Source organism: Cnephaeus nilssonii (assembly GCF_951640355.1).
Source record: "Cnephaeus nilssonii genome assembly, chromosome: X".
NCBI classification, from domain to species: Eukaryota; Metazoa; Chordata; class Mammalia; order Chiroptera; family Vespertilionidae; genus Cnephaeus; species Cnephaeus nilssonii.
Genome location: NC_137071.1, coordinates 65,049,928 through 65,194,106, shown reverse-complemented (window position 1 = coordinate 65,194,106; position 144,179 = coordinate 65,049,928). Strand labels below are relative to the sequence as shown.

General features: G+C 39.1%; 3 pseudogenes across 3 annotated transcripts; 2 read left to right on the top strand and 1 right to left on the bottom strand.

The window, feature by feature from the left end:
• Positions 1 to 8,604: 8,604 nt before the first annotated feature.
• LOC307095165 (uridine-cytidine kinase 2-like) lies at positions 8,605 to 9,383 on the top strand (annotated as a pseudogene). The gene has a single exon. The product of its transcript is annotated as a uridine-cytidine kinase 2-like (transcript).
• Positions 9,384 to 32,322: 22,939 nt separating this feature from the next.
• Positions 32,323 to 104,046, top strand: LOC307095322 (ATP synthase subunit O, mitochondrial-like; annotated as a pseudogene). The gene is made up of 6 exons: positions 32,323 to 32,335; positions 33,497 to 33,994; positions 35,236 to 35,322; positions 35,586 to 35,682; positions 79,667 to 79,841; positions 103,703 to 104,046. The product of its transcript is annotated as an ATP synthase subunit O, mitochondrial-like (transcript).
• A 13,578-nt stretch (positions 104,047 to 117,624) lies between these two features.
• Positions 117,625 to 118,202, bottom strand: LOC307096371 (ribonuclease H2 subunit C-like; annotated as a pseudogene). The gene has a single exon. The product of its transcript is annotated as a ribonuclease H2 subunit C-like (transcript).
• Positions 118,203 to 144,179: the final 25,977 nt, after the last annotated feature.

Genomic DNA, 144,179 nt, shown 5'->3' with positions numbered 1-144,179 from the left:
CTCGCAGAAACCCTGGCAGAAGCCACATGGAGTGGCCACCGGCCCCACCCCAGCTCCCCTGCCCCTGCTGTGCGCACCGCCATCTTGTGATGGCATTATGGTGTGAGGGTCAATTTGTATATCACCTCTTTATTATATAGGATTATGATATTTTCTCTTATGAACTACATTATAAGGCTAACTGAAAATGAGGAAACTGACTATATACAGTTGAGTCTTAAACAACATGGATTTGAACTGTGCAAGTCCCCTTATATATGGATTTTTTTCAATAAATACATACAGTACTGTAAATGTATTTCCCTTATGATTTTAGTAATGTTTTCTTTCCTCTAGCTTACTTTATTGTAAGAATGCAATATATAATATACATAACATACAAAACATGGATTAATTGACCATATATGTTATTGGTAAGGCTTCTGGTCAACAGTTGGTTGTTAGTAGTTAAGTTTTGAGAGAGTAAAAAACTCTACCTATATTTTCAACTGCACAGGGGTCTCCTCTAACCTTAGCATTGTTCAAGGGTCAAATCTACATATAATGTCAAGAAAATATGAGCAAAGTTATTTATAAAACTAAAAATAAACATTGTACCTTTAAAAGAAAAGGTATATATTATGTCATATAATAACTATAACTATAACTTAATTTTCATAGGTTCATTCCATAGATACTTATTGAGTGCTTACTATGTGCTAGGCATTGTGACTATCTCGATGAATTAAATGGAGATGAAGATAGGACATGGTCCTAGCCTTCATAGAAGGCACTCATAGTGATAGCTATAAATAATGATAATTCGTACCTGTGATGGTTCATTTTATTGTCAGCTTGACTGGGCTAAAAAATGTACAGACAGTGGGTAAAACATTATTTCTGGATCTGTTTGTGAGGATGTCTCCAGAAAAGATTAATTATCATTTAAATCTGTGGGCTGGGAAGATCACCCTCACCAGTGCTGGTGGGCATCATTTAATCCCTTCAGGGCCTGAATAGAACAAAAAGGCAGAGGGTGGGAGAATTTGCTCTCTTGTGTGAGCTGGAACATCCATCTTCTGCCCTCATAAATAAAAGCTTTGGGTTCTCAGACCTTTCAGCTTGGACTTGGACTTAGACCCTTGGCCCCATTTATTGGGCCTTCAGAGTCTGATTATGACTTACATCATTGGCTCTCTGGTCCTCAGGCCTTTGGATTTGGACTGAAGCTACACCATTGGTTTCCTGGGCTTCCAACTGGCACATGATATGGGGCTTCTCAGCCTTTGTATCATGTGAGCCAATCCCTCATAATAAATGTCTTTCTCTATATTGGGTTATATCCTACTGGTTCTGTTTTTCTAGAGAACCCTATGACTAATATATTATTGTCCAGTAGATATATCATAAATTAAGATGATGCAATGTACTATATTTAAAGTCTTTCCAACTTTTAAGTTGTATCTTTCACTAAATGAACACATTTTGCATTTACTAAAGTACTCCCTAAAATCTTCTCATAATCTTTCTGTAATTGATTCCAGCCAAACCTGACTTTGATCCCTTCCTAAATACTATAAAAGGTATATATTTAAAATAAACAATAAAGCTGTCCTTTATTTATCTGATCTTTCCCACTCCTTTATTGTGTCCTTTCAGATGTGTTCTATACATATACCTGCATGCATATTTCTGTGCATATGTGCATTTCACAAAATAGTAATACAATGTACAGACTATTCTGTACCCCTTTTTCCCTTTAATTCTATATCTTCCTATACTTTTAATACTATATCTTGGCCAATCTTCTATTCAGTCCTGACAGATATGCTTTACTTAATAATGGTGTCACAGTGTCCCATTACATGGATGAACAATAAATTAATTAATTTTCTACTAATAAACATTCAGTTTGTTTTAAATTATTTTGCTATTGAAAATAATGATACAATAAATACTTTAGTGTTTATATGAACAAGTGTGTGTGAGGAGTAAAATTTTCAAAGTAGAACTGCTGGGTGAAAAGATATCTGCATTTGAAATTTGGATATAAATTGTCAAATGGCATTGTAAAAAATTCATACCAATTTACCCTCATACCAAATATATGAGTGTCATACACTGATACTATGCCAATCTGAGGTGAAAATTTATATCTCTTTGAAGTTTAAATTTGCATTTATTTGTAATGAATGAAGTTGAGTATATTTTCACATCTTTAAAAGACATTTTTATTCCTCTTCTGTGATGTCTGCCTTTATAATCTTTGCCTACTTTCTATTGCATTGTTCTTATTTTTTCTATTGATTTGTTCTTTATATATTAATACAAAATTCCCTTTTTTCATGCCACAAATATTTTATTACCAGCATATTTATTTGCTTTATACATTATTTGGATGCTTTATCTTGTAGAAAAATTTTATTGTATCCATTCAAGTTTGCATGTTTTATTTCCTGTGGTTTTTATATTCTGTGTTGTGTTTCTAAAGTCCTTCCTTATACCAAGATTATTTTTAAAATTATACCATATTCTCTTCTAGTACTTTTATGGTTTTATTTTATTTTTAAAAATATGGCTTTATTTTAATGTTAAACATTTTTATCTACAATTTGCAATGTCACCTTATTGTATACTAAATTTCCTTGTGTACTTGGGACTATTTTGAGCTCTATTCTGTTTCATTAATCTGTCTCTTGAGATTTATGTGTATCTCATTCTGTAATTACTGTAACTATTTAATATGTAGTATTATATGATAGTGCTAGATTCCACTCATTCATATTTTTTAGAATTTACCTGCCTCTTCTTTTTTTAATATATTTTATTGATTTTTTACAGAGAGGAAGGGAGAGGGATAGAGAGACAGAAACATTGATGAGAGAGAAACATCAATCAGCTGCGTCCTGCACACCCCTAAGGGTGTGCCCGCAACCAAGGTACATGCCCTTGACCGGAATCGAACCTGGGACCGTTGAGTCCGCAGGCCGATGCTCTATTCACTGAGCCAAATAGGCCAGGGCTTACCTGCCTTTTCTCACACATTTATTTCTCCATATATAGTTTTGAGTCAGCATATCTAGTTTGAAAAAATTCTCTTGGAAATTTATTGGGAATTTATAGATTCATTTTTAGAGCACTGATATCTTTAAAATGTTGAGACTTCTTAGCCAAGAATATGGTGCCTTCCATTTATTAAATTCTTCTGTTAAGTCTGTCAGTGGCAAAGTGACCAACAACAAAAGTTTACTGAGATGAAGATGTCGGGCTAAATCACTAGGTAAATGATTGATTTCAACATAGAAACCAACTCAGCATTATGTGCATTTCATATTTGGGCTTTAGCAAAATTTTAAATGACTCTAGATAATGGACATGTTAAATTTGTAAATGCTAAGGCTTTATTCTAAAATCAGTCATATATTTTCTTTTTTAGCCAGGAAAGTTACTAGATCATAAATACCATAAATCATAATAATAAATAATTACAGAGAAATGATTCACATTGCTTGTGAACATTATTTCAAATTTCATTGTCAAATTCTACCAATAAAGGCTTCTCAAATTATCTTTATAGGTGTGTTTGCCAATTAATTAGTAATTGTTAATGAATTATATTAACAGTAGGTTGCTGATGTAAGAAACGTCCAAACCTATAGAGAATTTTTGTAAGAATTTATTTGAGTCAAACTGACAATTACTTGGATACAAGATCTCAAATGCTCCCAAGAATGCGTTTTGCAGTTTCTTTCATACATTTGGAATTAAGGAGGGAGTGTAAGGAAGATTAGATGAATGTGGGTAAAAGCAAGGTACAGGACAATTAACAAGATTATGTGATCCCTTGAGGGTGGTTATAATAAGCAGCTAGACAGATATGACTAGAGTAGGAACACTAGGCCAAGTATGGAATATCACCAGTGCAGAAACTCTGGGTACCTAGAAGCAGGAAAAACAAGGACCTCGCTATTAGGGTGACCTTTCCCTTGACCTTTCATATGGCTGGCCATGCTATTGTACCCTTCCCTGAACTTTGCTCCCCTGGTATGTCACTAATATGTGGTAGACCCCCCCTTAGAAGACAAACAAGGGGGCTGGAGAATAGCCTCATATGACTCTCATACAAGCCCTTGCATGACCACTCCCTTAAGTATTAAGTCCTCAAGGCAATGAGGTTCTGAGCCAAATAAAGTACCCACTGGAGCAAAACCTCAGGTCTGTTGGCCACAGAGACAGAGTTTTGGTCAAACTAGAGATAACATCTAGGCTTCAGTTGTGTTTCAGCTTCAAGCCCAGAAAAGCAGCAAGGTCAAGTGGGGTGACACATGGCTGATATTTAGACCAGCTTTGATGACTAGTGAACCCCTTCCCTGCCATAGACAAATGAGTATAGACCATGACCCTGAAATCTGATGAATATTCTATTGAGATCCTTTCCTGGGACCACCCCTAAGATTCCCCACCTTTAGAGAGGAAATAAAACCTCTTAAGACAAAGGACTCAGATCTCTCTCTCTCTCTCTCTCTCTCTCTCTCTCTCTCTCACCACCCACATTTTCTTCCTTTAAGCATGTCTTTGTTTTCTTTCTCCTAAGCTCCAAGGGCCCTTTATTTGTCTCTGTAACTTGTTTCATGAGCCCATACAACCCAGCTGGCTTACTTCTTCCACAGCTCACTTCTTCTACATCTGTGATTTTTTAAATAAACTCTTGCGTGTATCTGAGTCTTGCCTCTGAATTCTTTCTTAGCCAGAACTCATGTACCAAAATTGCTAAACTGAGGTTCAATCATTGGTAACATTCTGATGCCATTTCAGCACTAAGAGTTACACCTTCCAGGGATCTGGGAAAAAAAAGACTACTCTGGCACTTCAAAGGTGGGTAACCTGGATGCACAAGAGAAATGGACATGGCTTGCTTAAGGCAAAGATAAAGCTCTTACAAAAAAGTTATAAGCAGAAAAAGATGGTGACCAGCAAGAAGGTAGGGAGGGAGAGTGTGTGAGAGTGAGGGAGTGATATAGAAGTGTGTGGACATGTGGTGTGTGTGTGTGTGTATGTGTGTGAGCTAGGGACAGTTAGATCCTGCAGGTCTTCCAGGAGGCTGCCAAACTGGGCTGTCTTAGATGGCAAAACCCTGATGCCACCACAAACACTCCAGGGTGGTCAGCACCGGCACAGAAACCACACCATCTTGAAGAACAGAACTGCTTGAGACTAGGATCCTAGCCTCACCACCACCCAATCTGGTCTCAGATGCAAACTGGGAACCTACAGCCACTCAAGACAAAGACCTATGACCACAGCTGCAGACCCACAGACACCAAGACTCTAGATATCCCAGCCGCAGATTTTGTGAGTCACAGAGCCCATCCTACTCCCTGTAGTGGCATAGGAACTGCTATATCTGCTCTACGCAAGCAGCCCTCCTGCCCACACAGGGCAGTTGCGCTAGCTGACTTTGAACCTGGGCACACGGACACGGGTATTCTGTTTCCCGCAGTGCGCACTCACGCATCCAGACCTCATGCCCACACAGGGCAGCTGTGCCACCTGACTTTGATTCTGGGTGAGCACACATGAAAGCCTGTTTCCTGCAACACAGGAGTGGACCTCCCGCTGTCACTGGGCGGCTGTGCAATCGATCCCCCAATCAGACCAGGAACCTTGACTCTCCACACGAGAGGCAGCACTGAGCACCAGTGACTTGACTCTGTGTCTCATCACGCGCACATGGGATCCTTGACTCCCAGTGCATGCACACTAAGAGCCAGAGACTCCAATTCTAGGCACATGCACATACAGGGACCATAATTCTTGGTGAGAGGCTGCACTAAGCAATAGAAACTCTGATACTTGATTCTCAGTGCAGGCACAGGGGGACTCTTACTCCCGGCACTTGCTAGGGGACTCTGATTTTTGGCACACACCAGCAGGGTCTCTTTTTCAGCACAGCACAGGCAGGGTCCCTGATTCTGGGTGTGTACATGAGGCTGCACTGAGCACCAGTGACTCTGATTCTGGATGAGCATGGCTACCACCGACCCATGGAAGCCACACATCTAAGTGTTGGAGCTCTTCAGTGACACTTGGTTGGTGTGAAGCTCCCACTGCACACAGCCCAGGCCCCCGCAACTCAGCATTTGGACCTTCTGGTGATAGTTAGAATGGGGAGACAACAAAACAATTCACAGAGGAAAGAAAAAGAGGAATCACCAAGAAAGGAAATAAGAGAAACAGAGGCATGCAACATGACAGAAAAAGATTTCAGAGTAATGATTGTACAGTTCATAAACCGGATGGATGAGAAAATCAATAACTTATGCAAAAATCAGAAAGAAATGAAAAGTGATATAGCTACAATCAAAAATGCTATGGAAGGTTTCAACAGTAGACTAGAAGAAGCAGAGGACCGAATTAGTGAGTTAGAAGATAATGTAGAGAAACAAAACCAATCTGAACAGCAACTGGAGAAAAAAATTAAAAAGCAGGAGGAGAGCCTAAGGGAGCTTTAGGACAACATGAAATGAAGTAACATACATATAATAGGGGTACCAGAAGGACAAGAAGAGCAGCAAGGATTAGAGAATCTATTTGAAGAAATAATGTCAGAAAACTTCCCTGATATGGAGAAGAAAAAAAGTTACATAAGTACAGAGAGTCCTAAGCCAGATGAATCCCAAAAGACCCATACCAGACACATCATAATGACAATGGCAACTGTTAATGACAAAGAGAGAATCTTATAGGCTGCAAGAGAGAGACAGAGAGTTACCTACAAAGGATCCCCCATCAGATTATCAAATGATTTCTCAACAGAAACACATCAAGCTAGAAGGGAATGGAATGAAGTATACAAAGTGATGCAAAGCAAAGGACTGAATCCAAGAATACCCTATCCAGCAGACTATCAATCAAAATTGAAGGGGAAATCAGGAGCTTTGCAGACAAAAAAAAAAAAAAAAAAAAGGCTAAGGGAGTTTATCACTACCAAGCCAGCAATGCAAGAAATGCTAAAAGGAATTCTGTAAAAAGAAGAAATAAAAAGGGAGGAAGGAACACAGAGATAACATACAGAAATGGCTACAAACAAGTACCTATCAATAATAACATTAAACGTAAAATGGATTAAATGCTCCAATCAAAAGACATAAAGTGAATGAATGGATAAGAAAACATGACCCATATACAGTATATGCTGTCTACAGGAGACCCACCTCAGAACAAGGGACTCACACAGACTGAAAGTGAATGGATGGAAAAATATCTATCAGGCAAATGGAAATGAAAACAAAAAAGAAAAAAAAAAAGCTGGGGTGGCAATACTTATATCTAACAAAATAGACCTCAAAGTGAAAACCATAAGAAGAGACAAGAAAGTCCACTTCATAATTCTATAGGGATAGATACAACAAGAGGATATAACTCTAGTAAATATTTATGCACCCAATGCAGGAGCACCCAAATACATTAAAAAAAAAAAAAAAAAAACTTCTGGAAGATATCAGGGGAGAGATTGACAGCAACACAATCATAGTAGAAGATTGTATTACCCCATTAACATCACTGGATAAATACTCTAGACAAAAAAATTAGCCAAGAAACATCAATCCTAAAGGACTCACTAGATCAGATGGACTTAATTGACAGCTTTAGAATATTCTACCCCAAAACTACAGAATATATATTCTTCTCAAGCACACATGAGACATTTTCAAAGATAGACCACATATTGGGACACAGGAAAAGTCTCTCCAAATTTAAGAGGATTGAAATCATATCAAGCATCTTCTGAGATCACAATGACATAAAATTAGAAATTGACTACAGTAAAAACAATCACAAAAATTCAAACACTTGGAGGATGAATAGCATACTATTAAACAATGAGTGGGTTACCAAATAGATCAAAGAAGAAATAAAAAAACATCCTGGAAACAAATGACAATGAAAACTCAACATTCCAAAATCTTTGGGACACAGTGAAAGCAGTCCTGAGAGGGAAGTTCATAGCATTACAGGCCTACCTCAAAAAACAAGAAAAACTGGTAATAAATCATCTAACTCTGCAACTTGAAGAATTAGAAAGAGAGCAACAAGAAAAGCCCAGTGTGAGCAGAAGGAAGGAAATAATAAAGATCAGAGTGGAAATAAATGACATAGAGACAAAAAAAAATACAAAAGATCAATGAAATCAAGAGCTGGTTCTTTGAGAGGATAAACAAGATTGATGAACCTCTAGCCAGGCTCACCAAGAAGCAAAGAAAGAGGACCCAAATAAAAAAAATCAGAAAGGAAAGAGGTGAAATAACAACAGACCCCACAGAAATATGAAAAATCATAAAAAATACTATGAGCAACTCTACTCCAACAAACTTGTCAACCTAGAAGAAATGGACATATTCCTAGAAAATATGACCTTCTAGAGCAGCATCACGCTGCCCGCTGCCAGGGATGTAAGGGCCACTGTGTGTGCACAGGTAGGCACTCACTCCTCCAGGACTGCAGCCCACACAAGATCAGAAAGGCTGGCAGCAGCAGGGCAGAGGGAGCCGGGCACAGCGGGTGGGCAGGGAGCAAGGGCGTGCCTCTAGGGGCACAGGTCATGGTGGAGGAGCTGAGTGACTCATGGCTGGGGACAGTGAGCAGACCCTACAGAACCAGCAGCCCAATGGCGGTGAGCCCTTCCTGATTGGCGTCAGCGGGGGCACGGCCATCGGCAAGTCCTCCCTCTGTGCGAAAATTGTGCAGCTGCTGGGGTAGAACAAGGTGGACTACCACCACAAGTAGGTGGTTATCCTGAGCCGGGACAGCTTCTACCATGTCCTCACCTCCAAGCAGAAGGCCAAGACCGTGAAGGGACAGTTCAAGTTCCATCACCCGGATGCCTTTGACAATGAACTCATCTTCAAAACAAAGAAATCACCAAGGAGAAAACCGTGCAGCTTCCCGTGTATGACTTTGTTTCCTATTCCAGGAAGGAGGAGACAGTGACCATCTACAATGCGGACGTGATGCTCTTTGAAGGCATCCTGGCCTTCTACTCCCAGGAGGTGCGTGACCTGTTCCAGATGAAGTTCTTCGTGGACACGGACGTGGACACCTGGCTCTCCTACAGAGTGTTAAGAGACATCAGGAAGAGGGGGATGGACCTGGAGTAGACCTTGTCCCAGTACATCACCTTTGTCAAGCACTCCTTCGAGGAGTTATGCTTGCCGACAAAGAAATACATGGATGTGATCATTCCTAGAGGTGTAGAAAATCTAGTGGCCATCAACCTCATCGTACAGCACATCCAGGACATTCTCAACGAAGCGCTGTTCAAGCGGCAGACCAATGGCTATCTCAATGGCTACATGCCTGCACACAAGAGGCAGGCCTCTGAGTGCAGCAGCAGGCCACACTGACCCGCGCCTCGGACGCTGTCCCGCTCCTGGACACGGGTGGCGGCAGGGGCTTGGCCGCCTGTACATAAGGTTTCCTACGACTCTGCTTATTTAAGAAACAACATGGTAAAGAAATGCCTTTGATCTTGAAATGAAACTTGACCCTGAGCTTACACGATGAACTGTGCCAACTACTACTGGTGATGCCTAATCATGCCAACCTGTAACAGTTACAAATACACACACATAAAAAAAAGAAAGAAAAGAAAAGAAAATACGACCTTCCAAAACTCAACCAGGAGGAATAAAAACATCTGAATATGCTGATAACTATGGAGGAAATTGAAGCAGTAATAAAAAAACTTCCAACAAACAAAAGCCCTGGACCAGACGGCTTCACAGGGGAGTTTTATCAAATATTCAAAGAAGAACTAAAACCTACCTTCCTCAGACTATTCAAAAATATTCAAGAGGAAGGAGCACTTCCAAGCTCTTTCTATGAAGCCAGCATTACCCTAATCCCAAAGCCGGATAAAGACAATACAAAGAAAGAGAATTACAGGCCAATATCCCTGATGACCATAGATGTTAAAATCATCAACAAAATTCTAGCAAATTGGATCCAGCATTACATTAGAAAGATCATACACCATGACCAAGTGGGATTTATTACAGGGATGCAAGGATGGTACAATATCTGCAAATCAATAAATGGGATACACCACATAAACAAACTGAGAGATAAAAACCATATAATCATATTCATTGATGCAGAAAAAGAATTTGACAAAATCCAACACCCTTTCTTGATAAAAACGCTCAGTAAGGTGGGAATAGAAGGATCATACCTCAACATAATAAAAGTCATATATGACAAACCCACAGCCAACATCATACTCAATGGGCAAAAACTAAAACCATTTCCCCTAAGAACAGGAATAGCACTGGGTTGCCCACTCTCACCACTCCTGTTTGACAAAGTACTAGAAGTAGTAGCCATTGCGATCAGACAAGGAGAAGAAATAAAAGGCATCCGAATTGGAAAAGAAGATGTAAAACTGTCCTTATTCGCAGATGACATGACATTGTACATAGAAAACCTCAAATACTCCATCAAAAAACTACTACACTTAAATGAATTTGGCAATGTAGCAGAATATAAAATTAACACCCAGAAGTCTATGGCTTTTCTATATACCAATAATGAACTCACAAAAAGAGAAATTTAAAAAGCAATCCCATTTACCATTGAAACAAAAAAATTAAGATACCTAGAGATAAACTTAACCAAGGAGACAAAGGATCTGTACTCAGAAAATTTCAGTTCACTGAAAAAAAAGATAGAGGAAGACATGAACAAATTAAAGAATATACCATATCCATGGATTGGTAGAATCAACATCATTAAAATGTCCATACTACCCAAAGCAATTTATAAATTCAATGCAATCCCCATTAAAATACCAATGGCATACTTCAAAGACCTAGAACAAATTCTCTAAAAATTCATCTGTAATAAAAAAAGACCCCAAATAGCTGCAGCAATCTTGAGAAAGAAGAACAATGTTGGAGGGATCATAATACCAGATATCAAGTTATACTACCAAGCCACTGTTTTCAAAACTGCCTGGTACTGGTACAAGAACAGACATATAGACCAGTAGAACAGAAGAGAGAACCCAGAAATCAACACAAGCCATTATGCTCAATTAATATTTGACAATGGAGGCAAGACAGTCTCTTCAATAAATGATGTCGTAAAAACTGGACAGATACTTGCACAAAAATGAAACTAGACCACCAACATACACCATACACACAAAAAAACTTAAAATGGGTAAAGAACTTAAACGTAAGAAGGGAAACCATAAAAATCTTAGAAGAAGCCATAGGCAGCAAAATAGCAGACATTTGTTGTAGCAATATCTTTACTGATACAGCTCCTAGGGCAATGGAAACTAAGGAGAAAATAAACAAATGAGACTACATCAAAATAAAAAGCTTCTGCACAGCAAAAGAAACCATCAACAAAACAACAAGAAAGACCACTGCATGGGAGAACATATTTGCCAATGTTATCTCCAATAAGGGTTTAATCTCCAACATTTACAAGGAACTCATACAACTTAACAAAAGAAAAATAATCCAATCAAAAATGGGCCAAAGACCTAAATAGACACTTTTTGAAAGAGGGCATACAGAAAGCCAAGAGACATATGAAAACATGCTCAAAGTCACTAATCATCCGAAAGATGCAAATCAAAACAATAATGAGGTACTATCTCACACCTGCCAGAATGGCTATCATCAACAAATCAACAAATGACAAGTGCTAGAGAGGATGGAGAGAAAAAGGAGCCCTCATGATCTGCTGGTGGGAATGCAGACTGTGGAGAGCAGTATAGACTTTCCTCAAAAAACTAAAAATGGAACTCCCATTTGACCCAGTGATTCCACTTCTAGGAATATACCCCAAGAAAAAAGAAACACCAATGGGAAAGAATATATGTTCATAGTGGCACAATTTACCATAGCTAAGATTTGGAAATAGCCTAAGCGCCCAGCAGCAGATGAGTGGATTAAAAAACTGTGGTACATCTACACAATGAAATACTACGCTGCTGTAAAAAAGAAGGAATTCTTACCATTTGCAACAGCATGGATGGAACTGGAGAACATTATGCTAAGTGAAATAAGCCAGTCAGTGAAAGATTTACCACATGATCTCACTCATTTGTGGAATATAAGGAACATTATCAACTGTTGAACAAAAATAGATACAGAGGCAAAGAAGCATTGAACAGACTGTCAATCTACAGCGGGAAGGCTGGGGAGGGTTCGGGGGGGAGGTAAGAGAGCAACCAAAGGACTTGTATGCATGCATATAAGCATAACCAATGGACACAAGACACTGGGGGGTGGGGAGGGCAAGTGTCGGGGGGGTTACGGGAGGCCGGGGGGAGGTCAATGGGGGAAAAAAAAGAAGATATATGTACTACTATTTGTAATACCTTAAACAAACAAAAAAAAGTTATAAGCCCTTGGATGATTACCCACCTTGATCTGCCCAGCTAAGAATTCATGAGCAGCTTACCATGTAAAGTTACTTACTCTTACTGGACTTGTCAGTTTTATTACAGAAACCCTTTTTTCACACACAAGGTGAATGAATGATGTTTTGGCTGGCTTTCTCTTTGACCTCAACGTACAAGCTGATATTGTGGTTAATGTGTAGAGGGGTAAAAAAATAATTTCCCCTTTACCCTTCTGGGTTCTTAGCTGAGAAATCCCTGTAATAACAGATTGATAGGAGAAAAACAAACCAAAGTTTAATAACATGTATAGTTCCTGTATACATGGGAGAAAGCCAGGAAAACTGAGTAACTCTTAAAAATGGCTAAAGCCAGCACCTTAAATACTATCCTCATCTAAAATCAGATGTTGGAGGTCAAGAAAATCACTTATGGGAGGTTACCAAGAAAAAGTCATAAATAAAGATAAGGTTGTTATGCAGATTTACCTCATGGCCTTCTTCTTTGTTAAGGTTTCTAGAGATACACACTTACAAATAAAGATTTCACCCAATGTAAATATCTGTTACCAGGGGTAACTTCTACTTGGTTTTCAGTGCTTCTCCCTGGTCTGCTGTTTATTAAAAATAACCAGCTTAAATTAATCTTTATGTCTAAAACATATGTTGGGGTGACAAATTCTGTTCCCCTACAAGTGCAACATAACTTCCATTTATGGCTCTTGTCTTACATTTGAAAGCAGATGAAATAATTGTCATAACCTATTTTACCTTCTTTTCTCACCTGTCAGAGCACACACTATCACAATATGCTATGGTAGGAAATCTGACTTCAATGTACTCTTGTCATATTGAGAAAGCTTTCCCTATATTTTTCAAATCACTGGATGTCCTTCATTTTGTTTCTGAGAAAGTATACATGGTGTTTGTCCAGTATATTCTCCATAATATTATCACATTTTGCATTTAAAAATAAAAACACAATAAAGACTTTCTCTCTTTAAAATTCTTCATTTCTTTCCCTTCCTCGTCCTAATAAATTCAAAATTCCTTATCATGGATTACAAAGTGCTTTAAGATCTGGCTCCTACTTACTTTTCCAACTTCATTTTTTACCACTCCAGCAATGCAGACTATTTTCAGTCTCTTAATTTACTATGCTGTTACTCACTTCTTGTGAAGTGCTAGTAAATTAGCTGGGAGGTGGGGGTAGAGATATAGGATGGAAAGGCCCTTATTTGTAGCATTTTCTGATTTCTGCAGGATAACTACTACCATGGCCTGCACTATGCTACAAATGGCTTAATAATTGGTTTGCAAAACTCCCTCAGCACACTACTATAGAATAATTCCCCCTGGACCCAATATCTCGTAATCATTCTTCAGGTCTCAGTTTTTATATCATTTAGATTCCTACAGGAAATCATCTCTGACTGTCTTGTGGGTAGGTGTGAGGTCCACCCTGTGTACTCTTATAGAGCCTTTTTTCCTCTTTATGGACTTGATTATGTTGCAACTGTTTTCTGCATTCCTCAATGCCTAAAAGCTCAAACAGGGCTGGAAATACTATATTCCTAATACCGTATTCAATATGTTTCTGATATATGGTAGGTCAATAAATACTTGTTCAATTAATAAGTGAGAATTTATTAATAAATTGATTTCATTATCTTAAATTCATATTATTTCATTGCACTATGACAAATCAGTAACAGTAACAAAAAGGAACTTAATATTACAATTGCTAAAAATCAAATAATATAAGAACAAACATGTTATCAAAGAATAAATGGTTTATTAAAAACAAAAAAAGATGGTCATAGGTTCGTTATTTAAAACTTAATTTAAAAATTTGCTAGAACTAAGTGAACCCTAGGTACTGAATATGCTAGCTAATATTAGCAGGTTATCCTAAGGTTACTAAGTACATAGCGGCACTTGAGAAATTTGTGGCGAGCTGAATAACCAAACCAGCAGAATGAAGGCTTCCTTCAAGTGAACAGGATACTGGACTGATGGTATTCTTTTGCTAGGATGTGGCAATGAACCAGTTTGGCTTTATTGTATAAAATCCAGACATGAGTTATTAAAATGAGAAGAATCAAAAGATATATGAACTAAGAAGTTACAGCCACTCATAGGCCAACTCAAAGTCATTTCATGTGAGAAGTGGACAGAAATCAAGGGCTAGTATTGGGAAGAGGCCAGTGAACTTCGGCAACCCAGTGTGTTTTCTCTTAGTTACAGCAATGCAGATGGGAAAAAAAAAATGTGACTCAGATAAAATAAAAGTTCTGCTTTATTAGGAAAATGCAGAAGTTCTGCCATTGGGGCCTACTTAAATCTGGGTGATCTGGAGTAGGATGATGGCCATGACTAAATGCAGAATTATTGGACCTTGAAAGATACTCAGAAAATGTGGGTAATTTTCTTGCTAATACTCTATTGTGGATGGAAAATCAAGCCACTTTTATTTTATTCTTTATATCTTGAGCTAGGTCTCTGTGGATTTAGAATAAATAATAGAGAATCATTGATCTGTGGTCCTTTGTACTAGAACATGATGTGTAGGTCCACATGGAATACTGGTTGATAGAGTAAACTGAGAGAAATATCACTAGGCCTTTAACATGTTTTTAGGATCCAACCAGCACAGTATTCTGAAAGTGAAACTATGACATTTGCATCTTTGACTTTTCATCACACAGGAGGTAAAGTACTTTAGTCTCTGGGTCAACACCCCTTGAAGAAGTAATATTGAGATATACATTGATGAGGATCAGCTCATGGAGAATGCAAATAATGCCTCTCGTTGCTTCTTTTTTTTCGTGCTGCCATCCTTAGTTTCATTATTGTGTACCACCCACTTCATTGCTGTTTCATGAGCTTATGTGCAAAAATCTAAAGCAGTAACAGAAATTTAGGAGATCAGGTGGAGACTCACAGAAAGATCAGGCCCCTGCCACCACCAGAAAGCCTTCTCCAGGACCCACATGCCTCTCAAAGTAGGGTGGACCTGGTGGAGATGATACTGAGTCCTCTGCCAGTCTCTCCAGGGAGCATCTAAGAAAAGTGGGACCCTCATAATTAAAGACATGGATATCTCAAGCAGGTTTACTCCTTCTTATGCATTTTAAAGTCCTCCGGGTCAGCTGTGAGCAGCAGTGAGTCAAACAAAATTTTCCTGGATCTTCCCCTAAACCCCTGAGGCAGCTACAGTCAGCATTGGGTATGAATTGATATGCAGTATCCTAGAAGCAGCTTACTGATACCTTGCATGGCCCACCTCAGGAAATTTAACAGCACTGCCTCTAAGACAGCACAAATGGAAGCAAAAGAACTAAACCTTGGTGTGAGGACATGTGTGTGTGTGTGTGTGTGTGTGAGTGAAATAGGGACAGTTAGACCCTGTAGTTCCTCCAAGGGGCTTCCAATCCAGGCAGTCTTAGTTGGCAAAACCCCGCGGCTGCTGCAAACACTCTGGGGAGGACACCAGTGGCACAGAGACCCTGCCATCTTTAAGAACAGAACTGCTAGAGACTAGAATCCTAGCCTCGCCACCACCCAGTCTGGTCTCGGAAGCAAACCTGAACACTACAGACACTGGTAGAAGACCTGCCACCCAGCTGCAGAGGCGTGAACCCTGAGACCTTCACCTCCAAAAGTGCGCCGCTGAAAGCAGTAAATACAACCTCCCCCTCCCCAGCGCCAGAACTCAGGATTCTCCCCATCCCCAGCCAGTAGGCACCTAGGCACTCCACTACCCAGGCAGTGCTTGGGAACCACTGAGAGCCCCTGAGGGTGTGATTCTGCACAGTCAAGGGTGCGTGGCCCTGCAGTAGAATTTCTGAACTGCCTCTTCCTAAATAACTGCCCACGGACACCCCCGCTGTGCAACTTCAGTGCCAGGGCCCCTCAGAGTGCGTCAGAGCTCTGCGCGGGCGGGCATGCCACCAGTTCACGCACACTTCCAGAGCCAGCAAACTCAAGGCCACAGCAAGGGAAGGCACTCTGAGCCCATATATCCAAGGGGTCCTCTGGGGAGCTTCTTTGAGCCCCTGTTGGGTATGATTCTGTACAGCCAAGGACGCGCTGCCCCACAGCAGAAACTCTGAACTCCTTTATCTTGAATAACTTCCCACATACACCCTAGCTGTTTAACTTCAGTGCATCAGAGCTCTGTGCCTGCAAACACACCTCCACAGAAGCGAATTTACAACAAGCAGGCACCCTGAGCCCATCTACACACAGGGTGCTAGTGGAAACCACTGTGAGCTCTCCCAACAGACGGTTCCTGGGTGCCACTGTGAGTGCCCACTGAACACGCGCAATTTCAACTAAGGGTGCAAGACAGCAAAAACTGGATACTCCCCTCTATAGCTGCTGACTTCTAGACACTACAGTTGTGCTTCTCAAGCTTGCAGGCCTACATCAAGAGAACCCAAGTAGCTCAACTAGGGAGCTACACCAGATTACCAAGCCCAGGAGAACTGAGAGATTACACCAGTAGCACAATCCCCAAAAGAACCTGGGTAGCAAAGCAAGCGGATCTTTAAAACATTACAGGAAAACATGGGGAGACAAAAAGGAAATCCCCAAAGGAAAGAAAAAGAGGAATCACCAGAAAGGGAGTTAAATGAACTTGAGGCTAACTGCTTAACAGAGAAAGAATTCAGAGTATTCGTTATAAGGATGTTTAAACGGATGGGTGACAAATACACACAACTCAACGAGAACTATAAGGACCTGAATGAAAATGCCACCAACATAAAAAGAAACCAAGAGGAGATGAAGAACGACATAGCTGCAATAAAGAACACAATGGAAGGCTTAAAGAGTAGAGTAGAAGAAGCTGAGGACCGCATCAGCGAATTAGAAGACAAGGTAGGAAAAAACACACAAACAAAGCAGCAACTGGAAAGAAGATTTAAAAAGCAAGAGGAGAGCCTAAGGGAGCTTCAGGACAACACAAAACGAAACAACCTTCGAATAATAGGAATAAAAGAAGGAGAGGAAGAAAAGCAAGGAATAGAAAACCTGTTAGAAGAAATAATGACAGAAAACTTCCCTGATATTGGCAAGAAAAAAACTATCCAAGTCCAAGAAGTACACAGAGTCCCAAACAAGTTGAACCCAAAAAGACCGACACCAAGACACAACATAATTAAATTGACGAACACCAACAACAAAGCAAGAATCTTAAAGGCTGCCAGAGAGAGACAGAAAGTTACCTACAAGGGATCTCCTATCAGAGTATCAACTGATTTCTCAACAGAAACATACCAGGACAGAAGGGAATGGAATGAAATATACAAAGTGATGCAAAACAAGGGACTGAATCCAAGAATACTATACCCAGCAAAGCTATCATTCAAAATTGAAGGTGGAATCAGAAGCTTCACAGACAAAAAAGGGCTAAGAGAGTTCATCACTACCATTCCAGCAATGCAAGAAATGCTAAAGGGGCTGCTGTAAAAAGAAGAAAGAGAAAGGCAAGAAGAAACACAAACACTAAGGAAAAATATGTCAACAAACAGGAACTTATCAATAATAACATTAAACGTAAATGGATTAAATGCACCAATCAAAAGACATAGGGTAGCTGAATGGATAAGAAAACATGACCCATATATTTGCTGTTTACAAGAGACCCACCTTAGAGCAAAAGATTCACACAGACTGAGAGTGAAGGAATGGAAAAACATTTTTCAGGCAAATGGAAATGAAAAAAAAAGCTGGGGTTGTGATACTTATATCAGATAAAATAGACCTCAAAGTAAAGGCCATAATAAGAGATAAGGAAGGCCACTATATAATACTAAAGTGAGCAATCCAGCAAAAAGATATAACTCTGGTAAACGTATATGCACCCAATGCAGGAACACCCAAATACATAAAAAAACCTCCTGAAAGATATCAAGGGAGAGATCAACATCAATACAATCATAGTAGGGGACTTTAATACACCACTGACATCAATGGATAAATCCTCTGGACAAAAAATCAGCAAAGAAACAGCAATCCTAAATGACTCACAACATCAGATGGACTTAATTGACATCTTCAGAGTATTTCACCCCAAAGCCATGAAATATACGTTCTTCTCAAGTGCACATGGGACATTCTCAAAAATAGATCACATATTGGGTAACAAGCAAAGTCTCCCCAAATTCAAAAAGATTGAATTCATATCAAGCATTTTCTCAGACCACAATGGCATAATATTAGAAATAAACTACAATAAAAACATTCCAAAAAATTCAAACAGGTAGAAACTGAATAGCATGCTACTAAACAATAATTGGGTTATCAATGAGATCAAAGAAGAAATTAAAAACATGCTGGAGACTATTGACAATAAAAACACAACATTGCAAATCCTATGGGACACAATGAAAGCAGTCCTGAGAGGGAAGTGTATAGCTCTATAGGCCTACCTCAAAGAACAAGAAAAAAATGGTAATAGATCATCTAACTCAACAACTCAAAGAATTAGAAAGGGAGCAACAAGAAAAGCCCACAGTGAGCAGGAGAAAGGAAATAATAAAGATAAGAGCAGAAATGAATGACATAGAGAACAAAAAAACAATATACAAGATCAACAAAACCAAGAGCTGGTTCTTTGAAAGGATAAACAAGATTGATGAACCTCTAGCCAGGCTCACCAAGAAGCAAAGAGAGAGGACCCAAATAAACAAAATCAGAAATGAAAGAGGGGAAATAACAACAGACCCCACAGAAATACAAAGGATTGTGAAAAAATACTATGATCAACTCTACAACAAACTAGACAACCTGGAGGAAAGGGACACATTACCAGAAATACACAACCTTCCAAAACTTACTCAGGAAGAGACTAAAAATCTCAATAGGCTGATAACTATGGAAGAAATTGAAGCAGTCATCAAAAAGATTCCAGCAAACAAAAGCCCAGGGCCAGATGGCTTCACAGGGGAGTTTTACAAAACATTCAAGGAAGAGCTAAAACCTGTCCTCCTCAGACTATTCCAGAAAATTCAAAAGGAAGGCATACTTCCAAGCTCCTTCTATGAAACCAGCATCACCCTAATACCAAAACCAGATAAAGACAACACAATGAAAGAGAATTACAGACCAATATCCCTTATGAACATAGATGCCAAAATCCTTAACAAAATTCTAGCAAATCAGATCCAGCAGAACATCAGAAAGATCATACAGCACGACTAAGTAGGAGTTATCCCTGTGATGCGAGGATGGTACAATATTCACAAATAAATAAACGTGATACATCACATAAACAAATTAAGAGATAAAAACCATATAGTCATAGCAATTGATGCAGAAAAAGCATTTGACAAAATTCAACACTCTTTCTTGATAAAAACTCTCAGAAAGCTGGGAATAGAAGGATCATACCTCAACATAATAAAAGCCATATATGACAAACCCACAGCCAACATCATACTCTATGGGCAAAAACTAAAACCATTTCCCCTAAGAACAGGAGCAAGACAGGGATGCCCACTCTCACCACTCCTGTTCAACATAGTGTTGGAAATACTAGCCATTGCAATCAGACAAGAAGAAGAAATAAAAGGCGTCCAAATTGGAAAAGAAGAAGTAAAACTTTCCTTATTTGCAGATGACATGATATTGTACATAGAAAACCCTAAAGACTCCATAAAATAATTATTAGACTTAATAAATGAATTCGGCAGAGTAGCAGGATACAAAATAAATGCTAAGAAATCTATGACATTTCTATACACCAATAATGAACTTACAGAAAGAGAGACTAAAAAAGCAATCCCATTTACCATCACACCAAAAAAATTAAGATACCTAGGAATAAACTTAACTAAGGATGTAAAAGACCTATACACGGAAAACTATACAACACTGAAAAGAGAGATAGAGGAAGACATAAACAGATGGAAGAACATACCATGTTCATGGATTGGTAGAATCAACATCATCAAAATGTCCATACTACCCAAAGCAATCTATAATTTCAATGCACTTCCCATTAAAATACCAATGGCATACTTCACAGACCTAGAACAAACTTTCCAAAAATTCATCTGGAATAAGAAAAGACCCCGAATAGCCACAGCAATCCCGAGAAAGAAGAACAAAGTAGGAGGGATCACAATACCAGATTTCAAGCTATATTACAAAGCCACTGTTCTCAAAACTGCCTGGTATTGGCACAAGAACAGACATATAGATCAATGGAATAGAATGGAGAATCCAGAAATCGATCCAAATCACTATGCTCAATTAATATTTGACAAAGGAGGCATGAACATACAATGGAGTCAACAGAGTCTCTTCAATAAATGGTGTTGGGAAAATTGGACAGATACATGCAAAAAAATGAAACTAGACCACCAACTTACACCATACACAAAAATAAACTCAAAATGGATCAAGGACTTAAACATAAGACAGGAAACCATAAAAATACTAGAGGAATCTACAGGCAGAAAAATCTCTGACATATGCCAAAAGAACTTCTTCGCTGACACTGCTCCTAGGGCAATGGAAGCTAAAGAGAAAATAAACAAATGGGACTACATCAAAATAAAAAGCTTTTGCACAGCAAAGGAAACCATCAATAAAACAACAAGAAAGCCCACTACATGGGAGAACATATTTGCCAATGATGTCAACAATAAGGGTTTAATCTCCAATATTTACAGGGAACTCATGCAGCTTAACAAAAAGAAGATAAACAACCCAATCAAAAAATGGGCAACTGCTCTAAATAGACACTTTTCGAAAGAAGACAGAAGGAAGGCCAAGAGACATATGAAAACCTGTTCTAAATCACTAATCATTAGAGAGATGCAAATCAAAACAATAATGCGGTACCATCTCACACCTGTCAGAATGGCCATTATCAACAAGTCAACAAATGACAAGTGCTGGAGAGGATGTGGAGAAAAAGGAACCCTCGTGCACTGCTGGTGGGAATGCAGACTGGTGCAGCCACTGTGGAGAACAGTATGGAGTTTCCTTAAAAAACTAAAAATAGAACTCCCATTTGACCCAGTGATCCCACTTCTAGGAATATATCCCAAGAAACTGGAAACATCAATCAGAAAGGATATATGCACCCCTATGTTCATAGCAGCACAATTCACCATAGCTAAGATTTGGAAACAGCCTAAGTGCCCATCAGCAGATGATGAGTAGATTAAAAAACTGTGGTACATCTACACAATGGAATACTATGCTGTGGTAAAAAAGAAGGAGCTCCTACCATTTTCAACACTATGGATGGAGATGGAGAACATTATGCTTAGTGAAATAAGCCAGGCAGAGAAAGATAAATATCACATGATCTCACTCATTTGTGGAATATAATGAACAACATAAACTGATGGGGGAAAAAATAGATCCAGAAACAGAGAAACATCAAGCAGAACGTCAAACCTCAGGGAAGAAATTGTGAGGTAACCAGAAACCCAAGAATTCCTGAGAATGCCTTTCTAGCCCCGCTAGCAATCATCAGATGTACGGTAATTTTACCTGGGACAAGAGGGTAAGTATTTTTGACTTATGCTCCTGACCCGTCATGGGTAAGACCCCTTACATGGGCTGATCCCCTGACTAATGTAGTTACCAATAATACCAAACACCTTGGTCATCCAGGATGTCCATGGGTGGGGCAAGAAAGTATAAATACACAGGGGTCTCCACATAGCTTCCCTTTTGTATGACCCAAAATCAAAACAATGCCCCTTTGTGTGTACAATTAAAGAGAGGTTTCTGACTTGTGTGGACTCCAAAGAAAGGGCGTCACTATTATCACTACTTGCCCCCGGTAGAGGTGCAGAAAATGTAACTAAGACTTTGTCTATATAAAAAGAAATGGACAGCCAGTTTGAAAGGGAATTGCCATGGACTAGAACAAAGAGTATCCTTACATGATATTATTCTACACTATCATTAAAATTTTTCCCAGATTTGGATCATCCCCAGTACTTATAATAGTTCCTCGCACCCTTGGGGATAAAAAAATATCATCTGTTTGGTGCTTGGAGACAAACTTAACACATCTCTTGATATTTTAGAATTACAATAGCATAATATACAATTATCCCAAGCAAACTTACAAATTCTTTGAATGTCTGGCAGCAACTTAAAAAAGACCTGTAAGGATTTAATCCTTTTGATTGTGTAGAGGGCCTCCTGGGAAGGCACCTGAGCATTCTATATTGGTCCCTCTTACCCTTTAGGCCAAGAGAGACCCTCTTCTCTCAATTCAGTTGCTCACAGCTGTTGTGTGAGCTCTCTGTTCATGTCGAGGTTGAAGTCTCGTGATGACTGGTGCCATGGGTCTGTCTCTCACCCAGTGGGGCAAACTGAGCCCTCCCTGGAGAAGAAACCTGGGTTCCACAAGATATGTGATCAGTGCTGGGGCCCCGCCAGCAGGCGAGGGGATCCCAAGGCAGGTGCTGGGCATGGAGGCCACGGGGGCATAGGCTACCAAGGAGACAAAACTGAATCTCATGTCATCCTGCTTGGCCCTGGAGGATGGCTGGTTAGCCAGAGACTGGTAAGATTCCTCAAGGGAGGTACAACCTAAGACAGGCACAGTCACAGAGGGGCCATTAGGAGAGAATTTGGGGATCAACAGAGGTGGAGCACAGACCCTCATCCCCCCAATATTGCAGGGGCCTGAACCCTAGCCCCTTCTGAGGGAGGTCTCCTGCCCCCATGGCTGCTTCGTGCTTCCCATGCCCAGCCCAGATCAGGATCCAGGTGACCGACAGAGACTTGGCCGATAGCAGCTGCCCTCTCACTCCAACAAGAATTGTTTGAGTTGTCTTGTACCCATGGTGTGGGGAAGTTGTTTTATGATATCTAAATCCAGCCTACCACCAGGAATGCTCAGGACCTACTCAAGAAGGCAAACAATCCCTTCCACCAATATTTACAGGGTAAAATAAGATTGTTGCTAGAGTAATAAATTTGACAGTAAAATAGTAGTCAAGTTTTCAGGCAAATTTAAATTGGCTAGTTGAAACAAGCGAATATTCTAGAAAAATTAATTGTACTGGACAAAAAGGTGTTCCTAAAGTGTTAACTAAAATTTTTATTGGTAGCTCATCTCATGATAAAAATGCGCACCATGTAATGAACCTAAAACAGTAATATTATAGTGCAAAAAATTAAAATTTAAAAGCCATCAAGAGTACATTATAAAATCTTCAAAAGCATCCTAATATTTAAATCAAAAAAGGTGGGGGGGGGATAGTAATAGAATATCATCTAAGGAAAAATATCCTGTAAGTAATTACATACTTAGAAAATTAATACTTTAGAAAATTAATTGTAAGGCTAAAAGCAAGACACCCATGAAAAACACACAAGGGGACAAAACAAGCCAGAGGAAAATCATTTGGGCAAAAAATGAAATAGGATCCCAAGTCAAATTTATAGAAAATATTCGTTTATTAACTTTTGGTCAAGAATATGTTTGTATATTTTCAGAAAACAACTCTGAGACCACGTGGATTCCAGCAACAGAGAGGAATCAACAGGACTACTCCAGCCATAAAGACAGAAGAGAAGCAGTCCAGAGATGGAAGAAGCTGAAGTCGCCTTGCCATACTAGCAGTTAACAGCTGTGCGTCACTACAGGTTGCCCAGGAGTAAACCAGAGAGGGTCAGACCTGCATTACCACCATTTGTCCACCATCCAGAACTGAAATGTCAGTGCTGACATGTACACATAAGGAACTGTTTGACATTGAAATTGGGTCTCAAAAGAACTGTTGGCCCAGAAAGAAACTCACTACAGACTGATTCATTTGTCTGTCAGCATAACCATTATTGCTTGTCTCATTTTCGGTTCTTATAAGTGTATTTCTAATAGCACATGATCTCACTCATCTAGGGGAAATAATGAACAACATAGACTGATGAACAAGAACAGACCCAGAAACAAGGAGGCATGGATCAGACTGTCGGGCCTCAGAGGGAGGGTAGGGGAGGGTGGGGGTAAAGGGGAGAGATCAACCAAAGGACTTGTGTGCAAGCATATGAGCCTAACCAGCGGTTAAGGACAACAGGGGGGGGTGGGGGCATGTGTGGGGAGGGGTGTGGGATGGGAATGGGGGGATGAGGACAAATATGTGATACCTTAATCAATAAAGAAATTAAAAAAATAAGAAAAAAATAAAAATTACTTTCACAACATGAAAAAAAAAAAAAAAAAAGAACTAAACCTCTGCCTCTTTTTGCTGGCCCAAGAAATCAAGAAATCTCATAACAGGATCCCAGGAAAAATAACAAAAGGTTCTAAGTTCTCTCCTTTAGATACCAAAAACCTGTTGTGTGATGCATTAATAATTGGTCTTTCTTACATTGGGATCGCTTCTCCTCCTCTGTGTAGGTTCCATATAAAGGCTATATGCAGTGCCATATCTTTTGTCTTGGTCATATATTCATGGACCCAGTTAAAAGGTAAACTATTTGAAGATTAATGGATGGTACTGTTTCCTCATTGCCCTTTCCCACTCATATTTCTATTTTGTTTATGCATTAACTGTACCCAATGCCCCAACCACAACTAAGCCCCAAATATCTACCTATTTGTAAGCCATTTGTTTATTTGTGACTCAGGAAAATGTGCTTTCATAAACTTGCTGCTGAATTAGCCAGATGGTAGGATGAAAGGGAGAGAATGAAAAGAATACATGACGTAGCAAGGACCAGAAACAATGTGGGAGATGGATGAAAGCAAAATACAGTAGTCCTCCCTTTTCCATGGTTTCAGTTACCTGTGGTTCAAAAATATTAAAGGGAAAATTTCTGACATAAACAATTCATAAAGTTTAAATTGCACACCATTCTGAGTAGTGTGATGAAATCTCACACCATCTCACTCTGCCCCACCAGGTATGTGAATCATCCCTTTGTCTAGCACATCCCTGCTGTAAATGAACTACATGAGAGTTACTTAGTAGCTGTCTCAGTTATCAGATCAACTGTTGCTGTATTGCAGTGTTTGTGTTCAAATAATCCTCATTTTACTTAATAATGATCCCAAAGAATAAGAGTAGTGATGCTGGCAATTGGGGTGTGCCTAAGAGAAGCTGTAAAGTGCTTCCTTTAAATGAAAGGTTGAGTGTTGTACAATGATAGAGAGAGAGAGCACACATAACTTCCTAAAAGTATATTCTTATAATTGTTCTATTTTATTATTAGTTATGCTTGTTAATCTGTTACTGTACCTACTTTATAAATTAAACTTTATTATAGGTATGTATAGATAGGAAAAAAACATAGTATATAAAGGGTTTTATACTATCTGAGATTAGAGACTTCCACTTAAAGGTCTTGGAACATATCCACGATGAAGAAGGTAGGAGTACTGTAAAAGATAAACCAAGTACTTCAGAGTTAAATGGTATGATCATGAAAATAATAATTGTATACATAAATAATTATATACTTTTTAGAAAAAAGAAAGCTTTCCTTTTACATAGGTAATTTAGGTTACTTCAGTGAATGGGGACAAAAAGGGATTAATGGTTCAATGTTTTCTAGGCATAAGTACCTGATAGTAAAGTGTTTTTGTTGTTGTTGTTTGTTTGTTTGTTTGTTTTTTGTTTTTTGGTTTTTTTTTAGAGGAAGGAAAATCAAAAGGAGAATGCAGAAAAAAATTTTAAGTGAGTTTTATGTGAGGTTTAAAAGGCCACACTCCATGTCCAACTTGCTTGAAGCGTCAATTGAAAGTCATTTATGTAAGATTCCAAATAGACTTCTTAGTCCCTAATCTTTCCATTTGTTCTTAATCATCAGCATTATTATAAAAAAAGAACTAAATTAATTGTCAGAAAAATATGGTATTTTTAAAAGTGACTCTTTTTTTAAGTAAATGATTCCAAACCACAAAATATTGTGTCAAAATAAGCATTCTGTGGAACAGAAGAAAACATTTTAATTATTTTGATATTTAAAAAAAAACAAAACCCACAAATGATCTTGGCAAGAAACTGCTACTTCTTTCAGGTTATTTTTCTTTACGCTTTTTTTTTTTTAATCTAGCAGATGGAAGAATTTTGAAGGTTACGCTTTAAAGTACTACCATCTTCAAACCTGAAAGACTGCTTTTAGGAACAGACTTAATTTCACATCTTGATTTTACACAAATCTTCCCTTTCTAATCTCAAATAGAACTTGCTTGCATTTTGTTTTCTTTTGGAATAGTTTATGATCACTGATATTGAGCTACCACGTTATTAGAAGGAAGTCATATGTCCCAAATTACCTTGAAAAATTGTACGACTAGAATTTTAAAAATAAAATACCTTGTACAAAATATGAGTTAATGCCTGAGTTGTACTGTTTAAATAAATATATTTTCCCATTCTGTGTTGGAATAATCACCTGGAAGGTTGAAGAAACTGGCAGTAATTACCTGGCCAGAGGGTATAAAATAAAGGCTTGCTAGAGAAGGGAGTCTCTTCCCCTTCCTTAGGGAATGAAAAATGGGTGAACTACTGATTGAAGGAAAGGAATTAAACACTTGATAGTTGGAATGTTAACATTTGCAAATGTAAAGCCCCTGATCCAGGGAGGGTGAGGAATGAGTTTTCTTACTAATATCCAAGGGCCCTGTGGATAGTGCAGTTGGTGTAGGTGGTGTAAGGCTTGACAAAGCCTGGAAAGGTAACTGATACTCAGTTCCTTGGCCTGCATTTTAAGGGCAGTCCAGGCAGACACACGCATAGGGAATGAAGGTGACCAGAAAGAATTGCGCTTTCCCCATTCTGTGTTTTCAAATAATTTGGCCTCAGTTTCTAATGGCAGCTCATCAAACTCAATAATTTCAGTATCATTCAATTTCTAGAAAAATAATCACTTTGTTTGGTTACATTACAAGATGAAAAAAATTAGCTATCCATTTTAAATGGGAGTAGATCACATTGGGGAATTGGTAATGGGGGTTTGCCATTTGTTTATTCCAATAAACATGGTCTGTTCGCCACCATTGGAGAGCTGTGCAATGACAATTCAGGATGAATCCCTGGTCTCAAGTCTAGAACCTAATGGACAGGTGTTCATTTCAGTATAAAGAAGTAAATTAGAGTTTCAATTCAAATTCTAACAGATGGTATTGTCACAGATACTAAATTACACTATCAATGGTAGATATAATTCTCATATTAAACCAGAGATTAGCATTAAGGCAAAATGTAGTAGGGCATGGTAAGAGCATATGCACTAAGGAAGAAAAATTCTAATTTTTGAAATGAGATTGGGAGGATAAAGGGCCATGAGTGTGTTTTAGAATCACTTAAAGAAAATTACTTTACAAAATCAATGTGAATTGGGACAAGATAATTATCCTAATTTTTTAATATATATTTTTATTGATTTCAGGGAGGAAGAGGGGAAAGAGAGATAGAAATATCAATGCTGAGAGAGAATCATTGATCGGCTGCCTCCTGCACAAACCCTACTGGGGGGGTGAGCCCGCAACCCAGGCATGTGCCCTTGACTGGAATCAAACCCAGTACCCTTCAGTCCGCAGGCTGATGCTCTATCCACTGAGGCAAACCAGCTAGGGCAATTATCCTAATTTGTAAAAAAATTATATCTGGTCTACTTATATATTGTATAAGCATAATTAATACCTTGTTAATTATGAAACATAAACATTAAAATCTGAAAATAAATTATACAAATATTTAATAAGCAGAAAATGACACATTAAATTTACATAGTAGAGTTTACCACTTAATAAATTGTCAAACAATTTATTGTTTATCATCACAACAATATTGTTTTTTCCATATGTGTTATATTAGCAGTACAGTTGTGATGTCTATTTTAGGGAAGCTATTGAGGAATTTAATGATATTTAGGAATAGTTAATTATTTTCACCATGAATCTATTTGCTAAACCTTTTAATTTCCTATTTACTTTTCAGCCATTGAACATACAGAGAACTGTGCTTTGGGTACTAATGTAGAAAATCTAAACCATTTCCATTCATAGCAAAGTTTAAATTATGCCCAAACTCAAGATATTGTGAAAGCAACTTAAAATATAATGTTTAGTCCCTTCAAATGACCTTCTGTTTACTCAAAGCAAAGGAATTTTGCAATAAATATCAGCAAGATTTATTCTATATTAAGAAACAATACAATGCAAGTGAGATGTGAGGAAATCATGTGGCTTCAACATTTCCCTCAGATAGCTGTACACAAAACAGAGATAGAATGTCCTATGACAGCTCTGTGTATGGTGAAGACTTTTCCTTGTCAAGATACAGAAACGTTTCTCTGTTCTCAAAACTACTGTAAGTGATTTGCAAATAAAATACTTTGTCACTACTTCCAGGTTATTTCCATTAGCTTGTATGTAGAAGCACAGAGTAGTGGATATATCATTTAGCTATCCACCTCTGAAGAATTGTTACTCAAGTGCCATTTCCTCAAATGTTGAACTGCTGTAAGGATCAAGGATCTAGAAGCACACTTCTGTGTTCGGGTCAACAGACTTGGATTTGCTCTCTCAGTAAGGAAATTTATTTAATCTGCATAGTGTGAGAGTTTAGGGACTAATTCATAGATTTAAATGGTGTTTTCATTTACTGCACTGCGTGAGGTTCTTCCTAAATTTGATTTTATATCATCTTCACATATGGCACTTCAGCATTATCACCACTGGCCTTTCCCCATAGGAGCTGTGTACTCATTCTCCATGGCTCCTGATGTGACAGGGTGCGCAGAGAGTGGCACTTGAGAACTGAGCCTGTCAAGTAAGGATGAATAGAGGATAAAGTGGATGTACCATTTCTTTGTCATTCAGCTGCACCATGAAGCTATTCTCAAAAATGGGAGTGGTTATTTGGTGAATGTGAGATTTTCAGGATGAATTTCTATGAATGACACAGTGGCATCTCGATCCTATATAAACACTAGAGGCCTGGTGCACGAAATTCTTGCAAGGGGTGTGTGTCCCTCAGCCCAACCTGCACCCTCTCCAATCTGGGACATCCCTCTCACAATCCAGGACTGCTGGCTCCCAATTGCTCGCCTGCATGCCTTCCTGATTGCCCATAATCGCTTCTGCCTGCCAGCCTGATTGATGCCTAACTGCTCCCCTGCCAGCCTGTTTGCCCCTAACTGCCCTCCCCTGCAGGCCTGGTCACTCCTAACTGCCCTCCCCTGCAGGCCTGGACCCCCCAACTGCTCTCCCCTGCAGGCCTGGGTCCCCCCCCCAACTGCTCTTCCCTGGAGGCCCAGTCGCTCCCAACTTCCCTCCTCTGCCAGCCTGGTCACCCCTAACTGCCCTCCCGTGCAGGCTTGATCGCCCACAACTGCCCTCCCTTGCAGGCCTGGTCCCTCCCAACTGCCCTCCCCTGCTGGCCTGATTCCTCCCAACTGCCCTCCCCTGCTGGCCTGAATGCCCACAACTGCCCTCCCTTGCAGGCCTGGTCCCTCCCAACTGCCCTCCCCTGCTGGCCATCTTGTGGTGGCCATCTTGTATCCACATGGGGGCAGCCATCTTTGACCACATGGGGGCAGCCATCTTGTGTGTTGGAGTGATGGTCAATTTGCATATTACTCTTTTATTAGATAGGATGAGTATACACTTGATTCTTAGTAATATGCCACTGCCACATGTAGATGCAGAATCTCAGGCTACCAACATTCATGTGATGGGACAAACAGCTCAAGGCCCAGCTTGGAGACATGAATTTATGATCATCATCCTAATTACAGCACATATACTGTATTTATTACTGTTGACACTATCTATTGATACTTCCTATGTTTTAGGCACTGAATTATGCTCTGTTCCAAATATAATCTCATCTAATCTTTGCAACAGCTCTGTAGTTGTACTCTATTATTACTGATAGAGGAAAACGAGAGTCAGACAAGTTAAGTAACTTCCAAAGGGTTCATGATTGAACGACAGAGCCAGAATTAGAACCAAACTCCAGACCCCAAGCTATGTAGTGCTGCTACCTATGGCTATGCATTTTATTTTTTACGTATCTTTTAATTGTATCACAAAGATAGAAATAAATAATTTTTTAAAGATCATCTACATGTCCTCTATCCATTCTTTCCATAAGCATAACTATTTCAGGAGTTGACTTTGTCTTGAAAGATGGTATGTCAAATTTTATACTCAGATAAAGGTCGCTGAAGTAGTAAGCATGTGCCAATGGGATGAATTTGTCTACTGTGAATTGTAGCTCATCCCAACACTGTGGTTAGAATGACTGTATTTATTAAGTGGACTGGGGTGGCAATAGGAGTGGGTAATTTTGCTCCGGCACTAAAAATCCATTACAAAATTTGCCTGAGAATCCATGGTGTAGTTTCCAAATGATTATGCAGTTACATTCATATTCCTGACTATTACCTGATTCTTCACTTATTTAAGTATTCTTTTTTAAAGCTATATGTGATGCTGATGCGTTATGCTCTATGTATTGTTTGACATATGGCCAATTGTGTATAACACTCACAAATCTGCCAGCTGTGTTTAAGGAACAACAATATTTTGTTTTCAGACAGCTTGATAGAAATCCTAAAGTTTGTGAGAAAACAGAACTTAAAAATGGGGGTTTTCTTTGAAGCACTGGAAAACTGAAGTGATATTCAGAAAGGAAGAGTTCCTAATTTTACCATAATAGAAGCTTTGTTGATTTTCAATAATACTAATGTGTTGTCAACTTGTATTGAGCTCATTTTCCCTTATGACTTCTAGTTAGTAGTCCCTTCACTTTGTGTTTCAGGATCTGACAGAATAAAGAATGTGTCTCCAATCCAGCCCAAACTGTGTTTTGTTGTGTTTATCACAAAAATAAAATTTTAGGATCCACAGAGACTGGTTAAAGTGATTTAAACCCTAAAAAATGTAATGTCTCAAATGTAACTAAGTGTCATTTTCAGTGTTTTCTTCCCTCTGCTTTGAGCTGCTGTTTGGGGCAGATGACAGGGAGGGGAAGAGCTGTTGCCCTGACTCTGAGCCTTGGTGCTCTGGCTCTTCAGGTTCCATCTGAAGATGGAGGGAGTTCTGACCCCTTTTATTACCCCTACTAACGAAGAGGCTGGGGACCTATGATGACATAGACTTCCAACCTTTGCCAAGGGAATAATCCTATTAACTAGTACTTCGCAAGTTATGGATTGCAACCTATTGGTGGGTTCTGAAATCAATTTAGTGAGTTTGACCAGCATTTAAAAATATTTGGAATAGAGTATATTGTACATTTTCAAACTTTTGTTTCAGTTGTATGTACATCTGTGTGCTGTGTCACTATATGAAGTGATGAACTTCTGCCCTTAACATATCAATTATGACATTCATTGGCTTTATTTCCAAAGTAAAGGAGCCTTTTGTTTCCTGGAGTAAATTGGGGAGATCAATAAATAAATGAGATTTCTAAGTAAGGGGCTTTAGGCAGCCAGTCTGCATATCGTGCTTATTCTTACCGCAGATATGCACTTATGGTAGCATACAGTCACCTCTGCATCGTAGTAAAAAAGCATGTTTTACATAAGAAAAGCAGACATAATCGATTAATAGCCTCTGTTTACATAAGGGGAAATCTAATTGTACTGACAGTCAAGAGATTCAGATCTATTTCCACCAATCCTTACAACTGAAGAACACCTATAATGTGCAAGCACAGTATTGACAGGGGAAGGAGGTCAGAAATACAAAACGGTATGATACTCTGGCTCTATTGTCAAAGATATTTATAGTCTAGTGAGAAAGATGATTTGTAAAGCAATAAGTCAAGGGAACAAGCAATGTGGGATTGCACAAGTACTTGATCCATTGGCTCTCAAATCCATTCCTTACACTTCCCTGCTCTGCTGTGAATTGCCAGGGGGTGACCCCTACAGGTGACATTTCTAAGGTTTTGTCAAATAGCTTTTACATGGGGTTGAGCAATGAAAGCCCCTGGTAAGATATTGGAGGATAGGAAAGTAAAGCCAAAATATTATTTCCCTCCTTCTTGGCGTCCGTGGCTCCAGCTCCAGTTGCAGAATCCTGCCATGGTTCCAGGCTCCTCTCAGTGGCTCTGAAAACGTGGTTCTGATTCTGGTTACATCTGCTCCTCCCGTTGGCCTTATACTCCAGCACTATTGCAAATTTCTGGTTTTGCTAAACTCTTTATTACTTCCGCATTCCCTTTTGTCCTCTCAGAGACTTTCCATAACCTGTGCAACACTTTTCTGCATTAAATTCCCTGTGCTTTAAGTACTGAGTTGTTTCTGTCTTCCTGATCGACTCTGGTTAATACAAGAGTTTAGAATGAGATATTTATGCATCATCATCATAATAATAACTGATATCAATGTAATGCTTACCTATGTCAAATATTATTCTAAATGTCTTTCATGTATTAACAGCTCTATTTAACAGATGAGGAAGCTGAAGCATAGAGAGGTTACTTGCCCTATATAACTATCTACATCTCTATATATAAAAGCCTAAGTGACCATTACTACCGGTCGACTGAACGACCAGTTGACCAGTTACTATGACGTGCACTAACCACCAGGGGGCAGACACTCAATGCAGGAGCTGCCCCCTGGTGGTAAGTGCGCTCCCACAGCCAACCTTCCATGGCCGGCCAACCTCCCACAGTCCCTTCCCCAGGCTGGCAGCCCAACCTCCCACAGTTCTTTCTCCTGGCTGGCCTGCCCTGATCTGCCCCGATTGCCCGCCAGGCCAAGGGACCTCACCCGTGCAAAAATCCGTGCACCAGGCCTCTAGTTATATTATAATCCTCTAACTACTAAAGCACTGTCTTGCCTTGATTTTCAATTTGTGTGGGTTTTTTTGTTTTTTGTTTTTTGTTTAACTACCCAGTGCTTCACCTGTAGAATTCTTCTGCTAGGTGCAACCATTCCTCAAAGTTATTGTGTGTTTTGTAAATCCCAGTATCTTCTGATATTGATGGAGTGCTTGATCAATAAAATGAATAATCCTTGAACTTCTACTCTATACCAAACTCTATGATAGGAGCTAGGTTGAAAAAGTCAAAATTACACAACTCTATAAATAAACAGCTCCTCTCATAACCTGCTACTTAAGTATGATGTGACTGCTAAAATCAAGGGCTACTCTCTCCTAACTTGGGTTTGACCTACAGCCCCCGGGAGGAGATCGCCTCCCCAGCAGTGTTGGGCTCTCCCAGCAGGTGCGATGACTCAGCACATCTATAGCCAGGCCATTTGCCGAGCTTGTGTGGCCACCTGTTCAGGTATATGGTATCGAAGTTCACTATGCCACTACTCTTTATTCTGCTGCATCTAAACAGAATAAACTGGAACAAGTAGAAAAGGAATTGATGAGAGTAGCACAAATCTTGAAGGAATCCAAAATGGTTGCTTGATTTTTAATCCCTTTGCAAAACATTCTGTTAAAGTGAAAAGCCTGAATGGCATGACTGAGAAAGAGAGGTCTTCTCCCCTCACTTCCAACCTGATCAATGATCAATTTGCTTGCTGAAAAAGGTCACTGAACCAATACCCTGTATCATTTCTGCCTTTCCTACCATGATGGGTGTCCACTGTGGAGAAGGCCCATGCACGGTGACCACTGCATCTCCTTTAGATGAAGCCATTCTTTTTGTTTTTTCTTCATTTTTTTATTAAGGTATTATATGTGTACATATCTTACCATAGCCCCCCCACTGCACTCCCATACATGCCCTCACCCCCCAGAGTTTTGTGTCCATTGGTTATGCTTATATGCTTGCATACAAGTCCTTCGGTTGATCTCTTATCTCCCACCCCCGCCCCCCCCGTCTCCCTAACCTTCCCTCTGTAATTTGACCTTCTGTTTGATGCTTTACTATCTATCTTTTTGTCAACAGCTTATAATTTTCTTTATTATCCATAGATGAGTAAGATCATGTGGTATTTTTCTTTCATGGACTGGCTTATTTCACTTAGCATGATGTTCTCCAATTCCATCCAGGTTGCTGCAAATGGTAAGAATTCCTTCTTTTTTATGGCAGCATAGTATTCCATTGTGTAGATGTACCACAGTTTTCTGATCCAGTCATCTGCTGATGGGCACCTAGGCTGTTTCCAAATCTTTGCTATTGTAAATTGTGCTGCTATGAACATAGGGGTGCATATATCCTTTCTTATTGGTGTTTCCAGTTTCTTAGGATATATTCCTAAGAGTGGGATTACTGGGTCAAATGGGAGTTCCATTTTTAATTTTTTGAGGAAACTCCATACTGTTCTCCACAGTGGCTGCACCAGTCTACATTCCTACCAGCAGTGCATGAGGGTTCCTTTTTCTCCGCATCCTCGCCAACACTTGTCATTTGTTGATTTGTTGATGATAGCCATTCTGACAGGTGTGAGATGGTACCGCATTGTCGTTTTAATTTGCATCTCTCAGATAATTAGTGACTTTGAGCATGTTTTCATGTGTCTCTTGGCCTTCCTTCTGTCTTCTTTTGAAAAGATTCTATTTAGGTCCGTTGCCCATTTTTTTATTGGATCATTTATCTTCCTTTTATTAAGTTGTATAAGCGGCCTGTAGATGTTGGAGATTAAACCCTTATCAGTGATAACATTTGCAAATATGTTCTCCCATACAGTGGGATTTCTTGTTATTTTGTTGATAGTTTCTTTTGCTGTGAAAAAGCTTTTTATTTTGATGTAGTCCCATTTGTTTATTTTCTCTTTAGCTTCCATTGCCCTAGGGGCAGTGTCAGTGAAGAAGTTCTTTTGGCATATGTCTGAGATTTTGCTGCCTGTGGATTCCTCTAGTATTTTTATGGTTTCCGGTCTTATGTTTAAGTCCCGTATTCATTTTGAGTTTATTTTTGTGTATAGATGAAGCCACTCTTTCTGAATTAAAAATGGTCCTGATAGCTTCCTAAATAAAAGCCAAATATTGAAATTAGAAGTTAAGAGTGACCAGTCAACCCTGGCTGGTTTGGCTCAGTGCATAGAGTGTTGGCCTGTGGAATGAAGGGTCCCAGGTTCAATTCCCGGTCAAGGGCATGTACCTCGATTGGAGGCCTGATCCCCTGTCCTGATCAGGATGGGTATAGGAGGTAACCAATTGATACACATTGATGTTTCTCTTTCTCTGTCTATCTCCCTCCCTTACACTCTCTCCAAAAATCAATGGGGGAAAAATAACCTTGGGTGAAAATTAACAACAACAGAAGAAAAGATTGATCAATCGTGGGTGGAATGATTGTCTGTATTGGGGAGAAAGATGTTGATATGTCTGCAAAAACCAAGATTCAGAACCTGAGCAAAGTTATGTGGGAGGTTTTCTGGAAGTGTTGATTTTTATGTCAGTGAAAATTCTTAAACTTGGAGCAACAATTAAATGTTTCCTGAACAGGAAAAAAAAAATCAAGGGCTAAAATCAAGTACAATAGACTTCCAAACTTTCTATTCCACTGAGATCAAGATGGCAGCCCAGAAATACCAGTTTACTTTAGAAATAAAGTTGCATTCAGAAATATTTCCCTCTGATCCTCAAAGAAATAATTTGCAGCCTTATCCTAAAACCTTAATTTGCCCATTTGAAATAAACATACATTTTAGTACCAGGGTAAATCAGGTCTGGAAAGTCATATTTCTTTTGTAGCTAAATAATCATTGATGTACAACATTATGGTTGTTTCTCATTACTGTAGTTTGGGGAGCTACTTTTCTCAAACTTTCTCAATCAATAGAATATAAATCTATCAGCTACCATCCAAACAACCCTCTGGGTATGGATTACTCAGTATGCATACAAGGCTACTCATATTACGGACTGAAATGTACAATCAAGCAGAATGATGTGCACACAGCTGTTTTATATTTAGCTGGCTTTGTAATGTGAGCTAATTTGTCGGAGGGACTGAGGGCATTACTAAGATTTATTTCTAGTTTAGGATGAGATAAAATTATTGTTTGAAGGTGAAACTTTAATCTCCACTCAACTTTAGGAGACATTACTTTTGTGTGTTTTTTTACATTTTGGATGAAGGAAAGTGATATATTAGCAGATATAAAGATAATAAGGCTTCACAACACCTCCTCCCTCCCTGAAACCAACATCTTTAAACCCCTACTTTCTTTTTATAATGATAAATGTGAATAAAAGCAAAGGTGATATGAATATTACTTAGACTTGAAAACTGTCTATGTGGAAATTAGATGGCGACTGCATAACAAAATAGAGTATTCACCTTGCTCTTAGACTTACATCTTAACTAAATGCTCTGACAGAAGGTAGGGCTGTTCAATAAATACCTAATGTGTGGAAGTTGCTTTCATTTATGCATGTTTTTCCCTTGGGCAAAGATGAAGCACAGAAGAGGGAGAAAAAGACCTTGAGGAAAGTAAAATGTCATCCTCTGGTTTCAGAATAAATTGGTGTTATCTTCTGAAACTATAGAACAGCAGAAAACCATTATGCAGAACACCACACTATAACTACTCAAAGCGATGAAGTTAGTGACTCCAAATGGAATTGTATTGTCGTGATTGTGAAGCCTAAATATACTTTGTCAGGAGGTTAACAGGATGCAGAGTGTTAATTGTAACAGCCATGGAAAATAGGTGCATCAGAACCATTGAATTTTATCGATGAATATTGTTAACTTATTGAGAAGTTGAAACTTTAGAAGAATTCTAGTTGTTGGCTCATTAATGAAACCCTGAATGTTCTATTTAATTGAAAATACTAACAAGTAGAGTACATACCGTTTTGTGCTTCTAAGTAAGCAAGAAGCAATACATTAGCCATATTATGCAATAAGATTTTATTTTAAACACCTACTACATTAGTGACCCCTTCACTGTGTAATGATACAAATGTTATAATTGAACAAGGCAATGTTTCTTGATAATAGGAAACCACCTGTACAGTTCAAATATGAGTTTAGGGTCTGAAATAAATCAAGATGCAAACAAGCTCAAGTACTAACCCCAAATTAATATTTTAACTTCCATTATTACCCTTTGATTTAATTACCCACTCGTGTTCATTGAATCCTAACAGTTCCTATCTCCTGAATAGCTTTCTAATTTTGTGCATCGCCCTCCGTTCTCTTAGTCACTATACTGAATCCAAGCCACCTCTCGCTTGAATCATAACAAGAAAATTCCAAACAGTACTACTGCTTTCATACTTGCACTTCTTTAATCTCTTCTAATTCATTCTCTAGTCTTCAGTCAATGTGGTATTTCTAGTACATACATTTCATCATATAAATTTCCTACTCAAAACATTCCAATGTTTTCCCTTTCCCCTCAGGGTAAAGTTCACATTTCTTAATATACTTTATCAGCTCCTGCCTGGTCTGACTTTGGTTTATTACCTCTGAGGTTTAAGTACAATAAGGCAGGTACCTGTGTTAGATTGAAATGGGCATTTTTTTTAGGTCTTCCTAATAAAAAGTGGAGTTTATTTCCCTATCCTGTGAATATGAGTTGGTCTTGCAACTTTTCTCATCAATAGTATATTAGAGATGTCAGAGTGTGTGAATTCTGAGCCTAGTCCTCCAGAAGCCTTGCAACTCCTCTGCTCTTGCTCCCTGGGAAGCCTGCCTCTGCTACATGAAGAAGCCTGCTCTAGGCCCTGGTTTTGGGTTTGATTCCCAGTCAGGGAACAAACAAGAATCAACCAATGAATGCATAAATAAGTGGAACAATCTCTCTCTCTCTCTCTCTCTCTCTCTCTCTCTCTCTCTCTCTCTCTCTCTCTCCTCCCTTGCTCTGTCTCCCTCTAAAATCAATAACATTGTTTTTTTAAAAAGAAGCCCACTCTAGCCATCTTGCTGATGAATGGCTACATGAAAAGAGAAGCCTAGCATTGGCAAGCTAGCCCAGCTAAGTCCAGTCCAAATTTCTGACCCACAGAGGTATAAGCCACTAAGTTTCAGGATAGCTTGTTATACAGTAAAACCTAACACCATCTTTTTATTTTTTGCTTTCCATTTCCATTTTGATAAAAATATATGATTTTTCATCCCGTCATAAAACAAACAGAATCATGACTCATGTTCTACAAATTATATACCTCTGTAATAGTCTATCACATTTTTATAGTTCACCAACCCTCCATGTTCTGGGAGGTTGTGGGGATAATTTTGACTTGTGGGTATTAGGCGGGGGGAATGCTCCCTAGTGTTACACCTAGTCAGTGCTAGTACATATGTATGAAAATCTTTGAATGGGATGGCCTCAGAAATAGGGACAGAGCAATACTGGCTCCCACAGCTACAGTGTAATTATGAGTGAGCCCAAACCCATGAAGTCACATTTAACAATAAATCCAAAAGTAATTGAGGGTACAGACATGAAGTAATACCTATGTCCCCTTTTCTTAATACAAAGCATTACTTTATATTTATTTTTACTCTAAATGAAAATTAAGTGAAACTGGGAACATTTCAGTTATGCACAAATGTATAAATACAAAAAGTATAGCATTGCTTTAAAAATAAACTGTCTAAAGTTAAGAAAAAATAAAAACATATTCTCAGTTCGTTAAAAACCACACTACATTATAACTAATACCCAAATATTAGGCACTCTGAAGGTCATGAAAAAAAAAGAGCAGAATTCACGTATCATAACTTGTAGGTGCACTGTTTTTTCTCTCTGGAAATGTATTGAATTGATTCTTTCACTCTTGAATATCAAATTCTCTCTCATTTTTATATGTTCATGGGTACCTCATTTATTTAAAAATATTTAGTGGTTATTATTATTAAATGCTTAATAAATGCTAAATATTGTTCAAATAATAAACAATTTGCCATTTATTCTTTTATCATTGAAAACAAAAATGAGGCCCCAGCCACTGTTGCTCAGTGGTTGATCCTTGACTTATGAACCAGGAGGTCATGGTTTGATTCTCAATCAGGGCACATGGCTGGGTTGCAGGCTTGATCCCCAGTGTGGAGTGAGCGGGAGGCTGCTGATTAATCATTCTCTCTCATCATTGATGTTTCTATCTCCCTCTCCCTTCCTCTCTGAAATCAATAAAAATATATAATAAAAAAGAGCCTCAGTCTCACTGGTAAAGAAAATAAAATAAGAATGAGGTTGGAATAAAATTACTTTACCTCTAGTTTTAATTTTTAACAAAAAATTTAAATGCCCAGGAACTTAGCTGGCTTAATTTTTAGTTTTAATTTATTTATGTCATATTTATACCTATGTATATTATCCCATAATTTAAAAATATGTAATAACTGACAGTAATTGAATATTTACTAAATGTCAAATATTATTCTAAGCATTTTAATGTGTTCCTCCCAAAATTCTTTGAGTCAGATACTGATAAGCTGGATTTAGAAAGTTGTTCCAAGTTATATTGAAGGGGAAATGTAATACCTGTTTTTATAGGAATGTACTAGTATTCTGAGTAGTTTAACAGGGCTTAAAGGACCTCAAATTCCATTAAAGATGTGCAGAATATTCTCTTCCCTGAGTGAAGAATAAATCTTGGGACACTATTCTGTCTCACTTTTATTGGAGACATTAGGGAATTGCGGGGGAGGGATGTGTCTCAACTTTCAGGTTCTCCAAAGGAATTCGGTCAAAGCAAAACAGGGTGAAGTAAAGCTTCTCCTCAAGGATTCCTGAGACACTGCCTCCCCTCTGGACTCTCCAGATTTCTAACCAACGGGCAGTAAGCCTAAAAATCTACCTTTCAGGATCTCTTTCCTTTAGCCTGGCAGCTGTTTTCTCTTCTTACTTTTGTTAATTTGTTTGGGGTCTTACTTTTAATTAGAATAGTATCTTAGATACTAGGTCATATCACCTCCTCTGGGTTATCTTAAGCAACTTTTTCTAGCTCCATCTGACATGTAGCAATCTGACTTGGAGTCTTACTGACATACATGAAAGTTCTATTCTGGTATAATTAGCAGAGTGACCTTGGATAAATTATTTAATCTCTCTGGAGTATTCTATAAAATGAGTCTACTACCCACCTCGCAGGTTTGTTGTGCTCCAGTGACTTCATGCTGCACTAGAACTGTCCCCATTTACCATCTCCATCAGAACCATTTATTTTTTTGCTTCAATCAGTCATTCAACAATATTTCTTGAGTGTCTACTCTCTGCTAGACATTGATCAAGGTAATCAAAGCAAATAAAGATTACTATCCTTGAAGAGCTTACGATCTAGTAGGGGGACATAGACAGTCTATAATAATAAAAGGGTAATATGCTAATTAGACCAGATGTCCTTCAGTACGTCCTTCCTTCCAGACAAAGCCACAGCGGGCAGGGGCCGAGGCAGAGGCAGCAGAGGTCCTGGACTGCGGCAGCGGTGGGCAGAGGCCAGGCCCAACAAGGCCCTTGCACGAATTTCATGCATCAGGCCTCTAGTAAAGAATATAAATGAGTATAATATATAGTATACAGAAAATGATAAGCACTATCAAGGAAAAAAACTTAGAGCAGAATAAGGAGAGTTACAAGAGCCAAGGTAGGGTGGGGCTTGCAATAATCAAGGCAAGCTTCACTGAGGAAAACATTTGAGGAAAGATTTGAAGGAAATGAGTGACTTAAACAAATGGATATTGGGCCAAGAAAGCTCCAAGCAGAAGTAACAGGCCCCTAAGGGGATAGTATGCTTGGCAAGGAGGCCAGTGTGCCTGGAGCTGAGAGAATGGGTGGGAAAATAATAAAAGAAGAGGTCAGAGAGATCATGGGGACTCAGTCATCTAGGACCTCATGAGCTATTGTGAGCACTTTGGCTTTAACTCTCATTGAAATGGAAATGTTTCGCACACACAACTGATGTGGTCAGATTTTTATTTTTATAAAATCACTTTGATTTCTTAGTTGAAAATAGACTATGGGGGAAAAGGACAGAGCAGGAATGCCAGTTGGGAGTGGCACATGATGGTGGCAAAGACCAGGGTGGTAGCAGTGGATGTGGTTGAAAGTAGACCAACAATATTTCCTAATTAAATAGACTTGCAATGTGAGAGAAAAGAGTAAAAGATGACTCTAAGGTCTCCACCCCCCCTCACAGTCTCCCATTAAAGCTTACTGGTTTTATGTGCCATTCAATTTTAGGTCTCAATGCTCCCAACTAACAAACTGATTAATGAATATATGTTATTTTAATATAGTTTTGTTTTGGACTGACCCTAGTTTAAGCAGCCAAGGGGTGTGGAGATAGTGGATTTACTGGGTTGAGGTTTAATCAAGGATTAAGGCCTATTAAGTCACTTCCTAGGAAATCTTTCTTTATGCTGCCAGCTGAACTTATTGTGAAAAGCTTGGTTCCAGGCCCTACCATGACAGCTTGCTTTTGTTTGGACTCAGAATTTCTGTGGCTCTGAACTCTCTTAGGTATATAAGGATTAAATTTAAGTTCTTTTTGTTGTTAAGTCTTACCTGAGGATATTTTTCCATTGACTTTTAGAGAGAGTGGAAGGGAAGGGGAGAGACACAGAGAGAGAAACATCCATGTGAGGGAGACACACGGATTGGTTGCCCCCGTATGCGCCCAGACCAGGGCTTGGATCAAGCCTGCAACCTAGGTATGTGACCTTGACCAGAATCAAACTCGGGACCCTTCAGTCTGAGGGCTGACGCTCTATCCACTGGCTAGGGCTAAATTTGAGTTCTTAAAAAGAGCTCAAAAGGCAAGTCCAAGTTGTTTTAAGTGGTAGGAAAAGTTAATCCTCATTTACCTTAACTCATTTTTTAAAATTATATTTCTGTGGGTTTTTTGCTTATTATTATAATTACAAGAAGCCTGGTGCATGAAATTCGTGCACAGGGAGGGGGGGTGTCCCTCAGCCTGGCCTGCACCCCCTCCAATCCGGGACCCCTCGGGGGATGTCCGACTGCTGGGATAGGGCCTAAACTGGCAGTTGGACATCCCTCTCACAATCCGGGACTGCTGGCTCCTAACTGCTTGCCTGCCTGCCTGCCTGCCTGCCTGCCTGATTGCCCCTAACCACTTCTGCCTGTCAGCCTGATTGCCCCGTAACCACTCCCCTGCTAGCCTGATTGACACCTAACTACTCCCCTGCCGGCCTGATCACCCCCAACTGACCTCCCCTGCCACCCCGATCACCCCCAACTGCCCTCCCCTGCTGACCCGATCACCCACAACTGCCCTCCCCTGCCGGCCTGATCGGCCTCCTCCACACAAGGCAGCAGAGATGCTGGGACTGGCCTCCTCCACACCGTGCAGAGCTGCGGAACCCCCAGGCCTCACCACACAGAGCGGCCACTGGGTCCCGCCTCCGCTGTGCATGTGTCCATCTGTGGCAGTCATCCTGTGGTGGCCATCTTGTGGTGGCCATATTTGTGGTGGCCATCTTGTGGCAGCCATCTTGTGGTGATTTAGCACACGAGGACCACCTAGGCTTTTATTAGTATAGATTACTAACAGTATTATAGATATCTCCCATTTTCTCCCTTTTTGCCTTCCTCTACCTAACCCATGCCCCACCCCAGACCTTCCACAAACTATTGTCTGTGTCCATGGATTATGCATATATGTTCTTTGGTTAATCTCTTCCTGTCCCATCCCCTCCAACCTCCACTTACCATTGAGATCTGTTATTCTGTTCCATGCATCTATACCACTGGATGTATTTTAATTAGATTTTATTTTCAATATTATTTTGTATTAGTTTCAAGTATACAGCATAATAATTAGACAATCATATACTTTTTAAAGGGTTCCCCCCCCTGACATTTCCAGTACCCACTTGGCACCATACATAGTATTATAATATTATTGACTATATTCCATATGCTGTACTTTAAATCCCAATGAGTATTTTGTAACTACCAATTTGTAGTTATTAATCCCTTCACCTTTTTCACCCATTCATTCAACACCCCTTCCCTCTGGTAATCATCAGTCTATTCTCTATATCTCTGAGTCTGCTTTTATTTTGTTGGTTCATTTATTTTGTTCTTTGGATTCCACAATAAGTGAAATAATATTATATTTGTCTTTTTTGGCTGATATTTCTTTTTTTATTTTTTATTTATTGATTGATTAAGGATTACATATGTGTCCTATTACCCCCCAACTCCCATTCATGCCTCCTCCCCCCTGTTGTCTGTGTCCATTGATTAGGCTTATGTGCATGCATATAAGTCCTTTGGTTGATCTCTCCCCCTCACCCCCACTGTCCCCTACATTCCCTGAGGTTTGACGTTCTGATTGATGTTTCCCTGTCTCTGGATCTATTTTTGTTCATCAGTTTATGTTGTTCATTATATTCCACAAATGAGTGAGATCATGTGATATTTATCTTTCTCTGCCTGGCTTATTTCACTTAGCATAATGCTCTCCATCTCCATCCATGTTGTTGCAAATGGTAAGAACTCCTTCTGTTTTACCACAGCGTAGTATTCCATTGTGTAGATGAACCACAGTTTTTTAATCCACTCATCTGCTGATGGGCACTTAGGCTGTTTCCAAATCTTAGCTATGGTGAATTGTGCTGCTATGAACATAGGGGTGCATATATCCTTTCTGATTCATGTCTCTAGTTTTTTGGGATATATTCCTAGAAGTGGGATCACTGGGTCAAATGGGAGTTCCATTTTTAGTTTTTTGAGGAAACTCCATACTGGCTGATATTTCACTTAGCATAATACTCTTTAGGTCCATCCATGCTGTCAAAAATGGTAAGATTTCATTCTTTTTTATGGCCAAGTAATATTAAATTGTATATATATACCTCAACTTTTTTATTCACTTGTCTATTGATGAGGACTTGGATTTCTCCCATAACTTGGCTATTGTAAATAATGCTGCAGTGAACAGAGGGGGTGCATATATTTCTCTACATCCTCACCAACATTTAGTTTGTTGATTTATTGATGATTTATCTGACAGGTGTGAAGTGATAACTCATTGTAATTTTAATTTTATTTCTCTGATGATTAGTGAAGTTGAGCATCTTTTCATATGTTTATTAGCCATCTGTATGTCCTCTTTGGAGAAGTGTCTATTCAGATCCATCTGCCCATTTTAAATTAAATTATTTGCATTTTTGGTGTTGAGTTGCCTGAGTTCTTTATAAACTTTGGCTATTAACCTCTTATCAGATGTATCATTGCTTAATATCTTCCTCCACTCAGTGGGTTGACTTTTCATTTCATTGATGGTTTCCTTTATTTTACAAAAATATTTTAGTTTGATGTAGTGTCATTTTTTAACTTCTTCTTTTATTTTTTCTTACCTGGGGTGATATATTAGAAAAAACATTGCTGAGAGATGTGTTAGAGATTTTACTGCTTATGTTTCCTTCTGGGAGTTTTATGGTTTCGAGTCTTATATATAAGTCTAATCCATTTCGAATTTATTCTTGTATATGATGTAAGAAGATGGTCTAGTTTATTTCCTTTTTTTCCCCATGTATTTGTCTAATTTCCCCAGCATCATTTATTGAATAGACTGTCTTTACCCCATCGCATGTCCTGACCACCTTTCACATTTGTAAATTGACCATAGAGATGTGTATTTATTTTGGGGCTCTCTATTCTGTTCCATTGGTCTTTATGTCTGTTTTTATGCCAGTACCTTGTTATTTTGATTACTATGGCCTTGTGGAATACTTTGATATCAGGTAGCATGATACCTCCAACTTTGTTATTCTTTCTCAAGATTGTTGTGGCTAATTTGGGGTCTTTTGTGGTTCCATTAGCATTTTTGGATTATTTGTTCTACTTCTGTGAAAAACTCCATTGGTGTTTTGATAGAAATTGCATTGAATCTATAAATTGAGTTGGGTAATATAGACATTTTAATGATGTTAGTTTTTCCTATCAATGAGCATGGTATATGCTTCCATTTATTTGTATCTTCTTCAGTTTTTTTTCTCCAGTGTCTTATAATTTTTTGAGTACAGGTGTTTTTTTGTGTGTGCTTTTTTTTTTTAACCTCCTTACTTAAATTTATTTCTAGGTGTTTTATTTTTAATGTAATTGTAAATTGCATCATTTTCTTAGTTTCTTTTTCTTTCTTTTTTAAAAAATATGTTTTCATTGGATCTGTATCTGGTAGATTGCTTGCCTACATTTAATTTGGTTCTTTTTTCTGGGAATTTCTCTTATTCTTCCATTTAGTGCATATTTCTTTGTCTCTCAATTTTGGCTGCCTTTCTGTATTTGTTTCTATGCATTGGGTGGATCTGCTATGTCTCCCAGTCTTGGTAAGGTGGCCTTATGTATTAAGTGTCCTAGGGGGCTCAGGTGTGCAATCTCTCTGACCACCTAAGCAAGATGCTCCAGGAATGAGTCTTGTCTGGGTTATGTGAGCCTTCCTGTTGTAGTTGAGTCTTTTGTTTTTTTGTTTGTTTGTTTGTTTATTTTTCATTATTTTTTTTATTGAGGTATTATATGTGTACATATCTTACCATTGCCCCCCCCACCACACACCCATACATGCCCTCACCCCCCAGAGTTTTGTGTCCATTGGTTATGCTTATATGCATGCATACAAGTCTTTCGTTTGATTTCTTATCTCCCCCACCTCTCCCTAACCTTCCCCCTGTAATTTGACAGTCTGTTTGATGCTTTACTGTCTCTGTATCTATCTTTTTGTTCATCAGTTTATAATGTTTTTTATTATCCATAAATGAGTGAGATCATGTGGTATTTTTCTTTCATTGACTGGCTTATTTCACTTAACATAATGTTCTCCATTTCCATCCAGGTTGTTGCAAATGATGAGAATTCCTTCTTTTTTATGGCAGCATAGTATTCCATTGTGTAGATGTACCACAGTTTTCTGATCCAGTCATCTGCTGACGGGCACCTAGGCTGTTTCCAAATCTTTGCTATTGTAAATTGTGCTGCTATGAACATAGGGGTGCATATATCCTTTCTGATTGGTGTTTCTAGTTTCTTCGGATATATTCCCAGGAGTGGGATTACTGGGTCAAATGGGAGTTCCATTTTCAGTTTTTTGAGGAAACTCAATACTGTTCTCCACAGTGGCTGCACCAGTCTGCATTCCCACCAGCAGTGCACGAGGGTTCCTTTTTCTCTGCATCCTCGCCAACACTTGTCGTTTGTTGATTTGTTGATGATAGCCATTCTGACAGGTGTGAGATGGTACCGCATTGTTGTTTTGATTTGCATCTCTCGGATAATAAGTGACTTTGAGCATGTTTTCATGTGTCTCTTGGCCTTCCTTCTGTCTTCTTTTGAAAATATTCTGTTTAGTTTCGTTGCCCATTTTTTTATTGGATCATTTATCTTCCTTTTATTAAGTTGTATAAGCTGCCTGTACATGTTGGAGATTAAACCTTTATCAGTGATAGCATTTGCAAATATGTTCTCCCATAGAGTGGGCTTTCTTCTTGTTTTGTTGATGGTTTCTTTTGCTGTAAAAAAGCTTTTTATTTAGATGTAGTCCCATTTGTTAAATTTCTCTTTAGCTTCCATTGCCCTAGGGGCAGTGTCAGTGAAGAAGTTCTTTTGGCATATGTCTGAGATTTTTGTTGCCTGTGGATTCCTCTATAATGTTTATGGTTTAAGTCCTGTATTCATTTTGAGGTTATTTTTGTGTATGGTGTAAGTTGGTGATCTAGTTTCATTTTTTTTGCATGTATCTGTCCAATTTTCCCAACACCATTTATTGAAGAGACTGTCTTGACTCCATTGTATGTTCATGCCTCCTTTGTCAAATATTAATTGAGCATAGTGCTTTGGGTCGATCTCTGGATTCTCTATTCTGTTCCATTGATCTATATGTCTGTTCTTGTGCCAGTACCAGGCTGTTTTGAGAACAGTGGCTTTGTAATACAGCTTGAGGTCTGGTATTGAGATCCCTCCTACTTTATTCTTCTTTCTCAGGATTGCTGTGGCTATTTGGGGTCTTTTTTTATTCCAGATGAATTTTTGGAGAGTTCTTTCTAGGTCTGTGAAATATGCTGTTGGTATTTTGATGGGGAGTGCATTGAATCTGTAGATTGCTTTGGGTAGTATGGACATTTTAATCATGTTGATTCTACCAATCCATGAACATGGTATGTTCTTCCATCTGTTTACGTCTTCCTCTATCTCTTTTTTCAGTGTCCTGTAGTTTTCCGCGTATAGGTCTTTTACCTCCTTAGTTAAGTTTATTCCTAGGAATATTAATGTTTTTGGTGCGATGGTAAATGGGATTGCTTTTTTAGTCTCTCTTTCTGTAAGTTCACTATTGGTGTATAGAAATGCCATAGATTTCTTGGCGTTAATTTTGTATCCCGCTACATTGCCGAATTCATTTATTAAGTCTATTAGTTTTTTGATGGAATCTTTTGGGTTTTTTATGTACAATATCATGTCATCTGCAAAATAAGGACAGCTTCACTTCTCCTTTTTCAAATTGGATGCCTCTTATTTCTTCTTCTTGTCTAATTGCAATAGCTAATACTTCCAGTACTATGTCAAACAGGAGTGGTGAGAGTGGGCATCCCTGTCTTGTTCCTGTTCTTAGAAGAAATGGTTTTAGTTTTTGCCCATTGAGTATGATGTTTGCTGTGGGTTAATCATATATAGCTTTTATTATATTGAGGTATGATCCTTCTATTCCCACCTTGTTGAGAGTTTTTATCAAGAAAGGGTGTTGGATTTTGTCAAATGCTTTTTCTGCATCTATTGATATGACTAGGTAATTTTTATCTCTCAATTTGTTTATGTGATGTATCACGTTTATGGATTTGCGGATATTGTACCATCCTTGCATTCCTGGGATAAATCCTACTTGTCATGGTGTATGATCTTTCTGATGTACTGCTGGAGCCGATTTGCTAGAATTTTGTTGAGGATTTTGGCATCTATGTTCATGAGGGATATTGGTCTGTAATTCTCTTTCACTGTGTTGTCTTTATCTGGTTTTGGTATTAGGGTGATGCTGGCTTCATAGAAGGATCCGGGAAGTGTTCCTTCCACTTGAATTTTTTTGAATAGTCTGAGGAGGATAGGTTTTAGTTCTTCCTTGAAAGTTTGTTAAAACTCTCCTGTGAAGCCATCTGGCCCCACGCTTTTGTTTGCCGGAAGCTTTTTGATGACTGCTTCAATTTCTTCCATAGTTACTGGCCTGTTGAGCTGTTTAGATTCTTCCTGATTGAGTTTTGGAAGGTTGTGTTTTTCTAGGAATATGTCCATTTCCTCCAGGTTGTCCAGTTTGTTGGAATAGAGTTGTTCGTAGTATTTTGTAACAATCCTTTGTATTTCGTCGGGGTCTGTTGTTATTTCACCTCTTTCATTTCTGATTTTGTTTATTTGGGTCCTCTCTCTTTGCTTCTTGGTCAGCCTGGCTAGAGGTTCATCAATCTTGTTTATCCTTTTAAAGAACCAGCTCTTGGTTTTGTTGATCTTTTGTATTATTTCTTTGGTCTCTATGTCCTTTATCTCTGCTCTGATCTTTATTATTTCTTTCCTTCTGCTTACACTGGGCTTTTCTTGTTGCTCTCTCTCTAACTCTTTGAGTTGTTGGGTTAGGTAATTTATTACCATTGTTTCTTGTTTTTTGCAGTAGGCGTGTAGACTATGAAGTTCCCTCTCAAGACTGCTTCCGCTGTGTCTCATAGATTTTGGACTGTTGTGTTTTCATTGTTATTTGTTGCCATGATGTTTTTTATTTCTTCCTTGATGTCTTTGGTAACCCAGTCATTGTTTAAAGCATGTTGTTTAGTCTCCATGTGTTTGATTTCTTTGGGTTGTTTTTATTGTAGTTGATTTCCAGTTTTATGCCACTGTGATCTGAGAAGATACTTGATATGATTTCTATCTTCTTGAATTTGGAGAGACTTTGCCTATGTCCTAACATATGGTCTATCTTTGAAAATGACCCATGTGCACTTGAGAAGAATGTATATTCTGTGGCTTTGGGGTGAAATGTTCTGAAGATGTCGATTAATTCCATCTGGTCTAGTGAGTCATTTAGGATTGATGTTTCTTTGCTGATTTTTTGTTTAGAGGATTTGTCCAATGGTGATAGTGGGGTATTGAAGTCTTCTACTATGATTGTATTGCTGTCAATCTCTCCTTTGATATCTTCCAGGAGTTTTTTAATGTATCTTGGTGCTCCTGTATTGGGTGCATATATGATTACCAGAGTTATTTATTCTTGTTGGATTGCTCCCTTTAGTATTATGAAGTGGCCTTCATTATCTCTTGTTATGTCCTTCACTTTGAGATCTAATTTGTCAGATATAAGTATTGCTACCCCAGCTTTTTTTTCATTTCCATTCGCCTGGAAAACCTTTTTCCATCCTTTTACTCTCAGTCTCTAAGCGTCCTTTTTTTGAGGTGGGTTTCCTGTAGACAGCAGATATATGGGTTTTGTTTTATTATCCAATCTGTAACCCTGTGTCTTTTGATTGGGGCATTCAATCCATTTACATTTAAAGTTATTATTGATAGGTACTTATTTGTCACCATTCTTATCCTATACCCCTGTTTTCCTTCTATTCTTCCTATTTTTTTTCTTTTTTTTTTTTTTTTTACAGCAGACCCTTTAGCATTTCTTGCATTGCTGGTTTGGTGGTGATAAACTCTCTTAGTCCTTTTTTGTCTGTGAAGCTCCTGATTTCACCTTCAATTTTGATTGATAGCCTTGCTGGGTACAGTATTCTTGGATTGAGACCCTTCCTTTGCATGACTTTGTATATTTCATTCCATTCCCTTCTGGCCTGATGAGTTTCTGTTGAGAAATCAGTTGCTAGTCTGATGGGGGTTCCTTTGTATGTAACTGTCTGTCTCTATCTGGCCGCTTTTAAGATTCTTACTTTGTCGTTGGTGTTTGCCAACTTAATTATAATGTGCCTTGGCGTTGGTCTTTTGGGGTTCATTTTGCTTGGAACTCTGTGAGCTTCTTGAATTTGTGTGAGTTTTTTCTTCCCTATATCAGGGTTGTTTTCTATTATTATTTCTTCAAACAGGTTTTCTATTCCTTGCTCAGTTTCCTTTCCTTCTGGTACCCCTATTATGCTGATGTTGTTTTGTTTCGTGTTGTCCCGAAGTTCCCTTAGGCTCTCCTCATGCTTTCTGATTTTTGTTTCTAGAATTGATGTACTTGGGTATTTTTTTCCATCTTGTCTTCTAGCTCACTTATGCGGTCCTCTGCTTCTTCTAGTCTACTCTTGATGCTTTCTATTGAGTTCTTTACAGCAGCGATGTCATTTTTCATTTCTTCTTGGTTCTTCTTCATTTCCTCTTGGTTCTTACTCATATTGTCGAATTTGTCTTCCATCCTTTTCAGCCACCTTATGATTATTTCTCTGAATTCTTTCTCTGATAGGTTGTTTGCCTCTAATTCATTTACTTCCTTTTCTGGTGATGCCTGCTTTTCTTTCCTATGGGGGCTATTTCTTTGTCTCCCCATGGTCTCTCTTCTCCGGATGCCTGGTTATGTAGTTCTCTCTCTCCGGCGTTGATTTAAAGGTACAAAATACAACACAACCAGGCACAACACACAAGGCACTGAACAGAATTGTATTCACGATATTAATAACCTCCAATAAAGGTGACCACCAAAGAAAGACAAATTAGGGAATAGGAGAGGAAGAGGAATAGTAAAAAGAAAGAACAACAACAAAAAAAAGAGTGTGAATTTGAACTTGGGAAAAGAGAAGAAAAAAACGAAAAAAAAAAGTAAGAGAGACAAGAACGATACTAAGAGAGAAAAGGGAAACAAAGTATATATATGGGGAGTAAACGCCAATAGAACAACCACTAATCCCAGCAAATTGCAGCAACACGAGTCTGGAGATTAATACAAACTGCAATACCAACTAATATCAAGTGAGGCAAGGGAAAACAAAAGTAAAAAACAAACAAAAACAAAGCAAACAAAAGAACCAAAGAAACAAACAAAAAGAATAATCAAAACAATCTCATAAAAAGGCATAAAAATTCAATCTAATCAACATTCAAGCAAACAACAACAAAAGGCCAGAGAGAAAAACAATTTTTTTTAAGGTAGCGTAGAGAGAGGTATGTATGGACTTGGAGCAGGGGGTTGGGAATTAGATATATAAGTAGGGTGAAATTTTAGCAGAGGGTAAACTGAAAAAGTAGGGAAAATCTAAAGCCAGAAAGGGTTAAGATAAACAGGAGACCAAAAGGGGAAAGGTTAGGAGGAGAGTGATGGCATAATGTTAGCGTTGAGATAGGGTAAAAGGTTTGTAAGGGAAAGATGCAAATAGAATGTAGGACACTAATCCCAAAATAAAAGAAAGAGAAAATCAAATGACATTAAAAAAAAAAAAAGTAAAATAATAGTAATAATAATGCTGATTGAAAATAAAAATGTAATAATTAAAAAGGTGAAAATCGAGTGAGGAAAAAGAAAAAAAATTAGTTTCTTAAGTAAAAGATGCAAAAAATGAAAATAAAAAATTAGAATAAAAAAATTTAAAAAAGAATTTAAAATAAAAAATAGGAAGAATAAAATGTGCAGTAGCGGCTGTCATTCACTTCCTCTATTTGGTATGCCTGTTTCCCAGTCTGGGTGGTATTTCAGTTCCCTTCGTTCCTCTGCTCCTCAGTGCTGTAAGCCAGTCCTGATTTTTAAGCAGGCTGTGTCTTAATTTCTGGTATTTATTTTTGATTACACCAGAGACAATTAGCGTTTCGGCCCCTGGGTGGCAGTGTTTCTGAATTGACTTCCAGGCCTCTGTAGCTTTTTTTTTTTTTTTTTTTCCCTCTATGGCACTCACTACTGGTTTGTGGAGTTGTGTGCCTCAGAGCTGCCTCTCCTTTGGTCACACCCAGCTCTGCTCCCCAGGTTCTGAAAAAACAACTTCCCCCTGCAGTCTTTCAGGGTATTCCCCAACTGGGTTTTCCTATGTATTGGGCTTAATAATCAGAGTCGGAAAGAGCCCAAGTGTGCTGACAGTGGGTTTGCGCGCAAGTCTAAGGAGCCTGCACTCCTTTGAAAATTCTTAGTCTGACCCTCCTTGTCAGATTAAAATGAGTTGCTTTTAAGAGATCACTTTTGTTAGCAGCTCAGAGGACCCCCTTCCACATTCACGGGTCACGGCAGCTCCAACTGCCGCAGATTTTTCTAGGCACAGACCTCCCGGGTCCTGCTGGTCCTGCGGCTCACGCGCTTCCCTCTCCCACTGCAGGGATGAGAAACCACACCTTATCCCAGGCGAAATCTGACCTTTCCTTGTTGCAGTGAAGAGTTCCTTTGAATCCGAATGTTTGCGCCGATAGGGGACTGGTGTTCTGGTGCTCACAGCTGTTCAGTGTTTGCAGTTGTCGTGGAAAGTCAGGTTTCCAATAAAATCCTCCTTTCCTTGCAAGATGGTGAGGCCCCCGGTCTGTAGTTGAGTCTTGAGTGCTATTGGCCCCTTATGCTTGGGGTCAACCCTCAGGCTGGTTGACTGCAAGGATCAAACTTGACCATAGTGTATGAGCTGCTGTGTGGGGGCTGACCCCACAATGTTGAATTTACCCCAGCAGGATCTGGTACCTGCCAAGATTTTCCTTTGATTGTGCCACTTGTGGAATTAATTGGGTCATGCTGATATGGTCTGAATCCTGTCACTGGGTCTGTTGGTTCTGAAGCTTTTTTTTAATTAAAAAAAATATTTATTATTGAAAGTATTACAGATTTCGACCATTTATTCCCCATTGCTGCCTTCCACTCTGTTCCTATCCCGCCCCAGGCCTTCACCACCCTACTGTCTGTGTCCATAGGTAAAATTTTTGTTTAATCTCTTCCTGACCTCCCCTAACCCCTTCCCTCTGAGATTCATCACTTTGTTCAACACTTCCATGCCTCTGATTCTATTTTATTCACCAGTTTATTATGCTTATTAGATTTCTTGTTCACTTATTTTGATTTTTAAATTCAATTGTTGATAGATATGTATTTGTTGCCATTTTTTGCTCATATTTTTATCTCTTTTTCTTCTTCTTCTTCTTCTTCTTCTTCTTCTTCTTCTTCTTCTTCTTCCTCTTCAAGAATACCCTTCAACATGTCATGTAATACTGGTTTGGTGGTGATGAACTCCTTTAGCTTTTTCTTGTCTGTGAAGCTCTTTATCTGACCCTCAATTCTAAATGAGAGCTTTGCTGGGTAGAGTAACCTTGGTTGTAGGTCCTTACTATTCATCAATTTGAATATTCCTTGCCACTTCCTCCAAAGTTTCTGTTGAGAAACCAGCTAACATTCATACGGGCAATCCCTTGTAAGTAACTAGCTGCTTTTCTCTTGCTGCTTTTAAGATTCTCTCTTTGTCTTTAACCCTTGGAATTTTAATTATGATGTGACTTGGTATGGGCCTCTTTGGGACTCTCTGTGCTTCCTGGACTTGTAAGTCTATTTCTTTCACCAGGTAGAGGAAGTTTTCGGTCATCATTCCTTCAAATAGGTTTTTAATATCTTGCTCTCTCTCCTCTCCTTCTGGCATGCAAGTGTTGCATTCTTGATGTTGTCCCAGAGGTTCTTTACACTATCTTCATATTTTTTTTATTCTTTTTTCCTTATGTTGTTCTGATTGGGTGATTTTTGCTTCCTCATATTCCAAATCTTTTATTTGATTCTCAAAATACACTCCTGTTGAATCCCTGTAAATTATTTTTTTCATTTAAGTTAGTATATGCTTAATTTCTGACTGGTCCTTTTTCATGTCTTTGCCATTCTCACTAAGATCCTTGAAAGTTTCACTAAGTCCCTTGAAACTCTCATGAAGATCCTTGAGTAACCTTATAACCATGGTTTTGAACTCTGTATCTAGTAGTTTGCTTATTTCCATTTCTTTCATTAGTGACATGTTTCTTTGTCTTAGCATTTTGGCTGCTTCCTCATATTTGTTTCTATGTATTAGGTAGAACTGCTGTGTCTCCTGGAATTGGTAGAATGGCTTTGTGTAGTATGTGTTCTGTAGGGTCCAGTGGCTCAGCCTCCCCAGTCACCTGAGGTGGAAACTCTAGGTGCATCCCTGTGTAGGTTGTGTGCACAGGCAGGCAGGTGGTAGTGCCGGGTCTTGGGCCTTTTATTGCTAGGTTTCCAGCATGCTGATGCCAGCTGCAGCTTTTTTGAGAAATTTTACCAAAGTCTGAAGCCTGAGCCAGGACAGGCCATTCATATGGAAAAGCTGCTACAAACAGCTTCGGTGGGCCTGCAAATTGGATGGGGTGAAGTCTCAGGCAATCCCTAGGGTAGAGCAAACACTGTGCTCCAGGCTGATGGAGACTCAGATATGACTGCAAATCAGTCCTGTAACAGGGGAGGTCCCAGCACAGGAAAAATGACCACTGTGAGCACTCCTGTCTAGAAGAAAGCTGCCCCTGAGTTCTTGCTCTGATGCCAGACTATCCAGTTCCTCTCTGTATGTGTCTGGGTCCCCCAAAGCCACCCAGTGCTGGGAGTCTGAGTAAGTTCGTGCTCAAGCTCTTTAAATGTAACACCTGGGTTTCCATCAGCTTCTGTGTCACTCAGCCACAATCCCCATTGGTTTTTACAGCCCATAGTTTTGGGGACTTCTCTTCCAAGCTCTGGAACCCTGGGCTGAGGGGCTGGTCCCCTTGCTCCTCACAGGCAGTCTCTGCAGAGAGTATCTCTCTCCCAATTAAAAAACAGCACATGTGGGTGTTGGACCAGCCTGTTCTGCATCCCTGCCCCTCCTACCAATCTCAATGCACTTTTTTCTTTACTTATCTCTTTGCAGTCCTTCCATTCAGCCAGCTTTCAGGTGGTTCTAAATGATGGTTGTTCTGTATTTTAGTTGTAATTTTTATGTGGTTGTAGGAGGCAGTGAGTACAGGTGTTTACCTACACCACCCTCTTGGTTCTGAGTCAGTTCTGAGGTTTTTTTTGCGAAGAACTCTGGTGCAGGTCAATGTCAGATGCTGCCTGTGACCAGTTGTGGGCTGCCTGATAGGAGCTACAAAATAATTTATAGTTTGTGTCTTTCTCTGTACTGAGGCTTGCTTCCATCAGTACTGAGCCTGGGGCAGGCCAGCAAAAGGCCCAAGGCATACCAATATCCACCTCTGCCTACCAGCTGCCTCTTAGGCTGTCACTGGAAAAGCCTTTGGTGGTACCCTGGTTGCATGAGCTAGGATCTCAGTGAGTCACCAGATAGGGTCAAGTAGTGTTCACCAACTTAATACAGATTCATATTCAGTGCCAGTGTTATGTCTGAGGCTACTTAGCAAAAGTCCCAGGGTACACCAAGGCTAGCCACCACCCAGCTGGGGCTCAAAGACCTTTACAATGGTGCTGGGACTCAAGGTGAGGCCAGTAGACTTCATCAGGCCAAAACAGATTAAGGGAGTGCTCTATACAGGAATGATGGTGCTGGTCAGGGTGTGTAGTTAAAAATCATCCACAGGAATGATGGTGCTGGTCAGGGTGTGTGGTTAAAAATCATCCTTGCCCTACAACCACACAACTCAGTCTCTCTCAGACTGGAAGGGAGTGCTCAACCCCGGACAGATGGCATCTATCGGTGGTTTGGGAGAGAAACTCAGCACAGAGACATTGGTTGTTGTCCCTCAAGACCTCTCCCAAAAGCCACAAAACACAATTTCTCCCTGAATGACTCCAGTCCACTCAGAGCTGCTGTCTTTCCCCTGGAGCTTAATGTGAGTGTCCATGAATAATATTTTGTATGCTGGCCCTTTAAGAGAGCACCTGGTTTTTTAGCAGTTTCCTGTTTTACCCTAGCAGACAATCCTTGCTGATTTTCACAGCCTGATGTTATGTGGGCTCCTCTTCCCGGCACTGGTATTTCAGCCTGTGGTTGAGACCCCTCACCCATCAAGGGACCTTTGCAACTTTGATATCCCTCCGGATTCTCAACTGCTGCACGTGCATGCAGAGCCAGCCCCCTTTGCAACTTTGTCCTTCCTATCAGTCTTGAAGTGGCTTCTTCTCTAAATCTTTGGTTATAAGATTTCTCTTTGGCCAGTTTTCAGTTGTTTTTTCAGGTTCATTTATCAATAATTTAGTTGTGGTTATGATTTTGTTTTGGAAGGAGGTGAGTATAACTTACACCTACTCTGCCACCATCTTGGATCCAAAGAGAGCCATAATCCATTTTAATGGCCTTCCAAATTAAGTACTTCATACCTGACTCTTAAAGCGAAAACACAAGCCCCAGCCCAAGAAGTCTATGTTTGAAGCTCCAAAGGCTTGTAGGTGTTTTAATCAAGAAAACAAATGCTTTATACCTCAAATGTGAGAGCAAATTATTCTTTGTTGTATCAATCTAAGCATGATCATTTATTTGGTTCCAAAGTCATTACTTAAGGAAATCCTTGGGAAAAGGAGGTTAAAAAGCACCTTAATGTATTTACCATTTGAGTTAACCCAGAGAATTGGTTTTCTAGGCTTCATATATTGACTTCAGGAAAGAAAGAAAATCTGGCATTTAGTTATCTCCTTGCTCAAGAACATGCTGGGACCAAGAAGGATTTGGTCATTGACCATGTCTTCTCATGTTTTATAGATGTTTAAGGGAAAAATAGTATTCATTAGTATTTTGTGATTCCTTGTTTTAGAATTTTCTATTTCAAAGTCAGCCTAAAATTATTACAGCAATATTTTAAAATTGTTTTCAACTTGCTTTAGGGAAGGTCTCTATTTCATTTTCTGACTACTCTTTACCTTCAAAACTTGTTTATTCTTTGTTTGTCCAGAAAATTCTTCCTGGCCTTTGTTTTAGACCTTTGAAACACCTTTGTCCTTTTTATGAAAATGATCTTCCACCACAATGAAATATAAAATAGGTATATTATTATGTAATATGATAGGATAATTAAATTAGTATAAATATGGAGTATTTTTCTGTAAGTTATATGACTGAGCCTAGTTCCTAAAGACTCCAACTTCACCGTCAACTAATTTGATAAAAATTAGAAAATGAAAACAATATTTTGGCCTAGACTCTGTGTATAAAGTAAGGAAAGTTTGACCTTTTCTTTCATTATATAGAGGCCCAGTGCACGAAAATTTGTGCACTCGGGGGGGGGGGTGGTGGTCTCTCTCTGCCCGGCGTGCACCCTCTCGCAGTCTGGGACCCCGGGGGTTTGGGCCTAAGTTGGCAGTCAGACATTCCTCTGGCAGCCCGGGAACCCTCAGGGGATGTCCACTTGCCTAAACAGCAGTCGGACATCCTTAGCGCTGCTGAGGAGGCAGGAGAATTTCCCACCACCGCCACTGGGCTCGCAACCATCCGCCCGGCTTGTGGCTGAGCAGAGCTCCCCCTGTGGGAGCACACTGACCACCAGGGGGCAGCTCCTGCATTGAGCACCTGCCCCCTGATGGTCAGTGTACGTCATAGTGACTGGTTGTTTCTGGTTGTTCCAGGGTTAGGGTCAATTTGCATATTACCCTTTTATTATATAGGATTAGCTTTATTCCCCCCTTACATTGATTAACTACTTACTTCATATACTAGAGAATCATATAACACAAGTTTATAATGAGGCTTTATATTGGTGTATGAAATTAAGTACCAAATTATTTGGGGATCCAAAATAAACCCACCTATTTCTTAAAATCCTAATATGCTATTACTGTGAGTTTCCCTTATATTAGACATCTGCTATATTAATTATTGTAGATATGACTCCATGGGAATAAATAATATAAAGTAGACAAGTCTTGATTGAGAATAAATAAATTGACTAATTCTTATAGATTCATATTCAGTGCCAGTGTTGTTGTTTTTTGCCACTGTCCGTAGAATCCTTGTAGTTGCCTTTTGTTTTTAATTTTTTTCTTTTGTTTTTTATTCGTTTGTTTTGGGGGGAATAGAAAAAAAGTTTTATCTTTGCTAAGTTAACTTCCATCTGATTAACAGACATAGCAAGAAGTTCCATTGCTTTGTTCCATGCATTAATTTTTACTATACTGGTTCTGATGTGGATTTGAATATGATGCCGCTTACACATTTCAAAAGGGAGACAAGAAGAGTAAATGTTCACTGCTTTATGACTGTATTAATGATAGGGATTTTTGAGGATGATACAGATACACACTGAAAATTCAACAGATGACCTTAAAGTGCACTAACATTTCAACTGACATTTTCCTACATGATTTATACTTTGCCCAGTGGTCAGACAGTGAATTAGTCAAGCTGACTTATCCTGATTCATGAAAAGGTGAATAGGTGTGTTCTCTGTGACTCGACGCCTTCCCTGGGGAGATTTTGGAAACAATTTTCAAAGACTTATTCTAACTTTTTTTTGGCTGACTCTGAACATCAAAGCATTTAAAACAAAGAAGTCAAAACTACAAAATGATAAATAATATTTGGATATTATATTTGTATAACAAGACTCCTTCAAGATTGGATTTTTTAAAAAATTCGTTACCTCTTTTTCTTCAACAAATATATACATTTTTTTATTTATTGTAAGAAATGGTCCAGTGACATTTTTGTTTCATATTTTAGATATGGGCTGGGGAATTATGGACATATTTGAGAATCAGGAGATACTTATAATTCCACGAAGATTACTCAAAAAAGAAAAAAAATGGGTCCAGAAAAATTTGACGTTGGAAAACAAAGCAATGTATTTCTAAGAAGAGGTAGAGAGCACAGAGAGGATGACAACCTAAATAGATTTAACTGTAAGGAACATATTTTATTTTTTACTTTTATAAAAAAAAATTGAATTCAGACAGGAGCTATAAATAACAAGGTCATTTCCTTAGGTGAGAGAGCCTATTTATTTTCTTTGAGTAAGCACATGCGTTGCAGATGCTCTTGCCAAGTGCCAAAGATTTGGGCAGTGGGTGCAGAAAGAAGACATAGGCTACCCTTGCCAATAAGAACCCACAGAGTCACAAGTTCCACAGGTCTCACAGCAATAGAAATGTATTTGCTGTCTTGAAGAGTATATAGGTTCAATCATAGAAGTGCATTATTCAAAACCAAGTAAAGTTCTTCCAAACTGATGGAAAGAAGACTGTAAATACAATGATTGTCAAAGACCAACAAAAAGCAAAGAAATAACTGTGTTCCATTAACCTCTCCTTATGTCAAACAAAGTCAGTAGTGAAAGGAAAAGATAAAGCTGAAAAAGAATGAAAAAAGTTCTAATTCTATAAACAACATGCCTAACAGAACTGCTAAAAGCATAAAAGAAAAAAAAATCAATTTTTTCCCCACATCATCTGTATGAGCCTAGGACTGGAAAGCAAAGTAATATATAGCACTTACTTTATACAATGAAAAAATATTAATAGTGTTTCAAATGATAGTGAACTTTTATTGCAATTAATCACTCTATCAGTAGGTAAGGCCTGCAACTTTGTGTCCTGGTGATAAAAGTCAGCCTTGTGTTTACAACAGAAATGGAAGCCACAGCAATGCTTTATGAAAGAAGAAAAGTTAATGGCCTTTTCACTGTGCAGCAGGTTCATAATTTCAAAGTATAGAGTATATTTCTGGTTGTTAACATAAGTCTTTAGTAGACAGTCACTTTGAGCTATGGGCAACTTGGGTTAGAGAAGGGATAGGGGTGAGAGATATCAATTGAATCTCCAAATAGTAAGACGTTGCAGAAATTACTGTATATACTTCAGAGACATGTCATCATTGACCATGAAATTAATACCTATCAGATTACCATTGCTTAAAAATTACAATTCTGAGTTTATTATGTATAAAATCATACTTTGTATTTGGCATGGGAGAAATACCACTATTAAAATATTACATGTTTCTGAAAACCTCAATTATTATAGGTACCTATAAAAGCAATTAATGTTGCTATTCAATTATTCCAATTTCATCTTCACATCTCAAACAATTGAACAAACCAAAAGAAGAAAAGTTTGAAATCATTTCTTTTCAGTTTAGGAATAAAAAAGCTAAAAACAGAAACATTCACTTCAATAATAATTGAAGTAAGCTTAAGTGTTGGGAATCATCAAAGTCAAGATGTTTTTAATTTTAAAAACTATTATTGATTGTCTTGACCTGGTTCATATACAAAATGGTGGATGAAATGACACACATGGAAAAGATCAGATGCAGCCAAAGAATAAAACATAAGCCCAATAAAGAAAACTCAGGAACCGAATAACAACAATGTAAGTTGGCAAAACCAAGGTTAATTTTTATATTAAAGTTGTATGCTGGATATATGTCACATGAAATGTAAATTGCAAGGGCATAATCTTCAACTATCAATAATTTAGGTCTTGGTAATGCATTTTGAATCATCCATAAAATATGCTCTTTTTATTCTCTCCTTATAGCTCTTTATGGATTCTGGAGACAGACTGCCTGGGTTTGAAACCCAGCTCCACCACTTACTGGCTATGCCATCCTGAACAAGTCACATAATCTCTCTGTGCCTTGATTTCTGAAAAATGGGATTGCAAAGTTTGTTCTGAGTATTAACTGAGTTGACATATTATAAAACACTTAAAATAGTGCCTGACCTGTAGCAGGTAATTATAGATAGATGAAAGATGATAGATAGATAGATAGATAGATAGATAGATAGATAGATAGATAGATGATAGATAGGTAGATAGATGATAGATAGATATAGATGTTGATGTAGATATTTGTGTTATTATTATTACTAGTAACAACTCCATTAAATGGTAGATAGTAGAAGAAAAAATATCTTAACATACAGATTTATTTTCTTAAATTTTAAAAATTCTCTGTTGTTAAGAATATTACAGATATCCCCATTTTTACCCCCATGACCCTCCTCCCCCTGGCTCCCACCTTGCCAAAAGCTTTCACCCCCTATTGTCTGTGTTCATAGGTAATGCACATATGCATGTAAGTTCTTTGGCTAATCTCTTCCCATCCACCTTCCCCCCTCCCTCTGAGATTTGTCAGTCTGTTCCATGTTTCTATGCCTCTGGTTCTATTTTATTCATCAGTATCATTTATTTTGATTTTTAGACTCAATTGTAGATAGATATGTATTTATTGCCATTTTATTGTTCATTCTCCTCCTCCTCCTTCTCCTCACCATCATCCCTTTTCTTCTTCTTCTTCTTCTTCTTCTTCTTCTTCTTCTTCTTCTTCTTCTTCTTCTTCTTCTTCTTCTTCTTCTTCTTCTTCTCCTTCTTCTTCTTCTCCTTCTTCTTCTTCTTCTTCTTCTTCTTCTTCTTCTTCTTCTTCTTCTTCTTCTTCTTCTTCTTCTTCTTCTTCTTCTTCCTATCTACTTTTCCCTTATGCTTTTAAGATTCTCTCTTTGTCTTTAAGCTTTGGCATTTTAATTATGATGTGTCTTAGTGTGGGCCTCTTGAGATTCCTCTTGTTTGGGAATCTGTGCTTCCTGGACTTGTAAGTCTATTTTTCATCACAAGATAGGAGAAGTTTTCTATCATTATTTCTTCAAATAGGGTTTCAATTTCTTGCTCTCTCTCTTTTCCCTCTGGCACCCCCATAATGGAAATGTTGGTATGTTTAAGGTTCTCCTAGAGACTCCTTACACTCTCTTCTTATTTTTGAATTTTTTTTTTTTACTCTTTTGATTTGGGTGTTTTTTGCTTCCTCATATTACAAATCATTGATTTGATTCTTGGAATCCTCTACTTTACTGTTGAATCCCTGTAAATTATTCTTCATTTCAATTAGTGTGTACTTCATTTCTGACTGGTCCTTTTTCATGTCTTTGAAATTCTCACTAAGATTCTAGAGAGTCTCACTAAGTTCCTTGAAGCTCTGATTAAGATCCTTAAGCAACCTTATAACCATTGTTTTGAACTCTGTATCTGAAAAATGGGATTGCAAAGTTTGTTCTGAGTATTAACTGTTTGCTTGCTTCCATTTCTTTCATTTGTGACATGTTTCTTTGTCTCCACATTTTGGCTGCTTTCCTGTGCTTGTTTCTATGTATTAGGTAGAGCTGCTATGTCTCCTGGAATTGGTAGAGTGGCCTTGTGTGGTAGGTGTCCTTTAGTGCCCAGTGGCTCAGCCTCCCCAGTCACCTGAGGTGGACACTCTTGGTGCACCCCTGTGTGGGCTGTGTTCACAGTCTTGTTGTAGTTGAGCCTTTATTGCTCTTGGCATCACTGGGAGGAATTGACCTCCAGGCTAATTGGCTGTGAGGACCAGCTGCAACTACAGTGGAAGAACTGCTGTGCAGGAGACACCCTTGTGGATCAGGACTTGCTTCAGTGGCACTTTGGAGCGTACTCAATCTGCCTCTTGAATGTGTTGCTCATGGATGTGTAAAGTTGTAATCTGGTATTATCTGAAACTGTCCACCATGTACACTGGCTCTGGGGCCTCCCAGGAGATACAAAGTCAGCCACTGCCTGGGGCCACCTGGCAGGAGCTACATAGTAATCTGTAGATGGCTGCTACTTGTATTGGACTTGGAAGTGCCCAGGCGAGACCAAGTTGTCTTGGGCCTTTATTTTTTTTAAATATGTTTTAAAATATATTTTTATCAATATCAGAGAGGAAGGGAGAGAGGAAGAGAGAAACATCAATGATTAGAGAAAATCATTGATTGAATGCCTCCTACATGCCTCACACTGGGGACTGAGCTGCAACCCAGGCGTGTGCCCTGTTCAGGAATCAAACCATGACCTCCTGGTTCATAGGCCGATGCCCAACCACTGAGCCACACCAGCCAGGCTGTCTTGGGCCTCTTATTGATAGGTATGGGGCACACTGATGCCAGCTGCTGCTTGTTTGAGAGATTTTAGAAAAGTCTGAAGCCTGAGCTAGAGCAACCCATTCATATGGAAAAGCCACAGCAAATAGCTTTAGTGGGGCTGCAAATTGGATGGGGTGGGGTCTCAGGGAATCACCGGGGCTGAGTGAACAGTGTGATTCAAGCTGATGGAAACTCAGACATGGCTATTAGTCAGCTCTGTGATGGGGGAGGTCTCAGCATAAGAATAATGACCCCTGTGAACACCCTTGTCTTGGAGAAAGCCACCCCCAAGTTCTTGCTCCAATGCCAGACAATCCAGTTCCTTCCCAAATGTCCCTGGATATCCCTGAGCTGTTGTCCCAGTGCTGGAGCTCAGAGTGAGTTCATGTAAGTTCATGCACTGGTCCTTTAAGAGGAACTGCCTGGGTCTCCAGCATCCTCCTGTTACTCAGCCACAATCTTTGCTGGTTTTCACAGCCTAAAGTTATGGGGACTTCTCTTCCCAGACCTGAAATCCTCAGCTGGGAGTCTGGTGTGGAGCTGGGACCCCTTGCTCCTCACGGGAGACCTCTGTAACCAAAACATCCCCCGTGATTGAAAAAATGTCAAATGTGGGTGTTGGACCAGCCTGTTCTGCACCTCCACCCCTCCTACCAGTCTTGGTGTACTTTCTTCTTTATTTCTCTAGTTGTAGGATTTCCATTATGCCAAATTTCAAGTGGTTCTGAATGATGGCTGTTCTGTATTTTAGTTGTAATTTTGATGTGGCTGTGGGAGGCAGCTAGTACAGATGTTTACCTATGCCGCCATCTTGGTTCTCTCAACATATAGATTTATATTCATTCATTTAACATTTAATGAGGTCCTAGTGTGTGCTAAACGTGACATGAATTGCTAAGGATACCTAAATAACATAGGGTCTGTAATTATGAGTGATTATGAAATAGTCTGATGAGTGCTCTATAATAGTGGCACCTAATAGAAACTAGTGAACGAGTGAATGCTACATAAGTGCAAGTACTCATTCTGAGAATATTAAATAGTTCAATGTGGCTGGATTACAGAGTATAAAGGGAAAGTGTTGAGATATGAGTATGAAAAAAAAAATCAGCAGAGACTTTGAATGCCATACTAAAGAGAGTAAGATTTCATCCTGAGAGTGATAAGAAGATACCAACGAATTTTAAATATTAAAAATGTCATTACCTGATTTAATTTTTAAGATAAAATTGTCAGGAGGTTGGAGGATGGATTGAAGGTAGAGTATAGGGGAGCTAAATTAAAACATGAGGTTGGAGATGAGGCCATTTCCATAATATGGGCATAAAATTATAAGGATCTAAATTAAGCAATTGTCAGAGAGATGGAAAGGAAAAGACAGATTCAAGAACTGTTTAGGAGACATACTCTACAGGATTTGGAGGTCAGCTTGGGTTGGTGGGCAGTGTGAGGGAAAAGGTTTAGTAAAGGATGATGTCAAGAATTATACCTCAGAGAAATGAAATAGGAAACATAGGAAGAAGAGTAAATTCTGGAGAGGGAAATTGTGCCTTCAGTTTAGGTCATGTGAGTTTAAGTTGCCTGTTGGACCTCCACATAGGTAGTTTTATATATGAGTTTAAATGTTAGGAAAGAAACCTGAGTTGGAGATAAAGACTTGAAAACTGGCAGCATGTGGTGCTAGCTGAAGATAAGGGAATGTGTGGATTTAGCTAGAAAGAGAGAATAATTATTTGGAAGCAACAATAATTATTTGGAAGCAACAATGGATACATTTAGAAAGAGAAAATCTGGAAAGAGAGTAAGGAGGAGTATACAGAGATATAAAAGGAAATTACCCTGGTTTATGTTAACTTTGCTAACAGAAGCAAGAACATAGAAAATTTTATAGTGAGGATGGCAAATGATCTTTGATGTTAAGTAAGATTAATTCACTTTACAAACATGTTCTGAGTGCAAACTATCTGCCAAATCCTGCTGTAGGGATATAGAGGATAGAAAGAATCCTTTGGATTTAGCAACAGTGTGGTCAAGATGACACTTCAGTAGAGCAGATTTGGTACTTGATGAGGGCAACATCAGGTGGTAAAAATGGCAGTGAGTTTAGGAGAAGATGGTACTGACATAGTAAGTACCATAACTGACACAGTGAGTACCATAATAGTGCAGCCCTGGCTGGTGTGGCTCAGATGGTTGGAGTGTCATCCCATGCACCAAAGGGTAGCGGGTTTGGTTCTTGGTCAGGGCACATACCCAGATTGTAGTTTCCACCCCCCTTCTTCGATCCCTGGTCCAGGTGCATATGGGAGGCAACCAAAGGTTCTCTCTCACATTGATGTTTCTCTCTCCCCATCTCTCTTCCTCTACCTCTAAAGTCAATAAATACATATCCTCAGGTGAGGATTAAAAAAACACACACATAATAAAGCAATTATGGAACCTTGATGGACTGAGCTAGCATGGAAGCCTTCCTACTATAAACACCTGAAAATGTTGGCTAAAAGATAACTGGGGTTTTAAATATATGGTGAAATATCTGTGCTCTCAAGAAACAAAGGGAAATCCCTTTGTGCCTAAGGAAACTTAAAGGTAGATTGGTAAGTTCTTTGGCAGCTTTGGCATAGGATGAATAAGTAGTGAGAAGAATAAAAGAGAGCCCATACTAACTAGGGGTTTTGGTTTTAAATACTGACAGAAAGAACCAGAAAAAAATCCTTGGGCCCATTCAAGGTGGAGGCAACATTATTAGATGCGTGTGATTCCAGAAGAAATAAATTATAATAGACTATTGAATAAACACATGTTTTCACACACAATTTCAGTATCTACTCTTTTACATGTAAGGGCAATAATAATCACTAACAAAATAATGGCATAATTATAATTTTTCCCCCAAATATCAAAGATCACTGTAATATACAAACTCTTCAGAAGTTTGAAATTGAGTTCAATCTCTCCAACTCAGTTTTTAGAACTGCTGTAACCAAGGTCTGTACAAGAAAGGAAAATTACAAGCTATCTCATTTATAAACATAGGTGCAAAATGCCAAAATAAAATTGCAGCAAACAGAATTAAGGTAAAAATAAATTACTTAATTAAATAAAAACCATTACCAATTAAATTTTAACCCTGGGTGTCCAGAATTACATTATTTTTATTAACAGTCTTGCCTCTCCTAAAACATACATACCTAGCTACAAGAGTTGTTCTTTCAAATAACAAGTACAGTGATTATGTGTTTGTTTTTTTCTGCCTAGGGTCAAAATAAGTTATGAGTTAGAAGCTAACTAAAAATATCCCATTCAACTGACTAGCTAAATGGGAAATACCTTTCTAGAAGAAGTTCATGTTCCTTCAATAAGTTAACCAATAGGTTGTCAATATTTATTTTAGTAGAAAGAAATCTTAGAATCACTAAAGTGTTTTCTTCCTAACAAAAGACCCCTCTCCATCTAAGCATCAAATGACTTTTTACATTTACAAACAACCAATATATTTTTTTAAAGTCTCAGAAAAGTGTTAAGGAGTGTATGAATACAGACGATTATAAATTCCTATTGTATAAAAACACATGTAGCTTTCACACAGAAAGGCTACAATGTTCCCTTAATTTTATACTCAAATATAAACTATAGCAACTATCTATGTTGGAGATAGGCCCCTGTTTAATTCCACAATTTAAACTGCCTATCTTTATTCCATAAATTACATTGGTTTTCCATTTTGAAGGGAAAATATTGGTGTGTGTTTTTTCTCTTTGTGAAAGAAATTAATTCTCTCTGGTTCCTTGGAATGGAATATATTTGGAATGATGCTTCCATTTTTAAAATTGATGCTTATAGGTTACAAATCTAAAGGCTCTGAATATGGTTGACACACTGTAAGTCTTCAGATTATATTGCAATGTCCCAGCTAACTTGAGAGAAAGAGATCATCTGACAGTCTTTTGAAAATAAAATGTTAGAAGTGTTATTTAAGAGAGGACACATAGCTTGTTAGAACTGTATCAGTTAGTCAACATGTATTGAGTGAACACCTTACTTTGTACCAGATCTGATGTTAACTGTGGAAGACGTAGCACTTACTATATCAGACCTCACCCTTACTCTCATGAACTTCATGGATTAGAAACACTCTTGCTTCCAAACTCTCCAGACCTGCCCAGCCATTGAAAGCAGCCAATCATATATTTTCTTCTTTTGCCTCCCTCCCAGGGACATGCTTGGTTTGATGAACCATACAAAGAATCCGCTTTGACCAAATAAGGTCTGAGTCCTTTCATCTTGTCATAATGGTTTCTCATCACTCACAGAAAACCTTGTACTTGAGATAAGAATTACTTGTAATTTATCTGAAAGCATTATTAGTTATCCATTCCCAATTTCTTTCAATGTTTAAACATGTTTAAAAGGAAAAAGAAGAGATTTTTGAGATACCTAAATGAAACCTGTTTCTTAAGACTGGAAAGGAATTCAAAAGTGTGTCAATAAAAGGGATGATTAAAACATTAAAGACTTCTAAACTTGAGGCCTCAAGACCAAATGAAGTATAGCACACTTGTTAAATGAATGAGCACATAAAAATGCATTATTATTTTAATGGACGATTTTGAAAGTTTCAGGATTGGATTTTGGGAATAGTCTAGATAGGTTTCATTAGAATGTATTGAACTGTTAGAGATTAAGCTATATTCAATATGTCAGAGTACCGGAAGTCATGTCTACTTCACTTATTTTCTTTGAGGGGTACATTGCAACCACAAAAGCATGCAGAGTGAAGGAGTCAACACATTAAAAAAAATGAAGACCTATACCAAGTGTGCTTTACCTTCAGTTGTAATAATAAAGAAGATAACTAATCTGTGTCCATTTTGTGGTGAGTTATAAAACTTGGCTAGCTTTTGAAAATTGTGTTCTTGTCCATTCTGTTCATAAGCTATACCATCTGAACTATAGAGGAAGACCACAGAATCAAAGTAACCTGTTTTAATACCTTTTCATCATTTTCCACTAACTTCAGGCACACATTTAGCTGTAAAATTTATTTCCACTGTATTTACTTGGTAGCTATGTCACCGATCTGTTCAGAATATTAAACTCACACGCTATAAATATTGTAATAATGGAGAGAGTTCATCTTAGTGTAAATTACAAATTTTTCCTCTGGTTTGAAATAGTCTCAAATAATGCCCACATATGAAAATGGAATGCTGAAATTGCCTACAGTCTTATGAGAAAATTTGTATTAAAAAGCACAACAATAAATTAGACAGCAATTCCTAAGACTGTTTGTTTAATGAAGAAGATATTGAGTTGTATCTTGGGTAGTACAAGCTCTATTCAAAAGAATTTGTTGCTGAGACAATAGCTATTTGCAATAATATCTTAGGTGAGAGACTGGGATAGCAATGTTTCACGCTTTGGAGCACAATAGAATATCTTTTTCTTTTTTTTTTTCTGATAGCTTGCTATCAGGTCCCTTTACTTTGGTTTCTTGAATCAGGTTTTATATTTTGTGACCCAGTAGGCGACATTGGTAGACACCTCCCATAAGGTCTAAACTCATCCAACGTTTGCTAGTTCCTATTCAACTGAAAGTGGTATCTATGATCAAATAAAATACAAAGAGTCAACCAGTTAAACAAGAAAAAAAAAAAAAAAGGAAGTGGTATCTATGGCATCATGCAGCACTGCTAGGGTTTGGCTAAGTGGGTTTCCAAATAGGGTCTAACCCTGCAAGCATCAATGCTTCTGTTTAAATTTCTTTTTCTCAAAAGGATCTTTCTAAAATGTATTGTACTGTATACGATTATAATATAAACACAATTGAATCCCCTCTTAATTACTCAGAGTTATCATTCTTAAATATATAACTATTATGATATATATTCAGTTGCTAAATAAAATTGTACAAATACTAAAGTCAGGAACTCACTCTCTTAAAAATTACTGTTATTGGACTGGATTTCGGTCATTTTCCTCTTTCTCATAAAGTGAAAGAAAAGATTGTGCAGCAGTCTGATCTCCTTTGGATGAAGCATGACTACCTTTCCACAAAATTGATTGTTGAACCAAAATCTAAAGAAGTCTTCTCCTGTCATGGTTTTGCTTTGTAGAAATCTTTACTGTTGCTATTGAACTCTTTTTTTACTTGCTGGTAGCATTTGGAACATCATCCACTGTTTCTTAGACTTATCACAATGCACCATAGTGTGCTTTTTCATAAAAACTGTAACTCTTGCCCTGGCTGGTGTGGCTCTGTTGGTTGGAGTGGTATCCCATACGCCAAAGGGTGGCGGGTTTGATTCTCGGTCAGAGCACATACCCAGGTGTGGGTTCGATCCCCAGTCGGGGCACAGTTGGGGTGTGCGGGAGACAACTGATCGATGTTTCTCCCTTCCTCTCTCTAAAAATCAATAAAAAAAATTTTAAAGCCTGTAACTCCTCAGGTTGAAAAAAAAAAAAGTGTTCTATGGCTGATGTGTTTATAATGGGACACGGTGATGTACCTAAAAACTATGGAGATAGAGAAGCCTTATTCTCCCCGCCACAACCATCAGACACACACACACACACACACACACACACACACACACACACACAGTTCTATTGCCAAAGAGAAAGAGCCTAGAGCCTTTGTGTTTACAGGCCTCCTGAAAACTACTGAAAATGAAATGGCTGTCAGACTCAGAAGACTACAGAGCATGCTGCAATGTGATGTCAATTATCTTTTTGCCTCTGGCCTTTTGTTTCCCTTTCTCTGGTTGTTCATGTTTTCTCCATGACTTCTGTTTTTTCAGATTTTGTACCTGGAAGACTGACTTTTCCCAACTGATAAAATGTATTCTCTATTGAGGAACGAACCAATCACAATATAAGGCGATGACCTGCTCTTGGCTCTTTACTATATTCGTTCCTGCCTATTGTAGAAAGGCACTGTTTTGGATATTTGAGATTCCTGGGTATCTGTAAAGCATTCTTGTAGTTTTAAACTTATTCTATCTTGATATTTATTTATTTTAGAAAATACCTAGTAACCATCTGCCGTGTGCCATGCACTGTCAGGTATCGGATATAAAGTTGAGAGCAAGTGAGCTGTGATGCCTGCTCTCATAAAGCTTCAAGTCCCAGGCAAAAGATAGAAAAGCAAATATTGGCACTAAATTATAACACTACATGTAGGTCTCTTTCTCTCATGCTAACAATGAAGTGTGGTACCTAAAGAAGTGACAAGGAGTTGCCCTGCCTTTGTTACAACAGCTCAGGATTAATTGCTACACTAACTTATGAGAGGGTTTTATCTTGGTTTTGTTCGGTTTTAGCAGAAATGCTAGACATGGATAAGGTTTTGTGACATTACTTCTCTGTCTATAACATTTTGGAAGGCACAATTTCTATGGAATTCCCTGCAGTTAACAAATAAACTGATTTTGAGACTTTTTGTCTTCTACTGCACTTAATAGCCATAAGTCTAAGAGGAACTATATGGCATGAAAAAAACTTCTAGGTCCCATTTGAGATTGCTTCCTTCAAAATCAGTGTTTTATTTCACATTAAATATTTTGAATTTGATTAGTATTATATTTTAAGAAAAATAGTCACATTTATAAGTGTCCCTATTTAAAAACAAAAAGAAGAAAAACTATTCTTGAATTTGAGTTTGGTGTGCCTTTATGCATTAGGGGGAAAAAAAATAGAATGTGCCCATACATAAACTCTAGCTTTCATACTGTGTTCTTCTTCTTCCCATGTATTGCAGACATTTGTCATAGAGATATTTATTTCCAAACAATTTTTAATAATTTGCACTTTATAGTCAAAAGCAGCTAATAGTGTTTGAAATATCTAGAGCACCTTATAATTATATGCTGCTATGTACCTTGTACTCTAATGAAAATTTAAAGAAAGGAAAGAGTTTATAATTCATCTCTAGAAATAAACGTATATCAATAAAATTGATGTGTCTTATGGGTGGTTTTAATATCTCAGATTCCTAAATCTAGTCCCACTGTCAAATTGAAAAGTAAATGGAAATACAAGCAGCTTATTAGATTGATTATTAATTATGTCTTTTACATCATAATTAAGACATACATATTTTCTGAACACCTATTGCATACCTATGGCAGTATATTGCTAGGAGTTGATAATGATCAAGAATTAGATGTCTGGTAGATGGTGCATTCAGAAAGGTAGTGATCTTAGAAAGAAAACTAAAATTTACTGAAGAGTTGAGGTATTTCCTAGATTCTGTTGTAAATCTGCAGGCTGGATGTATAGATAGCACACTAAATTTGACCAAAATAATTTTGATTCCCATAATTTTAGGAGCATTGCAGTTGATGGGAAAAGGATTGGATTTGCAACTAGAGACCTGAGTTTCAGTTGCTACTTTTTATATTTTACCTTTGGTCAAGTCATTTCAGCTCTCTGAGCTTCAGTTTCTTTGCTTTTAGAAGAGAGAAAATATAACTTGTCCTGCGAACCTCACGAGATGGTTGAGAGAATCATATAAAAGAATGTGTTTTATGATCTAAGCTTATTTCTACAACTGTAATGTTATCTTATCCCCATCCCTATTTATTAACAAGTATATGGCGGTTACTTTGGATTGTTTATTTAGAATGAAATAACTGTGATACTGACTTGTACCATTACACAGCCTATCCATCCCTTTTTCAAATTTGATAGAGCTTGACATATTCTAGAGTTCACAATTGGTGCTACACTGCTATATGCCTTGTACTCTAAGGAAAACACCTAGAAGAATGTCTTCACATTTGAGTAATAGTTTCAAGTTTTCTAAACACAGGGAGACTCCTGTTTCAATGTGCCAAACAAGTGCATCATTTAAAAACAAAGCAAATCCTATATAATAAAGAGGTAATATGCAAATTGATTATCACACCCTCACAAGATGGCTGCCTATGACCAGGCTGGCAGGGGGGTTAGTGAGGGATGACCAAATGACTGAACAGCAGGCTGTGTGGGGCGACCAGGCTGGCGGTGGCGGGGGGGGGGGCATGAGGAATGACCAGGCAGACAGAGAGGGCAGTTGGAGGTGACCAGGCTGGCAGGGGGGACAGTTAGGGACAACAAGGCCAGTAGGGGGGGCAGTTAGAGGTGACCAGGCAGGCAGACAGGTGAGCGATTAGGAGCCAGTGGTCCAAGATTGTGAGAGGGATGTCCGACTGCCGGGGATCGGGCCTAAACTGGCAGTCGGACACCCCTGAGGGTTCCTGATTGGAGAGGGTGCAGGCTGGGCTGAGGGGACCCCCCCCATGCATGAATTTCATGAACCAGGCCTCTAGTGTATCATATTCCTCTAAAAGTAACCAAATGCTATGCTTTAAAAGGTTAGGTCTAGTGGTGTTCTCTGCTCACAAGAATATACATATATTGCTTTTTCATTGCTAACAAATTGTCAACCTTTGTCTCTCTTCATTTTTTATCCTGGAAAACTATGTGCAAAATTTATTTTCTATATTTAGTGGAAGTTATAATACTAAGCACTAAGTGTTTTGATGCAAGAATATCATTTATTCCCTTCTAGTCAGAGAAATAAATATCCTTTGACATCTGTGGTCTTCTTTTTAACGCTCTATCTCTTTTCCTGGTTCTCTCCTTCTTCCTCTTGTTGAAGTTTCTCTTTTCTGCAGCCATCCCCACCTTCCAACCACCCCATGATTTCTTCAGATTCCTGTTTTATTGTGTTGGCAAAATTTCCCTCCCCTCTAGCCTTTCTACAGAAGGCTCTTCTTTACTAAATAAGGTCTTAATTAAATGAAATTGTCTTCTGGACAATTGGGGTTTGCTTTGTTCTACTTGGTTTTGTTTTAGTGCTTTTACAATATGATGATCCATGTCAAGAACACTGAAGTCAGGAAAATGAAACTAAATCATTTCCCCTATCAACATTATCTACAATTTAATGTTTTCTCACCCAAAAGTTCTAGTGTTTTTTTTGTTTTGTTTTGTTTTGTTTTGTTTTGTTGTTTGTTGGCATGAGGGAGGAAGAGAAAAGGAAAAAGAACAAGTAGGATCAAGAAGGTGTGGGGCCAAGGAACAGAATGGAGTGCAGCAATGGAACACTGGCCACTCTTTAACACCATTCTATCAAAGAATGGCTAAGACTCTCACAGAATCACTGGCCTGGGGTTTGCCCATTTTGCTTCCAATATAATTTTCATAGTTCCAGGAGGAAGAATAAGGTGAAATATAATCTCTGTCATAACTCCTTTCTTTCCCCATAACCCCAACGCTGTGCTGACAGCAGTTCCATTATTGTAGAATGTCATGCTGTTCCCACAGGAGCATCCTTGCTTGTGGAGTGTTGCAGTGTAGAACTGAGCCTGCTTCATGCAATGACTTTACAGAGCTCCTCGTCTAAAGGCTGCTGTGGGTGTGACTATAGCAGATGATGGTACAGTCTCAAGTTGAGAGTTGTTTTTGGAATTTATTTTTTCTATTTATTTGCTATCTCTAGCTGTGATCCCTTATAATAGAAACATTTTTAAATGACATTTTGAAAAATGATGCATAGTTCATTTGCAGTCTGTATTTTCAGGAACATCTTAGAATATATATAAGTACAACCAAGTATATGGACATTTGAAATAGTTTGTGGTTAAAATGTGCATGGCATTCAGAGACATGAGAGAAGCAAAAATGTTTAAAAAACAAGAATAGAATAAGCAGATTTGAGTCAAAATTAAATAGCCATCTTTTTTATTTCTTCAGAAAAACAAATAGAGGACATCTCAATATTGCTTCTAAGCAATCAAAGGATTTGGCATTTGTGGCTGCAAAGCACAGATTATCGTATGCTTTTTGCTAAAATGGATTCTGGTTCAATCTGTCTCACTAGCTTTTGTCCTTCTTTCTTTGACACACAGATGTGTGTGTGTGCGTGCGCGCGCGCACACACACACACACACACACACACACACACACACACTCCTCTTAAAGATATACTTTATTCCTCCCATGTGCCAGAGTAAATCTCTAGTGTGAAGGAGTATTTAAGCACTGAATTTAAGTCTCAGCATTCCCATCAGCCCTGCTGCTCTGACCAGTGCTAGATAACATAGCAATGACCTGAACCGAAAGTTTCAAACCCATAGAAACTTCTCCTGGCTGTGACTTACTGTCACTGACATTTCGATGCTGGTATACTGTAGATGAAATCCGTAAATGCAATCTTAAATTTCAAGTATTTGGATTTGTCAGTTTAATGCAGGCATCACCTTAGTTAAAGCTTAACTTACTGTATTTATGCCAAAAGAAAGGGGGAGGGCAGGGGCAAAAGACATTTCATCCTGCAATAAATATTATCAGAGCTCTGAGGCATTAAAATCAGTGCATACAGAATAGTGCAATGCCAAACAGCCAGCTGGAGTTGCAGTCTGGCAAACTAAGCCCTTCAAAGCTCATGAGCTTACTGCTATTCACCTGGTGGATTCTCTCCATCAGGAAGCTGAGGGAGTCTATTAAGCTTATGTAACACAAGCTTAAAGGTAAAATGGAAAGCTCTTAAAAAATAAACTATTTAAGTTGCTACATCAGGAGTGTGCATTATGTGCTAAAAACTGAACTATGCCAGTAGTGCCACATACATTTGTATAGTAATGGCAATCACGTTCACATTTTAAAGCAAAACATTTAAAAGTACATTTCCTTGACAGTACTAAAAAAATGGAAATCAGTATTCTGTCTTTGCTCAAAAAGAACTGAAGTGAGAGCAGGAGTCAGGGAATGCTCCATGCTTTGCAAGTGCTGTCATCAATTCTTATAAATCCTTAATCCAGCTCGTGATAGGCAGGTGAAGAATAAATTGATTTTTTCAGATGTGTTGCTATAATGAAATACAGAATACAAGAAATGTAGGAGTGTGTACATATTTTCATAGATATAGGATCTTATTTATTTTAGTACCCAACTTAGTGCAAGGAAAAGAGTTCTAGTCCATCCATCCAAGTAGTTAAGTGAGTGTTAAAATGTATGTGTAGACCCATGACATTATCAGACACATTGAACAGTGCTGGAGTTGATTACCTACCCAAGCACTTTAGAAAGCATGTCAGCCATAGGCCCAATCCTAGAAGAGCAGGGTAAGGGAGAGAGCTATTCCTTTAACTTTCAGAGAGCTGGTGTTCTAATGGATCCTCGGACTAAGACTTAACCGATTTGGCCAAACTGAATGACTGTAGCAAGAATGTCAGGGTCTGTAGCCAAGTGTAAGTGAGTGAACCTTTCTTCCAGATGTCTTCTGACCTTCATGTAATTTTGATCAAAATGCTAGTAAAACAACTCAAGAGTAAGAACACTATTGTTTTACAGATTAATCCTAGATTTTGGAAGAAACTGTCATTAAGAAAAATTAACCTTCTCAACAGACCATGGATTGCTACACTGGTCCGTTTGAAAGGGGTGTCTTTGGAGCTTTCATCTGTTAAAGATGATGTCCTCTTTGGAACTAGATCCACTAGGTCAACAGTTGTGAGTGGTTAGGAAAATGAATAATTTGCTTCCAGGGGAAAAATTGTTTCTTATCCTGTTATAAAATGAGCTTGAGCTTTGTTCCCCATGACCCACATTCCCATGACAACAGCAACAGTGACGTTGCCTTAATGTCCAAGAGCAAATGAAGCAATAGAACAGAGTGAACGCAGATTTCTGTTGTTGTTGTTTTCAGGTGTGTTTTAATGTTTGGGCCTCAAATTTCTCCCTTACAAGACAGATGATTACAATCTTGACAAAGGATATCTCTAGCTAGTATTCCTTGTATCAGATCCACCCAAACAAAAAGACAGATTTTTTTCCTTTTGGGACAGGCAGCCAAAAGAGTGACAAAAATCAGTTTGTAGGGACTTTGGCACCAAATATAGTCCAGGAAATTACTCCAAACCTCAGTATTGTAATGGACTCTAAATTTTCAGCAACTGAAAACCACACTGCACTGGCCAATTGGTAATAAATTTAAAATACCAGAAGATGATTTCAGAGAAAGAAATTGCAGCCATGGAACAACATATTTCTAAGATCAATGGGACATATCTGTCTTACTGGAACAGGATACACTTCTGGAAAATAAAGTAATGATCGTAGAAGGCGGAACAGAGACTCTTTTTAATATCTTTCTCCTACTTCATCTTAGAGGAATGGGATGAGTGTTACATGTTGTAGGTCTCTTGGAGGTTTTAAGAAGGAAGCTACAAAAAAGCATTTGTAATTCAAATCTTCCTGACTCTGAAATCTTTTGAATTTATGAAAAATGCATAGCATTTATATCTGCTTAATGTACTACACATATAAATCAGGTATTTGAGAAATTCCCATTGCAGTAGTTAATACTTCTTTATATTATGCACATATAATAGATAAGTATTAACACATGAAAATAAAATACTTCCTGGTTACCTAGTGTACTAGTAAGTAAAATTAACATTGATAGACCCTATAACAGGTCAATAAACCAAGGTTTTGGCAGTTGGGAGAGCAAGGAGATTCCAACATCACAAATCATTTTGGGAAAATACCATACTTTTTCTTTAAATTTTCAATTATACAAACATAAGAGTGTTCTTTTTAATATATATATATATATATATTGATTTCAGAGAGGAAGGGAGAGGGAGAGAGAGATACAAACATCAATGATGAGAGAGAATCATTGATTGGCTGTCTCCTGCATGCCCCACACTGGGGATTGAACCCACAGCCCAGGCCTGTGCACTGACCAGGAATTGAACCTCGACCTCCCAGTTCATAGGTCAATTCTCAACTATTGAGCCAAACTGGCTGGGCAAGAGTGTTCTTAGTTGTCTCATCTTTTCCATAAAAAGAACTATGGCATTTGAAAAATATAAAGTGATATCTATGTTTTTAAAGATTGAAATCAACATGTAATATTTTCCCAGAAGTTTATAAGTAATTGATTACATAGATTACAAAATATAAGCTAATTCCATACAGTAACAAATAAAACAAGTGAGCTCTCACATATTAGCCATTTTCCTTAACACTTCAGGTCATTTATTCATTCATGCTTCAAATATTTATTCAATATTTATTTATCAGAGTGGCCACTATGACTGACAGTATGGATTCAAAGCGAAAATAGGGGATGCCTCTGTCTCAAAAAAAGCTCACAGTTTTGTGGATGAGAGAGACTAGAGGCAAAATTTACCTTGTTCATCCTGAACTGATGAGATTAAAGCCTTTGGGGTTCAAGTTTGCCTCTGGAGAATACAAAGTCAAATCATGGATCAGAGACCACCTTGAGAAATTCATTAATAAGTAAAATGCTCTCAATACTTGATTTTGAAATTTGAAGGAAAAAAGACTGAGCTCCATACAACCTGAGCAAATTCTCTGAGCAAAGAGCAACCACTGCCAGTACTGATCTATCTAATCCCAGGATTACAGGAGATCCCAAGAGGAAGGGGAGGTTTGTTTTAAGTGGGATTTTGCTACATGAGAATTGCCTGAAGCCCTCTGGGCTCCCTTGCAGAGCTCTTTTCTCCACACAGAGGTATTTGCTACACTTTTGCTCAAACAGGTTTATTACCTATTTGAACCCTCCAGGTGGTGATATCAGTTGCAAAGAACATAGAATTTCAACCACAGATTTTTAAAATGCAATTTTTGTTTTCTCAACCTGTTGTGCACTGCATGTAGTTACACATTTGGGGAAATACTGCCACTGAATGAAGTGTTGTAGGGCCTTTACAGAGTGCTTATCTGATACAAAACATGGAAACTCGGCTCAGCCCTATAAGATAAGGGCAATCTAACCTTGCCTGTGGTGGCACGTATCTTATTTAGAGGATGTACAATCGTTGCATTATAGGGAATTATAAAAAAAAATGTGGATTTCTGCTAAAAGGCTATTACCACTCAAATGTCATTTGCGAAAGCAATTTTGGTGCATGAGGAATTGTATTATGGTGTGTAAACAAGGTACATAACATTTAAAAATGTAAAATGAAAGCATGATATTTCTTTGAAGATAGTATGAGACTAAAAGAAAAACACATTAAAAAGGTTAAACATTGTGAGATACTTCCTGCCCTGGGAGAAAAAAAAACACTGAAATTACCAGTTAAGAGCTAGAAAACTATCAAATTCATTTGTTCTAGAAAACGCTGTCTGATTCATTGTAGGTTGTTAAGCATTTATAATTTAGGGATTAATCATCTTCTGATGACTTCACTCTGTTACTGAATGCTGGCTGTTTTCTTCTGCTGTTTCACTTTCTGCTCCTTCCTTTTGCCTCTTTTTTGTTAAGTCCCAGGGCAGGGTTTATATTCAGCTGGCACACACATTCCATCATACAGGATGCTTAAATAATAACATACTTCACACCAGTTCCTAAATGGCTGCTGCCCTGCATTGCCCAAGTGCCACCCCGTTACCATGCCAAGGAAGGACCTATACCTCTCTTTCACAGCCCCCATCCTCCCTAGGGCTCTGTAACTAAAGGGGTAGGGCCTAGCAAATTTGAGCATTAGAGGTGCTAGTACAAGACCCTTTTCCAGGGTTCTGACTGGCTTCTGTTCTGATGAGTTGGTATCTATGTTTTCCAAGTTGCAACATACAGGGTGGGTGGGGAAGGGTAGGCTTACAGTTGTTTGTATGAAAAGATTGGCTGCGTACCAATCAAGATGAATACCTGTCTCTCATGTGTACAACAAATGGAACTACCACTGTTAAGAGAGTATTACAAGTGGCAGCAGATATCAGATTTCAAACATACTCACTAATGGAACTGCTCATGACTGGTGAAGAAGGTGATGCTCAAAAAGTTCATAAGCTCTGTGTGTACTTTATCAAGTTGTTTTCATGAAACAGTGGTGGTGTTATATATATGGGCAGCTCAACTAACTGCCAAATTTTTGGCCCTCCTTCTACTGGTAAAACCAACTTAGCTTCATCTATGTGTTATGTTTGTATTAATTGGACAAATGAAAACTCTCCATTCAATGATGTATTGATAAAAAATTAATTTGGTGGAAGAAAGGAAAAACTCGTGATAAATAATTCCATGATTGAAACTGCAAAAGTAGTTCTAGAAGAAACTACTTGCTGAATCAATAAAAAGGGAGGAGAGAGTAGGGAGATAACAGCTATCCAGTAGTTACTAGTAACACCAACATACCTACAATGGCAATCTGGCCACTTTATTCATCAGCACGCTTTAAGAGACTGACTGATTAAACTTAAGTTTCATACCCACTTACCTGGTAACTGGGGAGTCACTGGTGTTCCTGCTATAGTAGCAATCTTCAGAGAGGGCGATGCCTCTGCAATGATGAGTGGATCCCTGTCATCAATCACTCCATAGAGAGGCGTAGTCCAAACTTTTCTATTGATGACATAGCTTTAAAACTTGGTAAATCAATATTAGACAACACACTGATGGGATCAGAAGATTTTCTCCCCTGTCTAGAAGATTTGCCTCCCCTCATGGAGCAAGCCTAAGAGTTACACTTTTCTGCTTCTTCTGACTTGATGCACCAGAGCTCAGGTGAATGGCCGAAGAACCCTCCCAAGACTGGCAACAAGCAAAATGGGAATTAGAGGAGTTTCTTAATCTCCATCAGCAAGGTTAGTTTTCTTGGAAGGGAATTAAATATATACTGTAGCTTCTGCTCCTCAGGTACAGACTGCACTAAGTATTGTTTGGAATCATTTTAAATAGTTTGAAGAAGAATCCAGCCAGTGGCTTACTGTGCGGAGTGATTTGCATTCTGTGCTTGAGAGTGAAGAGCACTTACCAATTTCGAATCTGCATCAAGAACTTACTGAGAGGAAGGGTATACCAAGGCTCTATTCACTCGGTCATCGCTCGGTGGTTGCACACCACGTTGCTTCAGGTGAGTCTCACAGTGGTCAAACCAACCTGAATTGACTGCGGTGGATGTAAATCCGTGAGGGATTTGTTAATACAGGTACTTGGTTACAAAAGAGAAATGGAAAAGAACGAGCATGATTTGCCTGCTATTATAGGCAAAAGCACATTTATCTTTAAAGACTGAAAGACCAGAAACTGTTTCAATGTCTGTTGCTAAACACAAACCAGATCCTAACTAAAATATGGCTCCTCACGGACATGAGGATTCCAATCCTATAACTGTTAGTGTATGGATTCAGATACACCCAAAAGGACTTGGTCCCATGAACAACATGGTAAGCGTGGGCAAGCTTGTGGTGGCGGAGGCAGTCTGGGTATCACTGTATAACATGATATTTCAGGTAACTATCTCATTTCAAAGTTACTGGACTTATTTAGGGCGAAATGATAGTTGCCATGTGATAAAATTTAAGGACTCTCATGAAAGGCTTCCCATCCTCTCTTTCTATTTTAACCAATCTGTAATCTCATGTTTGCAATCCATTCCTTTTAAAAATAAATCACTGTCATCTTAAGTCTTTTGTGAAATGTGAATATTTCATCTGTTCATTTTAATACAACAGGTCCTCAAACAATGTCTTTTCATTCACTTTGTTCAATTTGTAACATTGATGAGATACCGTTGTTTATATCAATTTAGCCTATACCATTTAGCCTGAAATTGGTTTCATTATGTGTCGTTTTGCTTAAAGTCACAGAATCTATCAAATGACATCAAGTGAGGACTTACTGTATAATATTAAAGCATCAGCATTGTAGCATGGCTTGATTCATCATTCACTTTTGTCAACAAGTAATTGTTGTGCACTTATTATAGGCCAGGAAGTATGCCAGTGCTGCAGAATATATATAGAGAGAGAGATGAAGAAGATATAGACTTCATTTCCAAGGAGTTAAAAAAAACAGTGAAAATGAGACATGTATATAGATATCTATAATGAAAAATTGAAATCAATAAATACTATGAGAAGATTATAAGTGTGATACTAAAACTTCAGTGAGGAGTTCAGTTGGTAGAATGATTCAATCTTACATTTAGTCATTTTTTAAAGGAACATTTATAAAGTACTTGATATGCTGGGTTCTGAGGAGATAACAGATAAAAGGGATGATCTCTGCTCTTGAGGGTTTTTTTTAGAGGGAGTCAGTGAACAAATAAACAAATCAAAACAATAAAGTAAATAACTTACAAATGTAAGAATAAAGCTGTGCAGAGTGAGCTTGAGAACACAAAGCAAGGTCATCTTGGCTAGTCTAAGATTAGTTGAAGGTGGACCTTGTGATGGGGGGAAACTTTATGGAGGAAGAAACTATAGGGCTAAGGACTGAAGGAGAAGGGGAAATAAGTCATTGTAGGAAGCCCTGATGAGTGTGGATCAATTGGTTGGGCATCCTCCCCTGCACGGAAAGGTTGCCTATTCCAATCCGGTGGGGCACAGGCCTGAGTTGCTGGCTCCACCCCAGGTAGGTGGGTGTGCAGGAGGACAGCTCTTCAATGTATGGCGCTCACATCGATGTTTCTTTCTCCCTCTCCTTTCCTATCTCTATGAATCAATTTTTAAAAAAAGTTATTGCAGGAAGAGATGAGAGTTGATTCAAAAGAATAGAGATGTGAGAGAGCATGGGGGATTCAGGAACATGCCCAGAGTTGAAAATATAAGTGGAGTTAATACAGAACATAACACAACATAGGTGATCAGGCTTAAGATCATGAAAGGCCTTAGGCTTTTTCCTGGAAGTAAGAGAGTTAGAGAAGGGTTTTATGACAAGAGAGAAATCCAATCCTGAGGACATCGGTGTAGTTGCAAATTGGGAAAAGAGAGAGAAAGGAGATAGGGAGAGAGTGAGAGAAAGCAAGGGATTGAGAAAAAGAGAGGCTGAAAATAAGAGACATTAAGGAGAGCATGCTATGTTGGGGGTCACCATTCTAAGAAGCAGTAGAGAGCAATGTGAACCTGAAATTTCATTCAATTATTCATTCATTAAATCAAAAGAAAATGTAAGAAATTACTAGAAAGTGCTAAACACTGTTGTAAGTGTTGGGGATATACTCTTTGCTTCCCTGGAGCTCACAGCCTGGTGAGGGTGCAGACATAAACCACATAACCAAACAGAATGTATACTTACAAAGTAAAATAAGTGTTATTAAGGAAAGGAGCATGTACCATAAACCACATAACAGAGAGGTACGATTAGGTTCTTTGGAAGCAAGCAGCCAACATTTATTTGGGTTAACAGAAGCAAACATGAGAAGTATTTAGAAGATGTGAGGTAACTCAGTGTAAAGATGGAATGACTGATAAACCAGGGGCTGGTGAGACAGGAAGCAGAGCCACTGCAGGCATCCAGGCAGCCAGGATAAACACACAAGGTCTTCAATGAATTGGCCTGATTTTCCTTCTCCACAATGTTGCTTGAGGTAACTATTTCTGTAAGGGAGAGTCGGGTGACCTCGGGCAGGTCACAGTTCCATTACTTGTTTAAGTAAAAGGAGATCACCTTGATTAATAGTCCTATCAGCCCTGCATGCATGGGGAGAAGGAAGTTCTCAAGAAAACCCAAAAGCAGAATGGTTGTTGTGCTGGTTAAAACAATAGATTTCTGTGAAAGAGAAGAACTAGATGAAACCTCAGTGGAGGTTTCCTGGAGGAGAGTGATTATTGAACTGAACTATGAAGAATGAGGAGGAATTAACAAGAGAGAGAATGGGTGTGCATATCATCTGGGGGGTGGCTTCTTAGGCACAGAGAATGCACAGCGTGTGCTCACATGAAATGCTAATTAAAGGCAAAATTAACTTCTTAAAAAAATGTGCCTTGTAGGTGCCCATTCCATGTCATGCATGGATTATTCATTAACAATCATCTCCATTATCAGCAGCAGCACCACTACCTCTAAATATGGGGACAAAGCACACAGTCTATGTAAGCCAACACAATTATCTACATATTCTCCCTTTTAAGACACTTGCTTATGGCTTTTTAAAAAATGTGAGAACCACTGGTGAGAACCACTGTTCTGTAGACTAATATCCCCAAGGTGTCTGTCATCCTTGTCATCTTGTTGTAGAGAATTTCTTAGGAAGGGGATTATTATAAACTGTGGGATGATAGGGAATTCCTCCTCTTTGCCTGTTATTGCAGTGAGGAAGTAGATTTCACTGTGCTCTGCAGCATGTTTATAGTGTATTCCTGTCTTTCTTTCTTCTTTTGAACTGTGTAGATACTTACCTCTTGCTAGGCAGGTTACATCATTCTGGAGACTAAAGCAGCTTCTCTCTATCACTTACTATGCAATGTTGACCAAAGCAGTTTACCTATCTCTGCTTAGGTTCCTTCGTTCATGCAAGTGGTGATGGAGCATACTCTGCAGAAACCCTGCAAAAATGAATAATCCCCTTATTTTATGAACAAGGAAATGAAGGTCTGGTGAAGCAATATGTCCTGTCCAATATCATTAAGCTTTTTGTGTGAGAAAACTGAATTTAGAACACGGGTCTGTCTTTTATTCGCCATGCTTATTATGGGAGAACTTGGATGTATAATGTAAAGCAAACATCATATGCAAAATAGAAAGCAGGGTTTTGAGTCCTCAGTGTAACACTTATTAGCTCTGTGACCTTGGACATTCACTTAACCTTGCTAAACCTCACTTTCCTCATTTTTTAAAGGAGGATAATAATGCCTGCCCGACCTCATTCAGGGTCATTTTAAGGATCAAAAGAAGAGAACATACATATGGCTACTTTGCACACCATAAAGAGAAATGCAAAGATGTGGCATTGCTGTTATAAACTATATTTTGAAAAATTAGAAAATTGAAGCTCTGAGATGCTGAATAACTTACCCAAGTTCACTGGGTCATTTTCTGTCTAAGGACATCTCTGAACTTCAAGTTCATTTACCTTTCCTCTAAACTCAGCACATTCTCTTTTGTCTAGAAATATAAAGTGTCATATGCTAATTAAAAAAATTTTAGTCTTTAATTAAGCAGTACCTAGAGTGTTACAATCTTACCTTATAATAGACAAATATGCAAATTGACTGCACCTTCGCTACGCCCAAGCCACGCCCACCAACCACGCCCACCAGGAAACCGTGGCAGGGAAGCTGGGTGCGGCCGAGCCCAAGGCCGGGAAAGCCTCGGGCAAGCCCCGACCTTGAAAGAAGGCAGAAGGCGGTGGCCACAGCCAAGGCCTGGGTCCCCGGTGCCGGCAGAAAACTGGTGCAGGCAGCCAGGTGAATGAAGGTCTATTGCAAGAATCTTCGTGCAAATGCGCTACTAGTATGGTAATAAATGTGTATTTCTTTTAATTAACTCTATTCCCAAATCCCTACCTTGTTAAAATTGAGCAAGAAAAAAATTAGTCATATAAACTAGCATATTGGAAAAAAAATTAAGAATGTTTTGAAAGTTCAATTTTGACCTTCAATTGAAAGGGGTGGGGGACATTTGCCAAAGTTATTTTGCAGGTTAGAAGCATAAGAATTCCCTCCTCCTATGGTATTTGGCATCGATATGGATATCTCTCCTGATAGAAATACTACTAGTGCCCCACAAGGAAAGGAGAATCCAATGTCTAGTCAATTAACCCTTTGCTTCGGGCCAGAGTCCATAGACTCTCAGGGAGGATGCACTGGTCTCCTACCTTTTCACTATCACCCTTCCCTTACATCAAGCCAACATCATCTTCTTCACCATAATCACCATTGTAATCATGCTCATCCCCTTCCTTATCATTGATAAGATTTATTTAGCATTTACTATGTCCCTGGCATGATACACACATAGTGTGTTACATCCATGATTTCATTCAAACCTTACTATAGCCCCAAGCAGTAACTACTATAATTATCTCAGGTTTTTAAGGGCAAGCCATGGGCATCTCATACATTTTGTACACCCCCTACCCAGAGTGCTTGCAAATACAGACTGCTTCTATTTCCTCTTCTGTAAAATAGAGATAATAATAGGTCTCTTCAGGTGTTGCTGAAAGGATTATATAAACCCCCATAAAGCATCTAATACCATGCCTACCTCAATAACTATTCAATAAATAATATTTATCACTTAGATGAAAATTAGAACACACGTTTGGAGAGTTTATGAAGGAGAGTAACCCCCAAAACCTGGGGATGAGAAATGTTAAAAATTTCTTAGCCAATTTAATCTCTCAGTGGTAACCATGGGATACATCAGACTCTCTGAAACATTGCTTCATAGGGTTTCTATCCCTTTCCAGACACTCTCTTTGAACTCAAGCTAAAATCTACACTCTTCATTCTCCATGGTGCTAACTAATGCAATTCTATAAAAACAAATTCAATTATAAAAGTTACATATTATAGATTTGTATTCAGTTACACAAAAAGATTCTTAAGTATTAAGTTAAAATATGTGTAGTGTGTCCTATATATGCGTGTACGTATAGGTATATACACACATATATATTTATGTGCGTGTGGGTGGGTGTGTACATAATTATATACAATAGTCTGGTTAAAATACACAAAATGCTACAAGTTGATTATAGATGGCATATTCTTTATCTTTTTAACATTTCACAATGCACCTATATTGTTCTCTATTTTTAGAAGATACTGTTTTCTCTTTGAAGGAAATGAGAAAGGGAGGAAGAGAGGAAGACAGGTTAAGTGATAGGCAGCCTGCAGTGGACCCTACTTGCTGAGGCTTGCACACTCACAGCCCCACCTCACATCTCCCCGAGTCCTGCCACCATGACAAGGCTGCTGCAGAGCTGACTCCAGAGCTTCCTGCCATTTCCTTGTAAAGCCATGATTTTTATAACTTCCTTCCAAACTGAGCAGAAATCCTGCTCATTCGCATTCAAGTGTGAGAGTATGATTTTGATGTAGCTTAACATTTATTGAGGGTTTACTGTGTGCCAGGCTCTACCACTCTCCTTGTATTCATTCATGTCATCCTCATAATGACCTCAAGAGTTAGGTTCTCTTCATTTAGCAAACAATCTCCCACATTGCAACAGGCACTGTTTAATGCATTTGGGAAACAGTGAACAAAACAAAGATTCCTTGAGTAGGCTTCATTCTAGTGGAAGCCAAATAGTGCTGGCAACTTACAAATACAGAAACTGAGGTACAGAGACCTTAGACAACTTTCTCAAAGTCACAGACAGTAAGTGTTAAGTCTGTGATTTGAACCCAACATCCCAACCCTAATATTTGTGCTCTTAACTGCTACACTGCAATTGGTTAAAAAAAAAAAGTCCCATTGGAAAAATGATCCAGGAGAACTTGGAATGTACAATTATTGAGATGAATCCTGGTCCTGAGAATAAAATCACATTCTGACCTGTACAGTATGCTATGAATAGATTAATTACTTCAAATTTCTTCTTAAAAATCTTTGAGATCAAATGCCATTTGGTTTGAATAAGAAGAGACAGGGTAATCCCTAAATTCCAAGTATTCCTAACAATATGTATATTACTTATATGCCAAAAATATTTGTTAAGGAATGTGATAAGTTTGAAAATGTACTCTGCTTGATTTCATGTTCAAGTGGATTGGAGAGCAGGCTCTCATAAACTAAATCTAATCAAGGTTTATGGAAGCAGAAAAAGAAAGACAAGGAAATGTGTCTCCTCTCCTCCTACCTTGAAACTGAACATGGTTACTCCTCTCTACAGCTCAGCTATTCAACAAGAACAGAGTCTGGGCTGGGCTCCAGGGCAGATTCTGGAATGTGCCCAAAGAAAGTTCCTGTAGTTCTCTGTACACAAGAGAGATGAGGCTCAGTGTTTGAAAAGGTTAGACTGAGCTGGATTGTGCCACAGCACATCCCTTTTGTGCCTTTGCTAATTAGTCTGTGTGCTTACATTTATGCATAATTGAAAGAAAAAATATGCTGCAATAATGCATGAAAAATTAAGAAAACAAACCAAGACATTATATTTCTAGCTGGGGCCTATTATTTGGATTTACCTTATGCCTTTGAATCATTTGCATGATTTTTAATTTAAATTCTAAGCTAATTTCCATGACTCGATAAGCAGTTGAGTCTACTGGTGTCCCCACATAAGTGGGCTTTGAACTAGAGCTGACCACGCTGAACTCTATCAGAGGCCCAGGCTCGCCCAGATGGTGGTGTTTCACATAAAGTAGCTAGAAGGAACCAACCACATCCTCCCAAGATTTAAAACAGTGAGTTTCTCAAAAGCAGGGACCTCCAACTTCTTCATGGCTATGGCCACGGAATGTAGCATGGTTTCTGGCACATTGTAGACTCTCAGTGAATGTCTGTAAAATGAATGGCTAGGTGCATACGTTTGATTCTTTAAGCATGAATGAAGAGAATTTTCTTTAAAAGTTCTATATCTATTAGGAGGTTTTCATGCTATTTCCACAATAGTTTTGCAAAAAAGGAAAAGAATATTTATTAACTCTGTCAGATTTATCAATAGATAAAGTAACTCTTGCTCCAAAAAGTTTGAGTCCAGTGCGAAGTGTAGATGCAGCATATCACCAAAGTGAAGCCTCTGGAAGAAACAGAACATGAGTCACAGGAAAAAGAAGTTAAAAGAAGGCCATGGTAATATATTTCGTGTGCAGGGTGTTCCTTCAGTAATCTTGAAATAGTTCACTCCTGAGGTACAAGCATCTTTCAGCCTCTTCTGTAGCCAAGGGTTACAAAAGCTTTCAGAGATGGTTTGTGAGCAGTGCGGGGCCGTGGGCAGCTGTTCTTTATGCCGCCTGCCAGCACAGCATCCTGTCTTTCTGATCCTGAGCTTGCTTTTTGTACATCGCTAAGCAGAACATGCAACAGAATAATGGGTTAGTTTTCAAGGGTCTCAATAGTGCCCTTTCTTACTGTTTTCATTAAAATAATGAATGTCAGTCTTCGATCCAATGTGACTGAAGGTTAATTGGTAAGCTCTTTTCTGGGAGGGGTTGTCAGGCCCTGCTGTGTGCTGCTGATAGCTGCAGCCATGGAGCGAAGCAGCCTGATTAGCCCCGTGATTATTCCATGTACAATATAATCAGGCTGAGATACTACAACAATGAGGTGTCTGTATTCTTTCAGAACAAAGTACAAAAAGTCGCAGCAGAAAAGGAGGGCTGAGGAGAGGGTGGAATGCTTCACATGCAATCAATCTCCAGTGATCCTAGAAGAGTCTGGTGGAATCTTGGTTCTACAGAGGTTGGCAACGTGAATTTAAATCAGACACATTAAGAAACAAAGTAAACACAACCACTTTAAACTCTGTTGGGACTAAGCTAGTATATAAACAAGCAAACCGACAGATAGGCACACAAAGAGTTTATTGTGTTTTGTAAAACCAACCAACAAACCAACATTCCAAACCAGATTTAAAAAGTCTGTCCTCTTTTTTTGAATTGATTTTAGAGAGCGAGAGGAAGGGAGAGGGGGAGGGAGAGAAATATCAATGTGAGAGAGAAATGTCAATTGGATGCCAACAGGGGTCAAAACCACAACCTAGGTATGTGCCCTGACTGGGAATCAAACCCCTGACCCTTCATGCATGGGAGGACGCTCCAACCAACTGAGCCACCTGGCCAGGGTAGCCTGTCCTCTTTATAAGCACAGTCTGACAGACATTTATCTTCTTTCCTTCTCAAGTGTCGCATAGGCTCAGCTATAAAAAATGAGTCCTACCCAAGAGCCTTGTTTTGCAACTTTCTCTGTAGGCAAGCGCCTTCCTAAGAGTATTCCAAAAGGTTTAGAGTCACATTAACTCAGTCACAGCCATTAAGACTTTATCTGCTAAAGCTCTGGAGTTGCTCACTGCATATATACTAACGTGTCACTTAGTAAGTGGCCTAGTACGTTTGGACTTCTGTAACAAAATACCAGAGACTGTGTAGCTTAAAAACAACAGAAATTTCTCTCCCTTCTGGAGGCTGGAAAGTCCAAAATCAAGGTGCCAGCACAGTTGCCTTCTGGTGATGTCCCTCTTCCTGGTTCATAGTTGGCACCTTTTTGCTGTGTCCTCACATGGTGGAAGGGGCAAGGGATCCTTCTAGAGCCTCTTGTATAAGGGCCTTAATCTCATTCATGAGAGCTCTGCCCTCATGACCTAATCCCATCCCAAAGGTCTCACCTCCTAATGCTGTCATCTTTGTGGGTTGGGATTTCAACATGCTTTTGGGGAAGACAAACATTTAAATTACAGGAGCAAGTTCCTGGTGCAAAACACAGATCAATATATCCTAATGGCCTTCAAAGACAGTTAACTTCGGAAACTTTTTCAGTCCGACAAGGACACCTTTGCCACCAAGAGAGGTGGGCAGTCACAGAGACCATAATAATTTTGCCAAAGTGACAGAAGCCTTTTAGCCATTGTCTCTCTTTGAACCCATTCACTGTCCTCTCCCATAACATACTGCTTAGTCCTCTAACCATTACCAAATAGCTACTTTCTCTCTTTGGTGCACAGATGTGCTCTTCTCCTATCATTAAATGCCATCAGCATCTGCTTTTCTGCCAAACCTTGCCTTTGCCTCAAAATTTGAGTGGAGGCTTACTTTCTGCAGCAAGCCTTCCAGCTGGCCCTCCTAGCATATGGTCACTTCTACTGTCCAACATTCCATTTTCATCTCTATGGATCACATGGCTCTGAAAAATGTTTATTTGAACAACTAAACATGGCTAAACAGAACATGCAACAGAATAATGGGTTAGTTTTTTTTTTCTTTATTTTTATTTTTTTAAATATATTTTTATTGAATTCAGAGAAGAGAGAGGGAGAGGAAGATAGAAACATCAATGATGAGAGAGAGTCATTGATCGGCTGCCTCCTGCATGGCCCCTACTGGGGATTGAGCCCTCAACAGAGGCATGTGCCCTGACAGGGGATCAAACCGTGACCTCCTGGTTTATGGGTCAACAGTCAAATACTGAACCATGCCGACCGGGCTGTTCATGTGTTTTTAGACTCAGTGCTTTTGATGGATTACATTTTAAGGTATTTTAGAAGTTCCTCTCTGGCTACTAGTTAGTTGCTCTCTTCACACTGACAGATATGTAGGAACTGGCTAAGAGTTTGGGAAACAATTTCTCAAAACAGAAGCATGGGGGTGGGGGGTGGGAAATCAACCAAGAAAATTTGTCTTCCCACTTTCATCTTGTATTTTGACTTCTCTTTTGTTTCTCATAAACAACACAACCTGAGTCCACATCACTTTCCACATATTCCCTAAAAATGCCATTACACTTAAAGGGCTATTCATTCCCTTTCTTGCCTCATGATCCTTAGCAGTAATGTCAGACATTTTCATGTTTAGGGCACAAACAATAGTGAGGAGAAATCTGCACACTTCTGCTCAGATCTAAATAACATAAATATACATGTATATGCGTGCACACACACACACACACACCCATATATAAAGTTGTGGTTGACAAGAAAAAAGTGTTTAGACATGAACTTTTTATTTCACCATTCTGAGACATGGAAGTGTATTTAGGTTTAAGCATTGATACTCTACATTTTTCTGAGTAAAATTTTATATGTAGAAATAAATATATATTTTAGAATATAAATTGTCAGCTATAGATCCAATACAACCACGGCAGTGCTAAGGAACTAGAAGCTAAATTTGTGGACACTATTTCTATTCTTTATTCAAGCTCATGTATTACCAAGGATTTGGTGCTATGATAGAAGTCTGAAGGGTAATAGTTGCAGAGACAATAATAATTCTGCACAAGTGACAGGAGGCCTTTTAGCCAATGTCCCTCATTGAATCCACTTACTTTTTATTATGGACCCCTGCGGCAGAATTTGAATAAAGCAACAATAACAATATGACTTCACAAACAAAAGCCAACACAAAAACTTAAATTCTTGGAGGGTGGCATTGAATATTCACTACATTCAGTAAGTATTCATGACTATCTTTGACTCCATCAAATGAACTATGCTTGTTACTTGCTGTGAAACACAAATTCTACCCTGAAAATGTGAGTTATGTGTTTGTCTCCTAATCTTCTCTTCTGTTTTAGAAAACAAGAGATTTTTGTTGAATTCCATTATGTAGCTTTCTATTAAACCCAAACAAAAATGGACAGGAATACCTGATTCCTTAAACTGATATTAATTGCTTCTGAGTATTTTTCTGGTTATCATCAACCAGAGTAATTTTTCACCTTTAGAATTTTCCAAAAGAATGTATCAAATTCATTTACTACTATTGGCCCAACTGCATTATGGAAATTTGAACATAAAAGGTAAATTATCACATGCTACATCAGTCTCCTTGGATTATGCAATATTTATTAATATTTTTGGTATATTTGATATTGAGTCAGATTTTAATATAGGGCACATATTTTTCCCCTCAGCTTGAAGCAATGAATTTTAGGTCCACTCATTTCAAATGTCTTACTTCTCTGCCTCCCCACCCCCCTCCCCCAAACGATCATCATAGACTGTATCTTGTCAAACTTCTAAGGGCAGACCCACAGATTTTATGGTATTGGGTACATCATGAGGTTTGGCTATTTAGGGATAAAGAAATGGCAGAAAAGATGTGTGGTTGCCCTTAGCAACTGCTGCAATCACATGCTATTTGTGTTATCTGTGAGCTGCAGAGCATCACCTTCTTTTTAAGAAACACAAACATGCACATATAGTATACCTCATGATAGTTTTCAGCTAATCAAAGATTTGACAACAATAATAACCTAAGAAGTGGAGCACATATTCTTTTGGTTTCACTTTCCTGTTTATCAGGTGGATATTTTCAAAATATACTTTTTTTGTCTTGTTTTTAAGAAACAACTCCACTGAATGATACTTTTATGGGGAAAATAAGAGGCAATGAAGCATTAGATTTGATCACAATACAGCCTGTTTAATATAACAATAACTACTTCAGTCAATAATTTGAGACTCCCTAGTACAAAAATCTGCCTTTCAGATGATTTTCTCTCCAATTTCTTGATGTGTATATATTAATTTTTCTTCTTTAAAGGTCACAACACAGTGTTTGTTGTAAGGAGACATCAAAACAGAAAGATCAGTTTTAATTCTAAGTATTCTGAACACAATCAAATAATCCTATTAATAAAAGCCTAATATGCAAATTGTTCAACCAGGAGTTCAACTACTCACTATGACGTGCACTGATCATCAGGGGGCAGCGCAGAACATGGCAGGCAATGTGGTGCTGGCAGCAGGCGGCAGTGGAGGTGCTGCTGGCCCCAGTGGGTCCTGATTAGAGCGGGACCATGGTGGGATGGTGGAGCAGGTTAGCGGGCAGTGCCAGGCCAAGGCGGGTGCTAGTGGGGGCCTGATTGCCCCGCTGACGGTGACCAGCAGCAGTGGTGGCGGGGAGTGGGGCTACCGCTCAGCTCCCTCAGCACCTGGGAGCTTGTCAGGGGGCCGGGCCCTGATCAATCGCCCCACAGATGGCAACCAGTGATCAGTGGCGGCAGCAGGGGGTTCTGGCCCCAATCTTTCGCCCCATAGGCAGGATGGTGGAGCAGGTGAGAGGGTGACACTAGGCCACGGTGGGGTGCCAGGCAGGGCTGCGTGGCTGGGAGGCTGGGGGTGCCAGCTGGGGCTATGAGCCTGGGGGTGTGAGTTGGGGCCCAATTCCCACAGGTACCCAGAAGGGCCCCACCCATGCACAAATTCGTGCACCGGGCCTCTAGTCTATATAATAAAAACCTAAGCGACCTTCACTGCGGAACAACCACAACGACCAGTCACTATGATGTGCACTGACCACCAAGGGGCAAATGCTCAACACAGGAGCTACCCCTTTGTGATCAGTGTGCTCCCACAGGGGGAGCGCTGCTCAGCCAGAAACTGGGCTCATGGCTGGTGAGTGTAGTGGTGGTGGCAGGAGCAGCTCCCACCTCCACGACAGCGCTAAGGAGCAGTGAGCAAGTGGGCGGGTGGTAAGGAGCTAGGGGTCCTGGACTGCAAGAGGGATGTCTGACTGCCGGCATGGGGAGCGGGCCTAAACTGGCAGGTGGACATCCCCGAAGGGGTCCTGGACTGCGAGAGTGCACAGGCCTGGCTGAGGGACCCCACCACCACCACAGTGCAAGAATTTCGTGCACTGGGCCTCTAGTGTTTAAAAAGTTGTATAGGCCAAGAGGAAGTTGTTTTGTGCCAATTGAACTAATTAGACTTTTAATAGTCTCACCTCTGGAAATTAAGTATTTCTCTGTTGGCTGACCCACCTGCCCTTTCAAAAAGGCAATTATAATAAGAAATTACTAAAAATAATTTCTGTTATTCTTCAATATGTTGAGCACTTATCAGTATAAAAATAAATAATATTCTTCAAAGTTCCCTGTCAAACAAAAGACTTCACCTGAGGTACATTTTTTTTTAGATGAGGATACATGATGTCAATTTATCACTTTAAAAATGTCTTTTCAGCATGGATGGTGCAGCTCAGTGGTTGAGTATAGACCCATGAACCAGGAGGTCATGGACTCAATTCCTGGTCAAGGCACATGCCCATGTTGCAGGTGCATGAGGTAGCCATTTGATTTTTCTCTCTCATCAATGTTTCTATCTCTCTATCCCTCTTCCTTTCTCTCTCTAAAATAAATTTAAAAAAACATATTTTTTATATAAAAAAGAATCTCTTCAGTGAAAAACTGTGCAGTTGTTAGGGTCATTCATAAGTATTGTATTTCTCCTCTTTCTGGTACATGATAGGATTGGATTGTTTATCCTAGTCCCTTTGAGTTTAGTTCAGGCCACATGACTTTCTTTGGTCAATAAAATATAAGCAGAAAGGGCATGGGTTCCTTGATGGATGAAGCCTTAAGAGCTGGTGCTCAGTCGGCTTTCCCATTGCTTGCCTCCTCAGCAGTTGTAGAAGCACAGGTGGAGACAGAGCTTCTGTCAGCTCAGACTCCTGAGTTACTACTTTGAGTATGACCCCACCTGCAGCTAAGATTTTGAGGGTTTTCAGTTACTGCAAATTTGCACAATTTGATAAATACAAAGATGTAAAGGAAGCTAACAAAAACCCCAAGGCTACTAATGTTTAATCACTGCAGAGGAAGTTAGATTGCTTTTGTTTCACCTCTGGGTTGCACAGTTGAGGATGGGGATGTAGCTTCTCCCAAGGAACCCTGTGGTAGATTACAAACATTGCCTTACCCCTTAGCCCTGACTTTTGCCATGTTGTTTTTCAGAATCTTCTACTCTGATTTTGGCTTTAGCCACATGACCTTCTTTGGGATATCAGCAAACAGAAAACATAGAATCTTGAAAATTATTGCACAATTGTGCATGCCCTGTGTCTTCTCTTCCATCGCCATCAGAACATGCCTGGCATAGCCTGCTGAAAGGTGAGAGATGGGAAAACAGAACCACACTGCCCTGCTCATCCCAGCCAAGGTCAGTTTGAATGAGTGTACAGTCAGCCAAATCCCAGACATGTGAGAAAACCCAACCAAAATCAACAAAGTGCTTAGAAAGCCATCCTAAGCACATGAGCAATAAACATTATTGTATGCCAATGAAGCTTTGTGATCATTTGTTGCAGAACATTATTGTGGAACTAGTGGTCCGGTGCATGAAATTCATGCATGGGGGTTCCCTCAGCCCAGCCTGCACCCTCTCCAATCGGGGACCCTTTGGAGGATGTCCAACTGCCGATTTAGGCCTAATCCCTCTGGCAATCTGGGACTGCTGGCTCCTAACTGCTCACTTGATCGCCCCTAACTGCCTCTGCCTGCCTGCTTAATTGCCCCTAACCCCTCTGCCTGCCTGCCTGATCACCCCTAACTGCCCTCCCCTGCCAGCCTGATCTGGGCCCCAACTGCCCTCCCCTGCCGACCTGATCTCACCCCCAACAGCCCTCCCCTGCAGGCCTGATCTTTCCCCCAACTGCTCTCTTCTGCCTCGGCCCCAACCACCATGGCTTTGTCCAGAGGGAAGTCCAATGTGTGGAAGATGGCCGGTCGACCTGATCTAATTAGCATATTACCCTTTTAGTATTATAGATAGATTATATAGGATAGGATTGCTTAAATGGGGAGGGAGAAGCCTTTTTCAGCAAGAGGAGATGCTCTTGGCAGACAAAAATACATAATCCCTATATCTAGACTGATAGCCAGCCATATGCACTATACTGCCAAACCGGTCATTAAAACATTGAACCGATTTCTTACACCTTACACCAAACAGCCATTGCCCTTAAAACCCCTTCTCAGCCCCCACCTTAGGTTCTGCCTTCACAGTTCACCCAGAATAGGTTCTGATTGGTCAATTTCTATGCCAGTCAGCATCAATAACTCTGCCTCCTAGGCAGCCATTGGCTCCTCGCACTTCACCCAGATTTGGTTCTGATTGGTTGGATTCTATGCCAGTCAGTGTCAAAAGCTCCACCTCCTAGGCAGCCATTGGCCCCTCACAGTTCACCCAGATTTGGTTCTGATTGGTCGGTTTTTATGCCAGTCAGCATCAAAAGCTCCACCTCCTAGGCAGCCATTGGTTCCTCACACTTCACCCAAATTTGGTTCTGATTGGTTGGTTTCTATGCCAGTCAGCATCTCCGGGCCTATCTCTGGGCCTGATCAGAGAGGCAGGGCTGATCAGCAGCCCCCGTGGAGGCTTGGAGAGAAAGAGAGGTGTGGCTGCTGGCCAGGCCCGGAGAGAAAGAGAGAGGCAAGGGCTGATCAACAGCTGCCATGGAGGCTACAGATCAGACCTTGCTTCTCTCTTCAGGCCTCTCTCTGGACCTGATCCACAGCCCCCTCAGCAGTCAGTGCTGGATCACTGTGCCCACAGTGGTGGCTGTCAGTGCTGGGTCGCCACAGCAACCCAGCACTGACTTCAGGACTGACTTCTGGTCGGTCGAGCCTTTGGTCATTTTGGACATTATGGACCCTGGGTTTTTATATATTAGGACTAGGGGCCCGGTGCATGAAATTCGTGCACTGGGGGTGGGGGGGGGTTCCTCAGCCCAACCTTCCCCCTCTCACATACTGGGAGCCCTCAGGGGATGTCCTACTGACGGCTTAGGCCCGCTCCCCATGGGGAGCGGGCCTAAGCCGCAGTCTGGCCTCCCTTTGTGGGAGGCAACCGGGCTGATTAGGGGAAGGCACCAGCCCCATCACCCCACTGCTGCAGCCACTGCCAGTCACCACAGCCACCAAGGTGTTTTCATCAACAGGGACTCCAGTCCCTTCACCAAGAATAAAATGACAACTTTCTTTAGGCATTTTCAAGATGTGTCTTTCATAGGATATGCATTTCTTTCTTTCTTTCTTTTTTTTTATCCTCACCTGAGGATATGTTTCCATTGACTTTTAGAGAATGTGGAAGAGAAAGGGAAAGACAGAGAGAAACATCAAAGTGAGAGGAACACTTTGATTGGTTGCCTCCTGCATGAGCCCTGATCGATCTGGGCCCCAGCAAGGGAGGATCCTGCAACCTAGGTACATGCCCTTGATCAGAATCGAACCCAGACCCTGCTGTCAGCAGGCTGAGGCATTATCCACTGAGTCAAACCGACTAGGGCAGGATATGACATTCTTAGCCTTCCAGCAGCGGACCTTTGTTTTTTTTCTCCAGAAGTGTGGTGGAAAAACCCTAGATCACCTTTTTGGATTCGTATCACCCAAGTTACTAAGAATATTACCAGTGGCATACAGGAAGCTTAGCCAATGTGCAGTCAGAAAAGGTGTTTCCTCTATAGTTCACACCAATCTCTGTTGGGCCCTGCCCAGGCCTAAAGCCTCTGGCTGAAGCTTTAGGCCTGGGCAGGGGCCCTCCAGCTCCCTCTGATCGCCGGCTCCACCCCTGCCCACACTTGCCCAGGCTGAAAGCCTCTGGCAGAGGCTTTTGGCCTTGGGCAGGAGCAGACCCCCAGCTCCCTGCAATCCATCACAGGAGCGGACCCCCAGCTCCTTGCGATCCATCGCAGGAGCGGACCCCCAGCTCCCTGCGATCCATCGCAGGCTCCGCTCCTGCCCCCTCGTTCTGATTGCAGGCTTGGCCCTGCCCAGGAGTCCCCTGGCTCAGGCCCTTCCCAGCTGCTCTGGGCCCACGCGGCCTTACCTCACAGTGACCTGGGTGCCAGGATGTTCCTGGGACACAGGCGCTGGGAGCCTGTGTATGCAAATTAACCGCCATCTTTTTTGGGTTAATTTGCATACTCTGATTCACTATGGGCATAGCAAAGGTATGGTCAATTTACATGTTTGTCTATTATTAGGTAAGATTAGTTTCCTGAAATATATCCTCCTCACCCCCACTCCTCACCACCACTGTCCCCAAGCCCCTCTGGAACATTAGCCCCTAGAATAACTCCATACTTGCCATTTCTTTTATTTTTTTTAATTTACATTCTTTATTGTTTAATGTATTACATAAGTCTCCTTTTCCCCCCCATTGACCTCTCCCTGGCCTCTCTCACCTCACAGCACATGCTCTCACCTCCTAACTCCCGCATCTGTGTCCATTGTTTATGCTCATATGCATGCATACAAGTCCTTTGGTTGATCTCTTACCCCCTCACCCTCCGCCTTCCCTTGTAGGTTGGACAGTCTATTTGATGCTTCTATGACTCTGGTTTTATTTTTGTTGATCAGTTTATGTTGTTCATTATATTCCACAAATGAGTGAGATCATGTGATATTTATCTTTCTTCACAAGTTTCCCTCCCACCTCTTTTCTCATGAAAAATAACTGCCTTTGGAGATTCATAGTACAAATTACTGTTTTAAAACTGGAAGTACTTAATTTTCATCTTTCTAGCATTGCTTGTTCTATTACCAGGCTTATTGGCTCTTCTTACCTAGCTACTCCCCTTGTCGGGACATTGAATTAAAAAAAAAAAAATCTACCCAACTAGTGTGTGTGTGTGTGTGTGTGTGTGTATGTGTGTATTTGTGTGTGTGTGTAAAACATGATGCATCTTTGGAGATTCTCCACATGCAAAAGTGTTTCCAAATCTATGTACTTTTCATTAATCAAGCCTTCTCCTCTCTTCCAATCCAGACAACTGGCTCAGTGGGAGAATTAAGCCCGTATGCTTTATACTTCTGCAAACACTGAAGTGGCTCATTTATATTTCCTTGCCCTACAACTGAAGGTAAGTTAAGGAAGGCAAGACACTGCCAGGGGACAAAAGGGATATGCAATTGTAGTAACATTTTCTAATTTGTTTTATCTTCTTAGAATTGCATCAAAGTGATATTTAATTGGTTGCATTCATATATAAGAAAGGGAAAATGTATTTCTGAGCCCTGGCAGGTGTGCTCAGTGGTTAGAGCACTGTCCCCGGCACCAAAGGTTTGATTTCCAGCCCTGGTTGGGGTGAGTTCAGGAAGCAACAAATCAATGTCTCTCTCTCTCCCCCACTCCTTCCCACCCTTCCACTCTCTCTAAAAATCAATGGAAAAAATATCCTTGGGTGAGGATTGACAACAACAAAAAGTATTTCTGAGAATAATTATAAGCCAAAACACAGAAAAAGATTTAGTACATCCCAAAATATACTATTTTACAGATTTAAGACTCTCTCAATCCACTGTGATATTTTTGCTTATCCAAAACATGTTAAAAGGAGAGGTTTTAGATAATATTATGTTGAATCAAAAGTACTGCTAATAGAGCCTACCACTACATTATTTTTATACTTTTTGAAGGTTTTAATCTCCAGGTTTGCAATGTCCTTTCAAGCACATGAAAATGCTTTTTCTTTCCTCTTTCATTTTTTCTTTCCCCATGTGAAAAGTATTGATCCCTCTCTTTCCCTTAAGTGTGTATTATAAGCTACAGGCCAACATGATTGTGTTCCTACTTTTTTGTTTTATCAACATCAAAGATGTATTAGTAGCTCTCTAGAAGGAATTTTAGCCATTTTGTACAACCTCTTGAGTAGTGTTACAAAAGGCCAATTTAAAAACCAAGTTCAAAACCTCTAATGACATGAAGAGGAGAGGCTAAGGTTTTGTTTTGTTTCTCTTTCTTTTATGATATCAGAGAGCAAACAACTTCATTTAAGTGGTCTCACTCTGCATGCATTACTGCTTCCATAATGTATTTAATAGGTATATGAATAGTTTCAACTAATTTTTAAAGTATAATAATTTGCCTGACAATAAGCTGTCATTTTCTTATTGTAATTCCACCAAATCTATCAAAGCAAATCGTGATTTTGGAGCACTGTTAAACACTCTGCATATTTTCATAGTAAATCAGCACTTGTTTATTTAACACAGGTGCTTCTGTAATTGTGCCACTTTAGGAAAATTCAATGCTCAATGGCCTTCAAGTACTTCCACCTGTCGAGAGTATTGGTCCATTATTAGTATAGTGAATGAAAATACAAAATGTGTAAAATGTTAACTGATTAGAGACTTGGTTTTGCTTATTCTGATTCTGTTTATATTTTTCTTGTCACTTCATTCATGTAAATCATATTTTCACCACCCTCAAAAGAAAGTTAACCTGCTAATGATATATTTAGCGAAAAAGACAGATGTTGTATTCAAATTAAGACCTTGATTTTAAGGAACAAATTGTCTTCTATGTTATAAATCGAGTCTTGAAGAGGAATCAAGCAAGCTAGAAAGCCAGTGGGCTATTGTAGCAATATAGTTTTGTGCTTTACTGTCTTAAATGATGGCTGGGTTGGTGGTTCATTGCAAGGTGTTAAATGATTTCATAAATCATTCAGAAGCCTGTTTGAGTACAAATAGGCAGGGAGACAGAGGGCATGGTGCTTAGTATTGTGCCATGAGAAAATGCAAAGTAAAGTAGAATAAGACTAGGTCCCTGCCCCCTCAAAAACTTTACCATCTACTTTGCAAAACTAAATGGGAAACAATTAGGGAACAGTGAATACCGAAGCTTCTCAAATGAGGTGAAACTGGAGGTGAATTATAGAAAACTTTAACAGAAAAAAAACCTTTTGGGAGAGGAAGTAATTAGCACTAGCAAAGGCATGTAGGCAGCAATAAACATGAAGTCCTTGAACATTGTAGCTTGAGAAACTGAATAAATGAGCTACCATCGTTATGCATTCAAAAGTTTTGGTTTTAGTAATTTTTGTTATCATTTATTTCTAAGCACTTCAAGTTTCCATTATGATATCTTATTGGTCCCATGAGTAATTTAGAAATATTTTTCATTTCTGAAACTATATCTGCCCTTTCTTTTTCTTTTTGTGATGGATACTCCAACTTAATTGCATTATCATCAGAAATTAAGCTACTTTCTGAAATTTTTGATAGCTTCTTTATAATTAATATGTATTCAGCTTTCATGATGTGTTCTTAAGAATAAAAGGCATGCAAATCTTCTAACTCTTGAGTGCAGGATTTTCTCTATATATGTTCATTAAATAAAATGTATTAATTATGTTGTGTAAATCTTCTATAATTTTATTAAACTTTGTCTCTTTAACATATTAACTGAGAAAAGTCTGTTGAAACCTTACACTATAATGATAGATTTGTATATTTCTCCCCGAAGTTCTATCCATCTTTGCTTTATAAATCTTGAAGCTATGTTATTAGTTACCTGCACATATTTTTATTATCATGTAGTAACTCTCTTTACCCTTAATAATATTTTATCATAAAGTATCTTTTTGTCTAGTATTAATATAGCCATGCCCACCTTATTTAATATTTCTTAGTATATAGTTAGTATTTATCTGTTATATATTTTTCAATCTTTTTCTTTTAAAATTTCCATGTTTTCATGTATTAGCTGTATGGCTTGTAAATAGTATTTAGAATTTTTTACCCCTCTTAGTCTTTAATTGGGTGAGTTTAATTCAGTGACATTTATTGACTTACTGATATATTTGAACTTTCACTTGTTTCTACCAGCATTATACTTCCCCTTTCTTCTAATGAGCTTTAAAGAGAATAAAGTAGCCCAGGCAGTGAAGTTCAATGGTTGAGCATCGAACCATACACCAAGAGGTCACAGGTTTGATTACTGGTCAGGGTAAATGCCAGGGTTACAGGCTCAATCCCCAGCAGGGGTCACATAGGAGGCAGCAGACCAATGTTGATGTTTTGCACTCATCAATGCTTCTATCTCTATCTCCCTTCCTGTCTCTATAAAATCAATTTAAAAAACATTTAAAAAAGAATAATGGAAAAATTGGACAGATACATGAAAGAAAGAAAGAAGAAAGAAAGAAAGAAAGAAAGAAAGAAAGAAAGAAAGAAAGAAGAAAGAAAGAAGAAAGAAAGAAAGAAGAAAGAAAGAAAGAAAGAAAGAAAGAAAGAAAGAAAGAAAGAAAGAAAGAAAGAAAGAAAGAAAGAGAGAGAGAGGGAGGGAGGGAGGGAAGGAGGGAGGGAGGAAGGAAGGAAGGAAGGAAGGAAGGAAGGAAGGAAGGAAGGAAGGAAGGAAGGAAGGAAGGAAGGGAGAAAGAAAGAAACTAGAACACCAACTTACACCACACAGAAAAATAAACTCAAAATGAATAAAGGGCTTAAACAGAAACCATAAAAATCTTAGAAGAATCCATAGACAGAAAAATATTAGATATGTCGTAGCAATATCTTTACCAATACAGCTCCCAGGACAATGGAAAGTAAGGAGAAAATAAACAAATAGGACTACATCAAAATAAAAAGCTTCTGCACAGCAAAATAAACCATCAACAAAACAACAAGAAAGCCCATTGCATGGGAGAACAGGTTTGCCAATGTTATCGCCAATAAGGGTTTAATCTCCAAAATTTACAGGGAACTCATACAACCTAACAAAAGGAAGATACACAATCCAATAAAAAAATGGGCAAAGGACCTAAATAGATACTTTTGAAAGAAGACATACAGAGGGCCAAGAGACATGAAAACATGCTCAAAGTCACTTATCATCTGAGAGATGCAAATCAAAACGACAATGCTATACCATCTCACATCTGTCAGAATGGCTATCATCAACAAATCAACAAATGACAAGTGCTGGCAAGGATTCGGAGAAAAAGGAACCCTCGTGCACTGCTAGTAGGAATGCAGACTGGTGCAGCCACTGTGGAAAACAGTATGGAGTTTCCTCAAAAAATTAAAAATGGAACACACATTTGACCCAGTAATCTCACTTCTAGGAATATATCCCAAGAAAACAGAAACACCAATCAGAAAGGATATATGCACCCCTATGTTCATAGCAGCACAATTCCAATAGCTAAGACTTGGAAACAACCTAAGTGCCCATCAGCGGATGAGTGGATTAAAAAACTGTGGTAAATCTACACAATGGAATACTATGCTGCTATAAAAAAGAAGGAACTCGTACAATTTGCAACAGCATGGATGGACCTGGAGAGCATTATGCTAAGCAAAATAAGCCAGTTGGAAAAAGATAAATATCACATGATCTCACTCATTTGTGGAATATAATGAAAAACATAAACTGATCAACAAAAATAGAGCCAGAGTCATAGAAGCATCAAACAGACTGTCCAACCTAAGAGGGAAGGTGCGGGGTGGGGCGGGGTGGGGGCGGTAAGAGATCTACCAAAGGACTTGTATGCATGCATATGAGCATAACTAATGGACACAGACAGTAGGGCGGTGAGGGCATGTGCTGGGGAGTGGGAGCGGCCAGGGAGAGGTCAATGGGGGTGGGAAGGAGACTTATGTAATACTTTAAACAATAAAGAATTTAAATTTAAAAAAGTTGAAAACCACTCTGATACAGCACATAAACATTTAAAACAGTTCTTAAAGTTTTATGCACTTGAGAATCATCTCAGGAGCTTGTTAATAAACGTTCCGATTCCCAGAAGAAAAGTAAAAAGAATAATGTAAACCAATACCAATGTTTCAAGGACATTCGAACACTAACACTAATCAACCCCTTCTGACTTCCACAATATTGTGTTTCATTTAGTTCTCTTTAACTTCACACATTGAATATTATATTTGTTATTCCATGAAGGCATCTGCTTATATACACATATGTCACTGTATTCTGTGCCCTCCATTAATATTTTCCTATATTACTTCTGTGTTTACTTTCCTGCTGTCTGAAAGACATCCTTTAGAAGTGATTTTGTTAATAGTCTGTTTGTGATGAACTATTTCATTTTTTTGTTTATTTCAAAATGATGCTTTAGCCCACCCTTATTATTGAAAAATAGTTTTCTGGGTACACAATTGTACATAGACAATTTTCTCAGCAGTTTTAAAATATCATTCCATCCCCTGGGTTATATTGTTATACTTAAAAAGTCTGCTATTATTCTAATTGTCATTCCTTTGGAGGTGATTATTCTTCCTCTGCCTCTGAATTTTTGTAAAATACTTTTGACTTTGATGTTCTGCAGGTGCACTACAATATTCCTACATCTAGATTTTTTAAATCATGCTTGATATCTCTCGGATCTTATATGGGTGGATTCAAGGTTTTTTGTTTTTTTTTTAATTAGTTCTGGAATATTTTCATCCATATCTATTTAAATAAAGTTATTATTTATGCTCTTTATTATTTTCTTCTGGTAGAGTTATTTACATTAGACGTTCTCACTTTATCCTACATGTCCTTGTATCTCTAGGCTAACTTGGAGTAATATCTGAGTCACTATTTTTTTTCTCTTCAGCTGTTTATAATTTTCTCTAAAACCTATCCAGTGAGTTTCTATTTCGCCATTTCTAAATGTTATATTGGCATTTTATCAAATATTACTACCCATTTTTTGTAGTCTTTTATTGTTTGCTCAATTATATATGAACTTTCATATCATTACAAAGTTCATGGATAGTTATTTGCAGCACCTGAAGTTCTTGAAAGTCTAAATCTACAAGAAACAGTCAATCAAGGATTTCAAGTCCATTCAAACTGCTCTTTAAATATAAATTCTATAGACAACCACCTGGACCTCGATGCTTGTGTGTGGTTGGAAGAACTAAAGACTTTTAAGCACATCCTGGTCTTCATCTTCCATTCCCAGGACTTTCTGAATGTTGTCTATACCAACATCATTCACATGCACAAGAAGAAACTGAAGTATTATGCAGGTTATTGCGATGAGCTTGTGAACACATGGGTGGAGCTGGAGCAAAACCAGATGAAGAGGTTTCACCGGGAGCAAGATCAGATCCTGCACATGAAGAACTACATTGCTAGGTTTGGTCATGGCAGCCCTAAGCTGGCCAGGTGCGGGTTTTCAATAAAAGTACTTAACAGTGTAACTTTTAGACCTGTATGACATCCACAAAGGGTCGAACAAAGAAAGAAGAAGCAAAAAAGAAATAATAAAAATTGAAAAGTATGTAATAGAACCAAGTGGTGCACCAAGGAGTGAGGGGTGAATAGTAGGAGTGGCCCATATATGTCTCTGCAGAAAGGAGTTTTTATCATCAACATAGATTAAAATTTCTGGTGCACGGTAATAATAAAAAGCAGATATATTTTTAGTTTTGCTATTGTTTTAAATTCCTTATAGATAATACTAGAGGCCCAGTGCACGACATTCATGCACTGGGGGTAGGGGGGTCCCTCAGCCCGGCCTGTGCCCTTTTGCAGTCCAGGAGCCCTCAGGGGATGTCTGACTGATGGCTTAGGCCCATGGGGAGTGGGCCTAAGCTGTCAGTCAGACATCCTCTGCCCTGTAGGCTGGCCACTGCACTCGCCAGCCATCTGCCTGGCTTGTGGCTGAGCAGCACTCCCCCTGTGAGAGTGCACTGACCACTAGGGGGCAGCTCCTGTGTTGAGCACCTGCCCCCTGGTGGTCAGTGTGCATCATAGTGACCGGTCATTCCAACGTTAGGTCGATTTGCATATTACCCTTTTATTATATAGGATACCTTTATTGCTACACCTAAGATGACCATTCCCACTGTTTCCCCTTGATAGACCACCAATAGCCAAATAAGCCTATCAAATATTACATAAGAAATTGCTAAAAAAAAATAATATTGCTGACCAAAATGTATTGGTGAGAGGATAAAAAGAAAATGAGGAGGAAAAGGAGATATGCTAATTTTATCATTGCTTCCAGTATGAAACTAACATTTACACTTTGAAGAAATAGAGGACCAAGGTATTACATAAAGTCATTATAAAAACAATTACTTTTACTTGAACAAAAATGTAAACTTTTTAAAGTATCAAATCATCTATCAATAAAAATACAATAAAGCAATCTGACACATTGTTCAAGATTTTATTAAAAAAACAAAAAAGATATAAAATACTGTGATATTATACCATATCTGTTATATCACTAAATGTAAATTGGTTAAATTTAAAAATGAAATAATTTCTGATTATATCCAAAAGATAAATCAACTCAATTCTTATGCAAAAAAGTCTTCATCAAACAAATTGATTGAGGCAAATTGGAAATGAAAGGATGGACAAACTTATCCTGGTAATAGGCAACCAAAAAGGAAACATATATCATGAGCTTACTATTAGACAAGATGACATTCAGTTTCAGTTGAGATATAAAGACAGAATTCAAAATTGTAGAAGAATTAAAAAGAAATTACTTGATAGGTTAAAAGTAAAGGTCACTATAACCACATATTTGAGGTATTTAGGCAAAACAAATTTTTTTCAATTACGGTTGACATTCAATATTATTTTATATTAGTTTTATGTGTACAGCATAGTGGTAGATATTTATCTAATTTACAAAGTAAATTATAATACCCACCTGAATTCATACATCGTTTTTATATTACTGACTATATTCCCTATACTGTGACAATTCTGTAACTATCAATTTGTACTTCTTAATTCTTTCACCTTTTTCACCCAGCTCCCAAACTGCCTCCCATCTGGAATAATTGGTTTGTTCTCTGTATCTATGAGTCTGTTTCTATTTAGTTTATTTTATTCTTTATATTTTAGATTTATTTTGTTCTTTAGATTCCACATATGTCTGACTTATAACTTCACTTAACATTATCCTCTAGGTCCATCCATGTTGTGGCAAATGGTAAGATTTCATTCTTTTTTATGGCCAAGTATATATATATATATATGTATATATATATATATATATATATATATATATATATATATATATATATACATATATACACATACTAGTAGCCCTGCGCATGAATCTGTGTGCCAGTAGCTCACCAGTGGCTCTCTGCCGCCCTCCAGTAGCTCTCCGCCCGCTGCCCCACCCTCCTGTAGCTCCCCCCACCCCCTCCCACTAGCCCACCCCTCATAGCTTGCTGCCCTGCCCCCTCCTGTAGCTCTCCGCCACCCACTTGTAGCTTGCTGCCCCACCCTCCTGCTGATCCGTGATCTGGTGGTTACATGGTCGGTCGTTACACTTCACATTTGCATATTGCATCTTTATTATATAGAATACTAGAGGCCCAGTGCACGAAAATGGGTAGGGTCCCTAAGCCTGGCCAGCAATCAGGGCTAATCAGGGCCTTCCTTCCCCTGGCTGCCAGCCGTGGCCTTCCTTCGTTCTGTGCCACTCCTTGGTGGTCAGCACATGTCATAGAGAGCGGTAGAACTCCTGGTCTGTCGAACTCCAGAGGGGACAATTTGCATATTAGCCTTTTATTATATAGGACTAGAGGCCCGGAGCATGAAATTCATGCATGGAGGAGGTGTTCCTTAGCCCGGCCTGCACTCTCTCCAATTCTGGACCCCTCAGGGAATGTCCAACTTCCACTTGCAATCCGGGACCACTGGCTCCTAACTGCTTGCCTGCTTGCCTGTCTGATCTCTCATAACTGCTCCCCTACCAGCCTGATCGCCCCTAACTGCTCCCCTGCTGGCCTGATAGCCCTTAACCACCTCTGCCTCCCCCTGCACCCGGGACCAAGGATTCCCTCCTCCGGCCGGCCACAGGCACCCAGGACATGGGCTGGCTTTGCCCAGTCCAGCCACAGATGCAGGGGATCATGGGCAGGCGGTTTCACCTGGGGCGGGCGGCTTGCTCCTCTCCCGGGCTACAGGCGCAGGCGCAACTGTTGGTGCCCGGGACCATGGGGACCATGGTGCCTGGAACCACTGGGTTGGCGGCTTGTCCCTCTCCTGGGCTGCAGCCTGGCTGGTCCCCATTCCTCTCTCAGAAGCTCATTTGTGCCTGGCTGGTCCCCATTCCTCTCTCCCCAGTGTTGAGTGTCTGAGCCGTTACAGTATGAGGGCGTGAGGGCGTGACGACCATTTGCATATTAGCTCTTTATTATATAGGATTATATAGGATTGTATATATGTACCACGACTTCTTCATCTAATTGTCTATTGATGGGAACTTAGGTTGCTACCATATCTTGGCTCTTGTAAATAATGATTCAAAAAACATAGGGGTGCATATATCTTTTTGAATTAGTGTTTTGAAATTGTTTGGATATATATCCAGAAGTGGAATTGCTGGGTCCTATGGTAGTTCTATTTTTAAGTTTTTGAGGACCCTCCATACTGTTTTCCATAGTGCCTGCACCAATTTTCAAAAAGTGAAAAGGGCTCCTTTTTCTCCATATCATCAACATTTGTTGTTTGTTGGTGTATTACTGATAGCTAGGAATAAATCTCATTTGATCATAGTGTATAATCTTTTAAATGTATTGCTGAATTCAGTTTGCTAATATTTTGTTGAGGATTTTTGTATCTATGTTCATCAGGAATTTTGGCCTATAAATTTCTTTTTTCTTTTGTTTTGGTAATATCTCTGTCTGGTTTGAAATAAGGGTAGTGGTGGCTTTGTAAAATGAGCTTGGGAGCCTTACCCTCTCTTGAATAGTATGAGAAGGATAGGTGTCAATTCTTTGAATGTTTGGTAAAATTCACCTGTGAAGCCATCTACTATGGGACTTTTGATTGTTGAAAGTTTTTTGATTACTGATTCAATTTTGTTGGTAGTAATCAGTGTGTTCAGGTTTTCTGTTTCTTCTTGATTCAGTCTTGAAAGATTATATGCTTCTAGAAATTTATCCATTTATCCAAATTGTCCAATTTGTTGACATAAAATTATAGCATTTTTAATAATCTTTTGTATTTCTGTGATATTAGTTGTCACTTCTCTTCCACTTCTGATTTTATTTATTTGTGTCCTCTCCTATTTTTTTGATGGGTCTGGTTAAAAGGTTATCAATTTTGTTTATATTTTTAAGAATTTCCTCTTGGCTTTATTGATCATTTGTATTGTAGTGTTGTTATTGTTGTTGTGTTTTACTACTTGGTTTATTTCCACTCTAACCTAATTGTCCATTCTACTCACTTTGGGTTTTGTTTATTGTTCTTTTTTTCTAGTTTTTTTTAGGTGTAATTTTAGATTGTTTATTTGAGATTTTTATTGTTTCTTGAGGTAGGCATATATTGCTATGAATTTTCCTGTTAGGACTGCTTTTGCTGTGTTCCATAGATTGGGGTCATTATGTTTTTATTTTCATTTGTCTCAAGGTATCTTTTGATATCTTTCTTCATCATTATTAACCCATTCATTGTTTAATGGAATTTATTTAGGTTCCATTTTTGTGTGTTTTCTTTTTTTTTAGTTTAGTTTTGTTTTCCATGTAATTGATGTCTAGTTTCATACCACTGTGGTTGAAGAAGATGCTTGATGTCATTTTAATCTTCTTAAATTTATTGAGACTTGTTTTGTGGCCTAGCATGGTCTACCCTGAAAAATGTTCTATGTGCACTTGAAAAGAATATATATTCTGCTGTTTGGGGATAAAAAGTTCTGAAGGTATCAATTAAAACCATCTGGTCTGATGTGTCATTTAAGGCAGCTGTTTCCTCATTGATTTTCTGTCTGGAAGAAATATCCATTAATGTCAAAGGGCGATAATATCCCCTACTATGACTATATTACTGTCTATCTCTCCCTTATGTCCATCAATATTTGCTTTATATACTTAGGTGCTCCTATGTTGGGTAAATAAATGTTTGCAAGTGTTATATCCTCTTGTTGTATTGATTCCTTTGTTATTAAGAAATGCCCTTCTTTGTCTCTTATTAAAGCCTTTGTTTTAAAGTCTGTTTTGTCTGATATAAGTGCTGCTACCCCAGCTTTTTTTTGTTTTGTTTCCATTTGCATAAAATAAATGTTTCCATCTTTTTACTTTCAGTCTGTATTTGTCTTTTGATCTGAAGTGGGTCTCTTATAGATAGCATATGTATGGGTTTTGTTTTCTTATTCATTCAATTATCCTATGTAAAAAGAAAATTTGGTATTATCTAGAAGATATAGCTGGGTCAAGTTGAATATAACTTTAAAAAACATAGAACCTCAATCAAGTTCTTGTTCTTTCTTTCCTTTCTTCTTTTTTTTCCAAATATGTATTGAGTACCAACTATGTGTCAGACACTATTTAGCCATTTGAAAATCAGCAGTGAATAAAACGTATGGAAATTATGACTTTTATAAATTTGCATTCCAGGGGGAGAGACTTCCAATGAAGATGTAAATAGATAGAATATATTCCAAGAATAGATATAGTACCAAGAAGGAGAATATAGCAGGAAAGTGGGACATGAGAATAGAGAGAACATTGCAATTTTAGGTAGCGTGGCCAGAGAAGGCCTGGCAAAGAAGATAACATTTAAGCAAAGACTTAAAGAACGTGAAAAACAAAACCAGCCACACAGATGTCAGGAAAGAGTGTTGACAGGCAGAAGAAACAGTAGATTCAAAGTCTCTAAGATGGGTATATGTCTGCCAAATGTGAAGGCTAGTGTGTCTGCAACTAATGGAATGAGGATAGGTACAGAAGTAGATGAGGTCAGAGAAAAAATGGGGAGTGTGTAGCAGAGTTTGCAGGGCCTTGTAGGCCATTACAATAACATTGGCTTTGACTTTGAGTGAGATAGGCAGCCGTTAAAGGACTTTCATGGGGGCAGTGAGTCAATCTGCCTAAAGGAAGGAGGAAAAGGGAGGGAGAAAGAATCTAATTGGTAAGGAGAAAGGGAGTAATTACATTTTTATCCTATATAATAAAAGCTTAATATGTTGTATCCAGTCATCCATTCGGCCATTCAACCAATCAAAGCATAATATGCTAATGATATGCTAAGACTGCTCAACCACTCACTATGATGTGCACTGACCACCAGGGGGCAGACAGTTGACTGGTCAACTAGTCACTATGACGCTCACTGACCACCAGGGGGCAGACGCTCTGACTAGTAGGTTATCTTGCTGCAGGGGTCCAGCTGATCAGGACTGAGCGAGATGGGCTGGACATGCCCTGCAGCCCTCCCACAGTCCCTCTCTGGCTGGCCAACTTCCTGCATCCCTCCCCGGCCCCGATCGTGCACCAGTGGAGTCCCTCGGCCTGGCCTCTCTCAATCTGGGACCCCTTGGGGGATGTCAAAAAGCCAGTTTCGGCCCGATTCTGCAGGCCAGGCTGATGGACCCCACTGGTGCATGAATTCATGCACCGGGTCTCTAGTATTATATCTTTAAAACTGAAATTTGTATTTTTCTTTATACCTCATTAATAAACTACTGCCTTTAAAATACATAAGATAGAACATTTATAAAATGTTCGTTCCATGACAAATTAAGTTGACAATGGTTGAAAATAAAATATAACATTCTAGAACAATTATCAAACTACAGCATGCATCAGAGTCATCTGGAGGGAGCGTTAAAACAGCTTTCTGGACCTCATCCCCAGAGTTTTTGATTCAGTTCTGCTGTGATGGGACCTGAGAATTTGCATTTCTAACAAGTTCCCAGGTGATGCCTGAGCTGCTGGTTCAGGGCCTGAACTTTGAAATTCACATAATGCATGTAAGTATTGCAGAAACAATTTGAGAATTGTTGGCATTTTTAGTAATTCTGCTGAGGAAATGACCTTGTGCTTTGACCTCCAGTATTTAAAACTTTCAAACTCCTACTCTCTCATGACAGACATTTAAAAATAAAATGATTGGGGCATTTCTGTGTTTATTCATTTACTACAAATTAATTAAAAAGTGAATAAGAGTCCTAGCCAGTTTTGCTCAGTGGATAGAGGATCAGCCTGTGGACTGAAGGGTCCCAGGTTCGATTCCAGTCAAGGGCACATGCCTGGGTTGTGGGCCAGAACTCCAGTGGGGGGCATGCAGGAGGCAGTCAATCAATGATTCTCTCATCATTGATGTTTCTCTCTCTCCCTCTTCCTTCCTCTATGAAATCAATATATATATATTTTTTTAAGTGAATAAGAAAGGTACAAGCTTCCTTCTTATGAAAACCTGCTTAACTTTTTGAAAATTTCTGAAAGTGATAATATTGAATTTTTTTAAAAAGCCAAAATACTTTGCTACTAAGCCAAATGCATTCATACTAGAAAATGCTTAAACCAGCTAATTTTTATTATTATTAAACTTAGTTTGTTATTGTTACTCTGACTCTTCAGACATTTATTAATGGGATTCCATTTTTATCATAATTACACTGTCTCTATTCTAAAAAGGAGAGATACAATAAGGGCTTATATAAAATATTATCTGGACAGTGATTTGTCTTTTTACTAGGTATCATCTTTTTTAGAATAAAAAGTGTAAGAATCTAAATAAACTTTTCCAAGGGGCTTTTGCTGTGATTTTGGAAATAATGTGTCTGGAAACATTTGCCTATTCCTAGAATGCTAAATATATTGAATGGGCTTGATGTGCTAAAAATATCATAAATATTCTTTTCTATCAGCAAGGTAAATGGAAAAAGCATTTGGTATTGCTGATTTTTAAGGATTTATTGTTGTCACAATGTAACCATAGAACCAAATCAAAATGGTCCTATTCTGGATAATGAGATACTGAGTTGTTTTCAGAGACAACAGACCAAAAACATAAGTCATGTAACTGAAGCATGCCCAGAGGAGAGAACTCTGACCTCCAGCTGCACCCAGACCAAATTCTCACCTCCCTCCCATGATGTGGAAGCAAAGGACCAGGACATAACCAAACTTACATATCGGAGCCTTTTCCAAAGCAGAAGGTCCATTGTACAGAAGATCTGGTGTTGACGCCCTTACAATAAATGGCCAAGCTACAAGGTCCTCCTGTTAAAACTTGCTAGCCAGCACTCCCACATACCTGCTCCCCCATACCCTTAACAACCTGCCCTGAACCCTGGATTGGGTAGTTCAGGCATTTGAGCATTACTCTGGTTCTTTTGGGTGGCATTATTCATAATAAAATAGGTGGGTAATGGAAATACCTGGGGCAACACTCTGTAAAGTATATGATTGTCTAACCGCTGAAACTAATACAAAATAATAGTGAATGTAAACTGTAATCCTATATAATAAAGAGGTAATATGCAAACTGACCATCACTCCAACACACAAGATGGCCGCCCCCATGTGGTCAAAGATGGCCACCAAAAGATGGCTGGCAGGGGAGGGCAGTTAGGGGCAACCAGGCCAGCAGGGGAGGGCAGTTGGGGGGGACTAGGCCTGCAAGGGAGGGCAGTTGGGGGGGACTAGGCCTGCAAGGGAGGGCAGTTGGGGTGACCAAGCCTGCAGGGGAGGAATGTTGGGGGGGGACCATGCCTGCAGGGGAGGGCAGTTGGGGATGACTGAGCTGGCAAGGGAGGGCAATTAGGGTGACTGGTCCAGCAGGGGAGGGCAGTTGGGGGTGACCAGGCTTGCAGGGGAGGGCAGTTCTGGGTGACCAGGCCTACAGGGGAGGGCAGTTGGGGGCAACCAGGCTGGCAGGGAGGGCAGTTAGGCATTGATCAGGCTGGCAGGGGCGTGGTCAGGGGGTGATCAGGCTGGCAGGCAGAAGCAGTTAGGGGCAATTGGGCTGGCAGGGGAGCAGTTAGGCATCGATCCAGCTAGCAGTGGAGTGGTTAGGGGCAATCAGGCTGGCAGGCAGAAGCAGTTAGGGGCAATGAGGCAGGCAGGCAGGCGAGCGTTTGGGAGCAAGCAGTTCTGGATTGTGAGAGGGATGTCCAACTGCCCATTTAGGCCTGATCCTGGTGGGATCGGTCCTAAACAGGCAGTCGGACATCCCTGGAGGGGTCCCAAATTAAAGAGGGTGCAGGCAGGGCTGAAGGACACACACACACACACACACCCTCCCACTGTGCACAAATTTCATGCACCAGGCATCTAGTTAAAAGATAAATAACAAAGAAAGCATAAAAATAGCCAAACTTTAGCCACTGCAATTCTTGGTGTTTAGTGTTTGGCTCTGCTATAGCTGGGCAGACTAACTCTTTCCATTGCATAACAAAGGAACATTGCTTCAGTTTTGTTGCTTTACAGATTTTCAGTGAACTAGTGAGGTTTCACATGTTAATTTGGTATTTAGAAATCTGCAAGCAAGTGAGAAGGCAGAACATAGCCAACAAAATAAATGTGGAAAAGAGGAGGGGGGATATTTCTTAAAGGTAGTCTTAAATGGTGTGTGAGCTTATCAGTTTTTTCCTGCAAAAAATGTTATATCCTAACAATGTTTGACCATAACAGGTAAAAAAATGTTATGACCTGTTGTATCCTAACAATGAAAGGTAAGTATATCTAATTACAAGTGCATTTGTTTTCCAAATCCCAAGCAATACATAAGACAAAATAAATCATTTAGACTCAGTATATGTGATCCATTAATTCTGTAAGTTTGATGAAAAATGATTTCAGGATGCAGGTGTCTTGTGACTCTGTTTAAAGTGAAAGAAGAAACAGATCAATTGAACTTACATTATTTCAAACTGATTTATTTTAAAATTGTGCTTTTGGGAAGTATTTTTATTATATATTTTAAGGCTGAGAAACATTCCTAAAGAAGATGTAAGCTTAATACCATTGTAATAACCTGGTTATTATTTAACAAGAAAGGAGTAAAAAGGAAGATTAGATATAGATATGGCATTTGTATAACTTTGCCAAAAAGCTGCCTTAAACATTCTCCAAGTCTGTTCCCTGCTGATTGATGGGGGAAGGGACTGGACAAAGGCAGTTTAGACGCATGCCCAGTTAGGTCTGAGTGACATGGGAGGCTAATTGCCCATCCATCACGCCTGGAAACAGGTAATTGGCCAGGATGGGTGTGGACACTGCAAGCAGGCAAAACCCAAATATTTAAATTTCCAAACAAAGAAGTGAACTCTCTCTCTCTCTCTCTCTCTCTCTCTCTCTCTCTCTCTCTCTCTCCCCCCGCTCCTCTCCTCTCCAGCGCTCTTGGGACTCCTGCTGCAGGGGGCTGGTTCCCTTGCATCTGCGTAGCACACAGCCATTTTGGGCTCTACATATTGACTAATGGACTTGAATCTGACCAGAATGCTGAACCACACTGGGCTGTAACATGGAACTGAAACTCTGGACATTGACCCTGCTTCTGGCTCTGCTGAACTCCCAGCTGCCCCTCTTTCAGGACTGGCTTGAGGGAAATGGGACTTTGGATCCATGCCAATAGAGCGTTCTTCCACATTCCATTCTCCTGTGGGAACTTCTGAAAATGCTTATTTCAGCTGCACTCCAAGAACCCCACAAACAACAGAGGGTCTCCACTCATGTACCCCTACTTCAGCAAGCTGATGACATGCTTATATTTGTATTCTTGGTCTCTTTATTTGCACATTTACTTTTGAAGTTCTGAAAGCATATTAGTTTAAATATATAATTTCCTCAGCGTAAACAAAGACATTTTAAATATAGGAGATAATTATAAACTTTTCATGTTGGTCAATTCCACAGGTAAAATAATCCTATATAATAAAAGTATAATATGCAAATTGACCATCACTCTAACACACAAGATGGCCACCCCCATGTGGACATGAGATGGCCGACACAAGATGGCCAGCAGGGGAGGGCAGTTAGGGACAATCAGGCTGGCAGGGGAGCAGTTAGGCATCAATCAGGCTGGCAGGGGAGTGGTTGGGGGTGATCAGGCTGGCAGGCAGAAGCAGTTAGGGGCAATCAGGAAGGCAGGCAGGCAAGCGGTTGGGAGCCAGCAGTCCTGGATTGTGAGAGGGATGTCTGACTGCCCATTTCAGGATCGGGCCTAAACGGGCAGTCAGACATCCCTCGAGGGGTCTCAGATTGGAGAGGGTGCAGGCTGGGCTGAGGGACACACACACCCCCGTGCACGAATTTCTTGCACCGGGTCTCTAGTACTGCATATAAACATTTTAGGTATACTCATTGCAAATGTGAAAACTTTTTGTATTGCATATTTAGGTAATTTTATTACTTACTAGTAAAGCTAGGTATATATGTCCACTGAAAAGATTTGTGATCTTCATAAATATGAGCCTCACCACTAAAGTCTGAAATTTTTGCAAGTATCTGGGCAGAAGCTATTAAAGGTAAATATTATTCATCTTTGTTCTTTGTATTTTCATGTGTCTTACACATACCAAGCACAAAACAATAAAAGCTTGTTGAATGAATGCATAGAAGATATTTCAAGTAGTTGATGGATAAACACTAGACTTCAACACAGTGGTGTGTTGCTTTTTAAATTTGTATATATATATATATATATATATATATATATATATATATATATATATATATACTAGAGGCCTGTTGCACAAAATTCATGCATGGGGTTGTGTGTCCCTCAGCCCAGCCTGCACCCTTGCCAATTTGGGACCCCTTGAGGGATGTCCGACTGCCCGTTTAGGCCCGATCACTGGGATCGGGCCTAAACGGGTAGTCGGACATCCCTCTCACAATCCAGGACTGCTGGCTCCAAACTGCTCACCTGCCTGCCTTCCTGATTGCCCCTAACCGCTTCTGGCTGCCAGCCTGATCACCTCCTAACCACTCCCCTGCCAGCCTGATTGATGCCTAACTGCTCCCCTGCAAGCCTGTTTGCCCCTAACTACCCTCCCCTTCAGGCCTGGTCACCCCTAACTGCCCTCCCCTGCAGGCCTGGGTCCCCCCCAACTGCCCTTCCCTGCAGGCCTGGTCGTCCCCAACTTCCCTCCTCTGCCGGCCTGGTCACCCCTAACTGCCCTCCCCTGCAGGCTTGATTGCTCCCAACTGCCCTCCCTTGAAGATCTGGTCCCTCCCAACTGCCCTCCCCTGCTGGCCATCTTGTGGTGGCCATCTTGTGTCCACATGGGGGCAGCCATCTTTGACCACATGGGGGCAGCCATATTGTGTGTTGGAGTGATGGTCAATTTGCATATGACTCTTTTATTAGATAGGATAGAGACCTGGTGCACAGGTGGGGGCCAGCTGGTATGCCCTGAAGGGTGTCCCAGATCAGGGTGGGGGTTCCCTTGGGGTGTGGGGTGGCCTGGGCGAGGAGCCTGTGGTGGTTTGCAGGCCAGCCACGACCCCAGTGACCCAAGCAGAGGCCTTGGAATCTGGGATTTATTTATCTTCTATAATTGAAACTTTGTAGCCTGGAGTGGAGCCAAGCCTCCTGCTTGCTCCGTGGCCGCAGCCATTTTTGTTGGGATTTATTTATCTTCTATAATTGAAGCTTTGTAGCTTTGAGTGGAGGCCTGGGCCAGCCACAGTGTGCAGAAAGCTTGGCTTCCTCCATTGCTGGGGAAACCCAAGCCTCCTGCTAGCTCAGTGGCCGCCACCATCTTGGTTGGGTTGATTTGCATACTCGCTCCTGATTGGCTGGTGGGCGTGGCTTGTGGGTGTAGTGGAGTTATGGTTAATTTGCATATTGCTATTTTATTAGATAGGATATATATATAGTAGATGATGGAGGAAGAGATGTAAGATTTTATGAACATTCATGAAGCACTTAATATATGTGCTTTACAAATATTAACTTTTTTAATCCTTCATAACAACCCCTGTGAGATGACTACTATTATTTTTCCCCACTTTGTAGATGGGGAAAGGCCTTTGTAGCCTTCAGCGGTGCCAAGCCTGAGGAGCAGAAATATTAAGAAAATTGTTGATGATAAAGTTAGGATTAAAAACCAACTGCCTCCAGTGAATATGCTATTGTGGGAGATAAAAAAATTAATACTTCTTCTCTCACCTTCTTAGTTCTTCTAGCTGGGCTAGCAATCAAATTAACAAACAGATTAACAAAGGAAAATCAAATTTCAATGCATGTGCATGGGGAATTTATATAAGCATGACAATTTCAAAGATGGTGAGGTAAAGTTGGGTGTATATGTTATTTTAAATATATATATTATTGATTTCAGAGAGGAAGAGAGAGGGAGAGAGATATATAAACATCAATGATGAGAGAGAATCATGGATCGGCTGCTTCCTGCACTCCCTATACCGGTGATTGAGCCTGCAACCTGGACATGTGCCCTGACCGGGAATCGAACCATGACCTCCTGGTTCACAGGTCGACGCTTAACCACCGAGCCACGCCAACTGGGCTATTTTAAACAAAGGAGAAAAGGGGAACAGAATCTTAGATTTCAGAAATGTGAATGGGTGATCTGTAGGTAGTTGAGAAAGTGCAGAATACACATGGCAGGTGAATTTTTGCTAGGCAACCCAGAAATAATGAGACACAAGGAATACCTGATAAACAGGCCCCTGCTTGATGCCCTTCCATATATCATACTTAATTCAGATTATGTGAAGGTAAATATATTAATACTAGAGGCCCAGTGCATGATTGAATCATGCACGTGTAGGGTCCCCTACACGCTTTCACTTTTCGCGGTGGAGCTGGGTGCCTGTCCGCTGGTGCACCAGGCCTTTCAGAAGCCTCTGGCTCGGCAGAGGCTTCTGAAAGGCCTGGTGCCGGAGCAGACAGGCACCTAGGTCCCCCACTTTTGTTTTTTTTGTTTGTTTGTTTCGTTTTGTTTTGTTTTTGGTTTTGCTTTTGCTGTGAAAGAGCTCATTTATTGGGGTGGTGGACTCAGTGGATCCAAAGTGGAGAGCTGGTGAAGGGATCGGTGGCTTCCAGTTTCAAACGCTGGTTCTCAGTCCTGCGGCACCTGTTTATGGATCGCTTCGGCGAGGCTGGGCCAGGTCAGGGCTGCAAGCACTTTGGCATCTGGGCCAGGGATGCTCTCCAGGCCCCACAGGGTGAAGCGGCTGAAACTGGCGGAGGCACGAATAAAGCGGTCGAAGTCCCACTCCAGCGCCTCCGGGGGTTCCACCAGCTCCTACTCGTCCTTGTCGGATCCCGCTGAAAAGTCCTGCTTCCCCACCGACTTCTCTTCCATCACCATCACGTATCCCAGCAGGCCAGGCGGCACCTCCACCTCCTCGCCCCTCAGACTGCGGCCCCGAAACGACACTTGGAGTCCATGGGGACCCTGACGGATGGCCGGGGTGAAAAAGCGCCCCACAGGGGCGGGCCGGTTAACCCGGACTTCACAGGGCAGGAGGTGCAGCGTGTGCGCAGTGACGGGGCGTAGGTGGATGCGGTGCTTCTCCATGTCTTCCTCGTCGCTGCTCTCCATCCTCTGCCGGGTTTCCGTGGCTCGCTGACTGAGGCCAGAGCTCGCTCCCCCACTTTTGATGGTCCGCGGCCGCTGAGGGGGGCTACCCTGCTGTTGAGAGGCACAGGGGGCTGGACCCCCTCAGCGGCCCCGGATCTGGCCGTTGAGAGGCACAGGGGTCGGGAGTCCTGCCCCCTGCACCTCTCAACAGCAGCGTAGCCCCGCTCAGTGGCAACGGATCCGTGCCTCTCAATGGCCGGATAGGCCACCCAAGTCCCGCCCCCCAGCCTCCTGCCGCCCAATCGTGGGCGTAGCGGAGTGATGGTAATTTACATGGTACTCTATTATTAGATAGGATTATTTTCCTGGAACAGGCTTTTCTACCTGAATCTCTTGGGCAGGAAACGGGGGGGGGGGGGGGGGGGCGGGGGGCGGGGGCTGTTCCAGCAAATCCTACCTAATAATAGAGTAACATGTAAATTACCATCACTCTGCTATGCCCACGATTGGGTGGCGGGAGGCTGGGGGCGGACTCGGGGTGGCCTATCCGGCCATTGAGAGGCACGGATCCGCTGCCACTGAGGGGGGCTACCCTGCTGTTGAGAGGCACAGGGGGCGGGACTCCCGCCCCCTGTGCCTCTCAACGGCCAGATCCGCGGCCGCTGAGGGTGCCTGCCGCGGACACCCGGCTGTGCCTCTCAATGGCAGGGTAGCCAGGTGTCCGCGGCAGCCCCCCTTAGCGGCTGTTGAGAGGCGCAGGGTAGCCCCCCTCAGCGGCCGCGGACCATCAAAAGTCGGGGAGCTGGGTACCTGTCTGCTCCGGCACCAGGCCTTTCAGAAGCCTCCGCTGAGCTGGAGGCTTCTGAAAGGCCTGGTGCACCAGTGGACAGGCGCCCAGTTCCACCGCGAAAAGCGAAAGCGTGTAGGGGACCCTACACGTGCATGATTCAATCATGCACTGGGCCTCTAGTATTAACATAATATTAACATATTAAGAAACTCAAAGGTTCTTTCTGAGTCTTATTTCGTAATAACCAGTTTAAAATCAGTGTCCCTAAAGGCAGCTTTAGGGTGGCCAAACTTTGGTTCTCTTCACTGGAAACCACTAAACTACACTGATTCTTTTCACATTCTAACATGTCCTTCTGTTATGTAGACTGGGAGTTAGGACATTGATAATGCAATGTAGGTGACTCCCATTGTGGATAACAGAAGAGTAAAATGTAGCTAGTGAAATCATTGACTTTGTAACCTAGAGGGGAGGGCAGAAATGTCTGAAAGAGTTATTCAGGGAGAGAGAAGGTAGCTGGGAGAATTCATGCAGAGGACAGCCTAATGATAGTAATTCCAACACAGTGAAAGTAGAAAAAAAAAAAAAAAAGTCCTTCATCCTTCTGCTACTGATTAGTGTTACCAGCTGGGACTTCGGTTCTTCTCATAGACGCAGAAAAAGATTTTAAGGTTAACAAAAATGAAAGTAAAGCAAAATGTGGTTTATTGAAGATACACTCCAAATGAGGAGCGGGCCGAGAGAGAGAGAGAGAGAGAGAGAGAGAGAGAGAGAGAGAGAGAGACTGGCTCCAAACTCCTGGGTTTAAAAGAGGGATTTTTCTGGGTGGAGACTTTCATTTGCATTCAGGGATGATTGACAGAAACTATATTTCTTCTGGGCATGCCCTTACCCAAAATGCATAAAAGAAAAACACATGGGGGCAAATTCAAAACCAAAATGCCAATTTTACTATAATTAGTCTAAGACCCTAGAAAGATCGCATTGAGGTCATGTCGTTTTCTTCTGAGCTTACAGGAAGAACCAGCTGGCTCTGACTCCTGTTCAGGACCACAGGGCAGGCCCCACTCCAGTTGCTCATGTCTAGCTCCTACCTAATACTTCCATCAATATCATCATCATTATTATCATAGTAATCATCATTTGTTTTGGAAAAGAAGGTGTATATCAACAGAACTCTGACCTACAAAATCATTCACAGAAGTCTCACCCAGTGTTTTCTGCTTAATTTCATTGTTCAGAAGTGGGTTACATGGCCACTTCTAGATGGAAGGAGACTAGAAATAAAGGTGTTCTAGAGGGAGCTGGGATGAATCAACATTACAAAACAACAACAAAAAGCAGAAAACTTCACAATGAATGCAAAACTTTATGTGTGGAGATTTTATTGCAACATTATTTATAACTAGAGGCCTATTGCATGAAGATATTCGTGCAATAGGCCTTCCTTCCCTTGGCTTCCAGCACCGGTTTTCCTCCAGCACCAGGGACCCAGGCCTTCGCTCCGGCCAGAGTCTGCCTTCTTCCTCTTCACTACAGACTGCCGTCTTTGTCTTTGCTGCAGACTCCAGAGTCTGCAGTTTTGTTTTCACTGCAGCACTCTGCTCCTGTAGATCCCTTCGCCCCCCGCCCTCCCTCTCATAGCAGGCATCCTGCCTCGCCTGGCTACTCCACTCCTGGAGCAGCTGGGCAGCTGCCATCTTTGGCCTTCTAATTTGCATACTCACTCTGATTGGCTGTGGGTGTAGCGGAGGTACAGTCAATTTACATGTTTGTCTATTATTAGGTAAGATAGAAAAAAAACTGGAGCCCTATCTGGTTAGGCTCAGTGGATAGAGTGTCGGCCTGGAGACTGAAGGGTCCTGGGTTTGATTCCTGGTCAGGGCACATGCCCGGGTTGTGGGCTCAATCCCCAGTAGGGGGCTTGCAGGAGGCAGCTGATTAATGATTCTCATCATTGATGTTTCTATCTCTCTCTCCCTCTCCCTTCCTCTCTGAAATCAATAAAAATATATTTTAAAAACAGAAATAAACTGGAAACATGCTACATATTCAACAATAATTAAAAAAACTAAATTATGGCATATGTTTACAATAGAAAATAAGCAACCTTTAACATTATATTTAATAAGAGAAATGTCTTAGAACATTCATATGACATAATATTAAACAAAATAAAGCAGTATATACTGCAGCACAGAATGTTAGCAGTAGTTCTTCTTAAAATAGTTGAATAATATAAGTTTTTCAGTATTTAAGTTATACATAATCAATATTTTCCAAGATTTTCACAATGATTGTTAATGATTTTAAGTGTATTAATCAGCAGGCTTTTTCAAAAATAAATTTTAAAAGCATTACAAACAACTCTGACTATACCAAGAAAGAAAAAGATATTTATTAATGGATCCTATATCCCTCACAAAAGCAGAGGAAGAATAAAGAAATCAGACCTCTGGGAGAAAAGGAACCAACACAGTTCTAAATATCTTAGTTTTAATTATTTTAGCACCATCTCTCCAGATTACTTCCATCTGATATTTTAGGTTCAATTGGCTCAGTTTACATGTATCACCACTCAAAACTATTTCTTGGCACACATACTAACCCTTTGGTCAGGCAAGCAGAAATCTATCAGTGACAGTCCTATAGGAATTATGTGGAGTGGAGAATGGAAAATTTCCCAACGGAAAGGATTCTGGTCAGACAAAACAGCATGTGTAATACCAGCATAAAAAGTGGTTTTTGTTTGTTTGTTTGTTTTTAATAAAATTCAATAAAACCCCAGGTTGTAACAACAGAGAAAGAAGTGACCACATTTTGGAAGCTCCAAGGATGGTCAGTGACAAAGGTGGAGAAGACCAGAATTTGGGTAACTGTCTTTCATGGAGGGCACCTTATTGATTTAAGATGGTAGCATTCAAAGGGGAGTGTGGAATTTAGATTTTAAATCGTTTGAAATTAGTACCCAAGGGAGCGTAGTCTGGAGGAAGGGTCCCATAGCTTTTGTTTTTCTTTTGGAGTGCAAAACTTAGAGTCAAGTGGGTGGCTATGTTATAGATCTGAATGTTCATTCTCAAAGACACACTGTAAAGAAGAAAAAGGTACATTGGTGCCATTTGTGAGCCACATACTAGGCTAAGAACTTAACATGTACAATCTTATTTTTCCCTAATAGTTCTGTAAAGTAAGACCTATCCATATTTTAGAGTAGAAAAACAAGTTCATATAAATTAACTTACTCAGATCATACACCAATAAGTTCTAGAGCGCACATTCAAATTCCAATTTACAGTGTTGAAATTCAGCTAAGCAAATTGAGTTTCAGCCAGAATTCTAGCTCTATTCCAATCCAGTAATACAGGTTTAAATTCCTAGGGATTTGACCCATCTAAACATGGCAAGAGTTAGAAAGAGGAGGCTGAAGATTTCACCCAAGCCCTAAAAGACACTACAATAGAGGAAAAAGACCCTACTCACCAGTAGAAGAAGACAGTATATTTTACATCCTTGCCTTGGTTCATATTAATTCATACTTTGTGAAGGGCAGCAGACATTATTGGTGCCAGGACTCAGTGAGTACAGGTAAGCATAAATCAACTAAATCCAAGACATTTAGAATGCTCAACCATCTATACCAGACAGTCTATGTACTAGAATATTAGGATAATAGGACAAGTTCAATAAAAGATAGGGACAAAGCTAAACATACACTAAGGCTATGAATCAACTTGTTGTAGTCTACAGTTGCATAACAAATTACACACAAAAAAAATTTATACCACAATAACAAAATTTAGCAGCTTAAACTAATAAAATGTAAGTAGTATGTATGAGGCAGGTATCTGGAAGTATATTAACTGGGTCCTTTTGGCTCAAGGTCTTACATAACATATGAGGTTGCAATCAAGATCACTGTGTCTACAGTCATGTAGAGGCTTGACTGAACCTAGAGAATTCATTTCCAAAGTGATTCATTCACATGCCTGATATTCTGGGAAAGGCAAAAACTATGGAGACAGCAAAAAGATCAGGGTTTGTCAGAGGTTTTTAGGAAGGGAGGGAAAGATAAATGGAGGGACCATAAAGGATGGATAGGGCAGTATTCTGTGTGATGCTATAGTAGTGGATACTATAATGGTCAACTCGGCACTATTGTCAAAACTCATAGAATGAGTGAACCCTAATGCCAACTATGGGCTTTAGTTATAGTGTATCAATATTGGCTCAACAATTGTAAGAATTGTACCACACTAACACATGTTAATAATTTGGAAACTGAAGAGGTTGAGGGGTATATCAGAACTCTGTACTGTTTTTGCTCAATTTTTCTATAGACTTAAAACTGCTCAAAAAATACTCTCTTAATTTAAGAATTAAAAAATTAGCAATATTTAAATAGCTATCACAATAAACAATAAATAAAAGTACTTCTTAAATTGCCAATAGTCTTTTTTTAAATTTTGGCAAAGTGTATATAATACAAAACATGCCATTTTAACCATTTTAAGTGTACAATTCAGTGGCATTAATTATATTCACACTGTTGCACAACCATCACCACTGTTTCCAACGCTTTTTCATCATTCCAAATAAATACTCTGAAACCATTAAGCAATAACCCCTATTCCCTCCTCCCGGTCCCTGTTAAGCTCTAATCTATTTTCTTTCTCTGATGAAGTTGCCTATTCTAGGCATCTTTAATAATAAAAGCACAATATGCTTTTTAGACTGGACAGCTGAATGACCTTCCAGACATCATTACAGACGTCCTTCCAGATGAAGCTGCAATGGAGGGGGCTGAGGCAGAGGCAGTTAGGGGCTATCAGACAAGCAGGCGAGTGGTTAGGGGCAATCAGGCAGGCAGGCAGAGGTGGTTAGGAGTGATTAGGCAGGCAGATGAGTGGTTAGGGATGATCAGGCAGGCAGGAGAGTAGTTAGGGGTGATCAGGCAGGCAGACGAGTGGTTAGGGGCGATCAGTCAGGCAGGTGAGCAGTTAGGGGCTATCAGGCAGGCAGGAGAGTGATTAGGAGTGATCAGGCAGGCAGGCAGAGTGGTTAGGAGCATTAGGCAGGCAGACAGAGGGGTTAGGGGCGATCAGGCAGGCAGGTAGGCCAGCGGTTAGGAGACAGCAGTCCTGGATTGCGAGAGGGATGACCTTCAGGATTGGGCTTAAACTGGCAGTCGGACATCCCATGAGAGGTCCCAGATTGTGAGAGGGTACAGGCCAGGCTGAAGGACCCCCCCCTCCCGTGCATGAATTTTGTGCACTGGGCCTCCAGTTTAATATAAGTGAAATTACACAATGTGTCTTTTTGTGTCTGGCATATTTCACTTACCATAATGTTTTCGAGATTTATACATTTTGTACCAAAACTTTATTACTTTTGATGGTTGATAATATTTCATTGTATGCATATTACCACATTTTTTTTATTCATTCATCAGTTGATGGACACTAGGGATTTTTACACCTTTTGGCCATTGTGAATAATGGTGCAATAATAATTGGAGTACAAATTTCTGTTCAAATCTTTAGCTTCAATTTTTATGGATATACACCTAGGAGTGGAATTGGCAGTTTATATGGTAATTCTATTTTTAACTTTTTGAGAAACTGTTTTCCACAGTGGCTGCATCATTTTAAATCTGCACCAGCAATGTCCAAGGATTTCAATTTCTCTACATTCTTACCAACACTTATTTTCCTTTTATTTTATTATAGCCCTTCCAGTATGTGTGAAGTGGTGGAATGATATCTCATTGTGGTTTTGATTTAAATTTTTCTAATGAGTAAGGATGTTGAGAATCTTTACATATACTCAGCCATTTGTATGTCTCCTTTGGAGAAATGCTTATTCAAGTGACCATTTTTCTAAATGGTATCATTTTGTTAAATTTTAGTTTTTAAAAAATACTTTCTGCATATTAAACTATCATACATATGATTTGAAAATATTTTCTATCTTTCTGTAGATTGTCTTTCTGATAAATATCTTTATTGTACAAATTTTTTTATTTTAATGATGTATAATTTATCTTTTCTTTGGGGGTAATATCTAAAAATCTATTGCCAAATTCAAGGTAATAAAGATTTAGCTGTCTTTTCTTCTTTTAAAAATGTATGGTTTTAGTTCTTATACTTAGGTCATTTATCCATTTTGAGTCAATTTTTGCATATGGTATGAGGTAAGGGTCCAAGTCAACTCTTTCTCATGTGGAAATCTGGCTATCTCAGCACTATTTGTCGATAGTACTATTCTTTTCCTATTAAATAGACTTGGAACCCTTTAAAAATTGGCCATTGTTTTATGAGTTTATTTCTGAACTCTCTAATCTATTGGTCTATATTTCTATCCTTATGCCAAAACCACACTGTTTTGATTAGTATAACTTTTTAGGAAGTTTGGAAATCAGAAAGTGTAAATTCTTTTACTATATTCATCTTTATCAATATTATTTAGGCTGTTTGAGGCCACTTGCAATTCCATATAAATTTGAGGATCATCTTTTTCATTTCTCAAAGAAGTTGTTAGAATTTTGACAGGAATTGTGTTGAATCTGTAAATCATTTTGGCTATTATTGATATTACCAAAATTAAGCTTTCTTTTTATAAAAATAAAATGCCTTTTCATTTGTTTAGTTTTTCCTTAACTTTTTAAAACAATGTTTTGTAATTTTTATTGTACAAGTCTTTCGCCTCCTTGGTTAAACGTATTCCTAGGGTTTTACTCTTTTAGATACTATGCTTAATGGAATGTTTTGCTTAATTACTTTCAATTGTTCATTGAATGTGTTTAAAACCATAAATGATTTCTATATGTTTATCTTGTATCCTGCATCATTACTGATTCATTTATTAGCTCTAGTAGCTTTCTTGTAAACATTCGTTATGTTCTGAATTATGTCATCTGAAGATTGAAATAGTTTTACTTCTTTCTTTCCAATTTGAATGCCTTTTATTTCTTTTTATTGTCTAATTTCCCTGGCTAGAACTTCTGATACATGGTAAAAGTGGACATTCTTGTCTTATTCTTGATCTTATTAGGAAAGCATTCTGTTTTTCATCATTGAATATGACATTAACTGTGAGTTTTTCATAAATGCCCACTATCATATTAAAGAAGTTCACTTCTATCCCCGGTATGTTAAGTGTTTTTATCATGAAGAGGTGTTGGATATTGTCAAATGCCTTTTCTTCATCTATTGAGATGATCTCTTTTTCTTCCTTTCTTTCTTTCTTTCTTTCTTTCTTTCTTTCTTTCTTTCTTTCTGTCTTTCTTTCTTTTTTTTTGGAAAGGCGATTCCATCTTTATTTCAGACCATATGATTATATACTTGGCAAAAAAAAATGAATGAAAATTTGAGAAATAATAACAACATTAAATAACATTATCAGACAAAAATAAATGCAAACAAATATTTCTTATATTGTGAAACAACTAGTTATAAGTTATTAAAAATATGACATTCTAAATAACTAAAAACCAACCAACCAAACAAATGAACAAAAACAGAAAAAAACACACATTGAAATAACTTCCAAAAGAATTATGGGGACTATAAAAAGAAAGCAAATTTTACTGAATGATATAAGAGGAAATCTTAATACATGGAGAGATTTCTTGATTCTTGTTGATAACATTTGAATGTTATTTATAAATTATTTATTGCAATTATAATAAAAATAATAATGATTATACTTTTGTGATTTTTGAAGAGTTTCTGAATATACAGTATTAATAGGCCTGAAAACCTAAGACTGGTGAGAATGTCCTTACTCATTAGATATTTAAATGTATTTTTAAAATATGGTAATGGAGAACAAAGAATACAATGTACATTACTGAAATAGCCTTTGTATAAGACTACTATTTAAAATATAACACCATTTCCAAAGTTAGAGAAAATGATTTTGACAAAATGTTATTATAAGTTACAGCAAATATATAAAAGAAACAGTGGATTACAAAGACTGGTCCGTAACAACTTTTACCAGTTTTCTGAAGTCCTCATACTAATCTAGACATTGGTAATAAACTCTGGTGATGCCACACCTCAAGAGTTGGATATATGCAATAGGGGTGACCTATCCTTAGCAGGATTGGAGTGTGTGTGTGTGTGTGTGTGTGTGTGTGTGTGTGTGTGTGTGTTAGAAGATTGTTTTATTCTTTAATAAGACAAATAAGAAGCAAAAAATATTAATAAAATATGTGTGTGGTGTGTATGAAGATGATGCATTAAACATTTGTATTCTTTCACCCAAATTAAGGTATAGAACGTTATCACCTTGGAGTTCCCTCATACACCCTTTCCATCTATCTTTATTTTAATTGAATTTATTAGGGTAAAATTGTTTCACAAAACCATATGAGTTTCAAGTACACAACTCAACAAAACATCGAGATGATCTTTTTTTCCACTTGTTCTATTAATGTGGTGTTTTATAATGACTGATTTTGTTATGTTGAACCACCCTTGCATTCTTGGGATAAATCCTCCTTGGTCATGGTGAATCATCCTTTTAGTATTTTGTTGGATTAAGTTTGCTAGCATTTTGTTGAAGATTTCTTTTTGCATCAGTTTTCATACAGAATATTAGTCTATAATTTTCTTCTGGTTGTACCAATTGAGCTTTTGAATATTTGTACTCTACTATTTATATTTTCTATTTTTGCATGTATGTGTCACTATAAGTTCTATTTTCTTTTCTACCTAGCATCAATGTATACAGTCTTTACCTATTTCTAGTCAGTTCTTAAATACATTATTCCTGGTGGCAATATAACGTATTATGCCATTAACATAATAATAATCTTCTATTACATCTACCTTAGCACTTTGACTATTTCTAGCTTTTAGGTAAAATGTATAACTGAGGTAGAATGATGTATATGTGCATTTTTAATTTAAATTATTTTTTTGGAATAGAGTTTCAAAATGAGTTTTACTGAGTTAAAAGTATGGTTATTTTGAATTCTGTAAATCATTGCCAAATAGCTTTCTTGCAAGTTAATGTCATACTGAGGACCATTCTGAATATTCACTCACAATCCCAATATTGGAAATGTTCTTTATTATCTTTTTGATGTTTTAATAAATATTAGCTGACATTTCACATTTTTATTAATAATTCTTTTTCTATTTAATTTTTATGATTATAAAAATAATATATGCTGGTTTTAGAGACTATAAACTTTAATACATTTTAAGGAAAATCTAGAAATAATCCATTTTGAAGCAATTGGGGTGGCTTTATAATACATTTTAATGTCAAGTGTATCAGTCATGTCTCAGTAGAAAACAGATGGTACACTTAAATTAATATACTTCTTATGAGTTTAATAAAGGAACTATTTTACAAGGTGTGGACAGGATATAAAAAAAACAGAAGAACTCTCACAGAAACCTAGGAATAGTAACAGTGGACTCTATTAGCACCACAGGCTTGAATATGGAAGTTACAGTAACTCTGAGACAGAGGAGGCTGTGTGGAAAGTACTTCCTGACAAGAACTGTGACCTTTGGTAAAGTGACACAGGCACCTCCCTCCCACAAGTGTCTCTGCAGAGTAGGAGCAAAAGGAATCAATACTTTAACTTACCCTTCTCTCCTCTCTTCCTCTAATCTCCTTCTAGAGTCTTCCAGTGGCCAAATTCAATTGAACACCAGAAGGAATGGAAGCCCATTGATGTCCATTTAGGTCAGCGTCCTGTGGTACCCAACAGGATGAAGAGTGGGTATTGGATCTAGAAGGATAAGAAAATATCCAACATATCAAATGTGAGAAGGCCCTCTCAATTCTCCTTGTTTCTTTTGATGTTCCTTCAGTAAGGTTTGTAACTTTGCATAAGCCTACATGTATTGAGTACTTACTATGTGCCAGGCATTTTTGAAAATCTTTATGTATATTAATTTATATAATCTTCACAATAACACTATGACATAGGCACTATGATTAATCTGATCTTATAGCTAAGGAAAATAGGGCCATAGATTTAAGTAATATGGTCATATCACAATCTTAGTAAGTGACAGTGCCACAATTTTAACCCAGGGAGTCTACTGAATCTCTAAAAGTTTTATAGATTTCTTGTAGTGCTATTATTTGGTCTTTTATTTTTTTGTTATTATTCTTAACTAGAGGCCCAGTGCACGAAATTCATGCCCAGGGGGAGGGGGGTGTCCCTCAGTCCAGCCTACACCCTCTCCAATCTGGAACCCCTCGAGGGATGTCCAACTGCCCGTTTAGACCCAATCCCAGTGGGATCGAGCCTAAACTGGCAGTCAGACATCCCTCTCACAATCCAGGACTGCTGGCTCCCAACTGCTCGCCTGCCTGCCTTCCTGATTGCCCCTAACCGCTTCATCCTGCCAGCCTGATCACCCCCTAACCACTCTGCTGCCAGCCTGATTGATATCTAACTGCTCCCCTGCCAGCCTGTTTGCCCCCAACTTCCCTCCTCTGCCGGCCTGGTCACCCCTAACTGCCCTCCCCTGCAGGCTTGATCGCCCCCAACTGCCCTCCCTTGCAGGTCTGGTGCCTCCCAACTGCCCTCCCCTGCTGGCCTGATCACCCACAACTGCCCTCCTTTGCAGGCCTGGTCCCTCCCAACTGCTCTCCCCTGCTGGCCATCTTGTGGTGGCCATCTTGTGTCCACATGGGGGCAGCCATCTTTGACCACATGGGGGCAGCCATCTTGTGTGTTGGAGTGATGGTCAATCTGCATATAACTCTTTTATTAGATAGGATAGAGGCCTGGTGCACGGGTGGGGGCCAGCTGGTTTGCCCTGAAGGGTGTCCTGGATCAGGGTGGGGGTTCCCTTGGGGTGTGGGGTGGCCTGGGCGAGGAGCCTGTGGTGGTTTGCAGGCCAGCCATGCCCCCTGGCAACCCAAGCAGAGGCCCTGGTATCTGAAATTTATTTATCTTCTACAATTGAAACTTTGTAGCCTGGAGTGGAGCCAAGCCTCCTGCTTGCTCCTTGGCGGCAACCATTTCTGTTGGGATTTATGTATCTTCTATAATTGAAACTTTGTAGCCTGGAGTGAAAGCCTGAGCCGGCCATGGCTGCAGAAGCTTGGCTTCCTCCATCGCCTGGGGCAACCCTAGCCTCCTGCTCTTCCAGTTCCTTGGCTGCCACCATATCTATTGGAATTTATTTACCTTCTATAATTGAAACTTTGTACCCTTGAGTGGAGGCCTGGGCACGCCAGGGTGTGTGGAAAGCTTAGCTTCCCCCATTGCCAGGGAAACCCAAGCCTCCCTCCTGCTCTCTGTGGCTGCAGCCATCTTGGTTGGGGTTAATTTGCATACTCACTCTGATTGGCTAGTGGGCACGGCTGGTGGGCATTCCTTGTGGGTGTAGCAGAGTGATGGTTAATTTGCATATTACTCTTTTATTAGGATGGATTATTTTATTCCCATCATTTTCTCTAATGAATTATTGTTTCCATAAATAAAAATATTGCATTTTGTATATTTATTTTCTACTCTGTTCTTTCTAAACTCACAATTTTGAGAATTTAATAGTAAAACCCCTTGGATTTTCTAGGTCTACATCATATCATCTAAAGATATTAGTGCTTTTCTTTTGTCTCTTCCTTTTTTTCAGAAGTTATAACCTCTCGCTTTTATTCCATTTTTAGCATATTGGTTTGAATAGTTATAAGAGTTTTAAATAGTAATAGTGATACTTGACATATTTTCTTGTTATTTATATTGTTTCACTATTATTTACCATGTTGGTAGTCTTTTTAAAGTTTATATTCTTAACCAGGAGCCCAGTGCACGAATTTGTGCACCTTGAAAGGAACTGTGGGCCGCAAGGCAGCAGTGGGCACAAGGGGTGGGTCTCGGCCCATCCTCTGTGCCCCCGCCTGGCCCCTCCTGCCACAACTCCCGGTTCCTTATCTGCCGGCAGCTCCGCTCCCGCTACTGCCACTCCCACGTGCTGATGGTGCCAGCCCCGCTCACACCCGCTGACAGTGGCACTGCTGACAGTGGCACTGCTGGTGCCGGCCCCAAACGCTCCACGTTGTCAGTGGGTGCGAGTGGCGGCTGCTGCCCCAATCACCCCTCAGGAGCAGGGGGAGGTGGAGAAGCCCAAGGGGCAATTGGGCCCGGCAGCCACTGCTCACACCTGCTGATGGCACTGGGCAATTGGGGCCAGTGTCAGGCACCAGCAGTGGGTGTGAGTGGGGGTTTTGGTGCGGCAGCGGGTGTGAGTGGGGCCAGTGCCAGCAGCAGGTGCAAGCACCAGGCGTGACCATGGTGTGTGGGAGCAAAGAATAATCAGTAATCACCAGAAGCTCACCCTGATGACAGCGACAGGCATCCTGCCTTGGTCTGCCGCCCCCACTCAACCAGCTCCAACATTCCACCACGACCAATGCCCACCATGTTTCACATTCTGCCGCCTGCTACCGACACCCGCCATGTTCCGCGCATGCCCCCTGCTGGTCAGCGCACATCATAGTGAACAGCTGTTCTGTTGTTTGGTTGTTCCGCCATTTGGTCTATTTGCATATTGGGGTTTTATTTATATAGACTAGAGGCCCAGTGCATGAAATTCGTGTACGGGGGGTGGGTGTCCCTCAGCCTGGCCTGCACCCTCTCACAATCCGGGACTGCTGGCTCCTAACCTCTCACTTGTCTGCCTGCCTGATTGCCCCTAACCACTCTGCCTGCTGGCCTGATTCCTGTAACTGCTCCCCTGCCAGCCTGATTGCACCCTAACTGCATCCCTGCCAGCCTGATCAACCCCTAACTGCTCCCTTTCCGGCCTGATTGCCTCCAACTGCTCCCCTGCAGGCCTGATTGCCCCCTAACTGCTCCACTGCCAGCCTGATCACCCCTAACTGCCCTCCCCTGCCGGCCTGATTGCCCCTAACTGCCTCTGCCTCAGCCCCTGCCACTGTGGCTTTGTCCAGAAGGATGTCTGGAAGATGTTTAGTCTAATTAGCATATTGCCCTTTTATTAGTATAGATGAGAAGATATGCCTTTTTCTTAGATAGCAAGATTGAGAAAATGTCAATTTTATAAAAATTACTCTATAAATCCAACAGGATCCCAATGAAAAACATCAATAGCTTTTTCAAAAATGTTTACAAAATGATATTGTTTATTTATAAATAATAAACATGTGAAAATAACAAGGAAAATTACTAATATATGGTAGACTGGCACTATTTTATGAAGTTGAAGGAGTTACAAGTTGAATATTGGCAAATGTCCAGAAAACAATACAAATATACACTGAGTGGCCAGATTATTATGATCTCTGAATGCATAATAATCTGGCCACTCTGTGTATATCCTATATAATAAAAGGCTAATATGCAAATTGTCCCCTCGACCAGGAGTTCAACCAGCAGGCCGGCCGGCCAACCACCCATGTCCCCTCCCCCTGGGCAGGCTGGCCAGTCTCCACCCATGCATGAATTCATGCACCAGGCCTTTAATAAATAAATAAATTATATATATATATATACACACACACACACTGAGTGTATATACTGAGTATATATATGCATTCAGAGATCATAATAATCTGGCCACTCAGTGTATGTGAACATTAGTACATAATAAAGGTGGCAATTTCAAATCAGTACCAGAAAAATAACTCATTTAATAAAAGTTATTGGGAAAATTAGTCACTTAGGAAAGAATATCTAACTTCCCATTTTATGAGAAATATAATTCTAGGTAGATAAAATATTTACACTTTTAAAAATGCTAGTGAAAAGGTGAGTGAATTTGTTTATAGTCTTGAACTGGGGAAGGACTTTTAAAGTATAACATACCCCAGAAACCATAAAGAAAAATATTTGAGTTCAATTAAGCAAAAACTAAAAATATGTTTGCATGGCAAAAGGCATCATAAAGTGAAATAAAAACATAACAAATTTAGGGGAGAAAGATAAAACATTAATGCCTTTTTATGAAAAACCATTACAAATTAACAAGTAAAAATGTAGTTAATTTAATGAGCAAAGGGAATGGGCATGCACCGAATAAAGAAAAGAAATTCCAAATACTACAATAAATACACAAAGATAATCAACCCTACTGGCAAAATGGAAAACTTAATACAAATAGTAAGAGATAATTGTTTATTTAGTTTGACAAAAAATAAAGACTATTTTATCTAGTATTGCCAAATATATGAAGAAATTAACAGTTTAATAGCATGTAAACTGATAGTATTTAACCCTTACACAGTCTCAAATACGTGATGGTAATTAGTTCAATGGAAAAATTTATTGTGCTTTTATATATTTACATAGCAAATGACAATAGAGTTTGTTTACAATGGATACATGCTTTCACAGAACATTACTGACAGTATTTAGACAATCTTTTATTACTTTATTATATGTAACTTGTTTGATTATGTTATGGGGCAATCATGAAAAAGATATTGAGTGTAGTCCAGTTTTTTTCAGTCACCTTAATAAGTAAATTGAATTATTAGATTGATCACTCAATGATAAACAACTGTAAAATTGTCAGTGTGTGATCACAGATAGACAGGCAGTAAATGTCGGGTAATGTAATCATCATCATACTGTCAAGGTCTAGTAAAACATTGTATTGAGGGAAGCTCCAGGGATAGCTGTTTCACTCTTAACCTTATCCAGAAAATTTCAATTCAAAGTGGAAAGGGGAAATAGAATAGATAAAAAAAGCAAAAAGCAAAATAGAAACTAAGTAGAAAGAGTTGTAGGCTATAGAAGTTAGAAAAATAGATCCTAGTAGCCATAAATATATTTATATCACATATTTGCATAGTTAATCTTAGACACCTCTACCTTAACTAATTCTTACATTTTCAATATTAATCTGTTGCTGTTTCCTCTTTTAACTAAATTGTGTTTGAAGTAACAAGCAAAATATCTTGGGAGGTATATTAACATTTTGCTAATAGATACATTAAGGAAAATATTTCTTTTTAACAGCTTAATTATATCTACAGAGAAAAATATACATGTAAGTAAATTTACATGAACCTTCCTTTAGAATATCTATCACCTTGCATACATGTACAAATCTCTTTGCTCATTGAAATGAGAATCTATTCTTTTTTGAGGCCAACACATAACAATTCAGTATGAATGATGCTGTGCAATTATGTCCATTAAGATAGAGAATTGACTACATTTTTCAAATAAATAATTGTGAAAAATGTCTGAAGTCTACCTTATGAATAGAAAAATATCACAAACATGGGTGTATGTCCTTTAAAATACTCAAGATTTCTGCATCTGGTTTTGAGGTTCCTTTTTGTTCAGTACGTAGGTAATATCAGATGATAAATGATGGTGGAGTGTTTCCCAAAGTAGAAGATTAGGAGATGTTTAAAGGTTCCTGGTTCATGATAGCAATAAAATTTGCCTTGCATTTCCCTCTATTGCACCTTGATTCTCAGGATTTATTAATAGCTTTATGAAGTCAGAATTAAATTTTGACTAGGTTTGACTATAGCAGTAAGCAACACTCTATGAGAGTTTCTCTTTGCTCTGGGCAGACAAGGGCTCCCTGTCATAGAATGTTCAGGAATACTGGAACAGATGTCCAAACATGCTTCCTGATATGAATCTTTTCAGAGATCTCATGGAAAAAAATCCTGCCCACAGTTAGGGTTCAGATTTGACAGACAGAGAGATAGGTAATATGATGGAAGGCAGATATCAGAGAGAAACAACAAGAAATTTATAAGCAATTCATTACAACTTGGGAAGATGTCTGGCGAGTGGTACAGATTCAAAATATAATCCCATTACTCTTCCATTTCAGAATATCTTTTATGTTGTTGCTTGTATATTTTTCCATATGAATTTTAGAATCAGCTTTTATAATTTTAGTTTAAAATAATAACTTGTTAGTGTTATTATTAGAACCACATTATATTTATAAATTTCTTGGGGATAATTTATATATGTGTAATGTTGAATCTTTCTACACAGGAACATGGCAGGCCTATCCATGTATTCTTATATTCTTTTTAGTGTTTAAAAAATTTCTCTTTTTTCTCTAGATAGTTTGGCTCAGTGGATAGAGCATAGGCCTGTGAAGTGACGGGTGCTGGGTCAAGGGCCTGTACCTCGGTTGCAGGCTTGATCCCTGGCCCTGATGTATCTCTCACATCGATGTTTCTCTCTGTCTCTCCCTCTGCATTCCACTCTCTCTAAAAACTAAATGGACAAAATGTCTTCGGATTAGAATTAACAACAACAACAAAAGTTTTCTCTTTTTTATTTTATTTTCTCTCACCATTTATCCCCTTAAAATAATTGTTGTGAATAAAAAGGAAAAAGTTAAAACATTAAACATTTGAATTCCTTAGTTTACCAATAAATAAATATCCAATTCTTTGCTAAAAAATAAAATAAAAAAGTTTTCTCTAACACTACTAAAAAGTATACTTAAAATGGTTAAAATAGTGAAATAAGCCAGACAGAGAAAAACAAATACAGTATGACCTCACTTTTAGGTGGAATCTGAAAAAATCAAACTCATAGATATAGAGAACACACATATTGATGGTTGTCAGAGGTGCATGTGGGGGACTGAGCGAAGGTGGTCAAAAGCTACAAACCTCCAGTTATAAATTAAATAAGTCCAGATATGCAATGTAAATTTTTAAGTGTTTGAAGGGGTAAAACATTTTCTTCATTTAGGTATTACATTTATTTCTAGGTATTTTGTAATATTTTTGCTATTGTAACTGTTTTTTGCAACAGAACTTTTAATATTATATATGTATATATCCCATACATTAACATTTACTTCACTACCTTATTAAATTCTTGTTTTATTAATTTTTATGTTGATTCTCTTGTATTTTCCAGTTCCACAATTATATTTTCTGCAAAGAATAATAGTATGTTTTTCTTCTTTCCAATTTTATACTTGAGTGTCTTTTATTTTATATAACAATGGATAGAGTGGAAATTCCAGACATCTTGCTGATTTTAGTGATAACAATGTCTTTGTTTCCCCCATGATATTGAATTTTGGACTTAGATAAATGTAGTTAATCATGTTAAAGAAGTATTGATTTATTTTTATTGAGTTTTTAAAATTGAGACTTGTCATTGAATTTTGTCAAATGCCTTTTCATCATCTATGGAGATGAGCATATAATTTCTCCTTGAACCAATTAATATGGTCAATTATTTTAATAGATTTCTAAGTAGAATTCTAAATTCTTGATTTCTACAATAAATCCCATTGGTCTGGATGAATGTTTCTTAATATGTACTACTGGATTCTGCTTGCTAATATTTTGTTTAGGATGTTTTAGTATGTTTTTTTTATTAAGATACAACTCAGATGCTCTAATGTACCCTTTCAAAGTGTACAAATCAGTGATTTTAATAAAATATCAAGCTGTGTAACCATAACCACTAATTCCAGAATATGTCAGCACATCAGAGAGAAACTCCTTACCTATTAGTAGTCACTTCTCAACCCCTAGTCTACTTTTTACCTGAGTGCATTTACCTATTTGGATATTTCATATAAATATAATCATCCTTGTGTATGTCTTTTTTCACTTAGCTTAATGTTTTCAAGGTTCAGCTGTGTTGTAGCAGTTATTTCATTCATTTTATTGATGAATAATACTCCACTGTATGAATATACCACATTTGTTTATGCTTTTATCCAGTGATGGACATTTGGATTGGTTTCAGTTTGGGGCTATCTATACTAATAAAAGGGTAATATGCTAATTAGACTGGGAAACCTTTCAGGAGACCTTCCGGATGTCCTTCCAGACAAAGCCATGGTGGCAGGGCCAAGGCAGAGGCGGTTAGGGGCGATCAGGCCAGGAGGGGAGGGCAGTTGGGGGTGATCACGCTGGTGAGGGGGAGGAGTTGGGGGTGAACAGGCTGGCAGGAGGGGCCAGATGGGGGTGAACAGGCCAGCAGGGGGGGAAGTTGGGGGCAATCAGGCTGGTAAGGGGGCAGTTGAGGGTGATCAAGCCAGCAGGCAGAGTGGTTAGGGGTGATCAGGCAGGCAGGCAGGTGAGTGGTTAGGAGCCAGTGGTCCTAGACATTCCCTGAGGAGTCCCAGATTGGAGAGCGTGCAGGATGGGCTGAGGGACACCCCTCTGTGCATGTATTTCATACACCAGGCCACTAGTCTATATATAAAAGCCTAAGCAACCGGCTAACTGGCCAGTTACTATGATGCGCACTGACCACCAGGGGGCAGATGCTCAACACAGGAGCTGCTGAGCTGTGGTCACTTGGGAGCGGCGGTTCTCTGGTGTTGGCACCCGGAACCAGAGAGGAGGGAGCCTGATTCTGAGGTGCGTCACCAGAGAACCACCCTCTCGCAATCTGGGACTCCTCAGGGGATGTCAGAAAGCCCGTTTTGCCCCATCGCCACAGGCCAGGCAGAGGGACCCCACCGGTGCACAAATCCATGCACTGGGTCTCTAGTTATTAATAATTCTCCTATAACTTTCATGTACAAGGTTTTGTGTGGACATATTTTTCCCTTCATTATATACCTAAGAATGGAATTACTAGATTATATGGTATCCTTTTTTTTAACATTTTGAGAAACCGCTAAACTATTTTCCAAAGTAGCTGTTTCATTTTATAGTCCCACAAGCAATGTATGACAGTTCTAATTTTTCCATATTCTTAACCTTTTGCACTCGGATGTCGAGTGTGACTCAACACGGTTAGCATCGATAGGAGCTCGTATTTAGAATGTTTCAAAAATATCACACCATGAAAAATTATAGAGATTAAAATTACTCTTTGAATGTATCAATAATTTGAAATATAAAAAAATTCAAATAAATAAGTTTGTATGAAAAGAAACTCCAGTTTTTTATTCTACTGCCGCACTTTGTAAAATCTGGGGTATTTAAAAAATTAAATCTCGAGTAGAATAAAGGAATCGAGAAAAAAGCAAGCGAGTGCAAAGGGTTAACAATACTTGTAATTGTCTGTCTTTGTTATATCCATACAGTGGGTGTAAAGTAATACCTAATTGTGGGTTTCATTTTCATTTCCCCAATACCTATTGAGGCTGAGCACTTTCTACATGTGCTTATTGATTATTTCTATATTTTTTGAAATATGTCTATTCAAACCTTTTTCCCATTTTAATTAGGTTATTTGTCCTTTTATAATTTCACATTCAGTTCTTAATACAGTCTGGTCACTAAACTTTTATCTGATATAAAATCTGAAAATATTTTCCCTCATTCTATAGGTTGTCCCTTCACATTTACGATAGTATCCTTTGAACATAGATGTCTTTAACTTGATACAGTTCAACTTTTATTCCTTTAGTTTCTTGTGCTATAGGTGTCATATCTGAGAATCCATTGCCTAATCCAAGGTCACAAAGATATACTGCTATGTTTTCTTCTAAGAGTTTCATCTCTTATATTTAGGTCTTTGATCCATTTTGAGTTAAGTTTTGTGTACGGTGTGAAGTAGGGATTCAATTTATTTCATTTGCATGTAAATATCCAGTTGTCTCAATTCGTTGAATTTTTGGGGGGCATCTTTGTTAAAAATAGATTGATTATAATAGTATCATTTTATTTTTAGACTTTCAATTTTATTCTATTGGTCTTTATGTCTATCCTTTTACCAAAACCATAGTCTTGATAACTGTAGCACTGTAAAAACTTTTGAAATAAGAGTGAGTTCTCCAACTTATCTACTTTGTGTTATTATTGTCATAAAACTACATCTTTATACATTGAGTATTCATTAACTTAGTTTATTTGTATTTTAATTATATAGAAGAAAAAAGGAATTACAAAAATGCAGTTATACTCTCCTTTATTTACCTGTTTAGTTGCCTTTAGTGGTTCTTTATTTCTTTATGTGGATTGGAAATATTATCTAATGTCCTTTCATCTTATTAATTTCCTTTGAGCACTCCCTTTAGTATATCTTGTCAGATCTGTTAGTCATAAGTTCTCTCTCTCTCTCTCTCTCTCTCTCTCTCTCTCTCTCTCTCTCGCTCTCATTCTCGCTCTCTCATTCTCTATGAATGTTTTAATTTCTCATTATTTTTTAAAGATAATTTTGTCATATATAGAATTCTTGCTGAACAGAATTTTCATTCAGCCTTTGAATGCCATTCTACTACCCTCTGACCTCCATGCTTTCTGATGAGAAATAATTTGTTAATTTTATGGAGGATTCCTTACACATGAGTCACTTTTCTCTTGCTGCTTTCAATTTTCTCTTTTTCTTGGCTTTCAAGTTTTTATGATGTGTTCAGGTATGGATCTGTTTTACTTTATCTTGGCATTTATTGAACTTCCAAAATATGTATATTAATGCCGTTCCTCGTATTTGGGGAGTGTTTAACAATTATTTCTTCAACATTTTTTCTAACCCTTTGTCTCTGTCTGCTCCTTCTGAGACTGCACTTTTCATATCTAGATATTGTTGATGGTGTTCCACGATTCTAAGTCTCTATTTACTTTTCCTCATTTGTTTTTCTTTTTGTTCTTCACATTAAATAATTTCAATTGATCTATCTTCACATTTTTTTATTTTTTTCTGCCTGCTTAAATTTACTGTTGAGCTCTTCTAGTAAAATTTTCAACTTGTCATTGTACTTTTCAACTAAAGAATTTCTATTTACTTCTTTTTATAATTTTTATTTTGTCATTTTCTATTTAGTGAAATGCATTCTCATACTTTCCTTTAATTCTTTTGACATGGTTTCTTTTAGTATTTTAAACATATTTTTAAAAGCTGATTCAAACTCTTAGTCTAGTAAATTTAACATCTGGGTTTCTTCAGGGATATGTCTATTGATTTCTTTTTATTTCTTGTTTCTTTATGTGTCATATGTTTTTGTTAAAACTGAACACTTTAAATAATATAGTGTGCCACTCTTTCCCCAGGGTTTGTTCTTGTTGCTGCTCTTCTAAGTTAACTCTGTAAAGGAAATATTCTTTGTCATATGTAAATGCTGAAAACGTGTCCAGTTATCTTAATGGTCAGCTAATAACTGGACAGGGGTTTCCTGAAACACTTTAATCCAATAAGTTTCTTAGGCTTTGCATGTTGGGGCATACCTTCAACATTCAGCCAGGCAGGTGACAACTCTGCCTTAGCTTTCACTTCCTACTTGAGAATAAAAGTCAGCCAGACATGAGAGTTTATTTAGGTCCTTCTTAAGACTTTTCTGAGCATATTGACATGTCTGAATATGTGCACAGCCTTTGGTATAGGCTAACACATGTGCATGACCTTAAACATTACCAGGCATATGTCAGAGCTTTACAAAAGCCCCTATGAACATCTCATGCCCCAGCTTTAACTTTTAGAGTATTTGGTTTATAATTTATTCTTTACCCCAGTTGTTATTTACCTCCTATGCAGCCACAAAGTCAAACACTTCCCAGTAATTTTTTAACCAATGTCTTACAGAGAAAGGCTTGTTTGCACTGACTGAGCTTTGAGACATGTCAAATAAAGACAGCCTTGCAAGTAAGCTGTCCTAGAAAATCATTAGACAGGTCGAATAATGGCAGTTACCTGAGAACTAGGAGGTTGAAGCAGCTCCAATCTGATTCCACTTTCTCTAATTGCTCTATTTTCTAATTTCTCTAATTTTCACCAAAATTTCTCTAATTTTCACCAAAACAGCAGACTATTAGTTTTCAAGGCTACCTTAAATCTGGAGAGTCCAATCAGAATAGGACAAGTTAAAGAGTCACATTGTTTGCTGGTATTGCTAAAATTTAAAAAGTTTGTCTTGAATAGACACTCTCAAGATTGTTGCAAGCATTTGGTTGATTTATAGAGTCCGGAAAAAAATTTCAATTTGACAATTTTCTTGACTTTATGGAGGAGAAAATTTTAAGAGGCCCTATTTTGCCATTTTTGCTGAAATCATTTTTGTTTAGAAGTTTTTCATTGATATTAGTCTGTTAAACTCACTTTATAAATAGAATTTGGAAGCTTTTTGTTTTGGAGGGGTTTTATCAGGTTTGTAATTATCTGCCCTTTCAAAGTTTTGAAGAATATTCTATGAAACCATAAGTTGTGTTAATTAATTTGCTGTTATATTTCTAATGTCATGTCAAATTATTAATTCCTTTAATTTCATTCTGCTTTATTTCTGATATATACAGTATATATATATATAATCTCCATGAATTTTCCCCTGCACACTACTTTAGCTATATCTCAAAGGTACTAATATATAATGCTTTAATTATATGTTTTGAAGACATTCATCAATATTATATTATTTCTTTAACTCTCAAATTTTGTGAAGGATTTGTTTTTCATTTACAGGGAGAAAACAGTTTTTATTATTATAAACAAGATTTACAAAGTTATAGACTTATTTTATTATAATCAGAAAGTACTTTTTGAACTATATCAATATTAGTGTACATGTAGAGTCTTTTGGAAAGGATTTTTCCTTCTCTATCTTTTAGAATACAGCATTCCATATATATCAAAAGTTACCTATTAATTATATTATCTAGTTTAGCAATATTTTTACTTATTTTTGTTGATTTGACATAGACTAAGAAAGAAGAATTATTATTCCACTAGTGTATTATTATCTATTTCTCCTTTTATTTATTTTTCTTTCTCTTTATCCAGATGGTTCACTGTTTATTATTATTATTTGTTGTTGAAAGTATTACATATATCCTCTTCATTCCACCATTGATCCCTTCTAACCTGCCCCTGCCCCCCACTCCAGGCCTTCACCATGCTATTGTCTGTGCCCATGGGTTATTCATATAAGCATACAAGATCTTTGGTTGACTTCTTCCCACCCACCCACCCCTGCCTTCCCTCTGAAATTTGACGATTTGTTCCATGCTTCTATGTCTATGGGTCAATTTTGTTCATCACTTTATTTTCTTCATTAGATTCCACATATGAGTGAAATCATGTGATACTTGTTTTTCTCTGACTGGCTCATTTCACTTAGCATAATGCTCTCTCATTCCATCCATGCTGTTGCAAATGGTAAAAATTCCTTCTTTTTACCGCAGCGTAGTATTCCATTGTGTAGATGTACCACAGCTTTTTTATCCACTCATCTACTGATGGGCACTTGGGCTGTTTCCAGATCTTAGTTATTGTAAATTGTGCTGCTATAAACATAGGGGTACATACATACTTTCTGATTAGTGTTTCAGGTCTATTAGGATATATTCTTAGAAGTGTGATGACTGGGTCAAATGGCAATTCCATATTTAATTTTTTGAGGAAACTCCATACTGTTTTCCATAATGGCTGTACCAGTCCGCATTCCCACCTGTAGTGTACAAGGGTTTCCTTTTCTTCACATCCTCGCCATCACTTGTCATTTGTTGATGGTAGCCATTCTGACAGGTGTGAGGTGATACCTCATTGTCATTTTAATTTGCTTCTCTCCGATGATCAGTGACTTTGAGCATTTTTTCATGTCTCTTGGCCATTGGTATGTCCCCTTTGAAGAAGTGTCTATTTAGGTCCTTTGCCCATTTTTAATTGGATTGTTTAACTTCTTTTGTTAAGTTATATGTGTTCCTTATATATTTTTGATATTAACCTTTTATAACTGTATCATTGCCAAATATGTTCTCTCATACAGTAGGTTCCATTTTCATTTTTGATGGTGGTATCTTTTGCTGTGCAGAAGCTTTATATTTTTATATAGTCCCATTTGTTTATGTTCTACTTAGTTTCCTTTGCCTTGGAGATGTATCCGCAAACATATTGCTATGACAGATGTCTAAGATTTTGATGTCTGTGGTTTCTTTTAGGATTTTTATGGTTTCACATCTTGCGTTTAATATTTTATCCATTTTGAGTTTATTCTTGTGTGTGGTGTAACTTGGTGGTCTAGTTTCATTTTTTGCATGTATCTGTCCAATTTTCCCAACACAATTTATTGAAGAAACTGTCTCTGCTCCAATGTATGCTCTTGCCTCCTTTGTCAAATATTAATTGAGCATAATGGCTTGGGTTGATTTCTGGGGTCTCTGTTCTGTACCATTGATCTACATGTCTGTTCTTGTGCCAGTACCAGGCTCCTTTGATTATAGTTCCTTTAGTATAACTTGATATCTGGTATTGTGATCCCTCCAACTTTGTTTTTCTTTCTCAAGATTGTTGCAGCTATTTGGGATCTGTCTTGGTTCCATATAAATGTTTGGAGTATTTGTTCTAGAACTGTGAAATATGCTGTTGGTATTTTAATAAGGATTGCATTGAATCTGTAGATGGCCTTGGGTAGTATGGACATTTTAATGATGTTAATTCTACCAATCCATGGGCACGGTATATTCTCCCATTTGTTTACATCTTCCTCTGTCTGTTTTTTCAACATCCTATAGCTTCTGAGTATAAGTCTTTTACCTTCTTGGTTAAGCTTATTCCTAAGTATCTCAACTTTTTTTGTTGCAATGGTAAATGGGATTGTTTGTTTAGTTTCTCTTCCTGAGAATTCCTTATTGGTATATAAAATGCCATCAATTTCTGTGTGTTAATTTTGTATCCTGCTAGATTGCTGAATTCATTTATAAAATCTAGTAGTGTTTTGGTTCAGTCTTTAGGATTTTCTATGTACAATATTATATCATCTGCAAATAATGAGAGTTTTACTCCCTCCTTTCTAATTTGAATGCCTTTTATGTTTTCTTCTTGTCTAATTGCTGTGGTTAGGCCTTTCAGTACTATGTTGAATAAGAGTGGTAAAAGCTGACATCCTGTCTTGTTCCTGTTCTTAGGGGAAATAGTGCCGAGAACCAATTCCAGCATGTAATAATTATAAGAGTTCTGTCAAAAGGTTGATGGGACTTGGGCGGCTCAACAAGGGTGAGCCACAAATGTAGTTTACCTGTTGGAACGGCTAAAAGGCACTTCCCCCAAAGCTGAATAGGATAATGGTTTGCTGCCAGACAGCTCAGGGCATTTTATTGCCTCCTGTTGGCCAAACACCTGAACAGCTGTAGGCTATTTCCCAAACTGACAATGCTTCTGTACCCTTTGATACCTTACCCTTTAAAGTGTATATTTCCACCTTGCCTTGGGACAAATTGTGTTATAATAAATACCACGGGGTCCTTAGACAGGTAGAGTCGTTAGCTCCCTTTAGCTGAAGCTGCTCTGACCCCCAATGCCTTTCAAAATTATCTTTCGTCTCCAGACTCTTTAATCATCTATGCTCAGCCCCTTTCTCCAGAATGCTGAACCCTTTGTAAGGCTGGGAAAAGAACCCCGGCAAAATAGTTTTAGTCTTTGCCCATTGAGCATAATATTACTGTAGGTTTGTCATATATG